The 144,179-nt window shown below is 35.6% G+C and overlaps 7 protein-coding genes, 1 long non-coding RNA gene and 1 other non-coding gene across 10 annotated transcripts; 4 read left to right on the top strand and 5 right to left on the bottom strand.

The window, feature by feature from the left end:
• The first annotated feature begins 2,509 nt into the window (after positions 1-2,509).
• Positions 2,510-3,202, top strand: LOC25480063 (albumin-2). Its single transcript, XM_013587500.1, has one exon. It carries the CDS (start codon positions 2,510-2,512, stop codon positions 3,200-3,202), a length of 693 nt encoding a protein of 230 aa, XP_013442954.1.
• A 2,910-nt stretch (positions 3,203-6,112) lies between these two features.
• LOC25480062 (glutaminyl-peptide cyclotransferase) lies at positions 6,113-23,112 on the bottom strand. Of its 2 annotated transcripts, none has more exons than XM_013587498.3 (11): positions 22,790-23,108; positions 20,781-20,837; positions 18,563-18,598; positions 15,835-15,899; positions 14,361-14,424; positions 13,631-13,748; positions 13,363-13,460; positions 13,155-13,225; positions 7,672-7,699; positions 7,135-7,189; positions 6,113-6,500 (listed from the first exon to the last, which is right to left on the bottom strand). In XM_013587498.3, exons 1-11 carry the CDS (start codon positions 22,931-22,933, stop codon positions 6,385-6,387), a joined length of 852 nt encoding a protein of 283 aa, XP_013442952.1. In that variant the 5' UTR covers positions 22,934-23,108; the 3' UTR covers positions 6,113-6,384. The 2 variants fall into 2 exon arrangements, with proteins under 2 accessions (XP_013442952.1, XP_013442953.1); XM_013587499.3 differs by lacking the exon at positions 6,113-6,500 and adding an exon at positions 7,009-7,028 and having other exon boundaries at positions 22,790-23,112.
• Positions 23,113-28,414: 5,302 nt separating this feature from the next.
• LOC25480061 (albumin-2) lies at positions 28,415-29,513 on the top strand. Its single transcript, XM_013587497.3, has one exon. It carries the CDS (start codon positions 28,582-28,584, stop codon positions 29,272-29,274), a length of 693 nt encoding a protein of 230 aa, XP_013442951.1. The 5' UTR covers positions 28,415-28,581; the 3' UTR covers positions 29,275-29,513.
• Positions 29,514-31,643: 2,130 nt separating this feature from the next.
• On the bottom strand, positions 31,644-42,871 carry LOC25480060 (glutaminyl-peptide cyclotransferase). Its single transcript, XM_013587496.3, has 11 exons — positions 42,487-42,871; positions 40,847-40,903; positions 38,993-39,028; positions 36,464-36,528; positions 34,550-34,613; positions 33,817-33,934; positions 33,553-33,650; positions 33,345-33,415; positions 33,024-33,051; positions 32,714-32,768; positions 31,644-32,066 (listed from the first exon to the last, which is right to left on the bottom strand). Exons 1-11 carry the CDS (start codon positions 42,754-42,756, stop codon positions 31,951-31,953), a joined length of 978 nt encoding a protein of 325 aa, XP_013442950.1. The 5' UTR covers positions 42,757-42,871; the 3' UTR covers positions 31,644-31,950.
• A 7,246-nt stretch (positions 42,872-50,117) lies between these two features.
• LOC112418295 (proline-rich protein 12-like) lies at positions 50,118-51,461 on the bottom strand. The gene has a single exon (XM_024774619.1). The coding sequence runs from the start codon at positions 51,459-51,461 to the stop codon at positions 50,118-50,120; it is 1,344 nt and encodes a 447-aa protein (XP_024630387.1).
• Positions 51,462-100,881: 49,420 nt separating this feature from the next.
• Positions 100,882-102,543, top strand: LOC120576015 (uncharacterized). Its single transcript, XM_039826971.1, has one exon. The coding sequence runs from the start codon at positions 100,882-100,884 to the stop codon at positions 102,541-102,543; it is 1,662 nt and encodes a 553-aa protein (XP_039682905.1).
• A 1,824-nt stretch (positions 102,544-104,367) lies between these two features.
• LOC112417664 (small nucleolar RNA R71) lies at positions 104,368-104,474 on the bottom strand. The gene has a single exon (XR_003008256.1). It is a non-coding gene; the product is annotated as a small nucleolar RNA R71 (small nucleolar RNA).
• Positions 104,475-110,393: 5,919 nt separating this feature from the next.
• LOC120576016 (uncharacterized) lies at positions 110,394-113,610 on the top strand. Its single transcript, XM_039826972.1, has 4 exons — positions 110,394-112,216; positions 112,502-112,865; positions 112,935-113,371; positions 113,481-113,610. The coding sequence occupies exons 1-4, from the start codon at positions 110,394-110,396 to the stop codon at positions 113,608-113,610; spliced, it is 2,754 nt and encodes a 917-aa protein (XP_039682906.1).
• Positions 113,611-127,357: 13,747 nt separating this feature from the next.
• On the bottom strand, positions 127,358-128,148 carry LOC25497095 (uncharacterized). Its single transcript, XR_003013057.2, has 2 exons — positions 128,013-128,148; positions 127,358-127,717 (listed from the first exon to the last, which is right to left on the bottom strand). It is a non-coding gene; the product is annotated as an uncharacterized lncRNA (long non-coding RNA).
• Positions 128,149-144,179: the final 16,031 nt, after the last annotated feature.

The raw sequence follows: 144,179 nt of genomic DNA on the forward strand, positions 1-144,179 counted from the left end.
TTTTGCTAAGTTACCCACTTAGACTTTATATTTTCTTCCTCAAACTAACACTTTAGTACCCCTGAAGTTATATGAGACTTTTCTTTACAATGATTTAATGTTTGCATGACATAAGACAAGAGGAAGAAGAAGAATGGATGGAGAAGATTATCTTTGAAAATATAAGAGGGGGATTGATTCACACTCTTGAGATTTTAGGAATCTTTAGAGTTGATTTGTGAAATCAATTTTTACTAACGCTTCAAACACTTTTTAATAAGTTGTTTTCTTGTATGCTTACAATGGTGTGTTATAATGCTGATCCTTCCACTCATTTTATAGAGTTTCTTGACCTCTAATGTATGATGATTTTTTGGGTTCATCAGATGTATGTCAGGTGAATTTATGAGCTTTGTCCATGAGTAGTATCATTTGCACATACTTTAGAATGTTGTTGGACAACGTCTTTCCAGGTTTACCTTGGAATGTGTGTAGGAGAGAGGATAGTGGATATGCATCTTCATGCTCATGCTTTGAGGGATTGTGTGGTCCATGTATTGTACCAACTCTCATACGTGACTAATTCTGATTGAATGAGACAAGATCTTCACTTTTTGCTTTTGCTTTCACTTTTCACCTAATGTATTGTTCATAGTCTAAAGTATGTGTTGAGCTGAACATTCTGAACTTCATAATGTTCCTTTTGTTTCACTTAGGATGATATGTAAGATTTCCATTTCATGTAATCAAATATTAATAGTGAAACATCAAAGAAGTGGAATGTTTGTAACATCTAGGATGATATTCTTGTTCGAATATTCCTAGTACTTCAAATGTTCATAGTCTTGAATGAACACTGAAGATCTTTTTTGACATTAATCTTGTAAATGTATTTATTGCTTGATTGTTCCATGTCAATGTACTTTATTGGACATTTACTCATGTTACGTGTGCCTCTCATGTTCTTGATAATGTTCATGAGCTTCTGGGCTTGTATAAGAACAACCTTCTGAACTCTGCTTGAACATTCTGAACTATGAGCAACTTTCTGAACCAACTTTTTGAACTCAGAGTTAGTTCATATAACCAAATGTCTTTGATTTCTTGTATCTTGGTATGATTTAAACCTTGTTCTTGTCTTAGTTAAACACTCAAGAGCACAAGTTAAATATCAAGAAATTAATCAAAGTCTATTAATTCCTTAATCATCAAGGTTTATTATCTTTAAAATGAAATGGGGATTCTGCCTCAACACTTAGTTGAAAGTATACTTTAGTGAAGAAAAAACAAATTTCAAAATGCACAGTATATAAAAGATATTTAAGAAATTATAAGAAATATTCAACATTGATAAATATCCAAAATTATAAGAAATTTTAAGGATATAAGAAAGTTAAGTACCTTGAGGTTTGTGAGAAAATGGCGAGACTAAAAGGATCTTTGAATAACTCAGAAAGAAAATATGAAACAACAAAAATTCTAACGTAGGAGGATGCATTCACGACCAATGAATCGTTGGTAGTGGCTTGCATACATGATTTGATATTCCTAAGCGAAATTGCAATGAGGAATCATAAACTGAAATTCTATTTAAGGATTACGATTCTTCTATAAATTGTAGAAAGATATCAACTTTGTATTTCGGTGTTAAAGATTTTAGTTAAGGACGCAATTAAGCTTAGAAATTTAGGTGTTCAAGGCTCAATATAAAGTCAAAAAAAGGTCAATATAAAATATTGTATAAAGTTTACAAAAAATAAATATGGAGACAAAAAAATATTATAACAATAATAAAAAAAATTAAAAGTTTGAGGGAACCGTTGACTCTGTTAGTCTCCTTCAAGCTTTTTTTTATTTTATTTTTTTTAGATAGACGAAATGACAAAGTCATTATAAACTCACACACACAAGTGGAGGTACTGGGGTTCGAACTCCGGTCATGGCATCCGGCCTAACAATTTCAGAATTTTATCAGTTGAGCTAGGATTTATGGATAAAAATTTATAAAATAAAAAATAAAATAAAAAAACCATGGAATGCATGAATATGTATTGCCTTTAGTAAATGCTTTAATTGAAGGCATGGGCGGTTTCACCGCCCGGGCTCGACCGATAATCAGTGACGGATCTTCCTTGGAATCCATGGTACCAATGTTTCTATATATATTATATCAGTCATATCTTTTATGTATTTTCTAGTTAGTGCAGTGGAAAAGCACTTGCTTTTTCTCTCAGACGTCGCAAGTTCGATTCTTCCTTCTTCTCCCTTTTTATATTTCTGTATATATTTACTTTTTTTGTCAAAAAAGTTACATGGAGGGATTTGAACACACGCCTCTGGGCCATAATCATGAAAATTAAACCACTACAACAATTAACATTTTTGATAAATCTTTCAAACAGCTTAATATATATTTCATAGAAGTTTGGTACCCCCGAGAAAATAACTAAAGATCCGCCACTGTCAATAAATCCTTCAAACAACTTAATATGAAGATCCTTTTTTTATTTTTATATATGACTATTTATATATGACAAAATCTGGTTACATAAATGCAGTATTTCGTTCATCTAGAAAAAATGAAGCATACTTTTTCATCAATGATAAGCTCTTGCTATTGGATTATGCTCCCGGAACCAGCAACGATAAGATTTTATATGGACCTATTTTTGTTCGCCATGGGTTTCCATCGCTTGATAATACCAAATTTGGAAGCAATGGAATAGATTGTGCCTTTGACACCGATGACAATGAGGCGTTCGTCTTTTATCAAGGTCTTTGTGCTAAGATAGAATATACTCCACACACTGACAAAGACAAAATAATCTCAGGTTCTATGAAAATTGCGGAAATGTTTCCTTTTTTAGAAGGAACGGGTTTTGAACATGGAATAGACGCCGCATTCAGGTCAACTTTGAACAAAGAGGTTTACTTGTTCAGAGGAGACAAGTATGCTCGTATAGACTATGGCACGAACAGTCTTGTTCAAATTATCAGGGACATCAACAGCGGGTTTACTTGTTTCCGAGACACGATCTTTGAAAAGGGAATCGATGCGGCTTTTGCTTCTCATATCCCGAATGAAGCTTACCTTTTCAAAGGAGATAACTTTGTGCGTATCACTTTTACACCAGGAAGATCAGATGACTACATTATGGGGGGTGTGAGGTCAACTCTTGATGTTTGGAAGTCTCTTCAGGACATAATACCTCTGAAGAATTAATCGATTTCAACATTCGCGGAAGGGATCATCTTGCTTATGAACAACACAATGAACTTCTAAAATAATAATGTGAACGAATCTACAATAAAATAAAGAAGGTTGTTGTTCATGTTTATTTTCTTTGTTTGCATCAATCGTTAATGTAATATGTGTGTATCATGGTTTGCTTTCGTTCCTTGATGTAATATAAATGTGGCTTTCCATTGTTCTATGGTTTAACTAAAAAATCAGTTTTTTATTTTTGCAGTGTTTGTTTTAGCCCATAATAAAAAATCCATTTTGCAAAAAAATCATTTTTAGCCTCAAAACGACAAGCTATTTTAAGTAGCTTTTCCAAAATCTATTTTTTTTCTAAATACAAGGAATTCAAGTGTAAGAGTTTTAAATCATAAACAAAATGATTTTTATGATGGTAAACAAACAGAAATAGCATCAGATTTTTCAAAAAAAATCTCTAAAATATCTAGATTTTTTTAATTCAAAATATATTTTTTTTAAAGCCGAAACAAACGCACCCTAAATGACGCTGAAATTGGGGAATATTTATTTTCCAATATCTACTTTTACTCGTTAAATCTATATTTTAGAGTGAAACTTGATTAATAATAATGTTAAGAAAAAATCTCAGAAAAATATGTGAATTACTTCTTAACCATTGAATGGACTAGTCACATTACCTATTGTAAATAAAACATGGTTTTTAACAACATAGAATGGACCGGGCATGTTACCTATTGTCACATTAAGAATAAAAAAAGAGAATTACTAAACCATTAAACTTTGATAAACAATTTTGCACCTTAAAAAGTATAGAAATAATAAACCTGTCTTAAATTATAAGTCCTTTTAACAATCTCACAAATTAAAAAAATATGATCAATTTTGCATGGAAAAAATATTAAGAGTGACATTATAAAATTATCCTTCATTGATGGTATAAGAAAGAGAAGTTAAATTAGTTTTAAGAAAAAGTAATAAATAGTAAAATGTGTAATAGAAAAATAAATATTTATGTTACATTAAACATATTAGTAGAGTTTCATATATAAAAGTTTAATTACACTTTTGATCCTCGTGTTTTGGTCTACTCACGAAAATGGTCCTACCCTTTTAAAATAGAACAAAATCATCATTCAAATATCATTTTTGTTATATTTTTCGTCCTACCCCCCATTTTGTCCTCCAAAAACGCTGATATGGCAAAAAAATACCTATGTGGCAAGGCCAACTGGGAAAATGACATTAACATATGTCATTAAAACAACATTTTTTAATTTAAAAAACAAACTTAAACATTTCAAAAAATAAAATAAAATAAATTGAAAGAAAGATAAAAATTCCCACTAACACTTTTTTTACGGCAGTAGTAGTTTTCTCAGATCAAAACCCTTTTTCTTCTAAAGTTTTATCAAAAACACTACCACAATTATTTTCCAGTAACCTTTTTTTTAGCAACACATTCAAATCATCACTGATGCACAAACTAATTGTAGAGTTACATTTAGTTTAAACCCATATCAATGGAGATCAAGATAATATTTTTTTAGAGAGTGATGGAAGATGAAGTTTCTTTAGTTTTTTATTTAAACCCATATCAATGGAGATCAAGATGATATTTTTTTGTTGATAAAATTTGGCTTTAATTTATTGAGGTTGAAGATAGAGATGTAGAAGATAGAGTTGCTGTGGTAATGGTGATGATTATGAGAACATTTGTAAAACTAATTCTGGATATATTACTAATTTTTTTGTAATTTAAAATAATTATTTATTCATTTTCCCAATTAAAAAATTGATTTGATGAAAATGTTAACGACATTTTCCATGTGGAAATTGCCACATAGGAGCAATTTTGGCCACATCACTAAAATAATGGACACATGAGCATTTTTGGAGGACAAAATGAGGGTTATGACCAAAATTGCAAAAAGCATGATAGTATAGGGACTGCTTTGTTCTATTTTAAAATGGCAGGATCATTTTCGTGAGTAGGCCAAAACACGAGGATCAAAAGTGTACTTAAGCCTATATAAAATATCAAATTGGCTATATTATTAATTGTAGAGTTACATTTAAACTTATAAACAATCAAACTAAGTGACAATTGAGAGTGAGCACAATTTCAAAGAAGCAAATTAAAAACATTTAGTTTGCATAAAAAAAAAAAAATTAATATGGAAATCAACAAAAATTAATATGGAATCAAAGTCATTACTTTGCCAAAACAAAGTAATGTTATAGTTTACAGTAGTGATTTTTGCAAATAAAAAGTAAGAACAAAAACTTCATGTAATATAATATAGGAGAAACAAAGAGGCCGACAAAATTCCAGTGAAGTTTCTAATGAAAAAATTATCATCCCGATTAGTCAAATTATCTACAATTTTGAATATGCAACTTTATCGTAACACGTAGTTAGCGTACACCAAAAAAATATAATAATAATGAAAAAGAACTAATATCAATAAAGATACCGCTAATAATAAAAAATAATTGTTATGAGAGAGGAAACCGTTAGGGCGGTTGGGGCTTTAACAAAAATGTTTTAGTCATGTATTTCATTTTTGGAAGAAACAATATTTCAACAAAAATAGAAGTGGCATAGTAGTTATAGTTGTAAAGTGTAAGCATATAGTACCTGGTTCAATTCATTGTAAACTCTTTTTTTCATAAAAATTATTCAGACCCACCAAAAAAGGCGGGATTAGGATTAGGGCAAACTTTTTAGAACTGTTTAACATTTATATATATTAAGATTATAAAATGACTAAACATATTATAAAATGACTGTCCCCGTGAACTTAGCTTGGTTAGTAAGGACAACGCATAATATATGCAAGGTCAAGGATTCAAACCCCAGAAACCACAAAAAAAAAAAAAAAAATGACTTTGTAATTTTAGACAATTGTCTGACAAAAAAAACTGGACAAATTTTTTGCAATGTGACTTAAAACTCTACATTATTTTGGGGTTTCATTTTCATTCTTGTTCAGCACACATGACATCTCAAATGTATTTAGTCTTGCAATTTCCAGTTACTGACAACCTTAGCTATATAATACAAAGATTAATTCACCAGCTGCAGGAAAATGATATTATAAAATCGTAGCAGAGGCTTTGTTTCGAATAGGATCATGTCATTACATCTTCATAGTTTCAATTTGGCTGCCCATTCTTCTAAATCATGCAGAATTGAAAGGCTTGGGCAAGCAAAGCTTCTCAACCATTCCTTCCTCAATTGTTGACTTTATGGGTGTAACTTTGATTTCATACAACTCCGGCCACAGTTTTCCGGTCACTGAAACCAAGAACAAAAGTCACAAAAACTTAATGTAGAAAAGAAAACTAAGCCTGATTGGTTTGAAAAAACTTCTGTTTTTATTTACTAATTTATAATATTTCTACAAAATAACGTGTAAAAAAATTGTCTTCGCCTTTTCCTACACAAATGCTTAAAAGCAGAATGAAAACAACAAGCAACTGCAACAACAACAACGATGACGACAACAACAAAGCCTGTTTGGTTTGAAAAAAACTGCTTTGTGAAAAATAAATTGTCTTCAGTACATAAACATCTTTTCACAAATCAAACAGGCATTGGATTAAGAACAAACTTTAGAAACCTTTTGCTTATAACAATACCATCTGTTTTCACATTGCTTATGTTTTCAAAGTTTTGTATAAAAAATATTGAAAAACAACTTTACATTGTATTCAGTATTTTAGAGATTCCGCGCTACTATATTGAACCGTGTACTCAAATGCATACCACTTTTGTATACCTGTTTTCACCTCAATATGAACCTTATTTTCATCGCGTGTCATGCTTTCAAAAAATGAAACAAGTCTTGAATGAACAGAATGGAAATGATACACTCAAATAAAAAAGGTAAAATCGACCATTTATAATAAATTGGAAAACTGAAACCTACCAAAAATTCGCTCCTGCTCAGCATCCCATGCTATCCCATTCAAAACATTAATATCCTGAAATATAAATGATCACCACATAAGCGACAAATTGTTAGTAATCATGGAATCCCAAGGATAAAGATCATAGTGATCAGCAAGAAAGCAAGCATAAGAGTACTCATGTGGGAGATACTCATAGAAACTCATTATAGAATGAATAGATTGATAAAAGATGATGAATGAGTACAATAGTGTTCCTATATATAGAGATTAGTTTGAGTAACTAACTCTAACTAACTTCTAACCAAGCTACTAACTCTAGTTTACCTACTAACTAACTATAGTTGATTATTCATATTCTAATACAAATCATGTGCAGCAGCTACCTCAAATAACAATTTTGATCTGGAAACAGGAATATATAAGATAATTCTTTATTTAAAGAAGCTTGTTTTATTATTGTTATCCTATTTTAAACTCATTGCATTATAAAATATAACCTATACACAATAAGACCAAGTATTATTTGTAGATATCAAAAGGCTCAGATTCCTTACAGTATTCCCAGCTTCGATTAATTCTTTCCTGCATAGAAAAGATTAAACATAACTGTAAGCAACAGGTAAAGGAAGATAAACTAAACAAAGTATTGGCATCAGTATGGTAATCCCTCCAATGATAAAATTTTGGCATCAAAATCATCAAAAAATGTTTCATAGTGTTGGGAGAATAGAATAAGCTTGTAATGTTTAGTAACTAAAGCTTATATTGCCTATTAGATTGTGACACCTGTCACATATCCTATGCATCAAATATGCATCTATAAATATGTGTAATCTCAGAGATTCAATCAATAATAACAAACACAGTTTATCTCTCTTCTCTCTCTTCTCTCTCCTCTAACCATTTTCTGTTTCAGTCTTCATCAATGAAGGTTTTCACCTTCTAACATGGTATTTAGAGCTTCTTGATCCAGAACCATGGCGTCCACACCTGAACCGTCTTCTTCTGCTTCTGATGCACAACGCTTTACTGTGGCGGCATCAAAAACCTTCAAACAAGTAGTTTCTCTGAAACTTAATGATACAAACTACTTGCAATGGAAGCAGCAAGTAGAAGGAGTTCTTCACGGTACGAAAAATGGTGAAACTCGTCGTTTCGCCTCAAATTCCTCCAGTATTTCTCTCCGACGCGGATCGCGAAGCAGGCAAAGAGAATTCGCCGTATACCGAATAGGAAGAACAAGATTCTCTACTTTGCACATGGATTCTATCCACAATTCATCGTCTCCGCTTTCGTGTTTCATCCTTCTCCGTCATTCGTGGCAGGTTTGGGATGAGATTCACTCTTACTGCTTTACACAAATGAAAACTCGTTCGCGTCAATTGCGTTCGGAGTTACGAGCTATTACCAAAGGAACGCGTACAATTGCTGAATTTTTTGTGCGAATTTGGTCTATTTCTGAGTCTTTGATGTCAATAGGAGATCCTGTTCCGCAGCGTGATCTCATAGAGATTGTCCTTGAAGCACTTCCAGAGGAGTTCAATCCTATTGTTGCAAGTGTTAAGAGCAGATCTGATATTATCTCTCTGCATGAACTTGAGTCACAACTTCTTACTCAAGAAGCGCAAATGAAAAATTCAAGAAAGCGTTAATTGTTGACTCTGCTTCTGTAAATCTCACTCAAAATCCAAGTGCTGTAAGCCAGACTCAGCCTTCTCAAACTCAGTATCCTTACTTTCCTGGTGTGAATTCTAATGGTAATCCTCAAGGTAACGCTCAGTATGGTAATTTTGGATGTAGAGGTGGCTATTTCAGAGGCAGAGGACCTCGTGGTGGCCGTTTCAGAGGCCATGGTGGCCGTGGCAGTGGACGTGCTTATATTCAATGTCAGATATGCTACAAGACAGGGCATGATGCTTCATTTTGTTACCATCGCCTCTCTGTTCCACCTTCCTATGAAGGTTATGGTGTTTCTGGTGTTTATAGTGCTTCTAGTGGTATTCTTGGACCACCTCCCAATATTTGGATGCAAGGAATGCAGCGTGCCCCTACAGAGCTCAGTATCCCTCTGTACCTGGAAATCAGAGGCCACAAGCTCCTCAAGCCTATCTCACTGGTATTGATACCAATAGCACTTTCTCCAATGTCTGGTACCCTGATTCTGGAGCTACCAATCATGTTACTCCTGATGCTTCAAATTTGATGGACTCTGTCTCTTTCTGGAACAGATCAGGTCAACATTGGAAATGGCCAAGGTTTGTCTATCACCTCTATTGGATCTATGCACTTCACCTCTCCTTTTGAACCACAAACCACTCTTAAGCTTAAAAATCTTCTTCTTGTGCCCTCAATAACCAAAAGTCTTGTCAGTGTTAGCCAATTTGCTAGGGATAACAATGTTTTCTTTGAGTTTCATCCTGATATGTGTTTTGTCAAATCTCAGGTTTCTAATAAAATTCTTTTGCAAGGGTCTCTTGGAAAGGATGGTTTGTACCAGTTTGAACAAGCACCTTTGTCCAAGCCTACCACTACAAACTCAAGTGTCAATCTTCTCTGCAATAGATCTATCAAAGCTAGTTCCTCTTTGGAGTCAAGTTCTAGCTTAGACATAAGAAATTCTTCATGTTATAAGCTTTAGTAGCACTGGCCATACTAGTCCCTGTGTTCCAAATTCTAATTTACAATTTCAGTGTAACAATGTTAATACTGCTCAGTCTTTTCCCTCTTTATATATTATTTGGCACTGCAGACTTGGTCACCCTTATCATGAGGTTTTTAAAGCTGCAACAAAACTTTGTCACGTGAATTTACCTAATAAAAATTTGTCAGGCTTTTGTTCTGCATGCTGTCTTGGTAAAGTGTATAGACTCCCCTCCCTTGCATCCACTGCATCATACACTCCACCTCTTGAACTCATATTTTGTGATCTTTGGGGGGCTTCACCTGTTGAGTCATCCCGTGGATATACTTATTTTCTCATCTGTGTTGATGCTTATTCTAGATATACTTGGATATATCCCTTAAAATTGAAGTCTGATACTCTCACCACCTTCCATAATTTTAAATCTATGGTAGAGTTACGGTTGAAGTTCAAACTAAAGGCTGTTCAAACTGATGGAGGGGGAGAACTTCGTCCCTTTACCAAATATCTTACTGAACAAGGCACCACACATAGATTTACATGCCCCCATACCCACCATTAAAATGGATCAGTTGAGAGAAAACACAGGCATATTGTTGAAACTGGTTTAACTCTCTTAGCACAAGCCAAAATGCCCCTCAAATTTTGGGACCATGCTTTCCTGACAGCTATTACCTCATTAACAGATTAGCATCTCCTACCTCAAATAATCAGTCACCCTTCTTACTCCTAATCTTTCAATTTCCTGATTACAAGTTCCTTAAAAGCTTTGGTTGTGCCTGTTTTCCTTTCTTAAGACCTTACAATAGTCAAAAAGTTTATTTTCACTCGAAAGAGTGTATATTTCTGGGCTATTCTCCTTCCCATAAGGGATATAAGTGCCTTGACTCTTCAGGCAAAATCTTTATTTCAAAGGATGTGGTGTTCAATGAAGTCAGGTTTCCTTATCCTGAACTTTTCCCTTCCTCTTCAAACTATAATATTGTCCCTGATGAGCCTACTCTATCATCTTTTCTTTCTACACATCTTCCTATTTCTATTACATCATCCTCACCTACTACAAACTCCACTCCTCAGACCACTCCTTATTCCTCTCATAACTCTATTTCACCTCCTATTATAAATTCACCTTTGTCTCCTGATGGTCAAACTTCTGCTACTCAAAACCAGCAATCTCCCACTTTGACACTTATGTCTCATACCGACTCTTATCAGTATTACAGTCCTGACCATGTTTTCAATCCTACACCCATTAACATACTATCTCCATCACCTTCTCCTTCCAACACACCATCTAGCTCCTCCACAAATACACCTATCACCCCACCACCCAAACCACACAGAATTTATCCCCCTCAACACTCATTACATGGCTACTAGAGGAAAGCTTGGCATTGTTCAGCCTAGACCGAACCCTACTCTTCTTTTTACTCGCCTTGAACCTACTAGTCATAAACAAGCCTTATTGGACCACAACTGGCATCTTGCTACGCAAACTGAGTAAAATGCATTGTTAAATAATAATACATGGTCTCTGGTTTCCTTACCTCCTAACAGACAAGCAATAGGTTGTAAGTGGTGTTCAGGATCAAAGAAAACCCTGATGGCAGTATCAACAAGTACAAAGCACGTTTAGTTGCCAAAGGTTTTCATCAGCAGCATGGTTTTGATTACTATGAAACATTCTCACCAATTGTAAAACCAGTAACAGTGAGAATTATCCTCACTCTTGCAGTCACAAAGCAGTGGGCTATTCTACAATTGGATATTAACAATGTTTTACTCAATAATTTTCTTACTGAAGAGGTTTACATGAACCAGCCTCCAGGTTTTGAGTCCTCTAATAAAAATCTTGTCTGCAAGCTGCACAAGGCCTTATATGGACTCAAACAGGCTCCTAGAGCATGGTTTGAAAGGTTAAAGGTTGTTGTGCTAAAATTTGGTTTTAAGTCAAGTAAATGTGATCCATCCCTATTCATACTTCACACCAAGAACTACTGCATCTACATGTTGGTAGATGTTGATGATATAATCATCACTGGAAATTCTAAGGATGTCATACAGAATCTAGTGTCACAACTTAATGCAGAATTTTCCCTCAAGGATCTGGGGACACTTGATTATTTTCTTGGGATAGAAGTTCACCATTCTTCCAATGGATCACTTCATCTCTCTCAAACAAAATATATCACTGATCTCTTAGCAAAAGCAAATATGGAAAATGCAAACAGCATGGCATCTACTATGGAATCTAGCACTAAACTCTCCAAGTATGGTTCCAGTCAAGTACAAGATGCTACCTTCTTCAGGTCAATTGTTGGAGCACTTCAGTATGCTACTATAACAAGGCCAAAGATTTCCTATTCTGTAAACAAGGTCCCAGTTCCTCTCGGATCCCTTAGAAGAGCATTGGAAGGCAGCCAAAAGGATTCTGAGGTATCTCAAAGGAACCATAAATCATGGCTTGGTTATCAAAGTTGTTGTTCCCACTGAACCTATTGCTATCACCGAATTTTGTGATGCAGATTGGGCCTCTGATCCAGATGATAGAAGAAGCACTTCAGGTGCTTGTATATATCTGGGACCTAATCTTGTTTCATGGTGGGCTAAGAAACAAATCCTTGTTGTCAGGTCAAGTGTTGAGGCAGAATACAGAAGTCTGACTCAGGCAGCTGCAGAGATTCTTTGGATACAATCTCTTCTTCAAGAGCTTCAGATCCCAAGCAAGGTTCCTCAGATTTATTGTGATAATTTGAGTACTGTCTCACTTGCTCACAATCCTGTTCTTCACTCCAGGACCAAGCACATGGAATTAGACATTTTGTTTGTCAGAGAAAGAGTCCTCAGCAAGACTCTTATGGTTTCTCATGTCCCTTCCCAAGATCAATGGCCAGACATTTTGACAAAGCCTCTATCTACAACAAGGTTTACCTATCTCAGAGACAAACTTAGAGTGTTTGACAACACCCTCAGTTTGAGGGGGGAATGTTAGGAGAATAGAATAAGCTTGTAATGTTTAGTAACTAAAGTTTATATTGCCTATTAGATTGTGACACCTGTCACATATCTATCCTATGCATCTATTATGCATCTATAAATATGTATAATCTCAGGAGATTCAATTAATAATAACAAACACAATTTATCTCTTCTCTCTCTTCTCTCCTCTCCTCTCTCAAACCGTTTTCTGTTTCAATCTTCATCAATGAAGGTTTTCACCTTCTAACACATAGGAACAATGTCTTGCATGTGATTTAAAATCATTGAGGACCAATTTAATGTTGTTAATCTACTGAAGAACCAAATTCAGGATTCACTTCGTTTTGTCAAACCATACATATGCACAAGCATTTATTTTAGTACATATTTAAATGAAAAGGAAAACAGATGTCACACCATAAACTTTGGAGAAGAATCCATCCAACGACAAGACCATCATTAGGAGAGATTCTCGCAATACAGTCCGTCTACACAAGAAAAATCAAATTCAAACAAAATCCAGATTAATAGAGAATCTTAGGCCGCATAAATCATCCATACATGGCAAACATTTTTCTTCACATTTTTAAGGAAAGAGATATATTTGCTTTAACATCAGACATACCGGAATAACATTTGCCCAAACTTCACCATTTATATATTCCAGTTCATTGAGAAAGTGTACTTGATGACCCTTATAGTAGACAACTTGTTTTGATACAGCTACATCATTGAAGAAAGAAATGTAAGTTCCATGAAAATGCAAGGCAAGCACAGAAACACAAAACAAAGTATTGTCAAGTTAAAAAGCTAGAAACAAACGGGTTTGATAAAGGGATTCTGCTTATAAAATAGTAAAACGAAAGAAATAAAATTTAATTCGTTAGACTGACTTTTAAATGTTTGAGGATCAATTTTATACAATGACGAACTGCCATCACTTCCAAACAAGACTTTTCCATCAGTTGCGAGACCCCAACCATCTTTCATGTCATGATTAAATGTCCCAATCTACAGAAATTGTCAAAGTAAGCAGTTAAGATCTGGCTCGCAGTATTACTAGGCATTGTGAGGCAATCACCCCTGTACAGAAGAGAATCTCTGGAAAAACAATCAAACAAAAACAAGTTTGGTATCACCAAAATCCTTGCATGTAAACTGCACCACAGGTAACAACTTGAGTATATATTACACCTATCCAGCTTGTATAAATATTCAATTTGTTTTAATGAAATCAATATTACAAGATCTACATTTTCTGCCAGGGAAGAGTTTGAATCAGATATAACAGTTATCTGAAAACGCTTATACTACAGTTTACATGTCAATCAAACTTTCAACCTCAAGCATGATGTTAAGAACACTCAAACTGAAGCTACCAAAGAAGCAAAGTAGTTTATGTATTAATAAAAGTGAAAAATAAATTCAAAACATGCATGATTACACAGAATAAACTTGAAGTATGATTTAATCATGCAGAAAAGTAAGGACAGATTGCATATAATCAATAATTTCACAATGATGCTACTTTTCTTAGTAGTCTCATTAAATCAAAATTTCAAGAGTTTCTCAAACCATGACAGAGACAAATTATTGCACGAGTAGGTAGCTAAAGCAACAAACTTCGCTTAAATTTTTCGGGTCATAGATGAAGCCATTTGTCTGCAACCAAGCTACTTGAATCAGCCTACAAAAAGAGCACCAGATAATGGCATTAGGATAATTTTAAACAACAAAAATAGTTGAAATAACTTGATGATTAATAATTATTAACAAATGTCGTTTGTCCAAAACAAAAGTACATTAAAATGGGATCAAGGTAAAGTAAACATACTGACAGCATCCAGAAATAAATAAATATTAAATAATGATATGACAAAAAAAATAAAAAATAAAAAATCAGGGTCATCCGACAGTTTTCATGTTTAGCAATCAAAATTGGTAAATATTTTAAATTTTAGTACGAATAACTTTTTTACCAAAAAGAACTAAAAGACAATTAAAATAATTTTAATGTAGAAAAATAATATTGAGGTTGCTCGGGCACTCCTATTTAAGATGGTATTAGGACCTATGCAACAGCCGTCCAACTATTGGGCCACTCAGGTCACAGTCTAGAAGTCCAGTCCTTGGTGGAGGGGGGGTGTTAGAAAAATAATAATATTGAAGTTTCTCAGGTACTCCTATTTAAGATGGTATTAGAACCTATCCAAGAGCCGTCCCACTATTGGGCCACTCAGGTCACGGTCTAGGAATCCAGTCCTTGGCGGAGGGGGAGTGTTGAGATTCCCACAAAAGAAAAATAGTATGCAAGTTGCTCATGCACTCCTATTTAAGATGGCATTAGAACCTATCCAAGAGCCATCCTACTATTGGGCCACTCAGGTCATGGTCTATAGTTATTGGACATAAATATGACCTAAAACTAAGAGTTAATTACTAAATTATTATTGTATACCAACAATGACAAATCACAGCATAGGTCACCCAAAAAAGAAGCTCATCATAGCTGCAGTCTATTTTACTCCTGCAAAGCTCAGTTCTAATGGGCTTGCCATCAGCTTTTGATTTAGTTGCCAGCAAACAACAAATTATCATTTAGCCCTTTATTTCACCAACATCTACTCTGACTTCGAAAATATCAATTTTAACGAAAATGTCTGACTATTGAAGACAGTTGTGTCTTCCAGATAAACAATATTAAAATATAAAATTTACTTTACTTTTGATCTCTCTACAATAGAACCTAAGTAGCACCGACACTTCTGATCAAAGGTGTGTCCGGTGTCCAACTCCGACACGTGTTAGTATCTGACACCGACACATGTGAGCATTCAATTATGTCATTTTCAAATTATTATCAGTGTCGATGTTCAGTGTTTCTATCTCTTTCGTGTTTGTGTATGTGCTTCAAAGTCACCAACACAAGTGACTGCATCTAATTAATTTAGTATCTCAATCAAATTATTATGAGTGACGATGTGTCAATATCGTATCTAATGGCTGTATCAGTGTCAGTGCATCATAGAATAGAACCTTTGTCAAAGTTTATTTATCAAAATAAATTAAAAAAATGCAACATAATTTCTTTACACACCTGTCACCGTGGAGAGTTAAACCTTCGCCAAATAACGAATCATCCATCTTCTGAAGTTTCTCAACCTGCACATTGCACAAAGAATAAATATATGAAACTTTAACGTTTCGGTGTCCAAATTACAAACCCAATCAAATGCAACATGCACACAACTTATGAGATACTCCCTAACTAATATATATATATATATATATACACCCTCATTGAAATGTCCAACTGCTCATCACAGATAACCAAGTGGGGGGTGGCAAAAATACCCATGCCCACGGGTACCCGTGGGTAAAATCCGTCATGGGCATAGGGTGGGTACGTAAACGGGAATCCACGAGTATAATAAATGAGTATTTGACTACCCATTTTTATATGGATACGGACACGGATTTGATTATAACCATACCCACGGGTACTCATACCCGATAATAAATTAAGTAAATTACTAAAATATCCTTGTATATCTTATCTGATCTTATTACTTAAAGTTTCTATCTTATTGAAGGAAATTTTACCGCCCACCTAAGATTTCCTCATTAATAACCTATTTTTATTTTTAATTTTTTTAATTCATCTTATCAACTTCAACATGTTTAGCTATATCATGTTGCCCTGGATTATGAGTTACGCTAATAGCAGATTTATTATCATAATAGAGTCTCATTTGTTCATCACTCTTTATCCTCGAGTCTTCCAAGATGCTTTTTGTCATAATAGTTTACATATCCCCTGTGACATTGCCTTGAACTATACTTCAAAACAAAATAAGAATACCACACTTTCTTTTTTGCTCTCAAACTCATCTTAAGGGTATGAATATATGTAAGGAAGATGAGTCTCTTCTACTTCTCGACTTTACTCTCAGACCAGAAGTCGAGGGTGAAACTAGATGTAACAATGGTGACACCACAGTTGATCTTGAAAAAGAAGGAAATGTCGGAGTTGATGTAAGACATGGGAAGTATATAGTATTTACAAGAAAAAATACAATTTCTGAACTGACACACGTCCTTTTTTTGTAGCATTATTATGTGGAGTACTTTATCAAAAATAACGTGAGTTCAAATCATACATGATTAAGATGAGCATTTTTACCAAATAAAATGGAAATGATAATTATGTATTTTTTTTAGTAAAGAAAAAGTCATACATAGTTATCATCACCCAAAAAAAAAAATTAAAATAAACCCCTTCAAATTACCGTGGACAACAATATCGCAACCTTTCTTTCTATTCCTCTCAATTTTTTGCGCAGCTATCCCAGTCTTGGCTTTCAGTTTTTGCAGTTAGGGCTGCAAAATGCCATCTCATCTCAGTACATCTAGATATCTTTATCTGCTCAAGATTTTTCTTGCAGTAAAAACAGATACTCAAAAGGTTCTCAAAAGGATAACTAGTAAGATGAGGAAAACATGTCCATCCTCTTTAACATGTCCAGGGGGTGAGATGGCATTTTGCAACCCTGAATGCCGTAACCAGAGGAAACTGTTGGAGGAGATGCCCGAGATACTGTTCATCACAGTATTTTAAAGGGATTTTTTATTTTTATTTTAAATTGTTATGGTGAATGGTGATGATAATTATGTATGACTTTTTTCACTCAAAAACAAAACATACATAATTATCATCTTCATTTTCTTTTACAGAAATAATTACCATCATCATTATTATGTATGACTTGAGCTCAGATTACTTTTAATGAAGTACTCAACATTGATAATGCTATAAAATCCTCTAAAAAAAATCAGCTATAAAATAAAATGATATTTGTAAATTCATGAACGGTCTTTTTAATGCTATAAAATCCTCTTACAAAAAACAGCTATAAAATAAAATAATATGTGTAGATATGTGTAAATTCATGAACGGTCTTCAGAAATGATCTTTTTTCCTTAAATATACTAAATTTTTCACATGTCTTACACAAGCTACAACATTTGCATCTTTTTCAGAATCAATCAATCTCAAAATGTCACCACTAATTTCAGCCGCTAACTTCTAGTCGAGAGTAAGGTTAGGAGCTTGAAGAGACTTATTTCCCTTACCCTAACTTCTAAAGATGGGTTTGATCCTACATTAACTGGGGTAACTTCCACTAACAACCCTTCACATTCTAGTGATTCAATTTCTGAATTTTCAGATGCATAGGATCCAGAATCTTAATCAATCTTACAAAGGGAACCAAAATCCAGCCCAATAAAACATAAGAAACCAAATTCCAGAGAAATATCACCGCTACACTCTGAAGATTTACATCTTCCAATTGCCCTTTGAACAGTTATCACCATAAAGTCTTTATTGTAATTCAGGGGGAATATGGATAGAAAAAATTATTTGGAGAAATGTATAATAACTGAAAACTCTTTCATATAAATGTATCATAATTCAACTTTACAAAACAGGATTGTAAAGTGTGGAATACCTCCTACTTGAGAACTTATTTTTAGGTTGTATGATTGTATCTGATACGTGGGATGCTCAACACACACCCTTAAGACCCAACACTTGGCGTAATTGAGGTTAGCTTAACGAATCTTGGATAGACAATGATACCATCTTAGAATTCAGGCTGAGCTTAATTCAACCTTGTAAAACCGGTTTGTAAAGTGAGAGATGATTCCCACTTATAAATCTATTTTCAGGTCATATCTCATCTGGTGTTGGACTCTCAAAAAGCAATAATGAACAAAGAACTCAAAAAAGTACATGGAAGAGTTCAAGAAGTAGGAGTTAGTACCTTCCCAGTATGAAGAGCTACTTTACGGACAGAGGACTGAAAAAAACAAATGATAAAAATGTAAAACAAATACTAAACATAAAAACAACATTAATACTTCAAAAAAATATATAAAAACATTAATTCCATGTCTAAGAAAACAATGATAAGAATATAATTAGAAAACAAACCTAATCATGCTTAACAGTATTTTATAATTAGACAAAAGCTTGGTGACTCTGTCTAAGAGATAGCACCGGTAGTGGTCGTATTCATATTCATCTTACCATTTGAACATATTTGTCTTAAATGACTGATGAATAAGCAGTGCAGCGAGCGTACTGAATGCAAACTATCAGAATGAATAACAAATTAATGCCTTAATCATGAAGAAGATTCCCAAAACAAAGTGAGTAAAGTTACCAATTCGGCTTAAATTGTATTTCACGCATTCAAGTAAAAAAACATCGGGCCAGAGAAAGCTTTCGAGAATTGAAAGGGATTTTGCCCAGCTCAAATGTAAATCTAAGCACAATTAACAATAACTGGCCCTCGTTAATTATATGGAAAGAAACCCCATCGGAATGCAATGTTTTTAACCAACAGCTGAAAAGATTATTGTGCCACAGAAGTATTAATTTTTTAAAGGGAGAGCCTTGGCGCAATAGTAAAGTTGTTGTCAGGTGACTGAAAGGTCACGAGTTCAAGTCCTGGGAAAAAAACAGGGTAAGGATGCATAAAAAAAGGGCAACCCGGTGCACTAAAGCTCCCGCATACGCAGGGTCCGGGAAGGGGTCCCACCATTTGGTGTATTGTACGCAACCTTACCCTATTTTTTACACAAGAGGTTGTTTCCAGCACTTGAACCCGTGACCTTCTAGTCACATGACAACAACTTTACCAATTGCGCCAAGGGTAAGGATGCATACAATATACCAAAATGGTGGGACCCCTTCCCAGACCCTGCGTATGCGGGAGCTTTAATGCATCAGGCTGCCCATTTTTAGAAGTATTAATTTTTTACATAGGAAGATATTTTATAAAGGACAAACGGACGAAAGCAAAGATAGAAAATAAGACTACACAAGAAGACAGCATAAACAACTAAAATGTAAGAGATTGAATCATGTAACAAAAGCATGTCAAAAAAACAAAAATCATGTGTAGGAGACACGCCTTTAAAAAAACCACAAGCACAGCTCTAGTAAGAAGTTAAAAAGCAACCCTATCGCATACAAAATATAGGCTTCAAAGAGAGCCATTGAATAGTCTTGCATTTCTTTGCAGCCAGAAACACTAGATTGTAGCAAAGACTTGGCAGATAGCATTTTCTCAAAGGCAAACCATCTAACATAACGAGAAGAAACTAATGCCAATACTCTCCAAAATACCAAATGGCTCATTCCATCGATAATTCACTGCAGAACAGTGTAGAAGGAGATGAGTTCCAGTTTCCAAACTAGAACAGCACATTGGACATATAGTAGCAAGTCATTGCTGTTAATCAGGACAACAGATCAAACCATAGATGAAGCTTTTGATTTTCAAAAGAATTTATATTGAAAAAACTTGTTTGTCTCAGTATTGTCAATGGCAGATGGCAGACCATGGCAGAGAGTCAAAAATCTGACAATACCGGCCGACAAAAGGCGCCGCCATAGCCATAGTGGAAAATAAAAAAACCTGCCTGCCACCGATATCCACCATAACCGATATTTGACAACACTGGTTTGTTTCTATTAGGAGAAACTAATCTTAAAGGGTAATCTAAAATACTCTTGGATTACAAACCGATCCAACAAGATAAACTAAGATACTCAAACATAAGCCAAAGCACATTATCTGTGTTGTCTCGCATCCGTGTCCTTGATGGCACTTCATAGATACCAACTAATGCTACAATCATTTTAGCAGCCCTATGAAAAAGGCTCCTACCATTCTAAGCTCTGGTCTTTGCTGAGCCCAATCCCATCAGCAAAGTTGTTTCTTCTGTGAGTGTAACCCATGACCACCAGGTCAAAAGATAACAATCTTTAAGTTTAAAAACATACAAAGGTTAAAGCTCAACAAAATATTATAATCGTTCTTTAAACAAAATAAACAAATTGAGGCGACCGATGTCAACTGACTACTTTCAAATTCAAGAATACACAATTTTCCATCCACAACAGCTGTAGTAATGAAAAAGAAAAAAAGCTAATAAAAAAGCAACAGAACAAAAGAAAATGAATAACATTACCTTCCCATAATCACCAGTTGACTCAAATAAGCTGTCATTTCCAGCATAAAGAAGACCCTGAAATCAAACAATCAGAGAGAAGCATTAACTAAAAACTTCAAAAATTGTTTGAAAATATATCTTCTTGGCATAAAACTCAATATATGCAATAATCAAATAGATTATGTACTACTTATGTTAGCTGGGGCATCCAAGCAAGTTGCCATGTACATCACTGAAATTTTACAAGTGGCCCTTCAATGTGTCAAAGTGTACTGTTGTGGCGTCCAACAATAGTTAGTTCTAGTCAATAAATAGATTCAGTTACATGAGCTACATTCCTATAAATAGATTAAAGCAATTTTGGATTCATTTCATGAGAAATAGATTCAGTCTGAGAGAACATTTTCTCTTTAAATGACTTGCACTTTCTTATGTTTTCTCCTCTGCTCAACGTGTATAGGTCATAAGAATTTAAATAGCCCCGACCTTAGTCAAACAACAAATACCATCTATATTAGTCTTTCTTATAGACTAAGGTGTATGTTGCCTAAAAATTAGCGACTTAACATTTGGGATTCACTAGAACTACATGATGTATTAACTATTAACATTTTCAGGAAATAAGGTGTTCACAGCCAAATTTTCACAATTTCGGGTTTTGTTCAAATAATATATGAAAATACAATGCAAGACCCCTCCCTTTCACATGTTTTAAATTACTTATTTTCTAATGTTACAATGTGAGTCGTCTAATCTCTATCTAATGGCTTAAATCCGTTGAATGCAGTGACCGCAGGATTCAATGGTTGGACCTTTACATAAGCAAATCAAAACCTTTGGATTAAGATTGGATGACTCACATTCTGACTTCAATAATTCTAATTCAACTGCTTTATGCAGTACTCCTCACCACGTATGGAAATTGAATAGAACCATAGTCTAGTATAGCATTAGAGGGCTTGAACTATAATCATCATTAACAATAAAGAAAACTTAGCATTGCATCCAAATTCTTAACTAACTCTAGTGTACATCTCTTACTTCTAAAAATTTAATATAAACACCAAAAAAATTAGGTAAATAAATAATTATATAAAACTAGTCTATGTTTGGTTCCACAGTCACACATCTCACAATCCATTTGGGTTGGTTAGGTTTGACCACAAATTAGTTATGTTTGACTTCCCTTCCTAAATTGATTCTAACCCCAAACTCACGTCTACCCAAAAGCTTATATTTCGAGGTTTTCCAATAGAATCAATTATCAAATTTATTAAGGGCCAGCTTTGATTGGCTTATTTGAGCGTACCTACTGGCATATGTTTTGTGAGACTGTTTGGGAGAACTTATGACATTCTTCGAAAGCTGCTTTCAGTTTATTCTCATAAGTTATCCAATAAAACTTATGAAAACAGATTATAGCTTATACAAAAATAAAATGTAATTTAATTTTTTACCATTACTGAAATATGGTTTATAATAGAACATTATAGCGTAATTTAATCAATCTAGTTGACCCCACTCAAGGTCCATTTGGCTTAACTTACTTTTGAGCTTATACAAAACAGCATATGCAAATAAATAAGTTTTTATGTATTATTCAAAAGCTTGTCGAGGTAGTTTATAAAAAAAACGACTTAGGAAGATATAATTGTCGTTAGTATAAACTTATAAAAGGGCAACTCAGTGCACTAGAGCTCCCGCATATGCAGGGTCCGAGAAAGGGGTCCCACCATTTGGTGTATTGTACGCAGCCTTACCTTGTTTTACACAAGACGCTGTTTCCAGAACTTGAGTGGGAAAAGCCTATTTATTTGCATAAGCTACTTTTCATAAGCTAAAAAATAAGCCCTTAGTGGGAAAAGGCTTGGTTGTTGTTGTTGTTAATCTTCTACTATAGAAATAGATTAATGGCAGTTACTACACACTCAAGCAATTTTGATCAAAAATATTCAAACAACTTGAACTATTAAAAAAAAAGTCAAATACATAAAATAAAAAAATAGAAAGAAAAAACTGAAGTTGACCTGAGTGAAAGCTTGAGGATCATGAGGAAAGACATTAACAACAGTGATAGTATCAATGGAAACGGTTTGTTGAAACGCACGCAAAGTGTTCGATGAAACGAGCAAGAGACAGAAAACAGAAATGAGCCGAGGAAGAGTATCCATGGAAGGGTTTCTTCTTCTTCAGGGACTGACTGAGGGTAGTGTTAACATGAGGTTGACTTCGTTTCCCCACTACAATAGTGACAACAACACCCATGCGATCCACGTTACCAAATTTAAAATTCGTGTACGATACTCCCATACGATACAACAAATACTATATGTGTATCCATGGATTTTTGACAAGGATTGTGGTTGAATGCGAGCAACACAAACTCTCCAATACTTGTACTCACTTTTTTATTGAATAAAATCAATATATCTGCCACCATTTTGTGTAAGTTCAATTTTAAAAGTATAAACTCAAAATGATTTAAAACCAATAAAAGAGTTAATATTAAAGAGAACATTCAAAAAAGAGTGTTGTTGCATTACTCTTGTGTATTCATATGTTATTTAAACAAAAATGTTTTCAAAAATAAAGGTTAATTATGGTAAATGTTAGTACTTGTTTATTTACAAGGACTGGTGCTAGTCACACCCCAAAAAAAATAAGTTACACTCAAATTTATTTAAAATTTTACAATACCAAAATTGCCCTCTTCATGTAAATTTTAAAAACTCCATCTTTTATGATCATTTTGAACCCTTACCCCATTTCATCCACAAATCACCATAGATGTGCAACCAATATCTGAATCAACATCTTTGTTATTGATCTGTACTATATTCATAAAGGTTAGTGAATTTCATGAATTTCATTTTCGATGAGTTTCTATTTGTTTATTGTTTGTTTTGGTATGAGATATGCCTATCAATTTGATTTTAAGTGAGAGGTTAGTGTAAATTAAGTTTACGTGTATGTATATAAAAGAGGTTAGTGTAGTTTACCTATGTAGGTTAATGTAAATTCAAGTTTACGTATGTTCAATTTAGGTTAGTGTAAATTCAGTTTACTTACATTCAATCTAGGTTAATGTAAATTAAGTTTACTTATGTTCAATTTAGGTTAATATAAATTTAGTTTACCTATGTATATAAGAGGTTAGTGTAAATTCAGTTTACTTACGTTCAATCTAGGTTAATGTAAATTAAGTTTACTTACGTTCAATCTAGGTTTACTTACGTTCAATCTAGGTTAATGTAAATTAAGTTTACTTATGTTCAATCTAGGTTAATGTAAATTCAGTTTACTTACGTTCAATCTAGGTTAATGTAAATTCAGTTTACTTATGTTAAATTTAGGTTAATGTAAATTAAGTTTACTTATGTTCAATTTACGTTAATGTAAATTTAGTTGATTTGAAATTTTTATTTTAGTTAAAGGGTATATTAGTCATTCTTGGGTGTAACTTATATTTTTTGGGGTGTGACTAGCACCAGTCATTTACAAGAGGTGATACATACATGACAAACCCCTCTATACATCCCCTATGTGGCACACATTTGACATTAATAAATAATAAATGTTCCATTTGAGAATAAAAATTAAAAATGAAAAGGAAAGAAAGTCAAATCTCATTCCTTCACACTCTCTCCTCCGCCAATTTGTTTCCTCCCACCCTCCTGCACTATTCTGACGTCCTCCTCACCGCCTCTGGCCACGGTTTCGTCGGTCTTCGGCCACCAACCCCACCGCCCTCCGCCTTGTCGCCGTCACCAACTCACTTTTAGACTACCTTTTCTCTCTCCTAATCTCTCTACTCCGACCGCCTTTCACAAAATAGATTTGAAGAAAAAACGTGAATCTGCAACTTCGTCGTCGCCGTCATATTAGATCCGAAGAAAAAACACAAACTATGGTGGTTGTTACAGGGGGTTACTGTGGTGGGTTCATCGTCGCCGTCTCATAAAAAAACACATTAGATCTGAGTTTTTGGTTTCTGACGATGTCGCCACCGCCGTCGCTTTCTAGATTCACTTTGGTGGAGCTGCGAGGGAAGCCGGTAAGCATGGAGAGTGATGCCGGCAGCGAGAGGGAAAGTAGGGAAAGAAGAGAGAGTTGAGAATGATAGAAGACATGGACATGTGAAACTCATTTTTACCCCTGACTTTTTAACAATATTACATAACTGCCATCCACATGGGCATGTGTACAAGAGAGGTGCAAGAAAAAGGGTATCCATGAAACATTGTTCTTTATTTACTACAAAACTGAATTATTTAAGGGTTAATAGGTGTTTAGCACTGTTATTTGGGCGTATTTTAATTTATCTACCTATAAATAATAGTTGAAAGAGTTAATAACAATGGTGAGGAAGAACTTAGTTATATAGAGAGGAGACGTTGTATGTAATGATAAAGAATAAGAAAACATCTTGAGACTAAGAATAGATGAGAGAATAGAGTATGTCCGTAAAACGAATAATAAAATAAAATAGAGGGGAAACAATGTTTATCTATGATGATGAGGAGAGTGGTAATATTTTGTGTGTTTGCAATAGTGTCGTGCATTTTAGAGGAAGTCTTGCATTAATATGTGGGTTATGTGACTATGTGTTTAAGTGTATATGTCCAATACTTGTTGAATATATTTCATTGTGTTCATATAGAGTCTAGAGCATGGTGTCTTGCATGATGTGGGAGAAAAGTCCAGCAACATGGGAGAAAAGTCCAATAACATACCTCTAGCAACTATGTGGGTGAAAAGTCCAGTAATATAACTCTAGCAAAATGGTAAGTAGATGTGGTACCACATTCATATAGGTCGTTAGGAGAGTTCATATGCATGTATATGATGATGTTTGTTTTTAGTGTTTAAGTGTGAAAATGATGTGCTACTCTGTAATGTGGGAGTTTAGAAGGGATGTAACCTCGGTTGATCCCTCTTCTAATTTCATCCTACATAAAAAAAATAAAAAAAAACGTGGAACGCATGAATATGTATTACCTTTGGTAAATGTTTAATTGAAGCCACGACAAAAAAATGTTAAACTAACGTGCAAAACACGTTTTAACGCTTAAACATTTTTAAAGCCAAAATTATAATACATACAGTGCACATGTTTGCATGTGACCAATCTTAATCTTAAGTTGCAATCATGTAGCACTTTGTTAATTTTTTAAACACCATGCTTTTAAACATGTTTGTTTAAATAAAGCCTCATTTCTTCATGCTAATCCTGCAATTAAAAAATACCCTGTTTAAAATTAGGCGTGCTGCCAGCTAAAGTTGTCGGATATAACATTTTCTTTGTTCCATGTGATATTTATTTAAATGAGAATTTATGCATTTCAATCTTATCTTCATCACATGCCATACTTAAAAATCAGTTAAGAAATAATTCATTAGAAAAGTTAAACATCTCAATTTTCAATGTATTGACCGCATAAATCTTTATAAGAACTTACTACTTTCGTCCCAAATTATTATATGTTTTGGACATTTCACACATATTAAGAAATGTAATTAATTTTGTATGGTAAAAAGATGCTATGAATTGTTTTACAAAATTGTCCTTAATAATTTGTATTGGATAGATAAATTAAAGAATTAAAAAAAAAAAAAAAAAGTAATAAATAGTTAAAAGTATAACAGAAAAAATAACATTAATGTTTCATTGATATTATAAAGCGATTAATAGTTTGATATTGATAGAGTACTATTTAAGGCTCTTAAAGATACTCTTTAGATTTTTTGTAATATAACGTTAAAAAATGAAAGAAATCTAATATGGATACAAGAGATCAACACATAAGTAGCTGAAAATCGGAAGTTATACCCCACACCCCTACATCTATACCTTCTTTTTTTTTTTTTTTTACTCAAAAAGGAAATCTATTAAAAAGAAGAAATACAATTCATATCTTTTTGGATATGATTAAAAATGGGGTCACCCCAACATTTGACACAAACTACCAAATTTATCCTTTATATAAAACAAAACACAATTACCTTTTCACTTTTCACCCCCACATACACCTCATGTGCGTTCACCCCTTTCTCTGGAAAAAACTTCTTCTACTTTGCTTCTGCTTCCAATAAACAGTATAAGCCTCCTTTCATATGTTCATTTCATGTTTATGTGTTCTTTCATGTGTTTGTTCTCTTAATTGTTTACCAAAATCATTGATTGTGTTTTGCTAGGGTTTTCAAGGTTTTCTAGGTTAGTGGGTTAGGAATCGTTAAAAGAATCGTGTTCTGGAAACGACGATTTGGTGAAATGCCATCATCTGGGAATCGTGTTTACAAAGCGTTCCGGTTGATATCCGTAAACCATGTGCAAAACATCCGCGCCTGTTCTTTTATTTTCTGCTAAGGTTTCGTTGTTGTCAGCAAGGGTGTTATTGGATTGTGGTGCTTTCATTGTTTGGACCCCCTTGGTTTGGTTTTTTCTTTGAGTAGTGATATTTGAACATCTATTTGAAACAACTTTTGTGACAATCTCTTTTTTCTCTCTTTTCATTGGTAAAAAATAATGGAGATAGAAAAAAGAAAAGAGAGAATAAGAGTATAATGTGAGTATATGAGAGAAAATTTTCAAAAAATTGTCACAAAGTGGTTGTACAAATATTATTTCTCTTTTTCTTTTCTCCAATTCGTGGGAGTTTTTTGTTTACCTTTTTAATTGTTTTGGAGACTGTAGCTTTAGTGCCATGACACACTCTTGTGTAAGTGGTACCAATTGGAATAAAGTTTTGCAGATTTAAAAAAGAAAAGCTTAGAGCCAATTGCTACTTCAATTATTAGTTCTTGTACAACAAAATTTGATGAGAGGAATTCTTTTAATGACTAGTGATTTGTGGAGGCTGAGTTTTGCAATGAAATGAAGCTATTTGTTGTCTGTTGTAACTTGAACAAATATTTTTTATTTTTTTTTAAGAAACAAATAATATGCTATAGATCAATGAACTCAACAAGAAAAGGAGTGCTTTGTGCATGTTTGAACGCAGGTTTCAGTTTTAGTTAAAAAAAAAAAAAAAAAAAAAAAAAAGACATTACCGGAACACTATTATGTATACTTTTCCGGTTTATTATTTCGGAAAGCAATGAAAGAGCATTTCGGTATAAGTTTTGAAAATCGTAAGTTGATTATCCAGCAATTATTTCGGAAACGTACACATGAGTGTTCCGAAAATTTTACCATATGTTTTATATATTAAAGATAAATATCGAAAATGCATACATGAAAGAATATCATGTGGAGGTGAACTCATACTCAATTGAGATTGGAAATGAAAGTGAAAGTGAAAAATTAATGTTTAAAAGGTTAAATAGAAAAAAAAGATAAAATTGGAATTTAAAAAATTGTGTTGGGGTAAAAGTACATGTGTCGGGATACAGGGTATAACCATGTGCAACATCTACCTCTAGTAACAATTTGAATTATAAACAATATTTTTTGTTTTGTAATTTTAAACTAGATGCATTATAAAATATATAGCATACAAACCCTAAATAATAAGACAATGTTATCCACAAACCTAGGCATTTGACCGTTATTTAATTTCATCACATGTGCCAGCACTGCTACTACATAAATATATGCAAACGCATTGGCATTTGGCATATGATTTATTATATTTTATTGTTCCTCTTATCAAATGCTGGAAGAAGTAATTAAGGATTTTTTTATTTTTTTATTTTTATCATTGTGTGTCTATATATATCCTTCTTCCCTTCCCTGTATTTGCTCACAAAACCTTCCTTGAATCGTAAAAAAACTCAAGAACAAAATTCCTCCTTGCCCACTATCCTTACTATACCTAAGATGACGAAATCTGGTTACATAAATGCTGTATTTCGTTCATCTAGGAAAAATGAAGCATACTTTTTCATCAATGATAAGCTCTTGGTTTTGGATTATGCTCCCGGAACCAGCAACGATAAGATTTTACATGGACCTGTTTTTGTTCGCCACGGGTTTCCATCGCTTGATAATACAAAATTTGGAAGCAATGGAATAGATTGTGCCTTTGACACCGATGACAACGAGGCGTTCGTCTTTTATCAAGGTCTTTGTGCTAAGATAGAATATGTTCCACAAACTGACAAAGACAAAATAATCTCAGGTCCTATGAAAATTGCGGAAATGTTTCCTTTTTTAGAAGGAACGGGTTTTGAACATGGAATAGACGCTGCATTCAGGTCAACTTTGAACAAAGAGGTTTACTTGTTCAGAGGAGATAAGTATGCTCGTATAGACTATGGCACGAACAGTCTTGTTCAAATTATCAGGGACATCAACAGCGGGTTTACTTGTTTCCGAGACACGATCTTTGAAAAGGGAATCGATGCGGCTTTTGCTTCTCATATCCCGAATGAAGCTTACCTTTTCAAAGGAGATAACTTTGTGCGTATCACTTTTACACCAGGAAGATCAGATGACTACATTATGGGGGGTGTTAGGTCAACTCTTGATGTTTGGAAGTCTCTTCGGGACATCATACCTCTGAAGAATTAATCAATACCGGCATTCGCGAAAGGGATCATCTTGCTAAAGAACAACACAATGAACTTCTAAAATAGTAATGTGAACGAATCTACAATAAAATAAAGAAGGTTGTTTTTCATGTTTATTTTCTTTGTTTGTATCAATCATCATTAATGTAATATGTGTGTATCATGGTTTGCTTCCGTTCCTTGATTTAATAAAAGTGTGTCTTCCCATTGTTTATTTCTCCCCAAATATGATGTTTGTTTATATCTCTAATGTGATAGTGTGAGAATCAATTATTAGTCATTATATTAAAATAGATGGTTAGAACGTGACTGTTAGTTTCCATTTTTTTGGTTTCGCCTTCGCATCCTTTTTCTTTCATTTGAGCTACGGACAAATAATAATTAAACGTAATCTCTTCTCTTAGTCTGAATTTGAACATTGATTTGTCACGTTGTGAGAGACTAACCTCTTGTAATAAACTTGACTTCGGTTGGTGGAGAAGTCATATTGTAAATGTGAGAAAGATAAATTTGGTTATAGCTAAAACCAAATCATCCAAACAAAAACAGTAAAAAAGACGTTCTTTCTTTTGCTTTAGTCTATTTTCATTCATCGACGGTCTAATTGATAATAACTAATAAGCATATATTGGCTTAAAAATTTGGGAAAAGATGCACAAAATCCAAAATACCAAATACTAAATGATAATCGTGTTGAACTCCTTGGTGAAAGACAACATTTGGAGACTAAAGCATAACCGATGGAACATTAGTGTGATGTTGAAAAATAAATTGAAAGATTAAACACCAAATAATTATATTTTGATCTAATGTTGTATGAATTGAAAAAATAGAGTGTGGGGCCCCACATAAAATAGAACTCACGCATTAGTAGTGTTTAAACTGCGGTATTTAATTTTAAATATTTGATAATGATAAAAATAATAGTAATTATTATTTTTATTTGTGAATATCACTTCCCATAAATTTAGCTATGGTGGTTGTGATAAGAATAAGAATTTAATTAAATTTCTTATATTTCCTTCATTTAAATCTAATAGTTTGTTTCCTCCATTTTGATTTGTTTTTTTGATCCTATCCACAAGTGTTGTTGAAATGATTAATGGATAAACTTCATTTTAATCTTATCCATTAGAGTAACTGCTGTCGCAATGTTTGCTAAAACAGTTACAAAATTTCTATATAAACAGAGGACTCCATTCTTGACTTGTATAAATCTCGAACGATTTTCTACAGTGCAGTAGTTAACCGCACAGTTGTAGCTGGACTTGTTTTATCCTGGAGGCGGCGTGGTTGATAGTCTGCCTTGCACAATTTTGGCCAGTGTCACGAAACGTCTTAAAGAGAGCGGCATGGTCGTAACTTAACCTAGTAACAACTTCAGTAAATAATAGAATTTGGAAATCCAAATACAACAGTTTGAAAATGCAAAAATAACAATAACCCTTAAATATATGATAAATCATGGTGTTGTGGGTGGTTATTATGTTTATTGTTTTATAAAATTAAAACAAAGTTTAATATAAAGTCTAGTCCTAGCTCAACAAGTAGATATTGTTAGATTGAACACCTTTCATCATATTTAAAAGAAAGAACTCGCAGTTATATGTATAATTTTTAGGTGGTGCTTACCACTTCGTTTAAAATATATATTTATAGACGAAGGGTGTAAAATGAGATTTAATACTTTGTCATATTATGTGACACTGAAAATGGGAGTATTTATTTTTTTAATATCTAATTTTTTTAGTCATATTTTTTTGGTGGTGGTCAGACCTTACATATATTATGCATTGTCTATACTAACTGAGCTAAGCTCATGACATCTAATTTTTTTTAGTCATATTACCCATTGTCATATTAAGGATAAAATATGATAATTACTTAACCATTAAACTTTGATAAACAATCTTTGCACCTTAAAAAGTATAGAAATAATAAACCCGTCTTAAATTACAAGTCTTTTCAACAATCTCACACAAACCTTAAGCTACAAGTCCTTTTAACAATCTCACACAAATATAATTTTGTATATAGAAAATAAATTATGAGTGATATTACAAAATTATCTTTCGGTGATGGTATGAGAAAGAGAAGTTAAATTAATTTTAAGCAAAAGTAATAATTGGTAAAATGTGTGATAGGAAAAGAAACATTGATGTTACATTAAACATCTTACAAAATGACTTGTAATTTTAGACAAATTTTTTCTGCAAAAAGAAAAATACCGGACAAATATTTTGCAAAGTGACTTAATACTTGAGACAGTGGGAGTAATTTAATAAGATAATTGATAATTTAAATCCCACCAAGTCTATTTGATAAGCATTTATCAAAATTTCTAGACATGACCCTTCTCAAAATCACTTATTCAATCAATGTCTTAATTTGTGATGAAACATGCCATGACAATAATTAAGCCTTATAAATTTTTACTCTTTTGGGGTTGTATTTTCATTCTTGTTCAGCTCACATGAGATCTCAAATGTATTTCCTGTTACTGACAACCTTAGCTCTATAATACAGAAAAATTAATTGACCTGCTGCAGAAAAATGATACTATAAAATGATTGCAGAGGCTTTGTTTCGAAAAGGATCATGTTCATGTCATTACATTGCATCTTCATAGTTTCAATTTGGCTGCCCATTCTTCTAAATAGACTTCAAGACCTATAAATCATGAAAAATTGAAAGGCTTGCGCAAGCAAAGCTTCTCAACCATCCCTTCCTCAATTCTTGACTTTATGGGTGTAATTTTGATTTCAAACAACTTTGGCCACAGTTTTCCAGTCACTGCAACCAAGAACAAAAGTCACATAAATTTAATGGAGAATAGAAAACTAAGCCTGATTGGTTTGAATAAAACTTCTGTTTTTATCTACTAATTTTAAAATATTTGTACAAAATAAGGTGTAAAAAAAATTGTCTTCGCCGTTTCCTACACAGATCTTTAAAAACAGAATAAAAACAAGCAACTATAACAACAACAAAGCCTGTTTGATTTGAAAAAACTGCTTTGTGAAAAATAAATTGTCTTCATTGTTTCCTATATAAAACCTTTTTTCAGGCATTGGATTAAGAAAAAAATTTAAAACCTTTTACTTACAAAAATACCACCTTTTTCACATTGCTTATGTTTTCAAAGTTTTGTATAAAAAATATTGAAAAACAACTTTCCATAGTATTCAGTATTTCAGAGATTCATGGCTAGTATATTGAACCTTGTACTCAAATGCATAAAACTTTTAGCATTTTGAAGTGAAAAACAGTATAGTTATATTCTTTAGGCAGGTCAGGTGACCTCAATATGACTCTTATTTTCATTGTGTGTCATGCTTAAAAAAATGAAATAAGTCTTAAATGGACAGAACGGAAATGATACATTTAAATAGAAAAGGAAAAATCAACAATTTATAATAAATTGAAAAACTGGATCCTACCGAAAATTCGCTCCTGCTCAGCATCCCAAGCTATCCCATTCAAAACATCAATATCCTAAAATATAAAAGATCAACACATAAGCAGCAATCATGTGCAGCAGCTACCTTAAATAACAATTTTGATCTGGAAACAGGAATATATAAGGTAATTATTTATTTAAAGCGGCTTGTTTTATTTATTTTTTTGAAGAAAAAGCAGCTTGTTTTATTATTTTTATCCTATTTTAAACTCATTGCCTTCTAAAATATAACCAATACACAATGAGACCAAAGTATAATTTGTAGATATCAAAAGGCTCAGATTCCTTACATTATTCCCAGCTTCGATTAATTCTTTCCTGCATAGAAAAGGTTAAACATAACTGTAAGCAACAAATAAAAGAAGATAAACTAAACAAAGTATTGGCATCAGTATGGTTATCCCTCCAATGATAAATTTTTGGCATCAAAATCATCAAAAAATAGTTCATAGGAACAAATTAATGCCTTGCATGTGATTTAAAATCATTGGGGAGCAATTTAATGTTGTTAATCTACTGAAACCAAATTCGGGATTCAATTTGTTGTGTCAAACCATACATACGAACAAGCATTTAGTGGATATTTTTTAGAAGAAAAGGAAGACAGATACCTTAAATTTGGGAGGAGAATCCATCCAACGACAAGACCATCATTAGGAGAGATTCTCGCAATACAGTCAGTCTACACAAGAAAAATCAAATTCAAACAAAATCCAGCTTAATAGAGAATCTTAGGCCGTAGAAATCATCCTTACATGGCTAACATTTTTCTTCACATTTTTAAGGAAAGAGATATATTTGCTCTAACATCAAACATACCGTAAAAACATTTGCCCAAACTTCATCATTTATATATTCCAGTTCATTGAGATTGTGTACTTGATGACCCTTATAGTAGATAACTTGTTTTGATATAGCTACATTGAAGAAGGAAGTGTAAGTTCCATAAAAATGCAAGGCAAGCACAGAAAAACTAAACAAAGTATTTTCAAGTTAAAAAGCTAGAAACAAAAGAGTTTGATAAAGGGGTCTGCTTATAAAATGGTAAAACGAAAGAAATATAATTTAATTAGTGAGACTGACCTTTAAATGTTTGAGGATCAATTTTATACAATGTCGAACTGCCATCACTTCCAAACAAGACTTTTCCATCAGTTGCGAGACCCCAACCATCTTTCATGTCATGATTAAATGTCCCAAGCTACAGAAATTTTCAAATTAAGCAGTTAAGATCTGGCTCGCAATATTAAAAGGCATTGTGAGGCAATCACCTCTATGCAGAAGAGAATCTCCGGAAAAATAATCAAACAAAAACAAGTTCAGTATCACCAAAATCCTTGCATGTAAACTGCACCACAGGTAACAACTTGAGTATAAATTACACCTATCCAGCTTGTATAAATGTTCAATTTGTTTTAATGAAATCAATATTACAAGATCTAAATTTCTGCCAGGGAAGAGTTTGAATCAGATATAACAGTTATCTGAAATTGCTGCTTATACTACAGTTCACATGTCAATCAAACTTTCAACTTCTAGCTTGATGTTTAAAACTCACAAATTGAAGCTGCCAAAGAAGCAAAGTAGTTTATGGTATTAATAAAAGTGAAAAATATAATCAAAACATCTAAGATTACACAGTATAAACTTGAAGTATGATTTAATCATGCAGAAAAGCAAGGACAGATTGCATATAATCAATAATTTCACAGTGCTGTTGCTTTTCTTAGTAGTCTCATTGAATCAAAATTTCTGGAGTTTCTCAAATCATGACAAAGACAAATTATTACATGAGTAGGTAGGTAAAGCAACAAACTTCGCTTAAATTTTTCGGGTCATAGGTGAATCCTTTTGTCTGCAACCAAGTTACTTGAATCAGCCTACAAAAAGGGCACCAGATAACAGCATTAGGATAAACATAAACAACAAAACTAGTTAAAATAACTTGATGATTAATCATTATTAACAAATGTCGTTTGTCTAAAACAAAAGTACATTACAATAAGATCAAGGTAAATTAAACATCCTGACAGCATCCAGGAACAATTAAATCACAATATTACAAACAAAAATAAATAAATCAGGGACATTCGGCAGTTTTCATGTTTAGCAATCAAAATTGGTAAATATTTTGCATTTTAGTAGTAATACGGATAACTTTTTTTTCCAAAAAGAACTAAAAGACAGTTAAAATAATGTTAATGTAGAAAAATAATATTGAGGTTGCTCAGGCACTCCTATTTAAGATGGTATTAGGACCTATCCAAGAGCCGTCCAACTATTGGGCCACTCAGGTTACGTCTAGAAATCCAGTCCTTCGCAGAGGGGGAATGTTGAGAGTCCCACATAGAAAATAATATTGAAGTCTCTCAGGCACTCCTATTTAAGGTGTTATTAGAACCTATCCAAGAGCCTTCCTACTATTGGGCCACTCAGGTCACGGTCAAGAAGTTCAGTCCTTGGCGGAGAGGGTGTGTCGAGAGTCCCACATTGGACATAAATATGACCTAAAACTAAGTTAATTACTACTCCCTCCGGTCTTTTTTATAAGAAACCAAAATAACAATTTTTTTTGTCCTTTTATAAGAAATGTTGACCAATTTTTAAGTGTGTTTGAAATTCATGTGCGCCCTTATTTATTATGAGAGAGAATATTAAAAGTATGTTGGTGGAATCAAGAGTAATTAATTTAGGGGTATTGTATTCATGGAAAAAATTTAAATGTTGAGGTATATTAATGAAAATAACTATTTTCAATTTATTTCCTTGGTCTTGATGATTTATGTCTTTTGTTTCTTATACTCCCTTCGGTGCTCTTTTGTTTCTTATACTCCCTCCTGTGCTTTTTCTAAGAAACAAAAGACATAAATCATCAAGACCGAGGAAATACATTGAAAATAGTTATTTTAATTTAATACACCTCTGCATTTAAATTTTTTCCATAAATACCCCTAAATTAATTACTCTTGATTCCGCCAACTTACTTACTTTTAATATTGTCTCTCATAATAAATAAGGGCACAAATGAAATTTAATTTCAAACAAACTTGAAAATTGGTCAACATTTCTTATAAAAGGACCAAAGAAATTGTTATTTTTGTTTCTTATATGGTAATTAACTCTTACCTTTAGGTCATATTTATGTCCAATTTGGGAAGCTGGCCATTAGCTTTTGATTTAGCTGCCAGCAAACAAGAAATTATCATTTGGCCCTTTATTTCACCATCATCTACTCTGACTTCGAAAATATCAATCAATTTTCAAATGATTTAAGTAAAATGGAAAGTCTAACTATTGAAGACAGTGGTGTCTTCCAGATAAACAATATTAAAATATAAAATTTACTTTACTTTCAATCTCCCTACAATAGAAGCTTTGTAGTACCGACACTTCTGATCAAAGGTGTGTCTGGTGTCCAACTCCGACATGTGTTAGTATCCGACACATGTGTACATTCAATTATGTCATTTTTCAAACTATTATCAGTGTCAATGTTCAGTGTTTGTATCTCTTTCATGTTTGTGTTTGTGCTTCATAGTTACTATTTACTAACACATGTGACTGCATCTAATTTAGTATCTCAATCAAGTTATTATTAGGGATGATGTGTCAATATCATGTCTAATGGTTGTATCAGTGTCAGTGCTTCATAGAATAGAACCTTAGCTTCGTCAGAGTTTATTAATCAACATTAATAAATAAACAATGCAACATAATTTTCCTTACACACCTATTACCGAGGAGAGTTAAACCTTCGCCAAATAACAAATTATCCATCTTCTGGAGTTTCTCAACCTGAACATTGCACAAAGAACAAAGAATAAATATATGAAACGTTTCAGTGTCCTAATTAGAAACTCAATCAAATGCAACAAGCACGCAACTTATGAGAAAGTCTGAATTATCTACAACCACTACCGTGTTTATATGTAGGCTATTTTAACCTAATGGGCCTAACTAATCGACTAATGGACCTAAAACAAATTACTACCAATAAAATAAAAATTACTACTAAAATAATAATAAAAATATATTATTCACAACACTCCCCCTCAAGCTTGTGAATGAGTATCTATCATTCACAGCTTGAAAACAATTCTTTCCAATTTATTGTTGTTCAACCCATTAGTTGGAAGATCTGCAAGGTTGCCTTGGGAAGAGACATATACAGTGCAAATTAAACCACTATCTAACGAAGTGCCTGTCAACTTCAATATGTTTAGTTATATCATGCTGCACTGGATTATGAGTTATGCTAATGGCAGATTTATTATCACAATAGTGTCTCATTGGTTCATCGCTCTTTATCCTCGACATATCTCTTGTGACATTTCCCTGAACTCTACTTCAGCACAAGATATAAATACCACACTTTCTTTTTTACTCTCAAACTCATCGTAAGGGGAAGAATATATGTCAGGAAGATGAGTCTCTTCTACTTCCCGACCTTACTCTCAGACCAGAAGTTGAGGGTGAAACTAGAGGTGACATTGTTGAGACTACAGTTGATCTTGAAAAAGAAGGAAATGTTGGAGTTGATGTAAGACATGGGAAGTATATAGTATTTACAAGGAAAAAGACAATTTCTGAATTGGCACATCCTTTTTTTATAGCATTATTAATGGAGTACTTTATCAAAAATAATGTGAGGTCAAGTCATACATAATTAAGGAGAGTATTTTGTCAAATAAAATGGAGATGATAATTATGTATATTTTTGAGTAAAAGAAAAAATTCATACATAGTTATCATCACCGTAAAAAATACAAAAAAATAAACAAATCCCTTCAAACTACTGTGGACAACAATATCTCAGCCTTTCAATTCCTCTACATTTTTTGCACAGCTATCCCAGTCTTGGCTTCCAATTTGGGGCCGCAAAATGCCATCTCACACATGTAAATCTTGATATCTTTATCCTGCTCAAGATTCTTCTCGTAGTAAAAACAGATACACAAATAGTTCTCAAAAGGATAACTAGTAAGATGAGGAAAACATGCACATTCTTTTTAACAGAAGCAGATAATCAACATCAAAACAATTACTCTTAATTATACAGTTATCATATATTTGAGTTGTTCTTGGTTTTGGTTCATGAAAAATCACACAAGTATAATCCTGAGAGCTCCATTTCACTAGCAAAGAGATACCAACTGAAATCATAGTTTGAACAATCAACAATATGTACATGTGATGTAATTACCTATACTGTACATATTGTTGATTGTTCAGTCTATGATTTCAATTGGTGTCTCTTTGCTAGTATGAAGCTCTCGGTGGATTATTCTAGAGTAATTTCTCATTCATGTTGGATGCTCTGCTTCTGTTAAAGAAAATGGGTATGGTTTTCTTCATCGTACTAGTCATCCCTCTGAGAGCTTTTTGAGTATCTGGATTTTATTGAAAGAATCTTGAGCAGGATAAAGATATCTATGTGTACAGGCGTGAGATGGCATTTTGCAACCTTGAATGTCGTAACCAGAGGAAACTGTTGGAGGAGGGGGTGCCCGAATTGGAAGCCAAGGCTGGGATAGCTGCGCAGAAAATAGAGAGGAATTGAAAGGCCAAGATACTGTAGTCCACAGTATTTTGAAGGGTTTTTTTTATTAAAATAAATAAATAAATTATGGTGATGATAATTATGTATGACTTTTTTTTCACTCAAAAAATAAAATATACATAACTTTCATCTCCATTTTCTTTTATAGAAATAATTATCATCATAATTATGTAGGACTTGAGCTCACATTATTATTATTTTTAATGAAGTACTCGACATTAATAATGCTATAAAATTCTCTCAAAAAAAAACAAGAAAATAAAATGATATGTATAGATTCAGGAATTTTTCCTTAAATATACTAAATTTTTCACATGTCTTACACAAGCTCTAACATTTCCATCTTTTTCAGAATCAACTTCAATCTTAAAATTGTCACCACTAATTTCAGCGTCTAATTTCTAGTCCGAGAGTAAGCTCCAACATTTCCTTAATGATTGTATCTGATATGTGGGACTCTCAACACACACCCCTAAGACCCAATACTTGACATCTGGAGCGTGACCAAAATGGTGCAATTGTGGTTAGCTCAACGAATCTTGGATAGACTATGATACGAATCTTGTAAAGTGAGAGAGGACTCCCACTTATAAATATATTTTCAGGTCATAGCTCATCTGATGTTGGACTCTCAACGAAAAGAATGAACAAAGAACTCAAACAAGTAAATGGAAGAGTTCAGAAAGTAGGAGTCAGTACCTTCCCAGTATGAAGAGCTACTTTACGGACAGTGGACTGAAAAAAACAAATGATAAAAATGTTAAAACAAATATTAATCATAAAAACAACATTAATACTTCAAAAAAATATATATAAAAACATTAATTGTATGTCTAAGAGAACAAAGATTAGAATGTAATTAGAAAACAAACCAAATCATGCTCAACAGTATTTTATAATTAGATAAAAGCTTAGTGACTCCATCTATGAGATAGCACCAGTAGTTGTCATATTCATATTCATCTTACTATTGTCTTAAATGACTGATGAACAAGTAGTGCAGTAAGCGTACTGAATGCAAACTATCAGAATGAATAACAAATTAATGCCTTAATCATGAAGAAGATTCCCAAGATTCCCAAACAAATTGTGCAAAGTTACCGATTCCGCTTAAATTGTATTTCACACATTCAAGTAAAAAAGCATCAGGCCAGAGAAAGCTTTCGAGAATTGAAAGGGATTTTGCCCAGCTCAAATGTAAATCTAAGCTCAATTAACAATAACTGGCCCTCGATTATATGGAAATAAACCCCATCGGAATTCAGTGTTTTTAACTAACAGTTGAAAAGATTATTGTGCCACAGAAGAACAAATAGAAGAATGCAAAGATAGAAAATAAGACTACACAAGAAGACAGATGAGCAAAAACAACTAAAATCTAAGAGATTGGATCATGTAACAAAAGCATGTCAAAGAAAAATATGAGCAAGAGACACGCCCTTAAAAAAAACCACAAGCACAGCTCCAGCAAGAAGTTAAAAAGTATACCCTATCGCATACAAACTATAGGCTTGAAAGAGAGCCATTGAACAGTCTTGCATTTCTTTGCATCCACAAACACTAGATTGCAGCAAAGACTTGACACTTCCACAAGATAGCATTTTTTGAGAGACAAACCATCTAACATAACGAGAAGAAACTAAAGCAAATCAACAGGGCAGAGCCAATACTATCCAAAATCCCAAATGGCTCATTCCAACGATAATTCACTACATAACAGTGTAGAAGGAGATGAGTTCCAGTTTCCAAACTAGTATAGCACATTGGACATATATTAGCATGTCATTAGTGCTAATCCTGTTATAAATGGTAGTCAGGACAGGACAACAGATCAAACCATAGATGAAGCTTTGGATTTTCAAAAGGATTTATATTGAACAAACTTGTTTGTTTCAGTGTTGTCGATTGCAGATGGCAGGCAGACCATGGCGGAGAGCCAAAAATCTGACAATACTGGCCGAGTTAAGGCGCCGCCATCCAAGTATGGAGGCATGGCACTGCCATCCTTCAAAAACTTAACCATGGTGGAAAGCCAAAAACCCGCCTGCCACCGATATCCACCATAACCGATATTTGTTTCTATTAGAAGGAACTAATCGTAATGGGCAATCTAAAATACTTTAGGATTACAAACTGATCCAACAAGTTACTTTATTTGTGTTGTGTCTCGCATCCGTGTCGTTGATGGTACTTTATAGATACCAACCAATACTACAATCATTTTACCAGCCCAGCGCAAAAGACTCCTACCGTTCTAAGCTCTGGCCATGACCAGATTTTCTAACCCAATCCCATCAGCAAAGTTGTTTCTTCTGTGACGCAACCCATTACCACCAGATCAAAAGATAACAGTCTTTAAGTTTAACAAAACAAAGATTAAAGCTCAACAAAATATTATAATCGTTCTTTGAACAAAATAAACAAATTGATGTGACTGATGTCAACTAACTAAAATTCAAGGATACACAATTTCCATCCACTACAGCTGTAAAAAGAAAAAAGAAAAAAAGCTAATAAAAAAGCAACAGAAGAAAAGAAAATGAATAACATTACCTTCCCATAAATACCAGTCGACTCAAATAAGCTGTCATTTCCAGCATAAAGAAGACCCTGAAAGAAAACAAGCAGAGAGAAGCATTAACTAACAACTTCATAAAGATTTTCAAAATATATCTCCTTGCATAAAACTCAATATATGCAATAATCAAATAGATAATGTACTACTTATGCTAGCTTGGACATCCAAGCAAGTTGCCATGTCCATCACTGAAATTCAGTTTTGTGTTTAAGTCATTCATTATCTTCAATTTGTGCTGAAGACAGCAGACTCTTTAAAATTTAACTGAAAACCCATTAGACTTTAAGTGTACTGTGTGGCCTCCAACATTAGTTAGTTCTAGTCTAACTGGTCCTAAATTGATTCCATGTCTACCAAAAAGCTTAAATTTCTAGCTTTTGCAATGACATAGAATCAATTATCAAATTTATTAAGGGCCTGTTTTGATTGGCTTATTTGAGCGTATCTACTATGAGGGGTAACCTTGGCGCAACTGGTAAAGTTGTTGTCATGTGACTGAAAGGTCATGGGTTCAAGTCAACAGCCTCTTGTGTAAAAAACAGGGTAAGGCTGCGTACAACACACCAAATGGTGGGACCCCTTCCCGAACCCTGCGTATGCGGGAGCTTTAGTGCAGCCGGTTGCCCTTTTTTTTTTTTTTTTTATTTGAGCGTATCTATTGGCATATGTTTTGTGAGACTGTTTGGGAGAACTTATCAAAACAGCTTATGACATTCTTCAAAAGCTGCTTTCAGTTTATGCTCATAAGTTATCCGATAAAACTTATGAAAACAGATTATAGCTGATACAAAAATAAAATAACGTTGTTTAATCGTTTACTATGACTGAAATATGGGTTATAATAGAACACTATGGCGTAATTTGATCAATGTAGTTGACCCCACTCAAGGTCCATTTCGATTAGCTTACCTTTGAGCTTCTACAAAACAGCTTATGCAAATAAATAGCTTGTATGTATTATTCATAAGCTTGTCAAGGTAGTTGATAAAATAACAACTTACGAAGATATAATTTTCGTTAGTAAAAACTTGTGAATTATCATAAAAGCCTATTTATTTGCATAAACTACTTTTCATAAGCTCAAAAAATAAGTCAATGCAAACGGGCCAGCGGGGAAAATGCTTGGTTGTTGTTGTTGTTAATCATTTAGTATAGAAATAGATTATACGTGAGCACTTATCTTGATAACCATTTCTGCTATAAGTTGTTTATCCAAACAGTACCTAAATGGCAGATACTACACACCTATGAAGCACGGACACTCATCGGATTAGGCGTGTCCAGTGTCGGACACACGTGTTGTGTCCGACACCGACACGACACTGAAACTGTAATTACACTAAATTATGAGATTTTTGAAAATTATTAGCTGTGTCGGTGTGTGGTGCCTGTCATGTACAGTGTCCATGTCCGTGTCCATATCCGTTCGTAGATACACACTCAAGCAATTTTGATCAAAAATATTGAAACATAATCACTTTTCATTATAACTAATTTTGACCAAAATCAAATAATCGTTTTTCATCACCACACATTGAAAAAAATAAACAACTTAAAAAGTCAAATACATAATATGCAAAAAAAAAAAATATAGAAAGAAAAAAATGAAGTTGACCTGAGTAAAAGCTTGAGGATCATGAGGAAACACATTAACAACAGTGATCGTATCAATCGAAACAGATTGTTGAAACGCACGCCAAGTGTTCGATGAAACGAGCAAGAGACAGAAAACAGAAATGACAAGTAAAACGGCGAGAATAGCGGAGACAGTGGCGAGATGTTGAGGCTGACGGCGGCGCGTTGGAGGTGAAGGAGTCGCCATTGAAGGGTTTGGGTGAAGGCGCGATTCACGAGGTCTCTTCTTCAGAGATCTGGTTTTGGCCATAGTTCTTCATGGGAACGAGAGAGAAGAGAGAGGAATGTATAAGATCGTAGGCGTTGTTGAAGTTGACGTTGAACAACGGATGTAGCTAACGTACGCCTGCTATTCTACTTTCTGATAGGGGGTATAATAGCGGTAAATAAGAGTTACAAGTAAGTGATGAAAATGTTATTGACACATTTCATTACGCTGAGGCAAAATACGATTTTGTCCCATCGATATTTAACTGTCGAGGAATTTAAAAATCGGCTGCAGTTAACTACCGAGGAAAATATTGATAATTAACTGCCGAAAATTATATTCCACCTGCTCCCCCTGCACATTATTTCATCATCAACTTCCATACCACTTTCATCCAAACCCCAAATCCAATCAAAAAATTCATCAAATCTTGCTCCAAAATCATTCAAGCATCAAGCATAGGAGGTATCAACACACTTTTGACGTAAAAAAACAGGTATTGAGCATTTTAATCGCTCATTTTTTGGCTTTGTTATGGTTTTTACGTCAGTTTACGTAGAACTCTGTCATGGGAATCCTCGGTAGCTTACTACCGAAGTAAATTTCGGTAGTTTATTGCCGCGGAAAACCTCGGTATTAAGGTACTGAGGAATACTTGTGAAAAATATTCACAACGAAATAATGGCAGCTAGTGGCCATTTTTTCCAAAAAAAATTCTTTTTTTTTTGTTTTTTTTTTGTTTTAATTCATTATGGCATTGATGTTTATGCATTAGTTAGGTGTTAATTCATATTTTTGTGTTGTTTAATTATAGTAATGGTAGAGAACGCAGAAGATGTTTCGGAAGAGACAGAGCAACAATTTGAAGTTATTGCGGAAGATGAGGAAGATTCTAATTCACTTGATCTTCCCCAACCACTTGCTCTTTAATGAGTGATTTTTTTGTCGGTGTTAGTCATTTTGTTTGGTAAAAATTACACCGACGTATACTTTGGGGTCAAAATTGTAACGCCAATTTTTTGTGGCCAATATATAATTAACATTATGTAATTTATATTGATATATATGATAATATGACTTTTATGTGGTGAAACTAGTGCAATACTTATTTATTCGTTATTAATGTTTACGCATTTGATTTATTCATTATTACATTTCATTTAATTTTGTTCTAATCTATGATTCTTTTCTTAAAGCTTTTGTCAAGTGAAACATGTCCGAGGTTGCAAAAATTGAAGGCCGTGTTAGGTACTCCGCTTTTAAAAAGACAATTAAGGTTATGATAACGCCGACAGCCTCTCTTGATGATTTGAAGACACAACTTAATATTTATTTTGAGCATCTTGGTGAAAATCAATATACACGTCACTTGTTTGGTCAAATGTCGTGCATAGACCTAGGAGAAGATAGAAATGAATACGCATGGAAAATGACAAGTTATATGTCTTGGCTTATTAAAGACAATAGCGACGTCGAATTTATGTTTTGGAATATGGTGGAAAAATATATGTATGTTCGTTCCATATGCAATTGTGATGAATGTAAGTAGGGATTTAATATAATGATGTGTAATGAGTTGTAATGTGTTGTTTAATTATGGACACTTTTTAACGTTTTGATGAATTTCAAACTTTTGTGTAATTTGAACCAAATGTCGGTTTGATTTAATTATGGACAATTGTAAAAGATATTGTATTTTTCGAGTTTCAATATTGTATGATTTATATTGCTTTTGGAAATGCTCTGGTTTAATTACAGGTAAAAACTGGCCGAAAAATGGCTTAGAAATGCTTTATGCAATGTGTCAACAACAATTTTCGTAAGTGATAGGGTAAATCAAGAGTTACAAGTAAGGTGGAAGAGAAATGATATTTTTACAACCATTTTATTACAATTTTTTGATAACTTTTTCTTTCAAACTTATATTTTATTTTTAATTTTTTTTTATCAAACTTATTCATTTCTTGTTCAAAAAAAATATCGTTATTTTTTTTCTTTATTTTTCACTTTTTTTTGTTTTGGACCAATGAGAAGAGAGAAAATGAAAGTTGTTATCAAAGTTGTCACAAATGATTGTACATATATCATTATTCAATGTCGAAACATAAGGTGGTTGGAGTAAAATTTGTAAGAGCATATGTGGTTGATAAATCTATTGAGTATTTAAATGAGTTTTACCTATTTGTTTGATTAGGATTATGTCATTAGACTTATCCAACAATCCCAAAACAAGAAGAGTCTACTCACTAACGTTTATTGTAGACATAGAAGAGAAGAAGAAGAAGAAGAAGAAGAAGAAAGAAGAAGATAAAAGTAAATAACAATAAAATAAAGGTGTACTTTTATTCCAAGAACAAAAGATGAATTGTTATGATAGCTAGCTACTCAATTTATAGTGTATAACGACTTAAAACCTAAGCAATACATCACTAGAATGTTCCACAAGAAACCAAGGCTTTTAGGTTAGAAATAAACTAATAGGTAGCTTGTCCAGAAAGCAAAATCAGCAAAAGGGCTAAAGTGGGGCACACCTCTTGTATATATTTGTACAAGATCTTCAAATTCTTTGCACATGATATTTTTGTATGAGATATTCATATTTTTGTCCTCAATCCTTGCACCAGATATTTTTGTATAAGATCTTTTATATTTTTGGCACGAATTAGCTCCGATTCTCCTTTCTTTTGCTCCAAGACTCAATCTTTAGAATATTTGTTCTTGAAATATAATAACTTGCAATTGTAATAAAAGAGTTCTAAAAAGAAAATAAACTTAAATAAAATAAACTCAAATATAAATAAAACACACTTAAATATTATATTAAAATAACTATTTATTGACTTAAGAAGATGATAATTTATGATAGAATAATTTAGATGTGAACAAATATCTATATACTTATATTAAAAGAAATGTCCTTTGAATTTACCATTTTGCCCCTATTAGGGGCAATTTGGTAAATTAATTATTGGCTGAGTTTTTTTTTTAAGGTTGCCTATGAATTTCCATTTTTGCCCCTAACCAATTTTTTTTAATTATTTTCTAATTTTTATATTTTTAATAACTTTTAATTATTTTCCAATTTTTATATTTTTAACTATTTTTCAATTTTTTCTCCCAAATTCAGTTGCTTCTACATTGCCGTTGTGGGAGATTAAGGTATCGTTTGACCCGACTTTTTTCAAACTTCTCTACATTTTTAAGGAGAAGTTAGGGCAAACACAATATCAATTAAGTACTTACTAAAAAAAGAACATTTTTTGAACGCATAAAATTGAATGGAATGAGCCTTGACCAGAAGTTGTTGAATGTTACTTTAAAAAACTACTTCTCCACAATTTATTTCACAAACACCTCTTTTCAACTCACGCTTGGAACCTTTTCTTTATTTTTTAATATTATATTTCAATATCTTTTTCTTATTCAAAAAAACTAAACATATATGTTTCTATGACACCAACAAATATAATATCATATAGTATAAATTCCAACATTTATAATAGTAATTTTTTTAAGAAATCATCGGGCTTCTTCATGAGATTGTCAAGATAATTCCAATTGGGACTAGAAAGAAATTGTGTACGAATATTGTGTTGAAAGTAAAAGGTATTATTTTCTTATTTGTCAGCATAAGATGATAGGATTTTGTATAAGTTTGATAATGACCTGAAAGATGTATTTTCTTATGCAGTGAGAATATAGTTGATGTAACACTATGGGAAAAATATTTCGTAGCTTTATCATTTACCATCTATTTACCTCGAGTTCTTTGCTTCCATTTTGTAGTCAATGGCAACCTAAATATATGTAACAATTGGTCAGGTTCGAGGCTGCTCATCAACCTACATTATCCAGTTGTTGATAAGTTTAAGACTTAGTAAGTTTGCATTATGATTTCACAATACAGTGTTAGAGTAAATTATTATTTCACAATCTAATTTGATTTCTTTTTTTACCATGTTTCTTGAATTTTTGTCGTGACCTTAACACTTCTCAAGCTTAGAGTCAAAGCATCAGTCAGAACTTAAGTCAGAGTTCGGCTTCTTCTCAATGTACTTCGTACAACGATTTTTTCAATTTGTCTCAAGTTAGGCCAATTGTTGAATTTATAAACTTAGTCAAGGTCTGCTTTTTTTTATGTACAAACATGCTTTGAATTTTTTACGCACAAATTAAAAATATATATTGCATTATTCTTTATTTCATGTGCATATTTGTGTTAGGATACATATTGCATCATCATTTGGAAAGCAACTAAATTCAATCTTAACCAATTTGGATAATATTACGAGAGTTTCACCAAATGTTCGAAGACATCATTGTCAAATGGTGCTAGCTATAGATGCACATGCGGAAGCGATGCTTAATTTCCATCTGTTTCAACAATGTTAATTGGTCAACGGGGTTCATATAATGCACATAAATGCATTTATCTAGCCTTTTTAGGAAGATAAATTAGAAGTCATGATACATTTTCTTTAGCTTAAAATCAATTATGCTACCTTTATTTTATAATTTATATGTAACTATATTCGCATACGTCTTATCCATGTTAATATGCATTAGACTAATATTGTTGTTATTTCCCTGTTTAGCATTTCCCAAATGAGGTGTCAAGAACAATTCTAAAAGGAAAGCGCAAAACAATCACTCTCATTAGTTCCAATTGTTTTCATCCTAAAAATTATGTCAATTCCTAATCTCATAAACTGATTATATGATCTCTAAATCAGCTCATACATATTTTATGATGAATCACAATGTTCCGTTGTTTTAACATCTTTTCTTTCGAAGAATTTTTTTATGCTGTGATTATCTAAGGTTATTATTTTACCTTAGATAAACATTAATTGTAAAAGTCTAGAGGGAAAAATTAGGTTAAAACTAGAGCTGACATTTTGCATAAATTAAATCTAGGGTTAATATAGTAAAGTCACGCGAAAAAATACGTTAAATCTAGGGTTAATATTGCGTCACGGGTTAACATTTAGAAATAAGAGATGACATTTTGCATAAATTAAATCTAGGGTTAATGTAGTAAAGTCACACGAAAAAATTAGGTTAAATCTAGGGTTAATATTGCGTCACGGGTTAACATTTAGAAATAAGAGATGTCATTTTGCATAAATTAAATCTAAGGTTAATATAATTTGTTTAGTAAATTTTAAGAGAAAAATTAGGAGCGATTTGTTTATTTTGATTTCCCTAACAATTAACGTTAACATTTTATTTAAATTAAACAGGATTAATTAAATAGGGTTAATACAGTAAAATTAAGCAAAGAAGTTAGGTTAAATCTAGGACAAAATTTTGAGTTCGGGTTAACTTTAAGAAATAAAATAGGTTAAGTATAGCAAGACGGATTAACATTTATAAGTAAGAGATTAGGTTAAGTATAGCGAGACGGGTTAACGGTTATTCCTTTCCAAAAAAACAACATATAATTGGGAACATCATTTTATTTTACTTTAGATAAACATTAAATGCAAAAGTGTGGAGGGAAAAATTAGGTTAAAATTAGAGATGACATTTTTCATAAATTAAATCTAGGGTTAATATAGTAAAGTCACGCGAAAAATATGTTAAATCTAGGGTTAATATTGCATCAAGGATTAACATTTAGAAATAAGAGATGACATTTTGCATAAATTAAATCTAGGGTTAATATAGTAAAGTCACATGAAAAAATTAGGTTAAATCTAGGGTTAAATATTATGTCACGGGTTAACATTTAAAAATAAGAGATAACATTTTGCATAAATTAAATCTAGGGTTAATATAATTATTTTAGTAAAATTAAGGAGATAAATTAGGAGCGATTTGTCTATTTTGATTTCCCTAACAATTAACGTTAACATTTTGATTAAATTAAATAGGGTTAATACTGTAAAATTAAGCAAAGAAGTTAGATTAAATCTATGGCAAAATTTTGCGTTCGGGTTAACTTTAAGGAATAAGAGATTACAATAGTTGTTATATTATTTTTTTATGTAGTGTTTTAGGCTCTGTGTTGTAAAATTTTGGTTTACGCAGTTTTGATTTTCATATTGATAAAGGACAACAATTTTCCGTAATTTATAAAATTTCTCCTTCGAAATTAAATTTTTAAAAAATACGTTATTCAACCCGTGCGAAGCACGGGTTTGTAACTAGTTACTTAACTTAAAACTAGAACCATTTTGTTATTGAAAAATTAAAAAATTGTATCCATTTTATTTTTTATCATGCAAACCTTTAATTTTTTATTATCGTTAGTCATCCTCTCTTGTAATAAATATCTAACCCATTGGCTTGGAATTTATTTGAAAATAGAATTGACCAACTTCCTATTCCTTTCATAATTTGCACACCTTTAATGGAAAAGAGAATTAATTATATTCCATCAACTAAGTAAGAAAGTAACTCACGACAAGTTTGTCCTTTTATTTTTTTTAAGAAACTAAACTAGTTTATTTAAATTAATATTGAGACAATTGAACTTGAGATTTTAAGTTGTAGCACACTCCAAAGTCTTAAGCTAACATCACCAAATATATTTTTGAGCCTAGATTTGTTTCAATTTTTTTAGGATAATTTTAATATAAATATAAACCTTGTATCAGAGTAAACCTTGAGATAGAGGAGGCTGAAAACAAGGGTTTGAAAGACAACACAAAACTAGGGTTTGTATAGAGTTTGCTCTTGGCAACAAACACTAGGGTTGGGATTGATTCACCTTAGGAAACACTATTAGGATTGAGTCACTTGGTGACGGGAAGAGATTGAGACTTTGGGTAGAATTAGGCCAGAGACTTATTCTTGTAACCCATTGATATCTCTTTTGTAAAGTTACTCATCATTATAGTGGGACAAAGGGTTTATCTCTCCCCCAGACCAGGTCAGTTTTGGACCGAACTGGGTAAACAAATTTTGTGTGTTTTCTCTTTCTTTTCTCTCGTTGTTTTCTATTTTTGCTTGTATTTATAACTTCCATGCACTTTGTTTAGTTGCTTGATTATTACTTGCTCCACACATCAAGTATTTTATTGGTATAATTTTTATCGAATTCACAACATGCAGAAAAGGAAGGATTGTCAACGTCAGGAAGGTCGGTTGATAGCACCGACCCAACAAAGCCCAAACGTGTGACCCGGAAGCCCAAGAAGCTGGAGGATTATGTTTGTGTGTTAGATGGGGCGACCCAGTAGAATCTGGACCGAAAACCCATTAGTTTCTATCTGTTTTCCCTTATGGTCTTAAGCCCATTTATGCTAAGCCCATAATAAGCTAGAAACCCTAGTTGCTCTAGCTATATAAGGTGTAACAGTGCCATTGGCAGCTTTTTATGAAAATCCCTATGCAGTTTTATGTTTCATTAATCTTTTGCATATCTTAATTTATTAGTAGTTCAGTAGTATAGTCTATCAATTGGTGCTTTCATTGAGCCGGCGAATAGGTATCTTGGGTGGGGTAGATGCGTTAGGTCGAGGTAGGGCTGGAAAAGATGGTGATGGGGGTTGTTTTTGTGGGTTGTTTGGGGTAGTGGTTCGGGGCCAGGACTGAGATGATGATATGGGGCGATTGTATTTGGGTTTAGAGTCTTTTAGTTTGGCTTCAATGAGCTTGGCAAGGCCGATGGCTTGGGAGATGGAAAGTGGGCGTTGAATAGCCATTTCATTGCGGATTTCAGGCGAGAGACCAGATATGAAACAGTTTAAAATGGCGTCGGCCGGTAGGCCAAGGACCCGGTTACCAAGTTTTTCAAATTGAGCTTGGTAATCAGAAACGGAACCGTCTTGACGAAGCTTGAATAGTTCGGCTTGGTGATTAGCATAGGTGGAGGGTCCAAATCTGAGTTCCAAAGCTTTAGTGAAGGAGAGCCAATCATGAAGTAGGTTATTTTGAAACATCCATTTAAACCAACTCAAAGCTTCGCCTTTCATATAGAAGGAGGACATGTGTACACGGCTTTCCATAGGGATTTGGTAGAAACAAAAAAATTGTTCCGCCTGAAATAGCCATTCTAAAGGGTCTGATCCATCAAAAGGTATGAGATCTAGTTTTGGTGAGCGGATGCTGGGTCCAGAATTTGTGGGAGGGAGCTGTGGTGAACTTGCTACTGGGAAACAAGGAAAAAAAGGCGGTAGGGGGGGTGCTTGTTGTGATGAGTTGTTGTAAAAAGCCATGGATGGGTGTACTGGTTGGGATGATTGTTGTGGGAGGTAATAGAGAGGGTTGTTGTAGTAAGGGGGCGGGAACGGTGGTATCGGCGGTGTGTGTGAAACGGGTTGTGTGGTAGGTCTTGTGGAGGTTGTAAGTATAGGGATTGGGAGGGTTGCGTGTGGTGTAGGTATGGAGGAGCCCAACGGCAGTGTTGTGGTTGAAATATATGGTTGAAAAGGTGGTGTGCTAGGGCTTGTGTGGATGAGGATCTGTTCATAACCAGGGGGAGGTAAAGGAGGTGGAGTATTACTTGAAGACATAGTCACAGTTGGTTGAGCGGTGGGAGGTTGGTCGTGAGTGCTGTTCTGGATCAATGTTGTGAGTTGGGAAGTAATGGTTTCAAAACGAGCATCTTGTAGGCTTGCTTGATTATCCAACCGCGTATGCAGCAGCCCAAGCTGATTTTCCAGCGTTTGATCTACTTGAACAAAGCGTTGGTTGATGGACTGAGTGTTGGTTTGGAGGATTTCTTCAAAATGGGAATGAACAGTTTGAAGAGCATCTTCTAGGTCTTTGGTAGTTGGGTTGGAAGGTTTAGGAGGCATGATGATTCAAGAATGAAAGCACCAATTGATAGACTATACTACTGAACTACTAATAAATTAAGATATGCAAAAGATTAATGAAACATAAAACTGCATAGGGATTTTCATAAAAAGCTGCCAATGGCACTGTTACACCTTATATAGCTAGAGCAACTAGGGTTTCTAGCTTATTATGGGCTTAGCATAAATGGGCTTAAGGCCATAAGGGAAAACAGATAGAAACTAATGGGTTTTCGGTCCAGATTCTACTGGGTCGCCCCATCTAACACACAAACATAATCCTCCAGCTTCTTGGGACCCAACAAAGCCCAAACGTGTGACCCGGAAGCCCAAGAAGCTGGAGGATTATGTTTGTGTGTTAGATGGGGCGACCCAGTAGAATCTGGACCGAAAACCCATTAGTTTCTATCTGTTTTCCCTTATGGCCTTAAGCCCATTTATGCTAAGCCCATAATAAGCTAGAAACCCTAGTTGCTCTAGCTATATAAGGTGTAACAGTGCCATTGACAGCTTTTTATGAAAATCCCTATGCAGTTTTATGTTTCATTAATCTTTTGCATATCTTAATTTATTAGTAGTTCAGTAGTATAGTCTATCATCGGTGGTGGGGTTTCTGAACTAATTTTGATTGGAATGTGCAGGTGTGTTGGTAGTGTTATGTATGTAGTGTTATGAGGCTTTAGAGTGTCTCATCTATCTGGTCTTATCTTTGGTTCCTGGGATTGTTTTAGGCTGTTAGCATAATGTTTTTACTGTGTTTTTAGGTGTTGTGTGGAGTTATGGTGTGCCTTTCCTGTAGTTTCTAAGGCTTTACTTTCGCAAATATTTTTGGTAGAAATCTTTGTAGCCTCTACATTGTAAAGCCTTTCCTGTAGTTTCGAATATACTGTTGATGCATTGCTTTGATTATTGGTGAAAATGTAAAATGTATCATAAGATATAAATAGTCTATAATTTCTTATGATTTCAAGATTGACTTATAGGATTAGACAATTTCATTTTTTATTTGAGTGTAGAAAAGTAAATTGATTGTATTCCAAAACTGTTTATCTCTCGGATGGTTATTCTAAAACTAAAAATTTTCTCATAAAATGGTTTATGTGTATAATGACCTTATGTAAAAATCAAATCAATGGAAGTACATGTGACATATTATCATGAGTTAAAAGCAAAATAAGAAAAGGAGTCTAAATACATGGTATGTCTAATATGAACCGTTCAAAAATAGTTTAAAGGTGTAGTTTATATGATTTTTATAACTAGCGGAAAGACGGACATTAACGTGTTAATCTATCCGCTTTTTGTTGCACTTAATTGTATATAAAAAGAGAATAAATTATTTTTGAAAAATAAAATTAAACAAATTTTTTTTAGAGTCCAATATTTTTCTTATTGTTATTGATCATTGCTATTATTGTTGTGAATTGTTTCTTTCTTAATGATATTAAAGAAAATATTTTAATATATGAATAATGATATTTATACAACCATTTGTTGACAATTTTATTTTTCTCTCTTCTTATTTTTTTGAACAATTTTTTCTCTCATCTTATCAGTTAAAAACAATAGAGAAAGAAAAAAAGAAGAAAAAGAGTAAGAACATAATATGAGAAAGAAAGTTGTTCAAAAATTCTCACAAAATGGTTATGCAAAATTCCTCTATATATATAGTTGCATAAAATAGTACACTCATTTCACATTCAATAGTTACTTCAAGAGAAGAGGTAAACATATTGATAATCGATAATGATGGTAAATATACTGTTATAACTTGGTCTATAGAAAAATATTTCATAATTTATGATTAAAGTGTATTAATGTTATCCTTAAAAAAATGTATTAATGTTAAGCCATTTGTATTATACGATTTAGTAAACATCAATTTTTCAATTTTTCTATATATAACATTCTTTATTCTACTATTAATTCTTTATCTTTGGGATTTTTGTGAGGTTCTTACACTGACGAAAAACATGAGGCTTCTAAATGGTGCATCATATTCAGATATTTTAGATAGAAAATTATTTTTTGATTGCGTATTGGCTATCGATGATGGGACAATTGGTGAAAGCAATAATGTTGATATCACAATTGGTGTTCTGCCTGATTTACTTATATCAAGCAATGAGACCCCCTTGCATCTATTGTTCATAGCACTTATCCAAATGTGTTAGATAGCATGAGTGATATTTCTTATTTTGAAGACAGAGCCATGTTAGCTCCAAAGAATACAATTGTTGATCAAATAAACGAGTATATGTTGGATTTGATACCTGGTGAAGAAAAAGTCTATTTGTGTTATGATTCCCCGCTTTCACATAACAAAGATGTTGATGCGATTGATGATGTTCACACACCAGAATTTCTTAACACATTGCTTCTGGTACCCCAAATCACAAGCTCAGATTAAAGGTTGGGGTATCAGTGATGTTGTTAAGGAATATAGATCAAATATAAGGCTTATGCAATGGTACAAGACTAATAATAATAACCAGGATGAGTAAATTTGTGCTTGAAGGAAATGCCATATCTGGAAGTAATATAGGCGAGAAAGTTTTTATACTAAGATTATCTCTTGCACCTTCCGACATCAGGATTCCTTTCAAATTTCAATGGGAGACAGTTTCTGATAGCCGTTTTCATTCACAATGACTATTAACAAAAGTTAAAGACAATCTTTAAAGAACTTTGGGATATATCTGCCAAGTCCTGTGTTTTCACACGATCAACTTTATGTTGCTATTTCGAGAGTTACTTCTAGAAATGGGTTGAAGATGCTTATTACACATGAAGATGGTTAAGATACCGACGTGACTTCTAATCTCGTATATAGAGAAGTATTTCGTAATGTTTGATAGTTTATCTTAAATATATGTTTAGTACTTTATATTTATGTATTGTGTCAATTAGCAACTAAATACGTACTTATTGTGCCCATCATGTGTTTAGTTTATCACATATTCACGTCTTAATAACCATGAGGTGCATTGTTTAAACCGTAACTATTTGACCTATTCATATAAACATACTATATAATGTCTAACTTATTTGCGTATGTTTTACCTGGTATGAACCGTGCATAGCAAAGGGGAGAAGGAGAGAAAGCGGAGAACTAATTGGATGGGGGAATAGAGATGATAGAGACATCAATAATTTCTTGGAAGCTACGGGGTTAGTGGATCTACCACTTTTGGGAAGAAAATTCACTTGGTTCCATGCTAATGGGAAGTGCTTAGGCCGCCTTGATAGAATGTTGGTTTCCCATCAATGGGTTATGGAATGGGGGGGGGGGGGGGGGGGGGGGTTTGAGTCTTTGGGTCTTAAAGAGGGATGCGTTGGATGATTGTACGATAGTGACCCGTTTTGGAGACAACGATTGGGGACCTTAGCCGGTTTCGATTTAATAACCATTGGCTTGCTAATAAAGAGTTCCATGTCGTGGTAGAAAGAAGTTGGAAGAGTTGTAATTGTAACAACCCGATTTTCGATAGATTTATTTTTAATTGTTTTAATATGTGTTTATATGTGCCTGTGATTATTTATCATTGGGTGCATTTTAATGGGTTTTAGTGCAAAAAGGGTATTTTGGTCATTTTGTAAGTAAGATTAATTTAGTAATTTCATGGTGAGGATTATTTTTAGTGTTTCAAGTGAGAACCATTATTTTACTAAGTTACTAGTGTAATAATTAGTTGTGAACCGGTAAGTGATCGTTATTATTATTTTATCGTTGAGTGAGTAGAAACATTTTGTAAATGGTTTAGTGAATGAGTTTAGCCCAATTGTGAGGAGCCTATATAAACTCTTGTCTTTAGAGAAAAATAGGTTTTCATTTCATTTCATAAGAATTTGAGAGAGGTAGAGAGAGAGAGTTCAAGAGAAGGAGCAAAAGGGTTAGAAAGGGGGAAAACTTGAAGAACCAAGAGGAGCTAGAGATTCTAGGAGCTTAATTGAAGCTTTTGCTAGGATTATTGCTTATTGAGGTAACAGGGTTAGATTTCAAGCGTAATCTCTAAGTTAGTTTCTTCTCTCCTTTTCTATGCATAAGTGATTATTATGAACTTGCTTGTTGAAATTTGTGCTCATGTTGTAGTGATATGTTTGAGTATGTTAAATTGATGATAATTGAATTGTTGATGATGAAATTGCATGTTCATGATATAAGTAAATGGGTAGTTTGTGAATTGTGCTCAATTGATGATTTATGACATGTTGTAGTTGAATTGTGATCGAATGCATGATTGTAAGTTGTGGTTGTGGTTGATTGTTGTTAATAATCTCATATCATGGCTTGGGTATGAATTATGGTGAGTTGTTGTTGTTGAATTATGCTGAATTGGAAGAAATGAATTGTTGTTGTTGTTAAGACTTGTTGTTTTGGGAAAATCCATTTTAAACCAATTTCAAAACTTATTCAAATGCCGCGAAACGAGTGAGTTCGACGTGTTAGAGCCTCGGGTTATGCCTCGGATCATTTTTGATGAATGGGGGTTTTAAACATTCGATTTTGGAGCGAAAATGGCGAAAACCCGTGGCCGAAACACGCGAAAACGCGCGTTACAGAGCGCTGCGCCTGTGGTAGGGCGCTAGGCGCCCACTCACAGAGAGCCAGCGCTGGGCGCTGCACTCCTGGCACCAGGCGCCCTAAACAGGGCAACACGCTTGTTGCTCCATGTTCGGGTGCTTGGGGGTAGACGTGTAGGGGTCCGTTGCGACCGTTTTAAGGTGTACTTTTGCTGTTTTCACTCACTTTACTACTCGAACATGATTGGCTTTGTCGAAACTTCAATTTTCCAAAATGGTTTGCTTGTATTTGTGCCGTTTCAATTTTTCGGATTTTGTCGGAAAATGAACTTTTGTGAACAAAAAGGATTACAAGCTTGGTCTACAGATCCTATAGATTTAGACAAGGCATGTAAGGATGGTATAATGTCTTAATCAGGCAAAACTTGATTTTCGGGTGGGATTGTGGAATATGTGAACTTGGGATTTTTTTCATACGAACTTAGGGTAATCTTTGAACTAATGCTTGATAGTTCGTAAGTGGCCTATGCTCATGCTTATATGATTAATTAAGATCGAGTTGTAGGTTTTCAAACTTGAACAAGTGACTTTGCTTTGAAAAAATATCAACGTTGGCCGTTTTGCTACTTGATACGGACTTTGTCGAAAATGGTTCTTTAAAGCTGATTACCTTATAAACCTTTCGTGAATAGCTTTATATGATTAAATGAAGATATGTGAATGATTGTTAGGTGTTGAATATGATGTTTATCATAAGGTGTTGTATTTTCTCCTTTACTTGGATTGTGAGAAAGTGTATGAAGTTGTTGAGCTATATTATATAGTTGATATTGATTAATGTATGTATATCAATTGACGTTGATGGTTGTTGATAATTATGATGACAATGTGGTTATGACTCTTAATTGATCTATGACTTGATTGATTGTGTGGACATAAATACTTGATAATGCAATTGTTGTTGAAGTCGATCAATATAGATGGAGGTTATCCTTTATATTGTTGTTGAGTATTTATGAGGTGATTTTGCATTATCGAGTCTTTGCTTGTATGTCCATGCATCATAGTCATGTTGAGTCTTGATATTGTAAAGGAGGGTTACTCTTTTACTTCGGAGATAATGTAAGACGGACGTGAAATCTTACATAAGATGTTATATTGGCATCTTGAGGTGACAACCTTTGTTGGTGATTGGTACCACATGCATATATGTGTCGTGGATAGACGCATAACATAATTGGCATGAGTCTTAATTGTTGCATGTGAATGATGATTGTTGATGATAAGTGTGTTTGATGAATACATACTTGTGATATTTAGAATTGTTAAATTGTAGTTAAGTGCTCATGATAATTAATTGAACTTGATTTGTTCCATTTATGTTCAAACTGTTTATGATGATTATGATTGATGTAAAGCTAACCCCCAGTGGTTCTGACTGCCTACCTGTTTGTATGAATGGGTAAACGGAGTGCAGGAGTAGTTTTGCTTTCGGTGAGTTGCTTGGTGATTGTTTGGATAGCGGGAGCTAATCTCCATTATCGGTTCTTTAGAGTCTTAGATTAGGGTCTAATTAGGTGTCGGTTTTATGATATTCCAGATTTATTTATGTTATGGAGGTTTTGTCCATTTGTAAGACTTTATTTACGGATGTATGTTGTTTTTATGACATGTATACTTTGTGATGTATGACTTATATCCGTTGCGACTGTTGATGAATTTTATATATGCATGTTGTTTGATTTTGGAAGTGAAGACATAGCGTCTATTTCTTGAATATTATATTATTCGTATGTTTTATCGCTTTAATAGAAATAGGGCGTTATTGTAATATTGAAGAGTTGATGGGTATGTCAAAGAAAAACTAAATGTTCTAAATGGAGATATTAGAAAGTGGAATAAGGAGGTTTATGGGGAGGTGGAGGAGAAAATCAAAGGATTGATTGTGAAGATTGCGGCCTTGGATGCTAAATGTGATGAAAAAAGCTTTTCGGAGAATGAGGTAAAGGTTTGGAAATCAAAATTCACTAATCTTTGGTTCCTTTTGAAGAGTAAAGACAAATGTTCTTTTTTTGAAAAAATCAAAATGAGATATATTAACAATAACAGTGGTACACTTTAGCACAAGGTGTACTCAAGGGACCACAAAAAGGTACAATCAGTCTAACATAAGAATACAAAACAAAGGTCAGTCGATACCCAAACAAATCAACGGGTCCGACCACCATCTATGTGAACCATAAACAAAAATGGTGTTGTTTGCTTTCAACCACCAAAAGGAGTGATGTTTAACCTTTTCCATAATTTGAGCCATGGGAGTTTGGATGTTATTAAATAGCCTGTTATTGTGTTCAGTCCAAACTAGCCAGATGCACACAAGCTGAAGAAATGATATACATGTCCGTGAATGAGCTATGGAATGAATAAATTGGATAAAGTGATCATGAATATTCTGAGGGTCAGCACCTGAAATGTCAATCCAATACCTGACATGCTGCCACAAGGAGCCAAATAATTCACAATGAAGGAATAAATGTGATACTGATTCTTCTGTCTCGCACCCCGCCACACACTGAAAGTTTTCCACTTGGATAATACCACACCGAAATAGGTTATTTTTTGTTGGAAGTCTGTCTCTCAGCAATCTCCAAGCAACAATAAAAACCTTCAAAGGTACCTGCTTATGCCAAATAAGATCTCTTGTGACATCAGCTGAAGGAGGATCCTGTGTTGTGAGGATATGATATGCGCCACGAGCAGTATAGCCCTCCCCAACGTTAGGGTTCCACTGCCACCTGTCAGTAAAAGCAGGCTGCAAAACAAAGTCATGAAGTGACAGCCTACACTTTTCTACCATCTCCTCCTCCCACACCCACAGTCTCCTCCTCCAACTCCACGCCTCACCCCCTTCCCCCCCTCCCCCCCCCCCCCCCAGCCTAGTGTAACACCCCGTTATCCCAAACAATTAAATAATAAATAATAAATCAGAGTTTAACACCAAAACGGGCATGTCACACTACATTTCATAATTTCTTAAATAGTATACAATACTACTTAATAAACAACAACTTTATTAGTTTCACCAAAACCTTGCAGCGGAATATTTTTCATTAAATAACAACAACATCAAATGTTTAATTCTCCACTAAGTAAATCCTGGCATAAAAGCCTCATCAAAATAATTCAACAACCAATAAAGGGCTACATCAGCATGTTCCAAAAATATGATACATAAGGAATGAAAATAAACATATTCCCATCCCGTTACGTATCAGAATCCTAGACACTTGAGCCACCATCTACTACTCAGGATCACCTGCAAGTTACCCATAGGAAGGGCAACATTTCCAAGCAGAAAGGGTGAGATTCACAACAATAATAATAGATATAAAATTCATCAATTGAATCTAACACCCTAACATAACAATAATTATTCAATATACATATATATTTCATAATTAACAACATCAACAATAAGGGGTAATTTCAACCAACAACAACGACTCATGCAACTACTTGACAACACCGCTAACACTCCTCAACAATGCGACTATGCACATGCATGTGGTACCAATTTACAAGGCAGAAGCCCTCACCGAATTTTTGAATGGTTAAAGCATTCTCAGGGCATAAGCCCTCACCAATTTGAACAACAAGGTGTTCCAGGGCATGAGCCCTCCCGCTTTGAACGACAAGGCGTTCCAGGGCATGAGCCCTCACCGCTTTATGTTTATGGAATGGACTCAACATTTGTGTAGATCTACATGCAACTCAACGACAACAACAACCGCTACGGAATAATGCATATATGAATATGACTTATTATCACCATGGTCAACTATGACACAACAACCTTCGATAATGAAATCCAACAATTTGTATAATTTATTTAAGTGTATTATACATAAATCAACAATCAACAATTAGTCATGCTCTTGGTAAATAATATAATCATATATAATCATTAGTACAACCAAAAGAATCAACCAAACAATGCGTACAACTGGGTATACAAAACTCAAAATATGGTTCAGTTCTGGGCACTTTCGCCAGGCGAACTACTATTCTCGCCAGGCGAAATTTAACAAAAAGGCTTTTCTCCAAGGCGAACCAATGGCGAGGCGATGGCGAACTAAGGCAGTGTTCTCGGGAAACTTACTGGCTTTTTCGCCAGGGCGAACCAATGGCGAGGAAATGGCAAAATTTCGCCAGGCGAAAATGGCTTCGCCAGGGCGAGTCGTGACAGTTCTGACTCGTGAATTCTGCATTTTTTCACCAAAAATCCCAATTTTCCCCAATTCAATACCCAAAACTGTTTACAACATTATTATGAAATCCTAAATCGGCCTGAACACAATCTAAGTTCAATTAACATGGTTCCTATACATTTTCAATTTAAGAAATCAAAATCAAAACCTATTTTCACCAATTCACCAAAACCCTCTTTGTTAGAATCAGAATCAGAATTCAATCTATACTATTGAAAGTAAACCTCACCCTTACCTTAATTCAGATGAACAACTCTACAATCTCAGAATCTTTCTCTCTTGGCTCTTATTGGCTCTTCTCCCTTGTTCTTGGTTTTTCTCCCAAAACTGATTGTACGTGAAACAGTTTTCTCTGACTCTCCATTTTTCTTAACTCCCAAAACTTAACTCCCTTTAATTTCTTTAACTCCCACTTAATTTCTATTAATTAAAATAAAATCCCCAAGACTCCAATTAATTATAATTCTCACATTATTCTAATTATTATCAAAATAAATCATATAATAAAATATAACACACCACCTAAATAACAATAATTATTTAAAATCATATAAAAGACTATAAATAAATCATAAATAAATAAATAACGACTAGGGCGTTACACCTAGAGAGGACACCTCAGCCACCGTACTAAACTTATTTGTTCCTAAGTCAAAAAGGCGGCTAAAACGCATACACAAAGGGATGTCTCCCAGCCACCTATCCATCCAAAATAAAGTGTTTACACCGTCCCTTACCTTCCTCGACACCCTCTCTGAAAACCACCCTCCCTCACCTACGCCGCCCCCATCCCTAATCTTCTCTATTTCCCTCCACCAGAAAGAAACACTCCGGCCCCCAACCTCCTCACCATACCTCGCCACTAACACCCTATACCAGAACCATTCTCTATCCACCAACAACCTCTAGCACCACTTTCCTAACAGAGCAATTTAATATCTGGTCTCAAAGTTGGTCATTCTTGACACCTTTTGGTGAAATAATCCTACCCTTATGTAACTATCCCTTTATTAAGCCCCTGTGAGCCTTTGTGTTAATTTATCCCTTTGTTTTATATGTCCCAATCTTAGGGGATGAAATAACTTTGCTTCCAATTTTTAGTAATTGATACTAGATAAGTGTGAGGGTGCTCAGTTGTGTATTGATTTATTCTATTTATGATGTTCAATGAATTTTTTATCTAATATGCAGAAACGGAAATATATATATTCTAATGCTCAGTTGATTTGGAAAGACAAAAAATGAAAACAACTATATAGAAAAATAAGGAAAAAGCCAAATGTTGTGTTGTGGGTAGTTTTTTTTTTTTTTTTTTTAAGAATAAAAAATGGAATATAATAACTGTAACGCCCACTTTTGTTAATTGCTTATTTAATCGAGTTTAGGCGATTATATTATATTTATATAATATATGCATGATTTTGATATGATTTGAATGATTTACGACAATATTGATGGTTTGGTTGATATTGTGATAAGTTATGAGTTTTGGAAGATTTGATAAGATTAAGGGATTTATTTTATTGTTAAATAAAATAAAGATTTGAAAATAATATAAAATATTTAGTTGAGGGCTGTTTTGATATTTTAGATAGTTTTGGGGGAGAAAGTGAGATAAGATAAGTAATTAAGAGGAGATATAAAAGAGTTAGACCTAGTTTTAGAAAAACATTGTTGTACGTACGTTTTTGGAGAAAAAGGGAGAAAAAGCCAAGAGAAGAGAAACCAAGAGGGAGAGCTGCGATTTTCTGCAATTAAAGGTAAGGGTGAGACTAATAACTCTGTATTGTTAATTGAATGTAATTCTGATGATTAGTTAGCAAGAATTAGGATTGAATTGGAGAAAACGAAAACTAGGTCAAATCCCTAAAATTGATGATTAAACGGTAGGAATTGATTAAATTGGTGTAGAAAGTGTTCCTGGACCTTAGATAATGTTTAGGACAAACTTTGGAATCAATACTAAGCTTAGAACCCTGAGAATCGTCGGATTTTTGTGAAAATAGGAAGCCTGGCCGTAGCGACATTCATCGCTCGCCACGGCGAGCTATGAACCTCGCCTCGCGAGTGATGATCTTCATCGCTCGCCACGCGAGCTTTTTCCTTCGCCTCGCGAGTTCTTTTGGTATCGCTCGCCATAGCGAGAAACCTTACTCGCCATAGCGAGCTAAGGCAGAGAGCATGTTAGATTTTGTGTTTCGACCTTTTTAGTTGGACCTTGAGTACCTTTGAGTGCCTGAACATACCTAGTAATGATTAGGGATGAATGTAGGACAAGATTGGACCCAGAACAACTTTAGTTTGGGAATTGTTTGGTACTCGCCATGGCGAGTAAGAACTCTCGCCTCGCAAGCACTTCCAGCTTTGAGTGTCTTGAGTGTTTGTGCGATCTGTGTCGCACGTTTGGATCAAAAGTGAACCCCCTTATGATAATGAGACCTAATGATGACGTTTAATGCAGTCTGTAAAGCTGTTTAAGATATGTTGAAATTTAATTGAGTATGATTAATGTATTGTGCAATTATGTAAGATATGAAGGTTTAACTATGATACAATTGATGTGTTATTGATATAATGATATCATCCTGTTATGTGACTTGTTTATGCTGCTGCTGTTATTTAACTAAGTGCATAGTGTATTTATATGATGAAATGATGACGTTTAGCTCCAAATTATTGGATGCATGTTGATATGTTGATTACGATGATTTGTTCATAAGAGTCCATGCATAGCATTTCATTGAGCTTAGTCCTCACCACGATTATTAGGAGCTTTGTCTTCCGCACGATTTATAGGAGTTTTGTCCTCCGCACGATTAAAGTATATTAATACTTATGATGACGATTGGTACCACATGCATATAAGGAGTCTAAGAGCATTGTCACATTGTCATGTCCATGATGCTATGTTGTTGATGACGATTGAATATGTGAATACGTGATACTTGTCATTTGAATATGCAAAGTTATTTAAGAATGATTATGATGTTAATGTTAATTATGATTCGAATTACTTTGATTAACATTATTTTGGTTATGAAATCTCACCCCTTCTGCTTGAAAATGTTGCCCTTCGTATGGGTAACTTGCAGGTGATCGTGCTTAGTGTGCAGTTGCCGTCGTGAGTGGCCTTGCCTTCACTGTGTCGTCTAGGTCGCTCTGATACGTAATGAGATGGGGTTATTTGCATGCTTCATTCTCTTACGTGACTATCATGTTTATGTTTTATGACGTTGAACAATTATGATGTTTTGTGAAGTTGATTTAACTCATTTGAGATATTTTGATGGGGCCTACGTGCCAAACTGATTTATGGATTACGAAATAAATTCCGCTGCAACGTTTGAAATATTTGTTAAAGTTAAATTGTTATTTAACTAATTTTGGACTATGTTTTGTATGTGATATCCCGTTTATGCTGAATACTCTAATAAAATGTTTAGAAATTTTTATATTGGGAAAACGGCGTGTTACAATAACAACGGCGGTGAATCCTTTTTAGCACAAGGTGTACTAAAAAGGTCACCCCAAGATACAATCAGTCAGAGTAGAATTTAAAATAACAAAGGTTAGTTGATACTCAAACAAAGTAGAGGGTCCGACCACCATCTTTGAGAGCCATAAACAAAAGTGGCATTGTTAACTTTCATCCACCCAAAAGGAATTATATTTAACCATATCCAAAAGCTCTATAATGGAAGTTTGGATGTTATTGAAGAGCATGTTATTGCGTTCATTCCAAACTATCCAAACACACATAAGTCAAAGAAGTTGCATAAAAGAACGACGAGTCTTCGAATGACCTTTGTGGGTAGATTTATCTTAAGTGTGGGAAGAAATCATCTTGTTGGGTGAAATTATGTTGGATTTAGTTCAAAATTCTTGTTGAGAATTGTTGTGTCATCGTACTTTGTTGTGTTGGAACAAAATGTGTTTTACAATAAACCTTAATAAGTTTTGATGATAACAAGGTATTAAAAATTGTCAATTGGTTATTGCTAATAATTGTTCAAGTGTACAGGACCATAAGCAAAGTTAATCAAATTCAATAGGTCTTGAAAGAACAATAGAGAGCAAAGGAATCAAAAGCATATGAAGAAAACTGCGTCTGAAGCTATAAAGTGCTTCTGAAGTAACAAGTGCCTCTGAAGTAATGACGTCATCAGAAGCAGAAGTTCATCAGAAGCAAAAGACCATCAGAAGCAAGATTTCATCAGAAGCTATATCATCACCAGAAGCTACAAGTGATCAGTAAATTCAAACTGAAGATTCAAAGGAGCTGTTTTTCGTTTCAACCTCATCTAAGAGAACGAAGAATTGAAAGGGAGGTATCAACGGTCGTTTGAAAAGCACTGGGTAATTGTCCTTCGTTATCAGAGTTGACAAAGTACAAGTGTACAACCACTGTAACACCCCGTTTTCCCAATATACAAATTTCTTAAACATTTATCAGAGTAAAAACCATAAACGCGATATCACATAAAAACGTAATCCAAAAACAGTTAAATAATAATTTAACTTCCACATAATATCTTAACATAGCAGCGGAATATTAGTTCATAAACCATAAATCAGTTTGGCACGCAGGCCCCAAATAAAGATCTTAAAAGAGTTAAACAAAACAGAAATTGTCATAGCAGTTCACGTAAAAGAATGAAGCATGTTATAGCATATAACCCCATCCCGTTACGTATCAGAGCGACCTAGACGACACAGTGAAGGCAAGGCTAGCTCACGAAAGCAAACTGCACACTAAGCACGATCACCTGCAAGTTACCCATACGAAGGACAACATTTTCAAGCAGAAGGGGTGAGATTTCATAACAAAATAATGCTAATCAAAGTAATTCGAATCATAATTAACATTAACATCATAATCATTCTTGGATAACTTTGCATATTCAAATAACAAGTATCACGTATTCACATATTCAATAAACAAGTATCACGTATTCACTTATTCAATCGTCATCAACAACATAGCATTATGAACATGACAATGTGACAATGCTCCTAGACTCCTTATATGCATGTGGTACCAATCGTCATCATAAGTATTAATATACTTTAATCGTGCGGAGGACAAAGCTCCTATAAAACGTGCGGAGGACAAAGCTCCTAATATTCGTGGTGAGGACTAAGCTCAATGATATGCTATGCATGGACACATATGAACAAAACATCGTAATCAACTTATCAACATGCATCCAATAATTTGGAGCTAAACTTCATCATATAATTATGCACTTAGTTAAATAACGGAAGCAGCATAAACAGGTCACATAAGAAGATGATATCATTATATCAAAGCACATAATTTGTATCATTATCATATCTTCTTATCTTGCATGAATATACAATACAATAGTTCATATTCAATTAATATTAATATAACTTAAACAACTCTACAGTCTGCATTAAACGACATCACTAGGTCTCATTACCAGTTAGGGGTTCACTCTTGATCAACAAGTGCGACACAGATCGCATAAACACATAAACAAGTTCATCCTGGTTGTACTCGCGAGGCGAGAGTACTTACTCGCCATGGCGAGTACCACTCAACTCCCAAACTAAGGTTGTTCTGGGTTCCCTCTGATCCTACATTCATTCCTAATCAATACTAGGTATGTTCAGGTACTCAAAGGCATACAAGATTCAACTAAAAAGGTCGAAACACGAAATATGACATGCACTCTGCCTAAGCTCGCGAGGCGAGGAAGGGTTGCTCGCCATGGCGAGTTGTACCAAACAACTCGCGAGGCGAAGGGAAGGGGCTCGCGTGGCGAGCGATGAAGTTCATCACTCGCAAGGCGAGGATCATCCCTCGCCGTGGCGAGCGATGAACAGAAGCACGGGCAGACTAGGGTTTTTCTCAAAAATTCATCACACAACATGGTTCAAGGCGTGGTTTTGATTCCAGAATTCATCCTAAACATATTCTAAGGTTAAAGGACGGTTCTTTCATCAATCTAACAAGTTTTACCGTTTGATCATCAATTTTTAGGGTTTTGACCTAATTCCAAAACTTCCCTAAATCAATCCTAACTTTGTCAACTAATCATCAGAATTACAGTAAATAACATTATTGAATTATTAGTCTCACCCTTACCTTGTATGAAGAAAATCGCAGCACTCTACCTTGGTTCCTCTAGACTTGGCTTTTTCTCCCTTTTCTCCAAAAAGGTACGTACAACAAAATGTTTTCTAAAACTAGGTCTAGCCTTTTTATATCTCCTCTTAATTACTTATCTTATCTCACTTTCTCCCCCAAAACTATCTAAAATATCAAAACAGCCCTCAACTAAATATTTTATATTATTTTCAAATCTTTATTCTATTTAACAATAAAATAAATCTCATATCATAATCAAATCCTCCAAAACTCATAACTTATCACGTCATCAATCAAATCACTAAATTCATCGTGAATCACCAAAACATAACAAAATCACGCATATACTATATAATTATAATATAATTGCCTAAACTCAATTAAATAACGATTAAACGAAAGTGGGCGTTACAACTCTCCCCCACTTAAAAGATTTTCGTCCTCGAAAATTTACCTCAAGCAAACAACTCTGGATAAGACTCCAGCATCTTACTCTCAAGCTCCCACGTCAAGCTTTCACCAGTCGCTCCCGTCCAAACGACTCTCACGAGAGTTATCTCCTTGCCTCTCAACGTCTTCACTTTACGATCATCAATCCTCAACGGTAAAGTTTCTACCGTAAGGTTGTCTCTAACTTGCACATCGTCACTCTGAATTACATGAGATGGATCCGGAACATACTTTCGAAGTTGCGACACATGGAAAACGTTGTGCAAATTCGCAAGATGCGGCGGTAAACCCACTCGGTAAGCCACCGTTCCAACTCTTTCCAATATCTGATACGGACCAATGAACTTCGGGGTCAACTTCTTTGACTTCAAAGCACGTCCTACACCAGTCATAGGAGTGACTCTCAAAAACACGTGGTCTCCTTCTTGGAACTCAAGATCTTTTCTACGCTTATCATGATAACTCTTTTGTCGACTCTGCGACGCCTTCATTTTCTCTTGGATCATCTGAACTTTCTCAGTAGTTTGTTGAACAATCTCTGGTCCTAAGACCGCTCTTTCTCCTGATTCAAACCAACACAACGGAGTTCTGCATCTCCGACCATACAAAGCCTCGAACGGTGCCATTCCAATATTAGAATGATAACTATTATTATAAGTGAACTCGATCAACGGAAGATGACTATCCCAAGTTCCTCCTTGTTCAAGAACACAAATTCTCAACAAATCCTCTAGCGACTGAATTGTCCTCTCCGACTGACCATCTGTCTGTGGATGATACGCCGAACTCAATCTCAACTTCGAACCCAAGGCCTCTTGCAAACTTTTCCAAAATCTAGAAGTAAATCTTGGATCTCTATCTGACACGATGCTCGAAGGAACACCATGCAACTTCACAATCTCCTTGATATAAATCTCTGCCAACTGGGCAACAGGGAAACTAATATTAATAGGTAGAAAATGAGCTGACTTCGTCAACCTATCAACAATAACCCAAATTGCGTCGCTCCCTCTCGGAGTATTCGGCAAACTCGTCACAAAATCCATCGATATACTATCCCATTTCCATTCTGGCACATCTAAAGGTACCATCATTCCAGCAGGTTTCTGATGCTCAACTTTCGACTTCTGACAAACTAAACAGGAATACACAAACTGTGCCACATCTCGTTTCAAACCAGACCACCAGAAAATCTTCTTTAAATCATGATACATCTTCGTAGCTCCCGGATGAATACTCAAGCTACTTCTATGACTCTCTTCAAGAATCATCTTCTTAATCTCTTCATTGTCTGGGATACAAATTCTTCCTCGGAATCTCAACACACCTTGATCATCGATTTTAAAATCACTGTCTTCAGTCTGATCTCTAGCAACCAACAAGTCCACAAACTTTACATCAACTTTCTGTGCTTCCTTGATGCTTTTCAGAAATTCACTATCAATCTTCAGCATACCCAGTTTCACACTCTGAGGTGACCATTCGCAAACCAAACTCATATCTCTAAACTGTTCAAGCAATTCGAACTCTCTGACCATCATGGCGGACATATGCAATGTCTTCCTACTCAAGGCATCTGCAACAACATTAGCTTTACCTGGATGATAATTCAAACCAAAGTCATAATCTTTCAACAATTCAAGCCATCTTCGCTGTCTCATATTCAATTCCTTCTGATCGAACAAATACTTCAAACTCTTGTGATCACTAAACACCTCAAATCTCGAACCATACAAGTAATGTCTCCATATCTTCAATACGAAGACTACGGCCGCCAACTCGAGATCATGCGTAGGATAATTCTTCTCATGAATTCTCAACTGTCTTGAAGCATAAGCTACCACTTTACCTTCTTGCATAAGTACACCTCCTAAACCCAACTTGGACGCATCACAATAAACCACAAAAGGTTCATCTGATTTCGGCAAAATTAACACTGGAGCAGTCGTCAAACGCTTCTTCAATTCACCGAAACTGTTCTCACAATGAACGTCTCACACAAAAGTTTTACCTTTACAAGTCAACTGCGTTAGCGGAAGAGCTAACTTAGAAAACCCTTCAATAAACCTTCTATAGTAACCAGCTAAACCCAAGAAACTTCTAATCTCAGTAACTGACTTAGGAGTCTCCCACTGTGATACCGCTTCGACTTTAGACGGATCCACAGCAATACCATCTCCGGAAATAACATGGCCAAGGAAACTCACTTCATTCAACCAGAATTCACACTTAGACAATTTAGCATAAAGCTTCTTCTCTTTCAACACTTGCAAAACAATCTTCAGATGCTCAGCATGTTCTTCTTCAGTCTTGGAGTAAATCAAGATATCGTCGATGAACACAACTACGAACCGATCCAAAAATGCATGGAAGATGCGATTCATATACTCCATAAACACTCCAGGTGCATTGGTAACACCAAAAGGCATAACTTTATATTCATAGTGACCATAACGCGTTCTGAAAGCTGTCTTCTGCATATCTTCATCTTTTACTTTAATCTGGTGATAACCTGATCTCAAATCAATCTTGCTGAAAACACGTGCACCCACTAGCTGATCCATCAAATCATCAATTCTCGGAAGTGGATACCTATTCTTGATAGTTACCTTGTTCAACTGCCGATAATCAATACACAACCGCATACTACCATCTTTCTTCTTTACTAACAAAACCGGCGCTCCCCAAGGTGAAACACTTGGTCTAACAAACTTCTTCTCAAGCAAGTCTTCCAACTGTTTCTTCAACTCAGATAACTCAGAAGCAGACATACGATAAGGTGCCATCGAGACCGGCTTCGTTCCAGGAACAAGATCAATAGAAAACTCAACTTCTCTCTCTGGAGGCACATCAGGAATCTCATCTGGAAAAACTTCAGGAAATTCACACACCACCGGTAACCTGTCAATCACTGCTTGATTCTCAATAGATAAGGTAGCCATTAACGAAAACATCAAGATACCGTCGCGTTCCAGTTGCTTCAGCTGCTTAGTAGATAAAAACTCTGCACCACTTTCCTCTTCGACGGAAGAGAAATGTACTGACTTGCTAAAACAATTAATAAGAACGTGATTGTACTCTAACCAGTTCATACCCAAAATCACATCCATACCACTCAAAGGTAGACAAACTAAATCCATTTCAAAATCACGACCAAACATAGACAAAGGACATTTCAAACATACGAGAGAAGTAGTCACCGAACCCTTAGCTGGAGTTTCGACAACCATCTCTCCATTCATATCAGACAAATCAAGACCCAAAGCAGAAACACAATCGAAAGCAATAAAACAATGCGTAGCGCCAGTATCAATAATAGCAACTAAAGGAGTATTATTAATATAGCAAGTACCTCTGATCAAACGATCCTCATTCTCTGTCTGAGTCCCAGTCAAAGCAAAGACCCTACCAGTAGTCGGCGCCCTCTTAGGCTGAGTACACTGTGAACTAATGTGACCCTCTCCGTTGCAATTAAAGCAAACAATGTCTGTACGATTGCAATCAGCTACAACATGACCTTTCTTACCACACCGGACACACTTCTTGATTTCCTCAGGGCAGGCGTTGCTCTTGTGGCCTTTCTCACCACAATTGAAACACACAATCTCTGCAGCATCCTTCTTCTTAGGCCGCCTAACATTGACCATCTTCTGTTTCCCTTTATCAGCGGGGGCACTGTACGGCTTAGGACGACTCTGCTGTCCCTTGCCCTTCCTTTCATTCACTACCTTGTAGTGAGCCTTCGTATCCTCTTCATAGATCCTGCAGCTATTAACCAAATCCTGAAAAACTCTCAGCTGTTGGTACCCAATCGCCCTCTTAATGTCGGGCCTCAAACCGTTCTCGAACTTGATGCATCTCGAGAACTCAGCATTCTCTGCAGTATAGTGCGGATAGAACTTAGACAGCTCCACGAACTTGGCAGCATACTCTGTCACGGACATATTTCCTTGCTTCAGCTCAAGGAATTCGATCTCTTTCTTCCCGTGAACATCTTCCGGAAAGTATCTTCTCAGGAACTCTCTCCTGAAAACAGCCCAAGTCACAACAGCTCCCTCCTGCCCAAGGGTAGGCAGAAGAGCAACCCACCAGTCATCAGCTTCCTCGGCCAGCTGATGAGTACCAAACCGCACTTTCTGATCCTCCGTGCACTGCATAACCCGGAAAATCCTCTCAATCTCCTTAAGCCACGTCTGGGCTCCATCAGGGTCATAACGTCCTTTGAAAGTCGGAGGGTTCTTCTTCATGAACGTCTCCAACATCCTAGCTTCCGCGTTCGCACCAGCATTTGCGTTAGGTTGTTGTCCCACAGCTTGGGCAACAGCTTGTAGAGCAGCAGCTAACGCAGCATCGTTTCTTCCAGCCATTTCCGAGATTCTACAAAAGTAGCAACAACAACATAAGATAGTAATATAAATATTACTAAGACTCGACATGACTCTTCTAATTGACCGGACGGATCGACCTGCTCTGATACCAATTGTAACACCCCGTTTTCCCAATATACAAATTTCTTAAACATTTATCAGAGTAAAAACCATAAACGGGATATCACATAAAAACGTAATCCAAAAACAGTTAAATAATAATTTAACTTCCACATAATATCTTAACATAGCAGCGGAATATTAGTTCATAAACCATAAATCAGTTTGGCACGCAGGCCCCAAATAAAGATCTTAAAAGAGTTAAACAAAACAGAAATTGTCATAGCAGTTCACGTAAAAGAATGAAGCATGTTATAGCATATAACCCCATCCCGTTACGTATCAGAGCGACCTAGACGACACAGTGAAGGCAAGGCCAACTCACGAAAGCAAACTGCACACTAAGCACGATCACCTGCAAGTTACCCATACGAAGGGCAACATTTTCAAGCAGAAGGGGTGAGATTTCATAACAAAATAATGCTAATCAAAGTAATTCGAATCATAATTAACATTAACATCATAATCATTCTTGGATAACTTTGCATATTCAAATAACAAGTATCACGTATTCATATATTCAATAAACAAGTATCACGTATTCACTTATTCAATCGTCATCAACAACATAGCATTATGAACATGACAATGTGACAATGCTCCTAGACTCCTTATATGCATGTGGTACCAATCGTCATCATAAGTATTAATATACTTTAATCGTGCGGAGGACAAAGCTCCTATAAAACGTGCGGAGGACAAAGCTCCTAATATTCGTGGTGAGGACTAAGCTCAATGATATGCTATGCATGGACACATATGAACAAAACATCGTAATCAACTTATCAACATGCATCCAATAATTTGGAGCTAAACTTCATCATATAATTATGCACTTAGTTAAATAACGGAAGCAGCATAAACAGGTCACATAACAAGATGATATCATTATATCAAAGCACATAATTTGTATCATTATCATATCTTCTTATCTTGCATGAATATACAATACAATAGTTCATATTCAATTAATATTAATATAACTTAAACAACTCTACAGTCTGCATTAAACGACATCACTAGGTCTCATTACCAGTTAGGGGTTCACTCTTGATCAACAAGTGCGACACAGATCGCATAAACACATAAACAAGTTCATCCTGGTTGTACTCGCGAGGCGAGAGTACTTACTCGCCATGGCGAGTACCACACAACTCCCAAACTAAGGTTGTTCTGGGTTCCCTCTGATCCTACATTCATTCCTAATCAATACTAGGTATGTTCAGGTACTCAAAGGCATACAAGATTCAACTAAAAAGGTCGAAACACGAAATATGACATGCACTCTGCCTAAGCTCGCGAGGCGAGGAAGGGTTGCTCGCCATGGCGAGTTGTACCAAACAACTCGCGAGGCGAAGGGAAGGGGCTCGCGTGGCGAGCGATGAAGTTGATCACTCGCAAGGCGAGGATCATCCCTCGCCGTGGCGAGCGATGAACAGAAGCACGGGCAGACTAGGGTTTTTCTCAAAAATTCATCACACAACATGGTTCAAGGCGTGGTTTTGATTCCAGAATTCATCCTAAACATATTCTAAGGTTAAAGGACGGTTCTTTCATCAATCTAACAAGTTTTACCGTTTGATCATCAATTTTTAGGGTTTTGACCTAATTCCAAAACTTCCCTAAATCAATCCTAACTTTGTCAACTAATCATCAGAATTACAGTAAATAACATTATTGAATTATTAGTCTCACCCTTACCTTATATGAAGAAAATCGCAGCACTCTACCTTGGTTCCTCTAGACTTGGCTTTTTCTCCCTTTTCTCCAAAAACGTACGTACAACAAAATGTTTTCTAAAACTAGGTCTAGCCTTTTTATATCTCCTCTTAATTACTTATCTTATCTCACTTTCTCCCCCAAAACTATCTAAAATATCAAAACAGCCCTCAACTAAATATTTTATATTATTTTCAAATCTTTATTCTATTTAACAATAAAATAAATCTCATATCATAATCAAATCCTCCAAAACTCATAACTTTTCAAGTCATCAATCAAATCACTAAATTCATCGTGAATCACCAAAACATAACAAAATCACGCATATACTATATAATTATAATATAATTGCCTAAACTCAATGAAATAACGATTAAACGAAAGTGGGCGTTACAACCACTACCTCCACTACTCTGTTTTTGTCTACGCTACAAGACAAGACAACAGCTCTGCCTGCAGAAATGTTCCTTCAAGATGGGAATGAATTTGAAGTTGATTCTTCAAAGGACTACACCCAAATCAGGCAAAAGATTACTGGTGGATGATCAAAGGAACTCAACGACTCTTTAGACGTGCTAAATGTAACACCCCGCTTCCCAAACTCAATTAAATAATAATATTTCAGCAATCAGAGTAAAACCCAAACGGGCATGTCACACTACATCATCAAAATTTCTTAAATAGAATATATAAAAATCTATTTAATTAAACATTCTTCACAAAACCATCATTAAACTTGCAACGGAATATTTTTCAACTTAAATAAACTCCAATAATTATTCTTGGCATAAAAGCCTCATCAAAAGAAACCAAATCATCCATAGGGCTACAACAACAGTGTTTCAAAATTTGATACATAGGAAAGAAATTAATCAACAAAATCCCATCCCACGTATCAGAGCCCTAGACACTTTGAGCCACCACCTACTACTCAGGATCACCTGCAAGTTACCCATAGGAAGGACAACATTTTCAAGCAGAAGGGGTGAGATTCTCAAGCAATAATATTAATATATAATAACATCAATGAATCTAACACCCTATCATCATAATAATTCATCAATTATATAAGTATATCATCATTAACAACATCAACATCAAATGGTAATAAAAACTAACAACAACGACTCATGCAACAACTCGACTCCACCGCTAAGACTCATGCAGGACATGACAACTCCACTAAGACTCCTCAACAAATGCAACTATGCATGTGGTACCATATCAGGGTCGGGGCCCTCACCGTTATAGAATGGTTAAAGCATTCTTTTTATCAGGACATGAGTCCTCACCATTAACACCGCTTTGAACAACATAGTGTTCCACCGCTTTGAACGACAAGGCGTTCCAGGACCGAGGTCCTCACCATTTTTATGCTTATGCAACTGACTCCACTTGTGTATATCTACATACAACTCAACAACAAATGCATATATATTTATATGACTCACCACCCCTTTAATGCAACATGTTCATTCACTTGATTCAAGTACTTCAACATCTCCAAAAATTCATAAAGTTAACCAATCAATTAACATCGTGTTTAAGTAGAATTTGATGCCTATACAAGAGTTATACAAGCTAAAAGAAACACTTAAAAGTACTCAAAAGGGTCCCCTAGTGCACGAAGCAAGGTTCAGAAAAAGGCTGACTAAGGCTCAGTTCGCTTAAGCGAAGGGTAGCTCGCTTAAGCGACCAGCACACAAAAGGTTGAGGTTCTCGCTCGCTCACAGTTCGCTTGAGCGAACACAATGTCGTATCTAAAAGTGTTCTTCGCTTACGGCTCGCTCACGGGTCGCTCAAGCGACCTGGCTTCAACAAATTCTGGGCAGCGATCTTGATCGCTCGCTTAAGCGATGGGATGTTCGCTTAAGCGATCACTCATCTGGGCAAGATAAAAACTTACGATTTCAGACTTCTCCTCACTCCGAAAACCCAATTTTAATCCCCTGATCACCCAAAACGTTTTCCAACAATTGTTTACAGGTCCTATACACAACTAGGCATCGAAAGGAACACAAAATATGCATTAACAACATCAATTCAACTCATTCCAACAATCATACACAACTTTCTCAATTCATTCAACCAGTCCTAATTTCATTCCAATTCAGAAAATAGCAATATTATAGATTAAGAAATCATACAGAACATCAAATTACAACGCATTAAACATGATTCTTACACCTTTCTTTCAAAATCAGCCTCATACCCTAATTCTCAATTTTATCTTCAAGAACTATTCTATTAGATTAATTTTTAGAAATTATACATTAAGATCATTGAAAGATAATCCCACCCTTACCTTAGAATTGCAGAATTAGCACAGCAAAACGGTTTCCTAGGTTCACCTCCCTTGTTCTTGGTTTTCTCTCCTTGCCTTAGCTTTTCTCCTCTCAAACTTGTTTTCACGTTAAAACTGTTTTCTGACTTTTCTTTTCTTAATCCCCCAAAGTGTAACTTCCCCTATTACATTAAACCTCCCCTAAATTCTATTAATTACTAATCAAAACCCCACACTCCAAAATAACCTTATTTCACATAATATTCTCATATATTAAATTAAATCTTATAAATAAAATAATACACACCAAATAAATCACACACCATTTATAAAAATGCATAAAGACTCTAAATAATTCTAAAATACTAAAAAATAACAACTAGGGCGTTACACTAAAAATCTCAACGTCTCTTTCGCACCTCTATATAAAGGAGTGAAGACTTGAAGAATAAAAATAGAGAGAAATCAACACAAGTTAAAAGCGCCAAAACTCTATCAAATTTGATTCTAAAAAGCACTTTGAATTTCTGCACTGATTTGATATATCTTAGAAATTCTTAAGTCTAGAGTCTTTATTGCATTGTATTGTGAACGCCACTGATTGTATATCAAGTGTTCAAAGTCAAACATTTTCTATGTAATTTTGTTTGATTAGAAGCCTCTCACCTTTGTGCTTGAGCATTAGAAGACTCTTGCTTTAGTGCTTGAGCATTGGAAGTCTCTCGCCTGCGTGCTTGAGCATTGAGAAGTCTCATACTAAGAAAGTATTGAGCATTTATAATCTGTGTGATTATTAGTGGAAATCTCCTTGGAAGTGCAAGGGGGACTGGACTACTTCCGGTTTGTTGAAGGAACCAGGATAATTGCTTGTGTCTCTCTTTCTTTTCTCTGCTCTGTTTTATTCCGCTGCATATCTGATTCTGAACATTACATCATAAGCACTCCCAACTAGCTTCTGAAGTAATACCAGAAGAAGAATTTTTAAGAGAAAAAGAAAACACAATTCAACCCCCCCCCCTTCTTGTGTTTTTCTCACCTTCAATTGGTATCAGAGCTTGCTCTATTATCAAAGCACTTAACTGTGTGACAGATCAAGATCCGAGAAAAACATGTCTACTGAAGATGAATCCACTACATCTACAAAATACAATAGTGTCAAACATGACTATGATACTACTGACAAGAAATCAGATTCTGGAAAAGCTCCAAAGTTCAATGGAGATCCAGAAGAGTTTTCATGGTGGAAAACCAACATGTACAGCTACATCATGGGATTGGATGAAGAGCTATGGGACATTCTTGAAGATGGAGTTGATGATCTGGATTTGGATGAAGAAGGAGCTGCTGTTGACAGAAGGATACACACTCCTGCTCAGAAGAAGCTTTACAAAAAGCATCACAAGATCAGAGGGATCATTGTTGCTTCTATACCTCGCACTGAATATATGAAGATGAGTGATAAATCCACTGCTAAGGCAATGTTTGCATCACTCTGTGCTAACTACGAAGGTAGCAAGAAGGTTAAAGAAGAAAAGGAACTAATGCTAGTCCATCAGTATGAGTTGTTCAAGATGAAGGATGATGAGAGTATAGAGGAGATGTACTCAAGATTTCAAACTTTAGTATCTGGACTTCAAATACTGAAGAAGAGTTATGTTGCTTCTGATCACGTAAGCAAGATTCTGAGAAGCTTGCCTTATAGATGGAGACCCAAAGTAATTGCCATTGAGGAAGCTAAGGATCTAAACACTTTGAGTGTTGAAGATCTTGTCAGTTCCCTCAAGGTACATGAAATGAGTCTGAATGAGCATGAATCCTCTAAGAAGAATAGATCTATTGCTCTACCATCTAAAGGAAAGTCCTCCAAAGCTTACAAGGCCAGTGAATTTGAAGAAGAGTCACCAGATGGAGATTCTGATGAAGATCAATCTGTGAAGATGGCTATGCTGTCTAACAAGCTTGAATATCTGGCAAGGAAGCAGAAGAAGTTTTTGAGCAAGAGAGGTGGTTATAAGAACTCCAAGAAAGAAGATCAAAAGGGATGCTTCAACTGTAAGAAACCTGGACATTTTATTGCTGATTGCCCTGATCTTCAGAAGGAGAAGTCAAAAAGCAGACCTAAGAAATCAAGTTTCAGCTCTAGCAAATTCAGAAAGCAAATCAAGAAGAGTTTGATGGCAACCTGGGAAGATCTGGATAGTGAATCTGGTTCTGATAAAGAAGAAGCAGATGATGATGCAAAAGCAGCCATGGGGTTAGTGGCAACAGTATCATCAGAAGAAGTATCAGAAGCTGAATCAGATTCAGAGGATGAAAATGAGGTATATTCCAAAATTCCCAGACATGAACTTGTTGATTCTCTTAAAGAACACTTATCACTATTTGAACACAGAACCAATGAGTTGTCTGATTTAAAAGAAAAATATGTTGATTTAATGAAACAACAAAAAGCAACTCTATTGGAACTGAAAGCTTCTGAAGAAGAACTTAGAGGGTTTAACTTCATATCAACCACATATGAAGACAGACTCAAGATTCTTTGTCAGAAGCTACAAGAAAAGTGTGATAAAGGTTCTAACAATAAACATGAAATTGCCTTGGATGATTTTATAATGGCTGGCATAGATAGAAGCAAGGTAGCTTCTATGATCTACATCATATACAGAAACAATGGCAAATGGATTGGATACTCTGAGGAGAAATCCAAAGAGTACAGTCTCAAGAGCTATTGCGATTGTATTAAGGATGGATTGAAATCCACCTTTGTGCCTAAGGGTACTGATGTTGTAACTGCTGTTCAGTCAGAACCTGAACCTTCTGGTTCTAAGGCTAAGATTACATCAAAGCCAGAAAACCTCAAGTCTAAGGTTATGACAAAACCTGATCCTAAGACTGTAAAGATCAAAATTCTGAAACGATCAGAACCTGTTTCTCAGAGTCTGATTAAACCAGAACCTAGAATCCTAAAGTCAAAGGATCAGAAGAACAAAACAGTTACTGCTTTTGAGAAAACAATACCCAAAGGTGTTAAACCTAAAGTATTGAATGATCAGAAGCTACTCAACACTCACCCCAAGGTACAAGGGAGGAAAAGTAAAACCTCCAGAACTAACCCAAAAGGACCCATGAAGATATGGGTACCTAAGTTTGAATTGATCAAAACTGCAAGTATGCCTAAGGGCAAGAGAGAAACAAAGGTCCTGGTACCTAGACAGCGGGTGTTCAAGGCATATGACAGGAGAGAAAGCTTTGTTCCTCACCCTTACCATGAAAGATGGAGGAGAAGTGAAGTTTGGTGGCAACCAAACTGGAAAAATCATTGGTACAGGTACTATTGGTAATTCCTCCATTTCAATAAATAATGTTTGGCTAGTAAATGGTCTGAAGCATAACCTATTGAGCATCAGTCAATTTTGTGACAATGGCTATGATGTTATGTTCAGTAAGACTAACTGCACTCTAGTCAACAAGGATGACAAATCCATTACCTTTAAGGGAAAGAGAGTTGAGAATGTCTATAAGATTAATTTCTCTGATCTGGCTGATCAAAAGGTAGTTTGCCTTCTTTCAATGAATGATAAAAAGTGGGTATGGCATAGAAGGTTGGGACATGCTAATTGGAGATTAATCTCTAAAATCAGCAAGTTACAACTTGTCAAAGGTTTACCTAATATTGATTATAATTCAGATGCACTATGTGGTGCATGTCAGAAAGGAAAAATTGTTAAAACTTCTTTCAAATCCAAAGACATTGTATCAACCTCCAGACCCTTAGAATTACTCCATATTGATCTGTTTGGACCAGTTAACATTGCATCCTTATATGGAAGTAAATATGGATTGGTCATTGTTGATGATTACAGCAGATGGACTTGGGTAAAATTCATTAGAAGTAAAGATTATGCATGTGAAGTATTTAGCAGCTTCTGCACTCAAATACAATCTGAAAAGGAAATGAAAATTTTGAAAGTCAGAAGTGATCATGGTGGAGAATTTGAAAACGAGCCATTTGAATCTTTTTGTGAAAAACATGAGATTCTCCATGAATTCTCTTCTCCTAGAACTCCACAACAAAATGGGGTTGTAGAGAGAAAGAACATAACTTTACAAGAAATGGCCAGAACCATGATCCATGAAAATAATTTAGCTAAACATTTCTGGGCAGAAGCAGTTAATACTTCATGTTATGTCTAAATAGGATCTATATCAGACCTATGTTGGAGAAAACTGCATATGAACTCTTCAAAGGAAGAAGACCCAATATCTCTTACTTTCATCAATTTGGATGTACTTGTTACATTCTAAATACTAAAGACTATCTACAGAAATTTGATGCCAAGGCTCAAAGAAGAATCTTTTAGGTTACTCTAAAAGGTCAAAGGCATATAGAGTGTATAATTCAGATACACATTGTGTTGAAGAATCTATGCATGTTAAATTTGATGATAGAGAGCCTAGAAGTGAAACTCCAGAGCAAGTTGAAAGTAATGCAGGTGCAAATGATTCTGAAGATGCATCAGAATCTGATCAACCTTCTGATACTGAAAAGAATTCAGAAGCTGAGTCAAGTCCAGAAGCTGAATCAAATCCAGAAGCTGAGTCAAGTTCAGAAGCTGAACCTAATTCAGAAGCAAAAAATGAAAATGCTTCTGAGGATATTCAAGATAACACTTAGCATGTGGTTCAACCAAAATTCAAGTACAAATCTTCACATCTTGAGGAGCTAATCATTGGAAGCAAAGACAGTCCTAGAAGTACAAGATCTCATTTCAGACAAAAAGAATCTTTAATAGGATTGCTGTCAATAATTGAGCCAAAAACTATTGAAGAAGCTCTCTCAGATGATGGATGGATATTAGCTATGCAAGAAGAGCTAAATCAGTTTCAAAGGAATGATGTGTGGGATCTGGTACCCAAACCTATTCAGAAGAACATTATTGGAACAAAATGGGTATTCAGAAACAAGCTGAATGAACAAGGAGAGGTAACCAGAAACAAAGCTAGACTTGTTGTGCAAGGTTATAGTCAACAAGAAGGCATTGATTACACTGAAACATTTGCTCCAGTTGCAAGATTGGAAGCAATCAGGTTACTTCTATCCTATGCAGTTAATCATGGCATAATATTATATCAAATGGATGTCAAGAGTGCTTTTCTTAATGGTGTCATTGAAGAAGAAGTGTATGTCAAACAACCTCCTGGGTTTGAGGATCTTAAGCATCCTGACCATGTTTACAAACTTAAGAAATCACTATATGGCTTGAAACAAGCTCCCAGAGCTTGGTATGATAGACTAAGTAATTTCTTAATTAAAAATGATTTTAAAAGAGGTCAAGTTGACACAACACTCTTCAGAAGGACTTTTAAGAAAGACATTCTGATTGTGCAGATATATGTCGATGATATAATATTTGGTTCTACTAATGCATCTCTTTGCAAGGAATTTTCTAAGTTAATGCAGGATGAATTTGAAATGAGCATGATGGGAGAATTAAAGTTCTTTCTTGGAATTCAAATTAATCAAAGCAAAGAAGGAGTATATGTTCATCAAACAAAATATACAAAGGAGCTTCTGAAGAAGTTCAAGCTAGAAGATTGTAAAGTAATGAACACTCTAATGCATCCAACCTGCACCTTAAGCAAAGAAGATACTGGAACTAAAGTAGACCAGAAGCTATACAGAGGTATGATTGGTTCTCTGTTATACCTCACTGCATCTAGACCAGATATTTTATTCAGTGTATGCTTGTGTGCAAGATTTCAGTCAGATCCTAGAGAATCTCACTTAACAGTTGTTAAGAGAATCTTCAGGTATCTGAAGGAAACAACTAATCTTGGACTCCTGTATAGGAAATCCCTAGATTATCAGTTTTTTGGATTCTGTGATGCTGACTATGCTGGTGATAGGATTGAAAGAAAATCAACCAGTGGAAATTGTCAATTCTTAGGAGAGAATCTGATATCCTGGGCAAGCAAAAGACAAGCAACAATTGCTATGTCTACAGCAGAAGCAGAATACATTTCAGCTGCAAGTTGTTGTACACAACTACTTTGGATGAAACATCAGTTGGAAGACTATCAGATTAATGCTAACAGTATTCCCATCTTTTGTGATAATATTGCTGCTATTTATTTCTCAAAGAATCCAATTATACATTCAAGAGCCAAGCATATTGAAATCAAACACCATTTTATCACAGATTATGTTCAAAAAGGAGTTTTAGATATACAATTCATTGATACTGAGCATCAATGGGCTGATATATTTACAAAGCCTTTAACTGTTGAAAGATTTGATTTTATCAAGAAAAATTTGAACATGCACTTTGTGTCTGATTAAAATTTGCTTGCCTCTGAATAAGAAGTTTGGTTCTGAAGTTTATTCAGAAGCTATGATCCATCAGAAGCTCTTAACTGAGGTTCTGAGGAAAATGTGCTTCTGAAGATGACGTCAGCACTAAAACTTCAGAAGCTGTGTTCTTTACTTCTGAATAACAGGGTCAGTGGGATCGTTGGCAGTTACGTCTTGGAGGAATGGGATTTGAAAATTCAAATTGAATGTCCGGTGGATTTCGTTTCACTAGCTGCTCACAATTGTGACATTGGAAAGTTCTACGATGTTCAAGGCTTGGGGAGCTACTTCAATTTCTTGAATGGTCCAACATATCAAACGCTGGTACGTCACTTCTGGGTCAGGGCCAGCATTTATGATAGAGAAGCTGCAAAGATTGAAGAAGATGAAAAAGTTCTTCTCAATCCAGGATTGAAAGGAAAGTCTAGAGAAGAAATGGGTTTGGAACCTTTCGTAAGGACAGAGATAAGATCAAGTATAATGGGAATTCCGGTTAACATTTCTGAGGATGTTATAGCCTTTGTTCTCAGAAGGCCAGCTACAGGGGAATACAAAGCTGGTATTACGAAAGTCAAGACTAGTCCTTGGAATGAAGTTGTAAATAAGACCCTCTACAACAACGAAGCTAAGGGTGTTTATGCTGATATGTCAACTCAAACCAAGATGATGCTGAAGATTCAAAATGATAATCTGTTACCAAAAGGTGGTGGTAGTGATCAACCTTCATTGGAGCACAAAATCCTTCTCCACTTCTTCATAACAGGTGTATATGCAAATGTGCCTAGATACATCTTCAGACATATGGTACAACAGCTCAAAGAAAGCCAGTTGAGAAATAGGTGCTGGGTACCCTTTGGGAGGCTACTCTCTGAAATCTTTCATCAAGGAGGTCTTCTCAATCTTCTTAAGGATGTGAATTTCTTCACTGATGAACAGTTGGGCACTGTAACTGGAAAAATCATTAATGGAGAAACTCTGAAGTCCATGCATCTGGTTAAGAAAGAGGATTATAAGTAGCTAAGCATAGATATTACAGTATCCGATTCTAAATCAGCTTTGATGACTGATTTCCCCCCAATCTGTAAACAAGACCCTTTGGATGTTTAGATGCACTACATCAGGGAGCATTTTGAAAGAACTAAGGTCAAAATCAGCTTGAAGGAAGTTCCAGAACAGATGTATGGAGGAGCTCTTCCTGTTGCCAAGAGCAGGAAGACAAAGAGCAAAACTCTAACCAAGGAAGATTACTTGGAAGAATAAGCTTCAAGAAAACCTTCTAAGAGATCAAAGATTGCTGAAAAGGATGGTGTTGCAACACCTAAACCCAAGAGAACTAAAACTGTCAAGACTGAAAGTTCGACTGTTTCTACTTCTGAGGAAGTTATTCAGAAGAAGAGAAACAAAGAGCCAGAGGTTCAAGATACTGCTAGGGAAGCTGTTCTTCAAGCTATCAGAAGCAGAAGAGCTAAGGGAGAAAGAAGTGTTCAGGAGCGAATCAAGGAAGCTGCTGAACAGTTAAGAAGGGAAGAAGAGGAGCCCAGTCTGAAGAAGGTTAAGAAGCCTGTGTCATTGGAGACACCTTGCTTTAGACTCACCCCTGAGCAAGAACAAATGACTAAGGAAATTGCTGCTAATGAATTAGCCAAAAGAAAGCATATGGCTGAACTCTACAAGAAGAAGAGAGATGAACAGCTCAAAGCAGCAGGGTATGATCTGGATGCTGAGAAAGCTGCTGTGATTGCTTCTTTAGCTGCTGAACTTGAAGAACAAACAGTTAAGGAAGGAACTGCTTTGTTAAAAGAAGCACTGAAAGCTAAGAATGTTTCAGAAGCAAAACCATCAGAAGCTACAAGATCAGAAGCTCATCCTTCAGGTATTTCTTCAGATCCAAAAGCTCAATTCAATGTTCAGACTTTTACCCTTCCATCATCACCCTCATCATCATCATCCTCCACTGACTCAGATGACATTTCTCTGAGTCAGCACATAAAACAATGTCTACCAAACTTCAAACCTTCAAAAACAACCCCTTCTGATATCCCAGACTATGATCAAATGCAAATCAATTTCTCTCAACAGAGGATAAAAATCTGTGAGAAATTGCCTGCTGATCATTTCTTCCAACCACCTATCATCGAACCTTTAAATATCCAACACCTAGAAACCAATCCAGCAACACAAAAAGCCTTTGAAGTAGCTTCAGAAGCAACCACTTCAGAAGACCCCCAACAACATCAAACCTCAACCCTTCATAACCTAGAAAAACACTTTGGAGGTGAGATGCAACCAACCCCTACAAAGGCCTCTAAAACAGTCCCTGAAAAGACTGTCTTAGAAAATCAACAATCAAATCCCCAACCTGAAACCTCAACTAGCCAAGAGCAAAGTGTTCCTGAACAAACTGTTCCTGAACAAATTGCTTCTGACCTACCCCAAACTAATCCTGAACAACAAACATAAAATCTTAACCAATCACCAACTCAGAATGAAACAATTCCTGAACAACACACTACTTCTGACCAACCATCTCCATCTCATACAACATCCATTCCAGAACCTATACCCATCCCAGATAACATTCTAGAGTCTGAATTCATTGATGAAGAGCTTCAACGGATTAGTGATGAAATTCAAGGACTTATTCTTCTCAGAAAAGTTCCTTCACTTTCAATTCACTATATAGACCAATGGATGAATCTGAAAGCTGGTTTGCTGAAAGATTTTGCTGAGTTGCTGGAACTACTAAGTGAAAAATGCATAACAACTCAAGCTGAAGTGCTTAAGAAGCATATGGAAGATCTTCACTCAGCAGAGAAAGAGAAAGAGAAAGACTCTATACTTCTGTTAGCTAATGCTCATTTCTTTCCAAAAAGTGACTATGTCTCAAGAGGTGACAGAATTTTTCAAGGGATGAAAAGGAGACTTAAGGCTAAGAATGAAGAAGTTCAGAAGGTTAAGCAGAAGTCTGATACTCTGGAAGAAGTTGTGAATAAGCAAGCAGAAGAATTGAAGAATTAGCCTGAGCAAATCAAGTATTTGATGGAACAAGTTTCTAAACTAGCCAAACCTTAGTAGCACACCATTTTTTTTGCTTGTTTAGATTTTGTTTTTCAAATTAGTATTAACTTGCTCTGATTGTGTATCTTAACTTGCTGGTTATGTATCATTCATATGCTTCTAAAACAATTTCTGTCAAACTTTAATGCTCTGATACTTATATTACATTGTGTATCTTTACAGTTTTTCTCATTGATTGCACAAACTCTTTCTTTTGTTTTATTTACTTTTTGTTGATGACAAAAGGGGGAGTAGTTATATAGTATTTTTAGGCTCTGAGCCCCATTAATTTAACTTGATTAAGTTAATATTTTGCTCTGAACCATTTTTCTAAACTTGAAATTTTTTAATACTTCTGAAGTCTTATTAATTATCTTGTGCGCATTTTATTGAAATTTAATTAACGAGTATAGAACTTAGGGGGGGCTTACAAACCTCACCTTAAAGGCCTATTAGACTCAGGGGGAGCTTACAAACCTCATACCTAGTAGTCAACTTGTTAATTAGATCAACAACAATTGAACATTTTAAATACTATTGTTTGTCATCATCAAAAAGAGGGAGATTGTTGGAACAAAATGTGTTTTACAATAAACTTTAATAAGTTTTGATGATAACAAGGTATTAAAAATTGTCAATTGGTTATTGCTAATAATTGTTCAAGTGTACAGGACCATAGGCAAAGTTAATCAAATTCAATAGGTCTTGAAAGAACAATAGAGAGCAAAGGAATCAAAAGCATCTGAAGAAAACTGCGTCTGAAGCTATAAAGTGCTTCTGAAGTAACAAGTGCCTCTGAAGTAATGACGTCATCAGAAGCAGAAGTTCATCAGAAGCAAAAGACCATCAGAAGCAAGATTTCATCAGAAGCTATATCATCACCAGAAGCTACAAGTGATCAGTAAATTCAAACTGAAGATTCAAAGAAGCTGTTTTTCGTTTCAACCTCGTCTAAGAGAACGAAGAATTGAAAGGGAGGTATCAACGGTCGTTTGAAAAGCACTGGGTAATAGTCCTTCGTTATCAGAGTTGACAAAGTACAAGTGTACAACCACTACCTCCACTACTCTGTTTTTGTCTACGCTACAAGACAAGACAACAACTCTGCCTGCAGAAATGTTCCTTCAAGATGGGAATGAATTTGAAGTTGATTCTTCAAAGGACTACACCCAAATCAGGCAAAAGATTACTGGTGGATGATCAAAGGAACTCAACGACTCTTTAGACGTGCTAAAAATCTCAACGTCTCTTTCACACCTCTATATAAAGGAGTGAAGACCTGAAGAATAAAAATAGAGAGAAATCAACACAAGTTAAAAGCGCCAAAACCCTGTCAAATTTGATTCTAAAAAGCACTTTGAATTTCTGCACTGATTTGATATATCTTAGAAATTCTTAAGTCTAGAGTCTTTATTGTATTGTATTGTGAACACCACTGGTTGTATATCAAGTGTTCAAAGTCAAACATTTTCTGTGTAATTTTTTTTTATTAGAAGCCTCTCGCCTGTGTGCTTGAGCATTAGAAGACTCTTGCTTTAGTGCTTGAGCGTTGGAAGTCTCTCGCCTGCGTGCTTGAGCATTGAGAAGTCTCATACTAAGAAAGTATTGAGCATTTATAATCTGTGTGATTATTAGTGGAAATCTCCTTGGAAGTGCAAGGGGGACTGGACTACTTCCGGTTTGTGGAAGGAACCAGGATAATTGCTTGTGTCTCTCTTTCTTTTCTCTGCTCTGTTTTATTCCGCTGCATATCTAATTCTGAACATTACATCAGAAGCACTCCAAACTAGCTTCTGAAGTAATACCAGAAGAAGAATTTTTAAGAGAAAAAGAAAATACAATTCAACCCCCCCTTCTTGTGTTTTTCTCACCTTCATGTTGAACTCAAATATCCCTCATGCTTAAAATTCAAGTGATTTGCATGGCTATGTGTCATACCCCAAATTTGGCCCGTTTGAAATCGTTTATCCGTTTCTTTTACCATTTAAAACTCGTTTTTGTGTCGTCTTTAATTATTAAAAAAAAAACTGTCATCTTGCATTTAAGTCTCTGCTCGCTTTTTACAACAGTTAAAATCACTTCATCTGGTTTTTTTTATAACTTTTAGACGCATTTTATTTTTAAAAGTTTTAGTCATAACGGTCAAGTCATTTTTAAAAGGTCTAATTGTATTTTAAAAGTCGCGTTTTTTTTTAATCATTTCAGACAAAATTTCGGCAGGGAGGATACTTTGAAGTACCTCATGTCAGATTTCAAAGGGACTTTTTTTTTTTATTTTATTATTAATTAATATTTTATTTTTATTTTATTTGTCATTTTTTATTTTTCTTTTTTTTGTTTATTATTATTTTATTTTATTATTTTTTTTGAAAAAAAACAAAGAAAGGAAAGTCACTCACGTGACTTTCTTTCTTCTTTCCTCTTTTTTTTTCTTTTTCTTCTTTCTTTTCTTTTTTCTTATTATTTTTATTTGTTATTTGTTAAGTCTTTATCCCCAAGTCTCCAACAGGGGTATTTTGGTCTTTGATATGTACCAGAGCCAACCCTATTTTGCCACTATAAATACACTGTCCAATCATTGGAAAGAGGGTCCGAAAATTCACTGTAGCCGCGTCAGTGTCAGTCAGAAATTTCAGCCACCAATAAAATATTCACAAACACCTTTCACTTTTCTCTCTCATCCAAATTCGGATCAAACCACAAAAGATCAACAAAAATGATATGAACACCTCAAGAACCTCATGAACATGAAGAACACTATGAACACAAAATTTCCAACAACACTAATCATCATCATCGATTCCAACACACAAATCCAACCCAAACCAAACCGGTTCGAGGACGAAAACGGAGCTGAACTGAACTGAGTCTTCAAGCTTCAAAGAACCAGATCGGAGCTAAATAGACCGGATTCGCGAGAAAGAAAAAGGAACGCGCACATAAAGGAAGAACAAGAGCAAATCGGACAGAAACAACAACAACAAAGCAAAAAGAGGTAAAAAAATTTCAAATCTTCATTTGTAGATCTAGCTCAAATCTCTCTACCCTTTTTAAAACTAACACCGGATTTGTATAGAGGAGAAGGAGAAGAAGCTTTTGATGTAAAAAAATTTCAAAAAAAAAATAAAAAAATCTCCGACGCGGCGGCGCAATGGCCGACCACCGCGCCGGAGCAGCTCCGGCCACCCCTCCTCGTCTTCTCCGGTGACGTTTTTTTTAGAGAGAAGGGAGAGCTTCTCTCTCTAAGTTTAACTTAGAGAGAGAAGTGTTTTGGGAATTGTATTGTTTTTTTTGTTAAAATTGCTTTTATAGTACTTTCTTTTTTGCCGGATCATACGCGCGCGTATTCATTACTTTACGATACTCCATCGCGTTAGTAGCCATCAGATCTGGATCGTTCCTTGATCTGACGGCTACTGTATGATCTGTCTTTAAATCCTGTATGTGTTCCGCTGTATGGACTATGGTGTGTTTTCTGTTTGAACCGTCAGATCGTTGATCTGACGGTCGCCGTGCTTTCTATGATTTCTTTTCTATTTTTGTGCTGTTTTTTTAAACCGTTGGATCTTAGATCCTGTAGCTGTGATGAGATCTTGGGATTCAGATCTGGACCTCTGGATTCATCCAACGGTCCAGATTAGATCCTGCTGAGCCAATTTTTTTTTTATTTCTTATTTTTAATTGTCTTTATTTTTAAGTACTGTTTTTTTACACTTTTTGACATTTTTGTGTTTAGAAAAATTCCAAAAATATTTTCCTCACCATTTTAATTTTCTCTAATTTTAAAAATCCATCCTATTTGTTTTCTTTTGAATTTTTTTTGTTTATTTCTTATATGATGATCTTAATTGTTGCTTGTCTTAATTACTTGCTTTTTATTACTTATATCTCATTCACCATGATATTTCTTATGTTACTAACGATTTGATTTTTGTCTTGAATCATAGCATGCACATTTAATTTTCTCATCATTTTGTTTTGCCATTGATTTAGTGTGTATAAATAGGGAATTGATGTAATTTTATTTCTTGCATTTTTATTTTGGCATAAAGGCCTTAGGGTTGTATTTAGGAATTGATGTAATAATGTAGGTAACACGAGCACCGACACTTGCACCGACACTACCACAATTTATTTACCGCTTTCCGCTCGTTTTTTACGACGTTACGTTAGTTTTCACCGTTAGTTTAAAAAGATCATTTTTCTCAAAAAAATCAAATATGCAAAACTTCAAAATCATTTTCTTAATAACTTTTTTCCTTTATTTCTTAATCAAACTTTCAATTAACCTCACTCATTTCTTTTATCTCATGCCTTGAGGCCTCTTTCTCTTCTTAAAACCATTTTCAAAAATCTTAAAATCAACCTAACCCACCAAAGAATTTTTTTAGTGGAACTACGTCGGTTTTGATCCCTTTCCCAAAAAAGGGTACGTAGGCAGAGAACTTGTCCTTCCAAATCAAATAAAAATAACCAAAAACATACTCCTTCTCCCTCCATTCTTTCATTTAGATTTTTAGGTAATAATTTTTCAAGTAAGCCAAATGAATTTAGCACAAGATAATCTAGGTAAGCGGTTCCTTCGGAGTACCGAAGTCGTTTAGGGTGCTTAACACCTTCCCTATTCGAAACCAACCCCCGAATCCAAAGTCTCGATAAGGGTTTTTACTCATTTTTTCCCTTCCCACGAATAAAAATTGAGAGTTCAAAGATTGACGATTCAAATCAATCAATGGTTTGATATCCGAAAATCGGGGAGCACAGAATGGCGACTTCACTGGGGACTTAGATCCTACGCGGGTTAAACCCACCTTACTTTCTTTATTTTGTGCTTTATTATTTGTTTACGCTTTGTAAATATTTTCTTACATGTTTACGTGAGTGGTGAGGTAAGCTCTACACCCGAGCTTGAGGGAAACTTAAGATAGGACAGTGGTATAATCATAGTTCCATGCCAAGAGTACTCTTCGTTATTGGCACATGTGATAACCCCACTCAACGGAGGGATCTTGGAAGTATATGTTGTCAACGTGAGTACTCATGTTTGGCATGCTATTTTCAAGTGACCTTTGAAGTTGAGGACCGTTAGTCACCTTTAACTCATCTTGGCCTTTTAGGACGTAGTGCGGTGGCTAATCGAGAGTACTCTTGAATTAGTTGATACGCGATACTACACCCAAACGAGACTTTCCGACGAATATAATTGGAATGGGAGTACTCCCGTCACCCGATAAATATTCGGAAGTGGTTAAAGACTTTGGGAACTTGGTAGAACCCTTGTTACAAGTGCAATTTAAAACCTTAGTCCTTACCAAATGGCGTTGTTACCTTTTGACTCCAACATCCTATGTGCTTTAGTATTATCATGCATACATGCATCCATTCATAAATATTTTTTCCATTCATCAAATTTTTTTTTTTTTTTGAAGGACTTATAAAAGCTTTGTTGTAAACATTGTAGATATGAGGAGCCTTAGGCAGTATAGTTTCAGGAAGCCAGATCTATTGAGTTTGAGGAAGCTAGGGAAGAAAGTGGTTTGTACGGACGATTTCTACAAGCAACATGGAAATTTGATGGGTGTTGTTAAGACAGATATTGACGAAGGGCTTCTCAACGCTTTTGTTCAGTTCTATGACCCGGGCTACCATTGCTTTACTTTTCAAGATTACCAGATCCTTCCCACCTTGGAGGAGTACTCTTGTTGGATTAATCTACCAGTGTTGGACAAAGTACCTTTCAGTGGCCTCGAGGAAACTCCCAAGCACTCAACCATTGCCGCAGCCCTCCATCTTGAAACGGACGAAGTGAAAGCACATCTCATCAGTAGGGGGAAATTTTTGGGTTTCTCCACCGATTTCCTTTACGAAAGGACCACATTCTTTGACAAAATGGGGGTTGCCTATGCTTTTAACTCCATCCTTGCCTTGCTTATTTATGGCCTCGTACTCTTCCCTAGCCTCGACAACTTTGTGGACATCAAGGCTATCCAAATTTTCTTGTCAAGGAACCCTGTCCCTACCTTATTAGGTGATACCTATCTTTCCATCCATAGACGCACTCAAGCTGGTCGTGGAACTATCCTTTGTTGTGCACAATTGCTATATCGGTGGATCACCTCTCACTTACCCCGAACTCCTCGCTTCACCACCAATCCAGAAAACCTTCTTTGGTCAAAAAGACTCATGTCCCTTACTCCAGCCGAGGTAGTGTGGTACGATCGGGTTTATGACAAAGGAACCATTATTGACAGTTGTGGGAAATTCTCCAATGTACCACTTCTCGGGTTGGAAGGAGGAATTAGCTACAATCCTACACTTGCCCGACGCCAGTTCGGATATCCCATGGAAGGGAAACCTCTCAGCATCTATCTAGAGAATGTATTTTACCTCAACATAGATGACAGTAAAGGCATGAGGGAGCAGGTTGTGCGAGCTTGGCACACCATTCGTAGAAGAGACAAAGGCCAGTTAGGGAAGAAGACAGGTGCCGTTCATGAATCATACACTCAGTGGGTGATAGATAGAGCTGTCCAAATTGGGATGCCTTACAAGATATCAAGATTTGTATCTGCAATCACTCCAGCACCACCCCTACCTATGACCTTTGACACCGAGAAGGAATACCAAGAGCGTTTAGCTGAAGCGGAACGTGAAGTACATAGGTGGAAAAGAGAGTATCAGAAAAAGGATCAGGAGTATGAGGCTGTAATGGTCCTACTAGAGCAAGAAGCCTATGATAGCCACAAGAAAGATATGGTAATCGCCCAGCTGAGAAAAAGTATCAAGGAGAAAGATGCCGCACTTGATCAAATTCCCGGGCGGAAGAAGAAACGCATGGATCTCTTTGATGGGCCGCATTCCGATGTTGAGGATTAGTTCGCTTCAGAGGCTTGAGAGTCTTTTTAGTTTGTTTTTGATGTTTTTTTAGTTATGGAGTCTATCCCTTGGCTCACTTTGTTTAAAGGGAATTATCTTGTTTTACTTTGAAAGTCTATCCCTTGGCTTTGTTGTTAGAAAGGGAATTATCTTGTTTTACTTTGAAAGTCTATCTCTTGGTGTAACGCCCACTTTCGTTTAATAGTTATTTAATCGAGTTTAAGTGATTATATTATATTTATATAATATATGTATGATTTTGATATGTTTTGATAAATTGTGGTGATTTTGGTGATTTGATTGATGACGTGTTAGGTTATGAGTTTTGGAGGAATTGATAAGATTATAGAATTTATTTTATTGTTAAATAAGATAAAGATTTGAAAAATATTTAGTTGAGGGCTGTTTTGATATTTTAGATAGTTTTGGGGGAGAAAGTGAGATAAGATAAGTTATTAGAAAGAGGTATAAATAGGAGAAGACCTAATATTTTAGAAACTCATTGTACGTGAAAACTTTTGGAAAAGGGAGAAAAAGCCAAGTCTAGAGGAACCAAGGTAGAGTGCTGCGATTTCTTCATAACCAGGTAAGGGTGAGACTAATAATTCAATAATGTTAATTACTGTAATTCTGATGATTAGTTGACCAAGTTAGGATTGATTTAGAAAAGTTTTGGAATTAGGTTAAAACCCTAAAAATTGATGATCAAACGGTAAAACTTGTTTAGATTGATGTAAGAACCGTCCTATAACCTTAGAATATGTTTAGGATGAATTCTGGAATCAAAATTAGGCTTTGAACCATGTTGTGTGATGGATTTTTGAGAAAAACCCTAGTCTGCCCGTGCTTCTGTTCATCGCTCGCCACGGCGAGTGATGATCCTCGCCTCGCGAGTGGTGAACTTCATCGCTCGCCACGCGAGCCCCTTTCCTTCGCCTCGCGAGTTGTTTGGTGCAACTCGCCATGGCGAGCAACCTTCCTCGCCTCGCGAGCTTAGGCAGAGTGCATGTCATATTTCGTGTTTCGACCTTTTTAGTTGAATCTTGTATGCCTTTGAGTACCTGAACTTACCTAGTATTGATTAGGAATGAATGTAGGATCAGAGGGAACCTAGAACAAGCTTAGTTTGTGAGTTGAGTGGTGCTCGCCATGGCGAGTAAGTACTCTCGCCTCGCGAGTACAACCAGGATGAACTTGATTATGTGTTTGTGCGATCTGTGTCGCACTTTTTGGTCCAGAGTGAACCCCTAATTGGTAATGAAACCTTATGATAACGTTTAATGCAGTCTGTAAAGCTATTGAGTTAAGTTGATATTATTTGAGCATGATTAAGGTATTATGCAATATGTAAGATATAATTGAAATGATTATGATTCTAGTAAATTGTTGTTGATATATTGATATCTCCTTGCTGTTATGCGACTTGACTATGCTGCTGCTGTTATTTAACTGAGTATGCAATGTTTATATATGAATATAAGGAAAATGATGACGTTTTGCATCAAGTTATTGAATGCACATGATTACGATGATTATGATGTTTTGTTCATATGTGTCCATGCATAGCATATCATTGAGCTTAGTCCTCACCACGAAAATTAGGAGCTTTGTCCTCCGCACGTTTTATAGGAGCTTTGTCCTCCGCACGATTAAAGTATATTAATACTTATGATGACGATTGGTACCACATGCATATAAGGAGTCTAGGAGCATTGTCACATTGTCATGATTAAGATGCCTTGTTGATAATGAATGGATATGTGATTATGTGATAAGTGTTATTTGATTATGTTATGTTGTTTATAATGATTGGATATGTGATTACGTGATAACTGTTTAGCATTTATGCAAAGTTAATAATGGAATGATTGATGTTAATTTATGATTCACAATTACATTGATTAATGTTATTTTATTATGAAATCTCACCCCTTCTGCTTGAAAATGTTGCCCTTCGTATGGGTAACTTGCAGGTGATCGTGCTTAGTGTGCAGTTGCTTCGTGAGTTGGCCTTGCCTTCACTGTGTCGTCTAGGTCGCTCTGATACGTAACGGGATGGGGTTTAATGCTATAACATGCTTCATTCTTTTACGTGAACTGCTTATGTTTTGATAAACTCTTTTGAGATACTTATTGGGCCTGCGTGCCGAAAACGTTTATGATTTATGTTTATGATTTTCCGCTGCTATGTTAAAGATATTTGTGAAGGTTAAATCATTATTTAACTGTTTTGGATTACGTTTCTATGTGATATCCCGTTTATGGTTTTTACTCTGATAATTGTTTAAGAAATTTGTATATTGGGAAAACGGGGTGTTACAATTGGTATCAGAGCAGGTCGATCCGTCCGGTCAATTAGAGAGTCGTGTCGAGTCTTAGTAATATTTATATTACTATCTTATGTTGATTGTTGCTACTTTTGTAGAATATCCGAAATGGCTGGAAGGAATGATGCTGCGTTAGCTGCTGCTCTACAAGCTGTTGCCCAAGCTGTGGGACAACAACCTAACGTGAATGCTGGTGCAAATGCTGAAGCTAGGATGTTGGAGACGTTCATGAAGAAGAACCCTCCGACTTTCAAAGGACGTTATGACCCTGATGGAGCCCAGACGTGGCTTAAGGAGATTGAGAGGATTTTCCGAGTTATGCAGTGCACTGAAGATCAGAAGGTGCGGTTTGGTACTCATCAGCTGGCCGATGAAGCTGATGACTGGTGGGTTGCTATTCTGCCTACCCTCGAGCAGGAAGGAGCTGTTGTGACTTGGGCTGTTTTCAGGAGAGAGTTCCTGAGAAGATACTTTCTGGAAGATGTTCGCGGGAAGAAAGAGATCGAATTCCTTGAGCTGAAGCAAGGAAATATGTCCGTGACAGAGTATGCTGCCAAGTTCGTGGAGCTGTCTAAGTTCTATCCGCACTATACTGCAGAGAATGCTGAGTTCTCGAGATGCATCAAGTTCGAGAACGGTTTGAGGCCCGACATCAAGAGGGCGATTGGATACCAACAGCTGAGAGTTTTTCAGGACTTGGTTAATAGCTGCAGGATCTATGAGGAGGATACCAAGGCTCACTACAAGGTAGTGAATGAGAGGAAGGGCAAGGGACAGCAGAGTCGTCCTAAGCCGTACAGTGCCCCCGCTGACAAAGGGAAACAGAAGATGGTCGATGTTAGGCGGCCTAAGAAGAAGGATGCTGCAGAGATTGTGTGTTTCAATTGTGGTGAGAAAGGCCACAAAAGCAACGTCTGCCCTGAGGAAATCAAGAAGTGTGTCCGGTGTGGCAAGAAAGGTCATGTTGTAGCTGATTGCAATCGTACAGACATTGTGTGCTTTAATTGCAATGGAGAGGGTCACATTAGTTCACAGTGTACTCAGCCTAAGAGGGCGCCAACTACTGGTAGGGTCTTTGCTTTGACTGGGACTCAGACAGAGAATGAGGATCGTTTGATCAGAGGTACTTGCTATATTAATAATACTCCTTTAGTTGCTATTATTGATACTGGTGCTACGCATTGTTTTATTGCTTTCGATTGTGTTTCTGCTTTGGGTCTTGATTTGTCTGATATGAATGGAGAGATGGTTGTCGAAACTCCAGCTAAGGGTTCGGTGACTACTTCTCTCGTATGTTTGAAATGTCCTTTGTCTATGTTTGGTCGTGATTTTGAAATGGATTTAGTTTGTCTACCTTTGAGTGGTATGGATGTGATTCTGGGTATGAACTGGTTAGAGTACAACCACGTTCTTATTAATTGTTTTAGCAAGTCAGTACATTTCTCTTCCGTCGAAGAGGAAAGTGGTGCAGAGTTTTTATCTACTAAGCAGCTGAAGCAACTGGAACGCGACGGTATCTTGATGTTTTCGTTAATGGCTACTATATCTATTGAGAATCAAGCAGTGATTGACAGGTTACCGGTGGTGTGTGAATTTCCTGAAGTTTTTCCAGATGAGATTCCTGATGTGCCTCCAGAGAGAGAAGTTGAGTTTTCTATTGATCTTGTTCCTGGAACGAAGCCGGTCTCGATGGCACCTTATCGTATGTCTGCTTCTGAGTTATCTGAGTTGAAGAAACAGTTGGAAGACTTGCTTGAGAAGAAGTTTGTTAGACCAAGTGTTTCACCTTGGGGAGCGCCGGTTTTGCTAGTAAAGAAGAAAGATGGTAGTATGCGGTTGTGTATTGATTATCGGCAGTTGAACAAGGTAACTATCAAGAATAGGTATCCACTTCCGAGAATTGATGATTTGATGGATCAGCTAGTGGGTGCACGAGTTTTCAGCAAGATTGATTTGAGATCAGGCTATCACCAGATTAAAGTAAAAGACGAAGATATGCAGAAGACGGCTTTCAGAACGCGTTATGGTCACTATGAATATAAAGTTATGCCCTTCGGTGTGACCAATGCACCTGGAGTGTTTATGGAGTATATGAATCGCATCTTCCATGCATTTTTGGATCGGTTCGTAGTTGTGTTTATCGACGATATTTTGATCTACTCCAAGACTGAAGAAGAACATGCTGAGCATCTGAAGATTGTCTTACAAGTGTTGAAAGAGAAGAAGCTTTATGCTAAATTGTCTAAGTGTGAATTCTGGTTGAAAGAAGTGAGTTTTCTAGGCCATGTTATTTCTGGTGATGGTATTGCAGTGGATCCGTCTAAAGTTGAAGCGGTATCACGGTGGGAGACTCCAAAGTCCGTTACTGAGATTAGAAGTTTCTTGGGTTTAGCTGGTTACTATAGAAGGTTTATTGAAGGGTTTTCTAAGTTAGCTCTTCCGCTAACGCAGTTGACTTGTAAAGGTAAAACTTTTGTGTGGGACGTTCATTGTGAGAAAAGTTTCGGTGAATTGAAGAAACGGTTGACGACTGCTCCAGTGTTAATTTTGCCGAAGTCAGATGAACCTTTTGTGGTTTATTGTGATGCGTCCAAGTTGGGTTTAGGAGGTGTACTTATGCAAGAAGGTAAAGTGGTAGCTTATGCTTCAAGACAGTTGAGAGTTCATGAGAAGAATTATCCTACGCATGATCTCGAGTTGGCGGCCGTAGTCTTTGTATTGAAGATATGGAGACATTACTTGTATGGTTCGAGATTTGAAGTGTTTAGTGATCACAAGAGTTTGAAGTATTTGTTCGATCAGAAGGAATTGAATATGAGACAGCGAAGATGGCTCGAATTGTTGAAGGATTATGACTTTGGTTTGAATTATCATCCAGGTAAAGCTAATGTTGTTGCAGATGCCTTGAGTAGGAAGACATTGCATATGTCCGCCATGATGGTCAGAGAGTTCGAATTGCTTGAACAGTTTAGAGATATGAGTTTGGTTTGCGAATGGTCACCTCAGAGTGTGAAACTGGGTATGCTGAAGATTGATAGTGAATTTCTGAAAGGTATCAAGGAAGCACAGAAAGTTGATGTAAAGTTTGTGGACTTGTTGATTGCTAGAGATCAGACTGAAGACAGTGATTTTAAAATCGATGATCAAGGTGTGTTGAGATTCCGAGGAAGAATTTGTATCCCAGACAATGAAGAGATTAAGAAGATGATTCTTGAAGAGAGTCATAGAAGTAGCTTGAGTATTCATCCGGGAGCTACGAAGATGTATCATGATCTAAAGAAGATTTTCTGGTGGTCTGGTTTGAAACGAGATGTGGCACAGTTTGTGTATTCCTGTTTAGTTTGTCAGAAGTCGAAAGTTGAGCATCAGAAACCTGCTGGAATGATGGTACCTTTAGACGTGCCAGAATGGAAATGGGATAGTATATCGATGGATTTTGTGACGAGTTTGCCGAATACTCCGAGAGGGAGCGACGCAATTTGGGTTATTGTTGATAGGTTGACGAAGTCAGCTCATTTCCTACCTATTAATATTAGTTTCCCTGTTGCCCAGTTGGCAGAGATTTACATCAAAGAGATTGTGAAGTTGCATGGTGTTCCTTCGAGCATTGTATCAGATAGAGATCCAAGATTTACTTCTAGATTTTGGAAAAGTTTGCAAGAGGCATTGGGTTCGAAGTTGAGATTGAGTTCGGCGTATCATCCACAGACAGATGGTCAGTCGGAGAGGACAATTCAGTCGCTAGAGGATTTGTTGAGAATTTGTGTTCTTGAGCAAGGAGGAACTTGGGATAGTCATCTTCCGTTGATCGAGTTCACATATAATAATAGTTATCATTCTAGTATTGGAATGGCACCGTTCGAAGCTTTGTATGGTCGGAGATGCAGAACTCCGTTGTGTTGGTTTGAATCAGGAGAAAGAGTGGTCTTAGGACCAGAGATTGTTCAGCAAACTACTGAGAAAGTTCAGATGATCCAAGAGAAAATGAAGGCGTCGCAGAGTCGACAAAAGAGTTATCATGATAAGCGTAGAAAAGATCTTGAATTTCAGGAAGGAGACCATGTGTTTTTGAGAGTCACTCCTATGACCGGTGTAGGACGTGCTTTGAAGTCAAAGAAGTTGACCCCGAAGTTCATTGGTCCGTATCAGATATTGGAAAGAGTTGGAACGGTGGCTTACCGAGTGGGTTTACCGCCACATCTTTCGAATTTGCACAACGTTTTCCATGTGTCGCAACTTCGAAAGTATGTTCCGGATCCATCTCATGTAATCCAAAGCGACGATGTGCAAGTTAGAGACAACCTTACGGTAGAGACTTTACCGGTAAGGATTGATGATCGTAAAGTGAAGACGTTGAGAGGCAAGGAGATACCTCTCGTGAGAGTCGTTTGGTCGGGAGCGACTGGTGAAAGCTTGACGTGGGAGCTTGAGAGTAAGATGCTGGAGTCTTATCCAGAGTTGTTTGCTTGAGGTAAATTTTCGAGGACGAAAATCCTTTAAGTGGGGGAGAGTTGTAACGCCCACTTTCGTTTAATAGTTATTTAATCGAGTTTAAGTGATTATATTATATTTATATAATATATGTATGATTTTGATATGTTTTGATAAATTGTGGTGATTTTGGTGATTTGATTGATGACGTGTTAGGTTATGAGTTTTGGAGGAATTGATAAGATTATAGAATTTATTTTATTGTTAAATAAGATAAAGATTTGAAAAATATTTAGTTGAGGGCTGTTTTGATATTTTAGATAGTTTTGGGGGAGAAAGTGAGATAAGATAAGTTATTAGAAAGAGGTATAAATAGGAGAAGACCTAATATTTTAGAAACTCATTGTACGTGAAAACTTTTGGAAAAGGGAGAAAAAGCCAAGTCTAGAGGAACCAAGGTAGAGTGCTGCGATTTCTTCATAACCAGGTAAGGGTGAGACTAATAATTCAATAATGTTAATTACTGTAATTCTGATGATTAGTTGACCAAGTTAGGATTGATTTAGAAAAGTTTTGGAATTAGGTTAAAACCCTAAAAATTGATGATCAAACGGTAAAACTTGTTTAGATTGATGTAAGAACCGTCCTATAACCTTAGAATATGTTTAGGATGAATTCTGGAATCAAAATTAGGCTTTGAACCATGTTGTGTGATGGATTTTTGAGAAAAACCCTAGTCTGCCCGTGCTTCTGTTCATCGCTCGCCACGGCGAGTGATGATCCTCGCCTCGCGAGTGGTGAACTTCATCGCTCGCCACGCGAGCCCCTTTTCTTCGCCTCGCGAGTTGTTTGGTGCAACTCGCCATGGCGAGCAACCTTCCTCGCCTCGCGAGCTTAGGCAGAGTGCATGTCATATTTCGTGTTTCGACCTTTTTAGTTGAATCTTGTATGCCTTTGAGTACCTGAACTTACCTAGTATTGATTAGGAATGAATGTAGGATCAGAGGGAACCTAGAACAAGCTTAGTTTGTGAGTTGAGTGGTGCTCGCCATGGCGAGTAAGTACTCTCGCCTCGCGAGTACAACCAGGATGAACTTGATTATGTGTTTGTGCGATCTGTGTCGCACTTTTTGGTCCAGAGTGAACCCCTAATTGGTAATGAAACCTTATGATAACGTTTAATGCAGTCTGTAAAGCTATTGAGTTAAGTTGATATTATTTGAGCATGATTAAGGTATTATGCAATATGTAAGATATAATTGAAATGATTATGATTCTAGTAAATTGTTGTTGATATATTGATATCTCCTTGCTGTTATGCGACTTGACTATGCTGCTGCTGTTATTTAACTGAGTATGCAATGTTTATATATGAATATAAGGAAAATGATGACGTTTTGCATCAAGTTATTGAATGCACATGATTACGATGATTATGATGTTTTGTTCATATGTGTCCATGCATAGCATATCATTGAGCTTAGTCCTCACCACGAAAATTAGGAGCTTTGTCCTCCGCACGTTTTATAGGAGCTTTGTCCTCCGCACGATTAAAGTATATTAATACTTATGATGACGATTGGTACCACATGCATATAAGGAGTCTAGGAGCATTGTCACATTGTCATGATTAAGATGCCTTGTTGATAATGAATGGATATGTGATTATGTGATAAGTGTTATTTGATTATGTTATGTTGTTTATAATGATTGGATATGTGATTACGTGATAACTGTTTAGCATTTATGCAAAGTTAATAATGGAATGATTGATGTTAATTTATGATTCACAATTACATTGATTAATGTTATTTTATTATGAAATCTCACCCCTTCTGCTTGAAAATGTTGCCCTTCGTATGGGTAACTTGCAGGTGATCGTGCTTAGTGTGCAGTTGCTTCGTGAGTTGGCCTTGCCTTCACTGTGTCGTCTAGGTCGCTCTGATACGTAACGGGATGGGGTTTAATGCTATAACATGCTTCATTCTTTTACGTGAACTGCTTATGTTTTGATAAACTCTTTTGAGATACTTATTGGGCCTGCGTGCCGAAAACGTTTATGATTTATGTTTATGATTTTCCGCTGCTATGTTAAAGATATTTGTGAAGGTTAAATCATTATTTAACTGTTTTGGATTACGTTTCTATGTGATATCCCGTTTATGGTTTTTACTCTGATAATTGTTTAAGAAATTTGTATATTGGGAAAACGGGGTGTTACACTTGGCTTTGTTGTTAGAAAGGGAATTATCTTGTAATCAACTTTGTTTTTTTATGATTTGTTTAGGTTGGTATGTTTACAAAATTGCTTCTATAGGTCCTTCAATAAAAATAAAAAAAATATATATATATATAAAAATTGCATATTTTGGCATATAGCATATCATGCATCATATTGCATTCATAAAAAGTGTCCAAATCAAGTCTCATACTCTCCTCATTTCTGCCTCAGAAAAGCAAAGTGGCCCGGCGTATTCAGTACAAACCCACTCGCATTCACAACACTCGAGCTCATATCAAGAAGAGGATGTTAGCAGCAGAACAGGAAAACGCTCAGCTCAGAGAGGAACTAGTTAACCTCAAGGGAGAGATGGAAAGAATGGCACTTATGATGGAAACTATGATGGCTGAGAGAGAGCAAGCAGCAATCTCCAATTCAACTCCTGTTGTGGTCGTCACAGCTGCACCTGAGGGTCCCCCGCAACCATCTCCGACTACTACTACAACTATCGGCCTCACCCAGCCTCTGATGACTGATTTTTCTTCTGGTAATATGGCAACTATGGGTAACTCAGGCTTCCGTCCTCTTGGCCCCCAGGGTCTCTTTTCTACTCCTCAGTATTCCATGCCTCCAGGCTACCCTTGGGGCATGCCGCTTGCAGCTAATGGGGTTTTTCGTCCAAGTGCTACTGAAATGCCATTCGCACATGGTCAACATACTTCACCTTTTTTTCAGATGGGCCAGCTATTTCCTCAGGCTGCTATGACTCGAGCAGGATCCACTGTGCATGTTGAGCCACAGCAGGAAGAGCAGATTTATCATTCTAACAGTGTGATGGGGGACGACAAAGCAGTTAACTGGGAAGAGAGGTTCGGGGCTTTGGAAAAAGAGATGAGTAACATGCGTGGTAAAGAAGTAGTCGTCCAGAGTATATACGATCTTTGCTTGGTACCAGATGTGGATATACCCCCAAAATTCAAGATGCCTGTGTTTGAGAAATACCAAGGGGACTCGTGTCCACAAAATCATCTAACCATGTATATTACGAAGATGATAGCTTACAGGAACAACGTACCTTTGCTCATTCATTGCTTCCAGGACAGTTTGACCGGTCCTGCACATACTTGGTTTATGGGATTGAAAGGCATTACTACATTTGAACAATTGGCTGACGCTTTCATGCAACAATACAAATACAACATGTATCTGGCGCCTAGTCGCAAAGAGTTGCAGTCCTTGACCCAAAAGGACAAAGAATCATTCAAAGAGTATGCACAACGCTTCATCCAGAAGGCCTCCCAGATTCGTCCGCCCTTGGATGAAAGGGAATTATCCGAGATGTTCTATGAGACTCTGAGTCCTTGCTATTCAGAGAAAATGATTGTTTGTGCATCACAGAAATTCATCGACCTGGTAGAGACGGGGATACGTATTGAGGATTGGGCTCGTAAGGGAGCTGGTTCTTCAGGTGGTTCTGCAGGAAGTTCGTCTAATGGTAACAAGAAGTTTGGTAATGGTTACTCAAAAAGGAATGCTCAAGAAGTCGGCATGGTGGCCCATGGAGGATCTCAGCCTGTGTACCCTAGTCATCCTTATGTTGCTAACATTACCCCACAAATGACCGCTCCCCAGAACCCAAATTATCAACCACCAAGACCTCAAGGACCTTCACCATACTATCCACCACTATATCAACTACCATACAACCCACAACAATTCCCTCAACAACCATATTACCCCCAACAACCATACCAACAAAGGCCACAATACCCACCACAACAACAACCCCGTCCTCAAGCTCCCTACAATCAGCAAAATCAAAAACAACAATTTGATCCCATACCAATGACATATGGAGCATTACTGCCTTCCTTGCTCACGCAAAACCTGGTTCACACACTACCACCCCCTCGCATTCCAGATCCTCTCCCACGCTGGTACCGTCCTGAACTTCATTGTGTTTATTGATGAGTCAATTATATGTTATTTTAATATGCTTTTTAGTTTAGTTTTATTTAGATTTTATTTAGTTTTATATTAGTATTATTTCCTTTTTAGAATAGTTTACTTTAACATGCAATTTATTATATTTCAGGGAAGAATATTGGATGGAGAGAGTCTTGGAGCAAAAGAAAGGGATTTGGAGCAGATTGGACACAAAAATATGAAGATTGGGAAACAAAATACATCTCCCACAAGTCAGAAGCTTGGCACGGCCCGTGCTAGCCTTGGCACGGCCGTGCCACCCTCCAGATGCCTTTTGCTGCTTTTGCTTTGACTCCAAGCTATTCTATTTTGGCGCACAATCTACCGAGGAATATTCTAGGAATATACTTGCTTAGATTTTAAGTCAATTGTGTACTATAAATAGAGTAGCTAGCCATCACTAAATATTCATCTTTACTTGGAATACAATAAGTGACAATTGCTTTTCAATAAAGTTCTTTTCCTTTCCTTTATTTTCCTGTCTTTTACTTTCATGCTTTCTCTCTTCTCCCCCATGTCTACGATGAACATGAGTGAGTAGACTTCTTCTTGTCTTGGGATTGTTGGATAAGTCTAAATGACATAATCCTAATCAAACCAAGCCCTAAGCCTTAATCTTATGTAACCCTAGTTTCTTATCTGAATTCACCGTCTTAACATGGATTAACCATTATCAAACTGTGGAAACGAAAGTGGAGGGTTTGATAATTGTTCGTCCATTATTCCAAATATCAATTCATAAAACGAAAGTGGAGCTTTGATATTCGAACAAGTGAATTCAGACAAGGATTGCAAAGTCAGCGAAATAGGCTTTGCAATCTTTGAGACATATAGTTTCGATCTTCAAGGGAACTAATAACAATCAAGTCAGCGAAATAGGCTTGGTTGTTAGAGGAACCAAAATCCAATAGTAATCAAGTCAGCGAAATAGGCTTGGTTGCTAGAGGAACTTAAGAGAAACTGTTTTGAGAAATTAGGTCTAACATAACATTATAAGCTTATGGTTTCGGTTTGAGAAGGACTTGTTATTTAGATGAAACCAACGATCCCAAGGCTCTTTTATTATATTGCTTTTAACCGTTTAAAAACCCCCAATCTACAATCTCTTCTCTCTTCTAATCATCTCTAAAGGTTAATTAAATTGAACTACTCCCTGTCGGAACGATACTCTTTTATACTACTTCGGTAAGACCGTGCACTTGCGGTTTTATCTCATCAAGTTTTTGGCGCCGCTGCCGGGGAGTAAACTAATTTGATTAACTCTTTTCTTGTGATTAGAACTCTCTTCTCTTCCTCTTTTCTTCTACTTCTTTCTTTTGTTTTACCACTAACTTCTTGGGTTCTCGGTTTCTGATGCGAAGAAGTAAAAGTCTCGGAGAATTTATTCCTGAGATCGAAAGATTTTTGCATAAGAAAAAGAGAGAGGCACAAAATAATACCGCTATGGCTGAACGTACTCTCAAAGAGTATGCTACTCCTTCAACGGAAGAGCCACAAGCTATTATCGTGTACCCAACGGTTGCGGGTAATAACTTCGAGATCAAGCCTGCACTACTCAATTTAGTGCAGCAAAACCAGTTTTCTGGATCACCCACTGAGGATCCAAATCTCCATATTTCTTCCTTCCTCAGACTCAGTGGCACCATAAAAGAGAACCAAGAAGCCGTAAGACTTCATCTCTTTCCCTTTTCCTTAAGGGATAGAGCTAGCGCTTGGTTCCATTCCCTAGAAGTCGGTTCCATTACTTCATGGGACGATATGAGGCGAGCATTCCTCGCCCGATTTTTCCCCCCATCCAAAACAGCTAAGCTTAGAGACCAAATTACGCGTTTCAATCAAAAAGATGGGGAGTCTCTCTATGAGGCGTGGGAGCGTTTCAAGGAAATGCTTAGACTTTGTCCCCACCATGGCCTAGAGAAGTGGCTTATAGTCCACACGTTTTATAATGGCTTGTCATATACCACTAAGATGTCTGTTGATGCAGCTGCAGGTGGAGCTCTAATGAACAAAAACTACACGGAGGCTTATGCTTTGATTGAGGATATGGCTCAGAATCATTACCAATGGACCAACGAAAGAGCCGTCACCACTCCTACTCCCTCTAAGAAAGAGGCAGGTATACACGAAGTCTCTGAATATAACCACCTTGCTGCTAAGGTTGAGGCATTAACACAAAAAATTGAAAAACTTAATGTTAATGCTGTCCCACCTTCTTCTGCATCCCCTCCTTGTGAAATCTATGGTATAACTGGTCATATAGGTGTTGATTGTCAGTTAGGTAGTGCTGCCAACATTGAGCAACTGAATTACGCTCAATACAACCAAGGAATGAGGCCAAATCAAAATTTTTACAAAAATCCTCAAGGTTCCTATGGGCAAACAGCACCACCTGGCTATACAAACAACCAGAGAGTAGCTCAGAAATCTAGTTTGGAAATACTGTTGGAAAATTGCATGATGAATCAAAATAAACAACTTCAGGAGTTAAAAAACCAAACAGGATCTTTGAACGACTCTCTCTCCAAGCTCAATACCAAGGTAGATTCCATCGCCACACACACCAAAATGCTTGAGACCCAAATCTCCCAAGTGGCCCAACAAGTGGCCATCTCTTCTCAAACACCAGGAGTCTTTCCTGGTCAGCCTGAAACAAACCCCAAAGCCCATGTCAACGCTATTTTTCTAGGGGGTAGTAAGATAGAAGAGACTGTTACTAAGGCCAAAAATGTCAAGAAGGAGAGTGTCAGGTATCTAGGTAAGAATGGTGTGATAAAAAGTGAGAAACCGCTTGATAAAAACAAAGCCCTAACACCTTTAAGGCTTACTAAGCTCAACTTGGAGGCTCAATTCACTAAACTCTTTAACATAATTCGAAAGATTTGCGTTAAAATCCCCTATGCTGAAGCTTTGTCTCGTATGCCTCTATACGCCAAGTTTTTAAAAGAAATTTTTTCAAAGAAAAAGGCTATAGATCATAATGAAACAATAGCTTTGACAAAGGACAATAGTGCAATCATCAAGAAGCCACCTACAAAGCTTAGAGATCCAGGAAGTTTTGCCATCCCTTGTATGATAGGGAATGAAACCTTCAACCGAGCCTTGTGTGACTTAGGAGCTAGTGTTAGTCTGTTGCCCTTACCCCTCTTTACAAGGCTGAGGTTGGGCAAGCTAAAGCCTACCGAAACAACATTGAAGTTAGCCGATCGTTCTGATATCCAACCTGTCGGATATGTCGAGGACATCCCCGTTAAGATAGAAGGGATAGACATCCCAACTGATTTCATGGTGCTTGACATAGATAAGGACAATGCGTGCCCTATAATCTTAGGACGACCCTTTCTCGCCACTGCGGGTGCTATAGTAGATGTTCAAAACGGTAGGATTGTTTTCCAAGTGAGTAATGAGTTGATAGGATTTGAGTTGGAGAATTATATGAAAGGTCCCGCCCTTTATTCTTGTAATATGATTAAAGATCATAATGTGAAAGAACGCTTATTAGCGCCATCTACACAACATGACCTCTTTGATCCATTCTAAAGACACTTTCTTATAACGTCAAGCTAATGACTATAAAGAAGCGCTTCGTGGGAGGCAACCCACGTATTTAACTGCTTTCGTTTTTGTTTTTAAGTTATTTTGTAGGTAATTGTCCGAAGGTGATTCAAGAAAACGAGAAAAAAATTTTGAGGCCACTGTCCAGAACCTTGGCACGGCCCGTGCTCACACTGGCACGGCCGTGCCAGACCATACCCATCCAAAACTAGCCAAAACTCCAGAAAGTTGGCACGGCCCGTGCTAAGGTTGGCACGGCCGTGCCCGACTACAGGTAAGGATAAACCCACCTTTTCATCTCCTCCTTCCCTCATTCTCCACCACAAACTCTCTCTCCATTTACACTTCTCTCAAAAAACCTCCATAACCATAGAAATTCAAAGCTTCCATATCCACCCCAAAACTTCACCATTTCACATAATTTCTTCACCCAATCAATCACAAACCCATTTCAATCATAACCCATCAATCATCCCTCCCAAATATTACCAAATTCGTAGCCCCCATAAACCTACCTAAAACCCCACACATTCTTCACCAATTCACCCAATCCAACTCCTAACACTTACTCAAACCCCAACCCCATCACCCAACCAACCTTTTCTACTCAAAACATTTCCCAAAAACCAACCCTCACCCAAAACACAAACGGTCAACCAAGGTTCCGGATAAATGGCATCTAGGAAAGGTGGAGCAAGCTCTTCCGGTGGACAACAACAAAAGAAGAAGACTCAAGCCAAGAATCATGGCATAATCTTCAAGGACACCAAGCAAAGGGACAGGTATAAAATTCTTATCTCTAAACCTTTACATCCTTGTCGATATCCAGATCCTTATACTTTGAGTGTGCTAGGACTAAGGGATAGTGTGTTCGGCTTACTAGGAAATTTAGGATGGGTTGATATGCTTAGACCTATGAAGGGCTTCGAAAATTTCACTTATGAATTCTTAAGTTCTATTGAATTTACGAAGGATAAGGTGAATTTTGACAACCCCGATCATAGAGTCTCTTTCCGACTTTTGAATATGGATTACGAGATGTCTCTTGAAAATTTCTGCTTAGAGATGGACTTTGCAAATGCGGGGTTCATCCACGACTCTTGGAATCCAAATTTGAAGTCAGAACACTATGACCCCGCTCTCTTTTGGAAACGCATTACCGGGTTAAGGCAATACAATCCTCGCAACAACAAGGCTAGTAACATTCACAACCCCGTGCTTAGATACCTCCAGAGAGTCATGGCTTGTACCATTTGGGGTAGAAAAGAAGTAGGAACGACTAGGACGGATGAACTTTTTATGCTTTGGGCAATGCTTAGTAACAATCCCGTTAATACTTGTTTCTACCTACTTGACTACCTTTCCTCCATAGGAGCTAGACCTGACAATAGAGCTGAGATAGTAGTCGGTGGCATCATTACCTTCATCGCTAGAAAGTTTGGAGTGGGTGAGGAAGATGGGATAAACCCAATTGAGGGCAACAATAGACTTAATATTGACACCCTTGTTGCTATGAACTTCATTAAGATTCACCCACCCATGACTTATGCACTTCAACTTCGAATACCACTATTATTTCTACTTCCTAACCCATCTCGGACTAACCCCGAGGTGGAGGAAAATTTGTTGTATGTTGGTGATGGATTACAGGTACATGAAGAGCATAATCAAGGTGACGAAGAAGGTGCCCACATGCACCATGAAGAAGAGCCCCATGACCATAACGACAACAATGAAAGATGGGCATGGATGCAAACCGAGGTACAAAGGATAAGCACCGAGCAACAAAGGCAAGGTGTTGAATTATCTGGGCTAAGAAATGATGTCCTTCGGGGCAACCGCATATCCGAAGAAAATAACCAAATGCTTCGGAACATGATGCAACACTTACACCTTCAGGGCCCTCCCTATGGACCTCAATAAAAATGTGAGCTTTCCTCTTCCTCTTTTTCACCTTATCTCTTCAAACTCTATCTCACTCTTCTACCTCTCCTTTTCTTTTATTTTTCTTTTATCTTGAATCATTGAGGACAATGCTTCTCCTAAGTGTGGGGGAAGCCTAATAAAGTGTCTTTAGTCGTAGTGTTTCCAAACTCCCTTGAACTTTATTCTTTTGTTTTGTTTTATTGTAAAAGGCATGATTAAGAAGCTAATTTTTATTGAAAACATCATGACACAAAAATTTTCATTGTCTCCTCTTATTTTGTTGATTCTTGTACATGAAAGCAAACTCTTGTGTTTTAAGCCGTCTTGATATACCCACATCTTGTTTTAAAGTGAATAAAGTTCTTCAATGAGAAAAACAGAAAGTTGCTTCCCTTGAGTAAGTGTATGAATAGGTAATTTAAGGAAACACGTTTTAATCTTAGTGGTGCATTAACCTTTAAAAATTCTCAAAGCGCCAGTAGTATAAGTGAGTATAAGGGAGACCATAAAAAGCCAAAAAGCCAAATAATTCCAAGATCTCATCACTGAATCTAGATTGGGGAAGGAGGTAGGCCCTCCGACTTCCTACGTGAAGGTGATTGTTATCTTGAGAAAAACTTTAAAAAGCATTGTTGAAACTAGATTGGGGAAGGAGGTAGGCCCTCCGACCTCCTACGTAAAGACGATGTTTTAAGGAATACCATTGAATCTAGATTGGGGAAGGAGGTAGGCCCTCCGACCTCCTACGTGAAAATGTTGTTCCTTAAATAAAGAACTTAAAATGTGCATTTGGCAAAAGAACAAAGATTCTCAAAAACTCCCATCTCTCTTATATGAATTGTAGAAGGAATTTTTCTTGGTTAGTTTAGTGCTAGGATTAGACCATGTTTCCTCATTATACCTATCTTATACAGGAGCAAGAAAAGGGTTGGACTTCACACACACACTCACTTGAAACTTGATTGTTGGGTAGAATAAAGATTTCAAGAAATACTTGAGTTTGTGATTAGTGTACATTTTGGGATTTAAGCCCTTGAGGAGACATGTGCTTTAATTAATTGTCATTTGATTTAACTGTTGATGCTACTATGTTTATGCCTTTTGCTTGAGGACAAGCAAAGATTCAAGTATGGGGGAGTTTGATGAGTCAATTATATGTTATTTTAATATGCTTTTTAGTTTAGTTTTATTTAGATTTTATTTAGTTTTATATTAGTATTATTTCCTTTTTAGAATAGTTTACTTTAAAATGCAATTTATTATATTTCAGGGAAGAATATTGGATGGAGAGAGTCTTGGAGCAAAAGAAAGGGATTTGGAGCAGATTGGACACAAAAATATGAAGATTGGGAAACAAAATACATCTCCCACAAGTCAGAAGCTTGGCACGGCCCGTGCTAGCCTTGGCACGGCCGTGCCACCCTCCAGATGCCTTTTGCTGCTTTTGCTTTGACTCCAAGCTATTCTATTTTGGCGCACAATCTACCGAGGAATATTCTAGGAATATACTTGCTTAGATTTTAAGTCAATTGTGTACTATAAATAGAGTAGCTAGCCATCACTAAATATTCATCTTTACTTGGAATACAATAAGTGACAATTGCTTTTCAATAAAGTTCTTTTCCTTTCCTTTATTTTCCTGTCTTTTACTTTCATGCTTTCTCTCTTCTCCCCCATGTCTACGATGAACATGAGTGAGTAGACTTCTTCTTGTCTTGGGATTGTTGGATAAGTCTAAATGACATAATCCTAATCAAACCAAGCCCTAAGCCTTAATCTTATGTAACCCTAGTTTCTTATCTGAATTCACCGTCTTAACATGGATTAACCATTATCAAACTGTGGAAACGAAAGTGGAGGGTTTGATAATTGTTCGTCCATTATTCCAAATATCAATTCATAAAACGAAAGTGGAGCTTTGATATTCGAACAAGTGAATTCAGACAAGGATTGCAAAGTCAGCGAAATAGGCTTTGCAATCTTTGAGACATATAGTTTCGATCTTCAAGGGAACTAATAACAATCAAGTCAGCGAAATAGGCTTGGTTGTTAGAGGAACCAAAATCCAATAGTAATCAAGTCAGCGAAATAGGCTTGGTTGCTAGAGGAACTTAAGAGAAACTGTTTTGAGAAATTAGGTCTAACATAACATTATAAGCTTATGGTTTCGGTTTGAGAAGGACTTGTTATTTAGATGAAACCAACGATCCCAAGGCTCTTTTATTATATTGCTTTTAACCGTTTAAAAACCCCCAATCTACAATCTCTTCTCTCTTCTAATCATCTCTAAAGGTTAATTAAATTGAACTACTCCCTGTCGGAACGATACTCTTTTATACTACTTCGGTAAGACCATGCACTTGCGGTTTTATCTCATCATTTATCATCAAGGGGCAGCAGGTCACGATGTGGAACGTTGTTATGCCCTCAAGAAAGAGGTCCAAAAACTGCTCAATAGCAAAGAGTTAACTTTCGCCGACCCTGATCATGTTGCCCAGAACAATCCTCTGCCTCCCCATGGGCCTGTTGTTAATATGATTCAAGATTGTCAGGAAGATGCTTGCATTCTCTACGCATGTGACATCAAGACCCCTTTGGTACCGATACATGTGAAAATGTGTGAAGTAGCTCTCTTCAGTCATGATCACGAGGGTTGTGAGGTGTGTTCGGTGGATCCTCGTGGTTGCATGCAAGTCCAAAATGATGTGCAAGGTCTCCTAGATAAAAAGGAACTTGTGGTTACAAAGGAAATCAAGAGCAAAAGTGTTTGTGTTGTCACCCCAATATTCAGAGCTAGGAGGCCGCTTGTGATAAACGCTAACAGTACAAAGCCCGCTGGCACTCCTCTGGTAATCTGTGTCCCTAGGCCTGTACCTCTTTCCTCTCAGAAAGCCGTACCTTACAAATATGAAGGCACAATTCTTGAACCCGGAAGTGAAACGACCTCACCATCTGTTGTGGACAATATTGCCGAGAGTAGTCAGATTTTGAGAAGCGGCCGCGTTCTTCCTGTTGTGGTTCAGAAAAGCACTAGTATCTCGATTGAAGAAACAGTAAAGGAGCAGAACACAGGTAAAGGTAGAGTTGGGGAGCATCCCAAAGAGATTGACTATGAGGATGCTGATGAAATCTTAAAGCTGATCAAGAGGAGCGAGTACAGGGTTGTGGACCAGTTGTTACAAACCCCTGCAAAGATTTCCATTATGTCTCTGTTATCAAGCTCTGGTGCTCATCGAGATGCCCTGAAGAAAGTACTGGACCAGGCTTTTGTGGATTATGATGTGACTTTGGGCCAGTTTGAAAGTATTGTGGGGAATGTGACCGCATGTAACAGTCTGAGTTTCAGTGATGAAGACCTCCCAGCGGAGGGGAAGAAGCACAATCAGGCGTTACTCATCTCTGTACTTTGCATAACAGACTCTTTATCCAATGTTCTAATAGACACCGGCTCTGCTCTTAATGTAATGCCCAAATCAACCCTTGACCAATTGACATATTCCGAGGCTCTCTTGAGGCCCAGTAAGGTGACGGTGAGGGCATTTGATGGGACCAGAAGATCAGTATATGGTGAGATAGATTTGCCCATCTCAGTCAGCCCACATGAGTTTCAGGTTACTTTTCAAGTCATGGAGATCCAGGCTTCTTTCAGTTGTTTGCTTGGCAGACCATGGATTCATGACGCTGGGGCAGTGACATCCACTCTCCACCAGAAGCTAAAATTTGTAAGCCATGGAAAGCTCATCACTGTGAGTGGCGAGTCAGCCTTTTTGATCAGCAATTTGTCTGCTTTCTCTGTTATTGGTGGTAGTAGTTCAGATGGGTCATCATTCCAAGGTTTCTCTGCTGAAGGAAGTGTAGGTAAGATTGAGACTTGTATGGCTTCGTTGAAGGACGCACAGAGGGTAATCCAGGAAGGCAAAACCGAAGTTTGGGGTCAGCTAGTGGAGTTACCAGAGAACAAGCGCAAGGAAGGGGTTGGTTTTCTTAACAGTAGGTCTGGGAAGTTTGACCCTACCGAAGGCTCTTTCCGCAGTGCCGGATTCATCCACGATTCATCAGAGATCAATGCAATTACCGATGATGCGCCTGGAGGAGTGGCACCTGTCTTTGTAACACCTGGAGGAGCATGCTGCAACTGGATTGCTATGGACATTCCTTCTGTGATACCCCGATCTAAGTAATATGTTTGAATTGTCTTTTGTTTCTTTTACTTTTAAGAAAACTCCTTTCGTTCTGCCCAAGACGAAAGTGAAATCATGTAGGGCTTTGTCTTTGCTTACAGTACTTTTATTATGAATGAAAATCGCCGTTTCTGTCACGGCCTTTATTTTTATTTATTCTTTGCATTTTCTGGAAAAAATGGTAATAGAAAAATCAAAAAAAAATTGTTCTCTTTTTCTTTTAAATTTCAAAATCAAAGGTCTGCATTTACTCATTAAAATCAATCATGAATCATGTGCAGACTGAACATAAGCGAGCCCGTTGAACACAGTAACCCCATGCTTCCTCCCAACTTTGAGGTCCCGGTTTACGAGGCTATAGTAGAGGATGATGAGGAGATTCCTGATGAGATCAGATGGATGTTGGAACAAGAAAGAAAGACAATTCAACCTCATCAAGAAGAGGTAGAAATCATCAATCTGGGTACTGAGGAAGATAAAAAAGAGATCAAGATTGGGGCATTGTTAGAGGTATCTGTCAAGAAGAGGATAATTGAGCTTCTCAGAGAGTATAATGAGATATTTGCATGGTCATACAAGGACATGCCGGGTCTAGATCCTGATGTTGTGGAACACAGACTGCCTTTGAAGTCTGAGTGTCCTCTAGTAAAGCAGAAATTGAGAAGATCTCATCCCGATATGGCCCTCAAGATCAAAGAGGAAGTGCGAAAGCAGATTGATGCAGGTTTCCTAGTCACATCAGAGTATCCTCAATGGTTGGCCAACATAGTGCCCGTTCCAAAGAAAGATGGCAAAGTCAGAATGTGTGTTGATTATCGGGACTTGAACAAGGCTAGTCCGAAGGATAATTTCCCTTTACCTCACATTGATGTATTGGTTGATAACACTGCTAAGTGCAAGGTTTTCTCCTTCATGGACGGTTTCTCCGGCTACAATCAGATCAGGATGGCTCCTGAGGATAGAGAAAAGACGTCTTTCATCACGCCCTGGGGTGCTTTCTGCTATGTGGTGATGCCATTTGGTTTGATAAATGCTGGTGCCACTTACCAAAGGGGCATGACCAAAATCTTTCATGATATGATTCACAAAGAAATTGAAGTCTACGTAGATGATATGATTATTAAGTCTGGCACAGAAGAAGAACATGTTGAGTATTTGTTGAAGATGTTTTAGCGGTTGAGAAAGTACAAGCTCCGGTTGAATCCTAACCAAATGTACTTTCGGTGTCAGATCTGGTAAACTCCTAGGCTTTATCATCAGTCAAAAGGGTATTGAAGTTGATCCCGACAAGGTCAGAGCCATCAGAGAAATGCCTGTTCCAAAGACAGAGAAGCAAGTCAGAGGTTTTATTGGAGACTCAATTATATCTCCAGATTTATCTCTCACATGACTGCCACATGTGGACCAATTTTCAAGTTACTCCGCAAGGATCAAGGGGTGAAGTGGAATGTTGATTGTCAGAAGGCTTTTGATCAAATCAAAGAATATCTGTTAGAACCTCCAATTCTTGTTCCTCCAGTTGACGGAAGACCTTTGATCATGTATTTAACAGTACTGGAAGATTCCATGGGCTGTGTGTTGGGTCAACAAGATGAAACCGGAAAGAAAGAGCACGCTATCTACTATTTGAGTAAGAAGTTCATTGATTGTGAGTCCCGATATTCTGTACTTGAGAAAACTTGTTGTGCTTTAGCCTGGGCTGCCAAGCGTCTCCGTCATTATATGATTAATCATACAACTTGGTTGATATCCAAGATGGATCCTATCAAGTACATATTTGAGAAGCCAGCTTTAATTGGAAGGATTGCTCGATGGCAGATGTTATTGTCCGAGTATGATATTGTGTATCGCACCCAGAAAGCAATCAAAGGTAGCATCTTGGCAGACCATTTGGCCCATCAACCAATTGAAGACTATCAACCAATCAAGTTTGACTTCCCAGATGAAGAGGTCATGTATCTAAAAGCGAAAGATTGTGATGAACCGGTGTTCGGTGAAGGTCCTGATCCTGAATCCGAATGGGGTTTGATTTTTGACAGGGCCGTTAATGTCTATGGTAGTGGAATTGGTTCAATCCTCATTACCCCTAAGGGTACTCACATCCCTTTTACTGCAAGGATACGATTTGATTGTACAAACAATATCGCTGAATATGAAGCTTGCATCATGGGTATCGAAGAAGCCATCGATTTGAGGATTAAGAAAATTGTCATCTATGGAGATTCAGCTCTCGTGATTAACCAGATCAAAGGAGAATGGGAAACTCGTCATCCTGGATTGATCCCCTACAGAGATTATGCAAGACGATTGCTGACTTTCTTCAACAAAGTAGAGCTACACCATGTGCCCCGTGATGAGAATCAAATGGCGGATGCTTTAGCTACTCTATCCTCAATGATCAAAGTGAATGGTGTAACGCTCTAATCATTATTTAATTATTTTTGATTATGTGGTGTTATTTATATGGTTTTTGGTGATTTATGTGGTGTATATATATTTATTATATGATTTATTTTATTAAATAATTATAATAAGTGGAGAATATAATTAATTAGGGTTTGGGGGGTTATGAAATAATTAGTATAGTTAGTGGGAGTTAATTGCTAATTAGGGGAGTTACACTTTGGGAGTTAAGGAAAGAAAAACAGAGAAAAACGTTTTACGTGAAAACAGTCAAGTTTTGGGAGAAAAGCTAGTGCAAGGGAGAGGAGCTTAGGAACCATTTTCTGCTGTGTTTATTCTGCAATTCTAAGGTAAGGGTGAGGTTTACCGCAATTCTATAGGTTCTGAATTCTGATTTTGTTCTAACAGGTTTATGTGAGAATTGGGAGGAGTTAGGTTTTTGGTTGATTAAGGGGTTTTGGGTGTAGGAATCGTAGAATTGAGGTTAGAAATGGGTTCTGAGTGCATAAAACCTTTCATTGCATATCTGTAAACTAATTTGGGGAGTGAATTGAGGAAAAATGGGATTTTTGGGAAAAACCTGCATTCTGCCCGTACAGAAGTTCATCGCTCGCCTCGCGAGTAGCCTATGCTCGCCTTAGCGAGTGAACAACTTCATCGCTCGCCTCGTGAGTGATACAACTCGCCATGGCGAGTAGCCTTGTGAAAATCTGGATTTTTAAAATGTTGTTATAAGCAGTATTTTGGGTAGTTTCATGTACCTGATTTCCTGAGCTCGCCATAGCGAGCAGATGTGCTCGCGAGGCGAGCTGCCCAGTATCTTGTTGGTTTGATTTATGTTGTTGTTTGGATGGTTTATATTGTTGAATTAAGCATGGCTTGTATGTTGATATATATTTCCCTGGATGTCCTGGTTGGTTGTGATGAATAGATGCTGACTGAATGTATGTTGTATTTAATTAAAATTCACTTAAATGTTGTAAATTGGATGGTGAATCATATATATGTATATGTTAGATTGGTTGGTATGTAGATATACTCAAGGGGATTAGTTGCATAAACATAACAGTGGGAGAGCTTCGGCTCTGGAACGCTCGGTCGTTCAAAGTGGTGGAGTACTAGTTACTCAAAGTGGTGTTAGTGGTGAGGACTTATGTCCTGATGAGAATGCTTTAACCATTCGACAGCGGTGTGGGTCACGGCCCTGATTTTTGGTACCACATGCATGGGTGTTTAGAGGAGTCTTAGTGGAGTGGTGATAAGTTGCATTTGTTGTTGAGAGGATTATGAATTAATATTGTTGATAGAATGCGAAAGTGATGTTATGTAAATAATAATGTGGATGAATTATATGATAGGGTGTTAGATTCAATTGATGAATTCCTTACCTATATTTTGTTGTGAATCTCACCCCTTCTGCTTGAAAATGTTGCCCTTCCTATGGGTAACTTGCAGGTGATCCTGAGTAGTTGGTGGTGGCTCAATGTGTCTAGGACTCTGATGCGTGGGATGGGATTTATAGTTTAAATTTCTACCTATGTATCAAATTTTGGAACAAGTTAATGTAGTCCATGTTTATTGTTGAATTTTTATGTTGAAGCCTAGTGCCAAGGTTAATGTTGGTTAATGGAGTTTAATTTTGAAGAATATTCCGCTGCAGTTTAATGAAGTTTTATGAAGATGTTGTTAAATAGTTTTAATCTATTTAAGAATTTATGTTTAGTAGTGTGACATGCCGTTTGGTGTTGAACTCTGATTTTATAATTATAATTAAATTGATTTTGGGAAACGGGGTGTTACAAATGGTCATAATACTGTACCAGTAATCAATGTTCAATTCCTCGACCGACCTGCTTATGTGTTTGCGGCCGAAGCAGTTGATGATGACAAGCCATGGTATCATGATATCCAAGTCTTCCTTCAAACTCAAAAATACCCGCCTGGGGCATCCAACAAAGACAAGAAGACCTTGAGAAAGTTGTCAAGCCGATTCTTCCTCAACGAAGATGTTTTGTATAAGAGGAACTTTGATGGGGTCCTACTCAGATGCGTGAATAAGCATGAAGCAGGAGAGTTGATGCATGAGATACATGAAGGCTCTTTCGGAACTCACTCATGTGGGCACGCCATGGCGAAGAAGATATTGAGAGCTGGGTACTACTGGATAACAATGCACACTGATTGCTACAATCATGCCAAGAGATGCCACAAATGTCAAATCTATGCTGACAAGATTCATATACCACCATCTATGCTCAATGTCATCTCTTCCCCGTGGCCCTTCTCTATGTGGGGCATTGACATGATTGGTCGGATTGAACCAAAAGCTTCCAATGGGCATCGCTTCATATTAGTGGCTATCGATTATTTCACCAAGTGGGTTGAAGCAGCATCTTACGCCAATGTGACCAAGCAGGTAGTGGTCAGATTTATCAAGAACAACATCATCAGCCGCTACGGTGTTCCCAACAGAATCATCACAGACAATGGCACAAATCTGAATAACAACATGATGAAAGAGTTGTGCGATGACTTCAAGATTCAACATCACAATTCTTCTCCTTACAGACCACAGATGAATGGGACAGTTGAAGCTGCAAACAAGAACATCAAGAAGATCATACAGAAGATGGTAGTTACTTACAAGGACTGGCATGAATTGTTACCCTACGCTTTGTATGGATATCGTACCTCAGTGCGAACCTCGACAGGGGCAACCCCTTTCTCTTTGGTATATGGTATGGAGGCTGTACTACCTGTAGAGGTTGAGATTCCTTCTTTAAGAGTCTTGATGGAAGCTGAATTGTCTGAAGCTGAATGGTGCCAGAGCAGGTACGACCAGTTGAATTTGATTGAGGAAAAACGTATGGCTGCCTTGTGTCATGGACAGCTATATCAGTCAAGGATGAAACAAGCATTCGATAAAGGAGTCCATCCCCGTGAATTCAAGGAAGGAGATCTTGTGGTCAAATGTATCAAATCCTTTCAACCAGATCCTAGGGGCAAATGGACGCCAAACTATGAAGGTCCCTACGTGGTGAAGAGAGCGTTCTCTGGTGGTGCTTTAATTCTTACAAATATGGATGGAGAGGAGTTACCTCGTCCTGTGAATTCTGATGCAGTCAAGAAATACTTTGTCTAAATATATAAAAGAACAGCTCGGTAGGTCGAAAACTTGAAAGGGAAAAAAAAAAAAAAGAGAGAAATTATCCTGATAGATCGAAAACCCGCAAGGGCGATCTATGCAAAAATTAAGGATCGAGACAAGTAACTGCATCAGATGAAACATCACTCGCCCGAGACACCTTGACTGTCAGAAGTTCTCTAATATTGAAGCATCCAAACTGTGGAATTCAAAGTGGTTAAGAAGTATAGCGGTTATTGTGTTCAATGTACCTGTCCCATATAATTACCATATTCCAACTCTTTGTAATCTGTGGTGCCATGCCTTTGGCCGGTTACCATTTCTATTAAATCAATTTGAGCCTGTGCCTCTTTGTTGGAATTCTTGTTTATTCTATGTGCAAAAAAATCTTTCTTTCGTTTTTAGTATTAGTACTTGAAGCAAAAACTTTGAAAACCTTTCTAAGGATTTTATGTTTTCTTTCAAAAAAAAAAAACAAACAAAAATGACAAACATATTATCTTTAAAAACATTTATCACATAAGTATGTGTCAACAGTTGGTCCGAAACAAGCAGGTTCAACAAAGGAGAAATAGTCATTGCAAAAAAAAAAAAAAAAAGAAGAAAAGAAAAAAAAGCGCCCTAGTGGATCGAAAACCCGAAAGGGTGATCCAGGTAAAAATTAGGGGCATAGAGAAAAAGAAAAATGTCTCCCCGGTGGATCGAAAATCCGAAAGGACGATCCAGACAAAAGTTAGGGATTTCAAATATATATACAAAAGGCAATGACTATTCAAGCTTGAAAATACGGTGTTGCATTGATGAAATGGCGACTTCTACCCCAGTTTGTGAGGACTTACCCCAGCAGTATGTTTAAGGGCTGTACCCTAACAATGGTTGATTCATCCCCCGTGACTTTATCCCCAATGAAGGCTTTGAGTGTTCGTACAGTGATGCCGGGCCATTCTCCTTGTAGACCTGCCCAGTCCTGTCTCAACAATCTTACCATTATACCGTCATATGAGTCTCATACATATTCATTCATTCATGCATACATAGCACGCATATAAATATCATCCATACATAGTTGCATTTTTACCCAATGGCTTATTTCAATATCTTCAGATATCACCCCCAGTGTGTCTAATTCCAAAATGTCAGCAAATCAAACGTGTTCCAAAATGGCAGGTCTCACCAGTAATCAGTCTATACAATTCCCCTTTGTCTTCAGACAAATTCCCTGTTCCCCTCAACTTTATCTTTATCAAGTCACTCCCCTGATACCAAGCTTTACAATGTCTTCACTTTTACCGTATGTTTGCTATCCCACAATGTTAGCAAACCCTGTCGGTCCGTCTTGTCTTTACTTTCGCCACTCGTCGGCAAATCATGTCTTTATTTTCGCCACTCGTCGGCAAATCATGTCTTTACTTTCGCCACTCGTCGGCAATCATGTCTTTATTTTCGCCACTCGTCGGCAAATCATGTCTTTACTTTCGCCACTCGTCGGCAATCATGTCTTTATTTTCGCCACTCGTCGGCAATCATGTCTTTACTTTCGCCACTTGTCGGCCAATCATGTCTTTACTTTCGCCACTCGTCGGCCAATCATGTCTTTACTTTCGCCACTCGTCGGCGAATCATGTCTTTACTTTCGCCACTCGTCGGCTAATCATGTCCTTACCTTTACCTTGAAGCAATATTAACAAACATTATCATTTATACTCCAGTCGTTTTAAGCTACCTCACAGCAATCATAAACATTATCTATCATTTCCTTCCCTAGTGATACCTATCCTTTTGTTCCCCAGTCAGTCTTTATGCATCAACTGTACATTCATGTTTGCATCATGTTCGGTCATATCATCACTTTCATTAGCATCGCATCTCTGGTATTTCAAACGGTCCAAAATTGGCGTTTTGTTTATATTTAAGTCTCCTCGACCCTGTGGTTTAAAAGTTTTCCCTTTTAAAACCTTCGTGACGAAGAAACTTAAATAGGGGCATCTGTCATACCCCAAATTTGACCCGTTTGAAATCTTTTATCCGTTTCTTTTACCATTTAAAACTCGTTTTTGTGTCGTCTTTAATTATTAAAAAAAAAACTGTCATCTTGCATTTAAGTCTCTGCTCGCTTTTTACAACAGTTAAAATCACTTCATCTGGTTTTTTTTATAACTTTTAGACGCATTTTATTTTTAAAAGTTTTAGTCATAACGGTCAAGTCATTTTTAAAAGGTCTAATTGTATTTTAAAAGTCGCGTTTTTTTTTAATCATTTCAGACAAAATTTCGGCAGGGAGGATACTTTGAAGTACCTCATGTCATATTTCAAAGGGACTTTTTTTTTTATTATTAATTAATATTTTATTTTTATTTTATTTGTCATTTTTTATTTTTCTTTTTTTGTTTATTATTATTTTATTTTATTATTTTTTTTGAAAAAAAACAAAGAAAGGAAAGTCACTCACGTGACTTTCTTTCTTCTTTCCTCTTTTTTTTTCTTTTTTTTTCTTTTTCTTCTTTCTTTTCTTCTTTCTTATTATTTTTATTTGTTATTTGTTAAGTCTTTATCCCCAAGTCTCCAACAGGGGTATTTTGGTCTTTGATATGTACCAGAGCCAACCCTATTTTGTCACTATAAATACACTGTCCAATCATTGGAAAGAGGGTCCAAAAATTCACTGTAGCCACGTCAGAGTCAGTCAGAAATTTCAGCCACCAATAAAATATTCACAAACACCTTTCACTTTTCTCTCTCATCCAAATTCTGATCAAACCACAAAAGATCAACAAAAATGATATGAACACCTCAAGAACCTCATGAACATGAAGAACACTATGAACACAAAATTTCCAACAACACTAATCATCATCATCGATTCCAACACACAAATCCAACCCAAACCAAACCGGTTCAAGGACGAAAACGGAGCTGAACTGAACTGAGTCTTCAAGCTTCAAAGAACCAGATCGGAGCTAAATAGACCGGATTCGCGAGAAAGAAAAAGGAACGCGCACATAAAGGAAGAACAAGAGCAAATCGGACCAGAAACAACAACAACAAAGCAAAAAGAGGTAAAAAAATTTCAAATCTTCATTTGTAGATCTAGCTCAAATCTCTCTACCCTTTTTAAAACTAACACCGGATTTGTATAGAGAATAATGAGAAGAAGCTTTTGATGTAAAAAAAATTCAAAAAAAAAATAAAAAAAGCTCCGACGTGGCGGCGCTATGGCCGACCACCGCGCCGGAGCAGCTCCGGCCACCCCTCCTCGTCTTCTCCGGTGACGTTTTTTTTAGAGAGAAGGGAGAGCTTCTCTCTCTAAGTTTAACTTAGAGAGAGAAGTGTTTTGGGAATTGTATTTTTTTTTTTGTTAAAATTGCTTTTATAGTACTTTCTTTTTTGCCGGATCATACGCGCGCGTATTCATGACTTTACGATACTCCATCGCGTTAGTAGCCATCAGATCTGGATCGTTTCTTGATCTGACGGCTACTGTATGATCTGTCTTTAAATCCTGTATGTGTTCCGTTGTATGGACTATGGTGTGTTTTCTGTTTGAACCGTCAGATCGTTGATCTGACGGTCGCCGTGCTTTCTATGATTTCTTTTCTATTTTTGTGCTGTTTTTTTAAACCGTTGGATCTTAGATCCTGTGGCTGTGATGAGATCTTGGGATTCAGATCTGGACCTCTGGATTCATCCAACGGTCCAGATTAGATCCTGCTGAGCCAATTTTTTTTTTTATTTCTTATTTTTAATTGTCTTTATTTTTAAGTACTGTTTTTTACACTTTTTGACATTTTTGTGTTTAGAAAAATTCCAAAAATATTTTCCTCACCATTTTAATTTTCTCTAATTTTAAAAATCCATCCTATTTGTTTTCTTTTGAATTTTTTTTGTTTATTTCTTATATGATGATCTTAATTGTTGCTTGTCTTAATTACTTGCTTTTTATTACTTATGTCTCATTCACCATGATATTTCTTATGTTACTAACGATTTAATTTTTGTCTTGAATCATAGCATGCACATTTAATTTTCTAATCATTTTGTTTTGTCATTGATTTAGTGTGTATAAATAGGGAATTGATGTAATTTTATTTCTTGCATTTTTATTTTGGCATAAAGGCCTTAGGGTTGTATTTAGGAATTGATGTAATAATGTAGGTAACACGAGCACCGACACTGGCACCGACACTACCACAATTTATTTACCGCTTTCCGCTCGTTTTTTACGACGTTACGTTAGTTTTCACCGTTAGTTTAAAAAGATCATTTTTCTCAAAAAAATCAAATATGCAAAACTTCAAAATCATTTTCTTAATAACTTTTTTCCTTTATTTCTTAATCAAACTTTCAATTAACCTCACTCATTTCTTTTATCTCATGCCTTGAGGCCTCTTTCTCTTCTTAAAACCATTTTCAAAAATCTTAAAATCAACCTAACCCACCAAAGAATTTTTTTAGTGGAACTACATCGGTTTTGATCCCTTTCCCAAAAAAGGGTACGTAGGCAGAGGACTTGTCCTTCCAAATCAAATAAAAATAACCAAAAACATACTCCTTCTCCCTCCATTCTTTCATTTAGATTTTTAGGTAATAATTTTTCAAGTAAGCCAAATGAATTTAGCACAAGATAATCTAGGTAAGCGGTTCCTTCGGAGTACCGAAGTCGTTTAGGGTGCTTAACACCTTCCCTATTCGAAACCAACCCCCGAATCCAAAGTCTCGATAAGGGTTTTTACTCATTTTTTCCCTTCCCACGAATAAAAATTGAGAGTTCAAAGATTGACGATTCAAATCAATCAATGGTTTGATATCCGAAAATCGGGGAGCACACTATGCTTCTTCATCCTATATGATTTTACAGCCTAGTTCCCCTTAAGTTTATCCCACCTTTACATTGGCCTCATTATAGCCCTAATAAAGACATTTTATCTTTACATGTATGTGCTTCAAGTTGTGGATGTCCTTAATTATGTGTGGATGGTAGAAGCTTTTCAAGCCTATGAAAGTGCTAGTTTGATGATTTTTATTGCAAATACTAACCTTATACAATCCACTTTTTACATACTTAATAAGTGCTAAAATAGTGTTATTTTTAATAGCACTTATCGATTTATTTTGCAAGAAATCAATCATAAAAACCCCAAATTTGAAAGAAAAAAAAATTGAAAAAACAAAAACGGATTATATTAACACTACACAAGTGATCTCCTTAGCACAAGGTGTGTCAAGAAACCACCGAAAAAAGGCAGTTCACACAAAATACAAGAGAGTCTAGCCAACGCCTAAACACGACATAGGACTAGACCACCACATATGATCACCAAATACAAAACAAGCCTTTTTGGATTTCAACCACCACAAAGAATAATACTTTACTTTGTCTAGTAGTTGTTCATAGATGACTCTTTTTGTTTAAATAATCTAGCATTTCTTTCATTCCATATGATCCAAACGGTCAGAAGCGAAATAAGCTGAAGAAAAGACCGCCTTGATTTCATAACACCTGTATAGTGAATAAATTGAATAAAATGATCAGAAATTTCTTGATGGTCAACACCATCAAAACCAATCCACGGCCGCACTAAAGGCCACAATGACCCAAAGCAAGAGCATGACAGAAAAAGTGACGAGCATCCTCCACCCGGCCACACCTCGAAACACACATAGAAACCTCTACATTAATAACACCACGTAATGCAAAATTTAATTTTGTAGGAAGGCAATCACAGAGCAGCCGCTAAGTAAAAATTGACACCTTTAAGGGAATCTGTTTATGCCAAAGTAAATCGACATCCTGAGTAACCTGGGGAACTTTCTAAGTTGTGAGCATAGCATACACAGAACGAACAGAGTAACCTCTTGATGGATCCGGTAACCACTACCACACATCATAAGAAAGAGGCTGCAAAGAAACATTAAGAAGTAACAACCTACACTCCTCTAAAAGATCCTCCTCCCACACCCACAACCTCCTACGCCACTGCCATGCCTCACCTCCTTCCCCCCACCCTCGAAAAAACATATCTTTAACTGTTATTGATTTATGCATCATTAAATCATATAACCTGCTAAAGCGCTCCCTAAAAGAAACATCACCACACCAACGATCATGCCAAAAAAGCGTTGATTCCCCATCCCGCACACATCGCACCACACACTCACTAAACCATCCATCACCGCCCCCCAACCCATCTCTAATATTCACAACCTCCTCCCACCATAAAGAACCAACACGACCCCCATCCTCCAACCTCCCGTCCTCCTCACCATATCTAGCCACCAACACTCGATACCATAACCCGTCTCTATCAACTAACAAACGCCAACACCACTTACCCAATAGAGCCTCATTAAACACATTCATCTGTCTAACACCTAAACCTCCGTACTCCTTCCGCAGACAAACATACGTCTATTCTACCCAAGAAATTTTTCTATGATCCTCAACCCCCCCCCAAAAAAAAAAAAATCAAAAGAGATTATACCTGATGGAGCCTTGAAGAAGGAAAGAGTGAACATGAAGAGTGGTCAAGACAGACTTAAGCAGAGTCAAACGGCCACCGAAGGAGAGGAACCAACTTTGCCAACCAGACAATCTAGATTTTATACGGTTAACCGCATGTTCCCAAACCGACAACCTCTGCGGATTTCCACTAATAGGCAATCCCAAATAAAGGAAAGGAATTTTACCCATTTTACAACGCAATATAGCAGCAGCTTCATTCAACCAAGAGTCAGTAATATTTACCCCGACTAACATACTTTTATGAAAATTAACCTTTAAACCAGACACCGCCTCAAAGAAAACAAGCACAGCCCGCAAAGCACGGACATTAGCCCAACTTTTTTCACCTAACAGTAAAGTGTTGTCAGCGAACTGAAGATGTGATAAAGTCACTGAGTCGCCCAATCCAACCTTATAACCAAGAAACAACTCAACATCCACCATAGCCTTCATCAAAACATTCAGGCCTTCTGCTTCCAGCAAAAACAAGAAAGGAGAAAGTGGGTCTCCTTGTCTCAGACCCCTACCTAAAGAGAATTCCTCGGTTGGGCTACCATTAACAAGAACAGATGTTGTAGCCGTATAGACACATTCTTTTATCCATTTCCGCCATAACGTTGGAAAGCACATTTTACCCATCACCGAATCCAGATAACCCCAATCAACTGAGTCGTACGCCTTTTCAAAATCAACCTTAAACATCATCAATTCTTTCCTAGTATTACGAGCCTCATCAACCACCTCATTTGCAATAAAATACCATCTAAATTTTTTCTATTTTTAACAAATGCAGAATGTGTTTCAGAGATGACACTTCCAATAACCTGTCGCAATCTATTCGCCAACAATTTTGCTAGAATTTTATACAAGCTTCCCACCAAATAAATGGGACGGAAATCATTAAGAGATTGAGGATTATCCACTTTGGGAATTAGAGCAATAAAAGTGGAATTTATACCTGTAGTCAGCTTCCTGTTCCGATGGAACTCAGTCACAAACCTCATGATATCATCTTTTAGGCCAGTCCAAAAATCCTTAATGAAATCGAAGTTGATTCCATCAGGGCCCGGGCTCTTGAAACTATCACAGTCCCATATAGAATCCTTAACTTCCTCTACCGAAAAGGGTTTGATGAGGCCACCCCCTTCAGCAAAAGACAAAGTTCGAAAATTCAATTCATCAATCATAGGCCGATCCACATTAAGCGCTTGATAATGACAAGAAAAATGAGCAAACACAACCTAACGAACTGGCTGAACCCTCTCCACCACGGTACAATTAACTAGGATCGAACTCAAGGAGTTCCTGCTCCTTCGACAAGCCAAAACGGAGTGAAAATATTTAGAATTAGCATCACCCTCACGAGGCCAAGTAAGCCTCGATTGCTGCCAACATATACTAGTTTTAAGTCGGGATAAATAATGAATGTTCGACGAAATACTACGTAATTCGGTTAGCTCCTCAACAGAGAGCTCCTGTTCTTCCGCTTTCTCATCATAATCGGTCTGCCTAACCTTAAGAGCTTCAATTTTACCTGACAAATTTTGAATGTGCGTAAAGTGCCACTCCTTTAAAGACTTCTTGATAAGTTTCAATTTCTCCTTAAAAACATAACCACCCCATCCCGGTATCTGAAAAGATTTCCATTTTTCGCTGACAAAAGAATTGTACCCAGGTGTTTCTTGCCAACATTTCAACAAACGAGACGATTTCGGTCCCCAATTTTCTTCATCAACTGACAACACCAACATGCAATGGTCTGATAACCCACGCAAAAGAGCAACCTGTAAACAATTTGGCCACTCCAAACACCACTCCTCGGAGAGAAGAAAATGGTCTAACCTACTCATTGATTTCTCATCACCCTTAAACTAGGTAAAATTACGACCATGCAAAGGTAAGTCAACTAACAAGTTGTCATCAATAATTTGATAAAATTATTGTTTATAGGGTTAATAGTGTTTTATCCCCTATAATATAGGTCATTTCCGGTTTTCCCCCTGTAAAATATTTGTTTTGAATTTCATCATTGTAATTTGAAGATTTTTTGGTTTTGGACCTTCACGGAAAATTTCACCCCCTGTAATTTGAACAATTTCAGGTTTACCCCCCTTGTAATTTGAATAAATTTCGGTTTACCCCCTGTTAATTTGAGAAAATTTCGGTTTACCCTCTGTCATATCTTCAATTTTGTACAGTCAAAATTCATGAATGTCCAAAATCAAAAATCTTCAAAATACAAGGATGAAATCCAATTTTTTTTTTTTACAGTGAATAAAACAAAAAATAACCTATGTTACAGAGGTAAAACACTATTAACCTTTGTTTATATTAGTATAGTAATCCAGAAAGCTATTACGTCCGATTTTTATAAACTTTTATAGGTTTAAGACAATGACTACATCAAATAAGGAGTAATGAAAGACGAGTGTTTCCAACAGTTATGTTTGTTCATCTAGCAAACTGGATGCAGCCTATTGCCACTCGGATTCAGTTTGTGTGCACTATATAAAGTCATCGTTGTTCGTGAAATATTCATGATTCTCCCTATTTTCGTATGCAAAAGTTATGCACTATAAGAGGTAATTACACAATCCATGATTCATGACCATTCATAAGTATCCATTAAAATATAAATTTTAATTTTCTATTGCGTTAATTTGTATGCCTCTGCAATTTCCCTTCAAATAAAACAATCTAATTATAATATTTTTTAATTATCTTGTGTCATTTTATTACCAACATTTTACGGTACAAAGCCATAATCGCAAGCTCTATAAAATTACAATAAGATCATAAAAAAGTAAAAATATTGGGTGCTCGTAGAATATATAAGGGTTAATTAATAGTGTTTTATCCCCCTGTAATATTGGTTATTTCCAGTTTTACCCCTATAAATATTTTGTTTTGGATTTCGTCCTTCTAATTTGAAGATTTTTGGTTTTGGACCTTCATGGATTTTGATTGTATAAAATCAAAGATATGGCATGGATTAAACCAAAATTTGCTCAAATTAACAGAGGGTAAACTGAAATTTGCTCAAATTATAAGGGGGTAAACTTAAATTTGCTGAAATTAACGGGGGTGAAATTTTCCATGAAGGTCCAAAACAAAAAAAATCTTCAAATTATATAAGGATGAAATTTAAAAATAAAAAAATTACAGGAAGGAAAATCAAAAATGACCTATATTATTAGGGTAAAGCAATATTCACCCAATATATAAATTCAAATTACATAACGTTCTAGTGTAAGTTATATTTCATAGATTTTTTTTTTTTCCAGTATACGGAATTACTCTTCCCTGCAAGGCATAATTATACTTTCTTGGTCTAGGACTCATGCAATCATCAGTGCAGTCCAGTTAATCTACACCAATTGTTAACGCACTCATACTTGCGAAACCCATTATATTTTGGACAATCATCATCAGTTTCACATTTAACAAATGCTGCAATGGAAAAAGAGAATAAAATAATGATACTAAAATAAAGAGTCTTGCTAACGAGTACATTAAGGGTATTGGTTAAGGAATCCTTTAGTAGAAACTTTGTTTTAAAAATATAAATTTTTGCTTTGTTTTATCAATAATTACACTATTTTTTTTATGCAAACTTACTTATTTTAGAACTTTAATCAATACTCCAAAGGCACTCATTAGCATTTCCCTAAAATAAAATAAACAAATTGTTTGCAAACTAAAAACTTAAAAAGGAAATGTTAAAAGGATGAAAAAAATAGCTCACCGCCATCAACATTCTTTATAAAAAGAAAAAGGGATAGAAATAAAATCATATAATACACAAACTTGAGAGTTTTAACCATATTTTTTTATCTCCTTGCATGTATGAAATATGATATAGTTTGATGATTTTATAGTACATAGAGCACATCTTGTGCTATAAAAACAATAAAATATTTTTAAAAATAATTATTAAACGTCTCTAAGTAAATTCATGGGTTGTGTGTTTGTTCCTTTAACACACTTAATAGAGTGATAATATTAAAAACTTGCTAATCATTAGAATTAATTTTTTAACCATCTTTTCAACCTTTGATAATAGAAAGGGTAAATTTAAAATAAAAAAAGATATATATTAATGCATAATCGGAGTCGCAACATAATTATGTACAATTTGTTAAAAAAAAAAACATAATTATGTACAAGTACAACACGTTCTAGGGTTTTTTTTATAAATAAAATCATTTTATCATAGAGATGAGTATAAAGTTTTATGCTTGCATGGTTTCTTTACCATTATCTTTTACGTAAATTCTTTTATTTATATTGATATACAAGATAAATCAAGATTTATGCGACCAAACTAAGGTACCGTTTGACCAGACTTTTTTTCGGTCTAAAAGCTACTTTAAAACAAAGTTAAAATAAAGCTCTTTAAGAAAAAGGCTAAAGCTGTTTGGTTTCTTTATTTTTTTTTAGTTCTAAAGTTATTTTTGAGTTAAAAGCTGTTTGGCAAAATATTGTACAAAACTTTGAATTTATTATTTTTTGGTGGTGTCTGGGGTTCGAACCCGGGACCTTGCATATATTTATGCATTGTCTATAAATAAAAAAACTTTGAATTCATTATGAATTAACATAATAAATAAATAAAATGTCTAAAATATTTTTTGAAGGGAAAAAATATTTAAAATATAAAAGATATATTTTTACCAATACTATATTTACTCAATGACGTTTATTTTGTGTAACATGAATACAAATTTGTATCATCATATAAACGACTTGTTAAATATTTGAATAGGAGAAATAATTTAAGGAGGCTCAAATAATAACATAAATAATATCAAAGTAGTTTGACAAATTAAAAACAATAATCATCTTTTTTTTGTTTTGAAAAAGACATAAATCATCACAAACTCAAACATTTCTACTCTCCATCAACGCAACTCCTATTTGATTTCTAACTTTATTCATGTAGCCTCCATCTTGCACTATTCCTGGATTATATGAACTGATTTCTTCATTTATATTGCTTTCTTCGTCACGCTCAATCATATATTCAGATATAACATCACATTTATTAAACTCTTCATCTTCAACTCCACACATTCGAATAAAGTTGTGGAGTGTTGTTGTTGCAACTATGATCTTTTGTTGTTTGATTAGTGAAAATGGTCGCATATCACATAAGATATGCCACCTTTTTTTCCAAACTCCAATTGTTCTTTCAATGACATTTCTCAATGAAGAATGTGCATGGTTGAACACTTCATGGATACCTTATGCTTGACTACCATCTCTAAAATCAGGAATGTATATGTGTGTATATATAATGAGAATAATTGGTTTTTTCTTTTCCAATTATACTCTATAACAAATTTTGTTATAAGAATACCATATTTTTAGTGTTGGTCAAAAAAATAAGAATTTATATTATATAATAGGGTTTATAGTGCTTTACCCCCCTGTAATATAGGTCATTTCCGGTTTTCCCCCCTGTAAAATATTTTTTTTGAATTTCATCCTTGTAATTTGAAGATTTTTTGGTTTTGGACCTTCATGGAAAATTTCACTCCCTGTAATTTGAGCAAATTTAGGTTTACCCCCTTGTAATTTGAGAAAATTTCGGTTTACCCCCCTGTTAATTTGAGCAAATTTCGGTTTACCCCCTATCATATCTTTGATTTTGTACTGTCAAAATTCATGAAGGTCCAAAACCAAAAATCATCAAATTACAAGGACGAAATCCAAAAAAAATATTTTACAGGGGGTAAAATCGGAAATGACCTATATTACAGGGGGGTAAAACACTATTAACCCTATATAATATTATATTTGTTACATTACTGGTGTCATTGAAAAAGATATGTTTAGTTTTTTTAATAAGAAAAAGATATGCATAGTTTGTTACAATACAAATGTGTAAATTATATATAAGTATAATTTTTTTAGGCAACTACACTTGTACTTTTAATTAAAATCAAAATTTTATAAAAATAATTATACGCATTACACAACACTTGTACTAAAAAAAAAACAGAAAGAGGAACATAAAGTATTACTCTAAACGCTAATGTGTGTGTGTATTTCCGTGGTTGAAGAAAGGGAATAAAAATATTCGGTGTCATTCATTGACAGCGTGAATACAAATATTTGCGAGGTTGTGATGATCAAATGATATTGAAATTAATATATAAGTGATAAAAAGATAATAAAATTCCTTAAAAAAATAGATAATAAACTTAAATGGAACCTCATTAAAAAATTAAATGGGCCGGTTAAAAAAAATAAAATAAAATGGAAGAAAAAAGCATATTGAAAAAATAAAACAAAAGATTGCCGGCGGGAGTTGAAGAGAGGTGCTTGTGAAATAAATTGGGGAGAAATAGTTTTTTGAAGTAGCATTCAACAACTTTTGGTTAAAGCTCATTCCATTCAATTTTATGCATTCTAAAAAAAATACTTTTTTTCGAAGGTACTTTATTGATATTGTGTTTGACCTAGCTTCTCCTTAAAAACGTAGAAAAGCTGAAAAAAAAGTCGGGTCAAACGGTACCTAAATCTTTTATGAAATGCTTCTTATTGAATCCTTTTGTGAGTTCCTAATTTAAGTCGTCTCAGCATATTTATATAAAAATAAAGTTGTATTTATTATTAACATTTTTTTTTTTAAATTTGTTTAGTTTTTTTAATGAAATATTACAAGTGCAAAGATATCATTGTAATTTGTAACGCCTTGAATTTTGATCCACGGTAGTACTTGTCAGAAAAGATAAAATTTTTAGTTATTTGGGTTAATTAAGTTTTTAGTTCTATAAATATTCACGGTTTTGTTTTTAGTCCCAACAAATTAAAATCACACTTTTTAGTTCATTTGACATTTTCTTTAAGCATTTTAGGGACTAAAAATTCACGAAAGTAAATTTATTGAACTTAACAAAGGAATGATTCACACTTATTCCTAAGAGTGCGTTGTGATAAAAGAATGTTTTGAGGTAATTTTTTGGAGGAATCCAAATTCATTTAGATAAATTTGATTGTTGGATGATAATTTGAAGAAATTCAAAGATGAAAAAAATGTATTAACTATTTTTTTCAATTTTGATTTAAAGAATTTCAAATGACACCTAAAAGTTAGAAATTTCAAATTTTGCAAGTTGGTCCCATATTTTTCTAAATTTCCAAATTGACCCCTATAAATTTTAAAAAAAATACAAATTGGCCCCTATTTATCAACTTTCAAATTTTTCTAATTAATTTCAAAATTTATAAAAGTGACCCAAAAATTAAAACAATGAATTTGGTTATTATTATATTCAAACAAAAACATTTAGAAACGAATTCAATTCAATTAAATCATTTAAATAGTCTATAATTCTAAGTATTCTAAAAAATTTAGTTACCCCATCCAAACATAGTTTAAGAGGAAGAAAAATCAACCTCTCTATTTAGTACAAAAATTTGGTAATTAAAACTCCGTGACATAGCATTTCTTCGTTTGATACACGTGTTGGGAGTCGAAGGAGGTCTTGCAAACTACAAAGGATACACGCGTTTGATAGTTATGATATTATGTTGCTAACCCACCAAAAACTAAGGATAAAAGTAATAAAGGGTTGGTATGAAAGGATTAAAAATAGGTTTAAATTATCATTTCTTACTAGTACATCGAACATCAAATTGAATCAAGATATGATAGTTTTATCATATCATGTCTTTCTATTATATGCATCAAATAGGCCCTAAAATTAGTTGTAGGGGTCAATTTCATGACAAATCATATGAGAGACAAAACAATGAATTAAAGACCATAAAATAAAAGTATAAACTATGTGCTCCATAAAAAAATTAAACAATTATTTAATGCTTAGATCATCAATATCATAAAAACATACACACAATTAACATTTCCATTAGCTAAGCTATTCAATAGAATTCTTGATTCAAAGAAACCCGTAAATCCACCAATTTGTCGAGGTTGAGCAGTTCTTTGATCCTGACCAATTAAACTCTTAGAGTGCGTTTGATTTGTTAAAAAATGAAGGACGGGATTGAACAATTTCAGTTGTTCAGTGTTTGATTTGTAAAACTGTTTCAGGGATATGACAAACCGGAGGCAAGGGACATGACAAAATCTGAAATTTTTGTCCCTCACCAAACCACAACACAACTTTTTGTCCCACGTATAAGTTGTCTAAAACGCTAAAATAGTACTTCGTCCCTCAAAAATCATATAAAACAAAAAATTATTCAATACCATAAAAATTTATTATGTGTTGTTCTACCTAGTGTTGTGTTGTTCTGCTTTGTACTGTTCTGTCCAATACTTACTGTTTTACAAACCAAATGCACAACGATCTTTATCAATCACTAGCAACCTTGCGTGAATGTCAAGAACAAAAATAACCCCAAAACCCTTTTGGAGGTGAAAGATTATCCAAATCTTTACGTTAGGTTCCTAATTTCTCTAAATTGAATAAGAAAATCTCTTACAGTGATTTCTTATCTATCTCTCAGCAATCACTATTAATTTCACAAACTTACAAATAGATAGTGTGATAAGTTAATTAATTGCTTTTATTGTCTTTTGCTTGGAGTATGTTTCATAGGATGCTTGTTTTTTGTGTTAGTGTGCTGGCTGACATGTGTGTTTTTGTTTGGTACGAAACCAAAACATTTGACCATTAAGTTTACAATGGCAAATTTTTTGCCTTCATGCTCTTTTTTTTTTTTTTTGACATCTTCATGATTTTATATTTATTTTTTATATATTTTTACATGAATTTTGAAAACCTGTGCATTTATATGCATTGCCTATTTCCATATACACCCTAATTATTCTTTTAAATACTGAGTTAACGTGGGTTCCTTGTTTTGATAAATTTGTACTAATACAAATATAACATGTATCAATACACATCAGTTACTTTTTTAGTTCTGCTTAAATCTAAGCTTTCTAATTGATCTACCACTCTCCAAAAAGGTTATAGATAACATATGTTTGGTCAGTAAGAGTTCAGAACAATACAGCCCGCAAGCAAGGTTTAAATAATATTTCCATACACAAATTCATATTTCTTTTCTCCGATGACTCCTCGTTTTGGACTTTTTCTTTTGTGGTGGCCGAGGTTCAAACCCAAAACTTTGCATATATTATGCATAGTACCTACCAACTGAGCTAAGCTCACGATGACCCTCATTTTGGACTTGAATAAATGGAATGAATTAGTTGTATAATTCATAACTAGTTCCAAACCCGTGCTTCGCACGGGTTCAATAACGTATTCGATAAAAAAATTATTTGAAAGAAGAGATGTTAAAACGACGGAACATTGTGATTCATCATAAAATATGTATGGGCTGCTTAAGAGAGCATATAATCAGTTTATGAGATTAGGAATTGACATAATATTTAGGATGAAAACTATTGGAACCAATAAAGGAATCAATGATGTGTGAATTTACATATTATCCAAAATTATAAAAAAGAGTTTTGTTGTAATACCCATATTTACATCAAATGAAATCAAGCAAAGAAGTAGCATCAGTGAGTGAAGATAATCTAGTCTAGGATTAAAGTTAAGGTGATATGTTGAAAGTGCGGATCATGAACACCAAATCTTTATTTGGAAACGACTTGAACGTGCATATTTTTAGGTGGCTTCTCTAGATAAAAAAATTAACTTATCACCTACCTCTAACATATGTTCTCGGCAAAATTTGAACCATGGCCGCCTAAGTATTTTTTGTAACTTGCTCTCTTTGCCGTTATCAAGCGACACTTATACCTTTTTTGAGCTTGTTTGTCGATGAGTGTGATTGTTTTCCGTGTTCCTTTTAGAAATGTCATTGATATCTCATTTGAGAAGTGCTAGGTACAAAACAAATTGTAGTCTAAAACATTTACCAAAGCATTGTAAAGATTTACCATAGGAAAATAGCATGTTTTATTTTTCTCAAGAGATTAGGAAAACAACATTACAATTAACATGATACTAATTGGAACCAACAATGTACAGATTAACGTTACATAATAGTTAGGTTTATAAAAGAGATTGCAAAGTCAAGTTAGTTTACGACTATAGTCCAAAGCGATACATCAAAATAGTAGAAGTTAAAATAGTTCAACAACAAAGATCTACTTTGGAACAACTCGAATTTGCAAGTTCTTCTGTGACTTTTCGAGATCAAAGATGAGCTTACCACCTTCTTCCATCACTCGTTATCTGCAGAAGTTGAACCACTGCCCACCCAAGTAATTTTCATAGATTGCTCTATCGGCGGTAATGAGATGACAATTATACTGTCTCTGTGTCTGGTCATCAATGAGAGTGATTGTTTTGCGCTTTCCTTTCAGAATTGTTCTTGACACCTCGTTTGGGAAATGCTAAACAGGAAAATAACTGCAATATTAGTCTAATGCATATTTACATGGATAAGATGTATGCGAATATAGTTACATATAATTTATAAAATAAAGGTAGCATAACTGATTTTAAGGTAAAGAAAATGTAACATGACTTCTAATTTATCATCCTATTATCTTCCTATAAAGTCTAGATAAATGCATGCATGTACATTATATGCACCCCGTTGACCAATTAACATTGTTGAAACAAATGGAAATTAAGCATCACTTCCGCATGTGCATATATAGCCAGCACCATTTGACATTGATGTCTTCGAACATTTGGTGCAACTCTCATAATATGGTTATGATTGAATTTAGTTGTTTTCCAAATAGTGATGCAATATGTTTCCTAACACAAATTATGCACATGAAATAAAGAATAATGCAATATGTATTTTTAATTTGTGCGTAAAAAAACTCAAAGCATGTTTGTGCATAAAAAAAGCAGACATTGACTAAGTTTATAAATTCAGCAATTGGCCTAACATGTGACAGTTTGGAAAAATCGTTGTACGAAGTATGTTGAGAGGAAGTCGAACTCTGACTTAAGTTTTAACTGAAGTTTGACTCTGAGCTTGAGAAGTGTTAAAGTCATGACAACAATTCAAGAAACATGGTCAAAAAATAATCAAATCGGATTGTGAAATAATAAGTTACTCTAACACTGTATTGTGAAATCATAATGCAAACTTACCAAGTCTTAAACTTCTCAACAACCGGATGATGTAGGTTGATGAGCAACCTCGAACCTGACCAATTGTTACATATATTTGGGTTGCCATTGACTACAAAATAGAAGCAAGGAACTCAAGGTAAATAGATGGTAAATGATAAAGCTACGGAGTATTTTTCCCATAGTGTTACATCAACTATATTCCCACTACAAAAGAAAAGACATTTTTCGGGTCATTATCAAACTTATACAAAATTCTATCATCTGATGTTGACAAAATAGAAAATAATATCTTTTCTATTTAGCAATATTTAGTTTTTTTGAATAAGAAAAAGATATGCATAGTTTGTTACGATATAAATGTGCAATATATATATAAAAGATAAGTATAATTGTTTTAGGCATCTATACCTTTTATTTGTGTATATATATATATATATATATATATATATAACATAAGCATAATTTTTTTAGGCATCTATACCTTTTTTGAAGAAAAGACATCTACAATTTTACTTTTAATTAAAATCAAAGTTTTATAATAATTATACGCATTAGCGTAACAAAAAAACAGACACACATAAAGTATTACTCTAAACGCTAATATGTGTGTCTGTATATTTGCGAGGTTGAAGAAAGAAAATAAAAATATTCTGTATCATTAAATGATAGCGTAAATAAAAATATTTGTGAGGTTGTTATAATTAAACGATATTTAAATTAAATATATAAGTGATAAAAAGATAATAAAATTTCTTTGAAAAATAGGTAATAAAATTAAATGGAACCTCCTTTAAAAAATTAAATGGAAGAAAAAAACATATTGAAATATAATTTTTGAAAATAAAAGAAAAGGTTCCCAACGTGAATTGAAGAGAGATGATTGTGAAATAAATTGTCGAGAAATAGTTTTTTGAAGTAACATTTAACAACTTTTGGCCAAAGCTCATTCCATTCAATTTTATGCATTAAAAAAAGTACCTTTTTTAGTAAGTACTTAATTGATATTGTACTTAGCCTAACTTCTTCTTAACAATGTAGAGAAGTTGAAGGAAAAAAAAACGGATCAAACGGTATCTTAATCTCTCACAATGGCAGTGTGGAAGTAACTGAATTTGTGAGAAAAAAAATTAGAAAATAGTTAAAAATAAAAAAATTGGAAAATAGTCAGAAGTTTTTAAAAATATGAAAATTGAAAAATAGTTAATAAAAATCGGTGAGGTAACACTCAACCAAGCAATACTAAAAAAAATTATATGCATTAGCGTAACAAAAAACAGACAGACGGACATAAAATATTACTTTAAACGTTAATGTGTGTGTGTATATATTCGCGAGGTTGAAGAAAGGAAATAAAAATATTTGGTATCATTAAATGACAGCGTGAATAAAAATATTTGTGAGGTTGTGATGATTAAACAATATTGAAATTAAATATATAAGTGATAAAAAGATAATAAAAATCTTTTGAAAAAAAGATAATAAAATTAAATGGAACTGTTCAAAAAAATAAAATAAAATAAAGTTAAATGAAAAGAAAATATATTGAAATATAATATTAAAAAATAAAAGAAAAGGTTCCCAGCGTGAGTTGAAAAGAGGTGCTTGTGAAATATATTGTCGAGAAGTATTTTTTTAAAGTAGCATTCAACAACTTTTGGCCAAAGCTCATTCCATTCAATTCTATGCATTAAAAAATGTTCCCTTTCTAGTAAGTACTTAATTGATATTGTGTTTGACCTAACTTCTTTTTAAAAATGTAGAGAAGTAAAAAAAAAACGGGTCAAACGGTATCTTAATCTCCCACAATGGCAGTGTAGAAGCAACTGAATTTGGGAGAAAAAATTGGAAAATAGTTAAAAGTATTTAAAAATATAAAAATTAGAAAATAGTTAAAAAAAATCGGTGAGGTAGCACTCAACTAAGCAACACTAAAAAAAATTATATGCATCAGCGTAAAAAAAACACAGACATACGGACATAAAATATTACTCTAAACGTTAATGTGTGTGTGTAAATATTTGCGAGGTTGAAGAAAGGAAATAATAGTATTTGGTATCATTAAATGACAGTGTGAATAAAAATATTTCTGAGGTTGTGATGATTAAACAATATTGAAATTAAAATAATTGATAGTGTGTTTGACCTAACTTCTCCTTAAAAATGTAGAGAAGTTGGAAAAAAGCTGGATCAAGCGATACCTTACTCTCCCACAACTGCAATTTAGAAGCAACTGAATTTGGATGAAAAAATTGAAAAATAGTTAAAAAAATAAAAATTATAAAAGTTATTAAAAATATAAAAATTATAAAGTAATTAAAAAAAATGGTGAAGGGTAAAATGAGAAATGCACCCTAAAATGATGAGGTGGCATTAGAGGACGATATAGGTTCAGAGGATCAACCTTAGAGGACGACTCCAATGGATCATCCCCAGAGGATCACCACAGAGGACGTTTATATGCTTCATTTGTCAAAACCATTATAATTTACCTTAGTAGGAGATAACTTGTTTTGCAAGTTATCTCAATAGGAGTTAGTTTGTTGCACTTTGTTGGAAAAGTTACTTAAAGCTTTGTGTTGTATTTATAAGGAGAACACTAGAATGCAATAAAATACATAGAGTGTGAATCATTGTTGATTACATTACACAAGAGAATAAAACTTTCACATTAAATTTCATTTTTTCCCTTTTTTCCTTTCTCTTGTATTCTTTTCACCTAATTTTCATGATTTACTTGAGATTTATCAAAAAAATAGAAGCTTATCCCAACAAATCAGTATCATAGATCACTGATTCGTTCCAAGCTTTCAACAATTGCGAATGAGAGCTCAACCTCAAACAATTTTCTGAAAATCTACCGATTTTCAAAGTAGAAAATTATGATGGATTGGAGAATAATAATGGTCACAAGGAAAGGAGGATTTGAATTGTGACCTTTAAAATTTTGGCTGCTTCTCAACTTTGAGAAGATCCTCAGATATGGTGATCTTAAGTATGTATCAAAATGAATTTGATACAATAAAAGATTAGATGATTTTGCTTGCTTCTGAACTATCAAATAAATGAGTTAAGGGATAAAGAAGATGACATAAAAGAAGTTATCCTATTTTACGCTAATTGGGTTAGTCCATTATCCACAAACTGTGAGATCTTTCAATATAGTGTCTAAGATACACTCCTAGACTATGCTCCCTTTTATGCGTTTCTAGTCTACCTGACCTTATAAGTATTGGACAACCTATTCAAACTTTGGCTACCCCACAATCCAACTTTACACCCTAAAGAGGATTAGTGAAGTTTTACAACTGATGACTCAATTGTTCTTGTGATCTTGATATTAGAATTAGGATCATCATTTGGAGTAAAATCGTTCATAATAATGATCTACATTTCAACACATGGTTAAGAACTTAAACAAAGGTACTGATGATGGTTGGCTTTAACATTTCCTAACATGTTGAAAAACAGTCAAATCAGTACAAGGAGAGGTGTCACGTTTAGACCCTGTTTGAATTAACAATTTATAGCACAAGCTCTTATCATGATAAGAGCTTATGAATTGTTTAGAAAAGCATACACACAAAAATGATGGATATAAAGGCATATACACAAAATCAAAAAGGCATTAACTATTTCTATCCTACAAACAAAATAAAAAATAATAAATATCATTCATTTCCTTCAATTCTAAAACAATGAACATAAATTTAAAATATATTAGGAGGTAGATTATCGATTAATTACCCCTATTTCCTTATCTTTGTTATTCAGATAGTTCCCATCTTTTCTTTTGTGGGTCATATTCTACATAAGGCCTCAACCAATAGAACTACCAGACTCGAGTTAAAAAAAAATATGAATCAAATAACTTAATAATTAACTTAAATAATGAATTAGCTAAAGATAATGAAATACAACTTAATCTCTCTTTATCATATTTTCTTCGAAAATTACACACTTGATAAAAGGCTTAATATCATTTTTAGCTCCCTAAGTTTTAAGAAGTTGCGATTTTCGCCTTTTAAGAAAAAAAACTACAAAACCGCCCCCAAAGTTTTGCCCCTGTGGCAGTTTTGGCCCACTAGGCCAATTTCGACTCGGTCAACGCACACGTGCATTTTTGTTTTAATTTTTATAATTTTTTGTTTAATATTTTTTATTAAAAAAATAAAAAAATATTATTTTTATTTTTTTAATTATTTTTTGATTATTTAATTATTTTAAATATTTTGCTAAATCAGCAGTATAGATTAACAGGATCATGGCTGAAAGAAATCATATGTTTGATGAATTGAGGGATCATTCGATTCAGGCACAAAACAAAATGCACAACCTGGCCAACAAACATAGACAAAAAGGTAAAATAAACCTTATTATATTGTGAAGTAAATCAGTTCGATTGACTTATTTGAGCTTATTTACTCGTAGAAATTAGTTGTGATACTGTTTGGGATGCATTGTAGAAACAAGTAATATAATGTTCATAAGTTATTTTGAGCTTATTTGCATAAGTTTCCTAGATAAGTTATTAAAACAGCTTATAGCTCATATCATAACAATTTGACTTTTATTTTATCTTTTGTTATAGAAACAGCTTACAAATCTCAATCCTTCCCTCTATTCAAGTATCCTTATATTTATAGATGATATTCCTCTAATTATCCAACTACCTAACTAACTTCTCTAACAACTATGAACTTTTCGTATCTCCCATTATTCTATATCCTTATACTATATCTAACCAACCAACTTCTCTAAAAATGAAAATACACTATCGCATTTGAAATGAGGATGAGTTCTCTAACGGTAAACTTTTACATGTACAAATTGCATCATCGGAAAAATTTGTGGCTATGTTTCTCGGGTGAAGTTTAGCATGGAAAAGGCTAATTTTTTCCACCATGGGAAAGTTAATTTTTAACCATTGAATTAAGTAGGGAACATAATTTTATCATGGTCTCTCAACACTAAATTTTTTCCACATCATCTTCCATCACCAACCTTCTCCCCTTCCTTTGTGCCGTCTCCTCATCCGTAACTATGGCTCCTTATCACACCATCTTTCAATGCTAGAGTTCCATCAACTTCCATATGAAGAAACCACAACATATACATGCTTACTTCAATAGAGTTTGTGGTTTTTCTATCAATATAAAAAGAATTATTGAAATAAACCAGCAGGTGTGACAGTTAATTTCAGAAAATCCAGAACACATGATTATTGGAATATTATGAACACTCCAGATTCATCACCATCATCTTCAACATGCTGGAAAACAAAACCCCAATATGCAACTCTAAATAATAAAACATTCTGAAAAGAACCAGCCCAAGAATTGAATGCGACATCAAATGACTCGAATCTAGAAAACTCCCACTATAAATCCAGATTCAACCTCATGAATTAAAAATCTCATGTTTGCATTCACATAGAGACAATGATATATAAGGATTTGAAAAACATTATTAACCCATTTTTTCAAAACCAATTTCGATCTAAGTCTAAGCTAATTCTATTATGAAAACCATTTTAATTTCTTATGAGTTAAACATGGTGGTGGTGGTAGTTATGATGGTTCTGTTTGGAAAGAGAGGAGAGGAGGAGGTAGAGAGAGAAAGTGAGAAATCTGGTTGTGAGGTTGAAGAGAAATGGAGAAAAATCTAATGTTAAAGGAGCATGATAAGAGTGTGTTTATCATTTGATCCAATGGTTAAAAACAAACTTTCCCATGGTGGAAAAAATTAGCCTTTCCCATGCTAAACTTAACCATGTTTCTCATCAAGAAATAGATGAGACTATTAAGTATTTTAATATACACTAAGAAACATAAATACAAAATGAGAATTGTTGTTGACACATTGTATGAGGCTGAGGCACACGAGTAAAATACGTTTTTGCCCCCTCGGTAGTTAACTGCCTAGGAATTTGACACCGGCTGCAGTTAACTGCCGAGGAAAACCTCGGTACTTAACTGCCGAGAAATATATTTTATCAGATGAAACAGTCACCTGCTCCCCCTACACACTATTTTCATCATCAACTTCCATACCACTTCCATCCAATCCCCAAATCCAATATTTTTTTCCATCAAATCTTGATTCAAAATCATTCAAGCATCAAGCATAGGAGGTATCAACACACTTTTGACGTAAAAAAACAAGTATTGAGCATTTTAATACGTTCATTTTTTGGTTTTGTTATGGGTATCCTCGGTAGCTTACTACCGAAGTAAATTTCGGTAGTTTACTGCCGAGGAAAACCTCGAAAGTAAGGTACCGAGGAATACTTGTGAAAAATTTTCACAACGAAAAAATGGCAGCTACTGCCATTTTTTCCAATTTTTTTTTTTTTTTTGTTTTAATTCATTATGGCGTTGATGTTTATGCATTAGTTAGTTGTTAATTCATATTAATGTGTTGTTTAATTATAGTAATGGTAGAGAACGCGGAAGATGTTCCGAGAGAGACAAAATCAAATTTTGTTGAATTTTCCGGAGTTGTCAAACCGCCTAAGGTTGAAGCGAAACCAAAAATTAACGGAGCTTCAAAATATGTTGACTCCGGTGTCCTCCCACTTCAAGCCCACGAAGTTGACACTGCTAGATTTTTTTCAGACGACGTTAAGTCGAAAGATAGAGAAGAATTGCTTGAGTGGACACGTCGTCAAGCAAATAAGGCGGGATTTATAATTGTTACACAAAGATCAAGCTTGATCAATCCAATGTTCCGCCTAGTGTGTGAAAGGAGTGGAGCTCACAAAGTGCCGAAAAAAAAACCGAAGCATGCGAGAACGGGCTCAAGAAAATGTGGGTGCTTGTTCATGATTAGTGGATATCAAAGTAAGCAAACAAAGGAATGGGGATTGAACATTCTTAATGGAGTTCACAACCATGCGATGGAGCCGACTTTAGAAGGACACATTCTTGTCGATAGATTAAAGGAGGACGACAAGAAGATTGTACGTGACTTGACCAAGAGCAAGATGCTTCCAAGAAATATTTTGATACATTTGAATAACAAAAGACCACATTGCATGACAAATGTGAAGCAAGTGTACAATGAACATCAACAAATATGGAAGGCAAATAGAGGTGATAAGAAGCCGTTGCAATATCTAATTTTTAAGTTGGAGGAGCACAACAATACTTATTACTCAAGAACACAAAGTGAAAGTACTACAATCGAAGATATCTTTTGGGCTCATCCAACATTCGTTAAGTTGTTTAACAATTTTCCAACGGTTTTGGTTATGGACTCCACCTACAAAACCAACATGTACAGGATGCCAATGTTTGACGTAGTTGGGGTCACTTCGACAGATTTGACATATTCGGTTGGGTTTAGATTTGTGACACATGAGAAAGAGGAAAACTTTGTTTGGGTTTTAAAAATGTTGTGTAAACATCTTACGTCAAAGATGAATCAACCTAATGTGATTGTGACCGACATGGATATGTCTTTGATGAAAGCGGTTGCAAATGTTTTACCCGAAAGTTATGCAATGAATTGTTACTTTCATGTGCAAGCAAATGTTAAACAAAGATGTGTCTTAGATTGTAAATATCCTTTGGGAAAAAATGATGGGAAAGAGGTGAAACCTCGCGATGTTGTGAAGAAGATAATGAGGGCATGGAAAGCTATGGTTGAATCACCCAATCAAGAGTTATATGGAAATGCATTAGTGGAGTTAGAAGATTCATGTAGTGATTTCCCACTTTTCAAAAATTATGCCATGACCACCTTGAATGAAGTGAAGGAGTGAGGGCATGAACAGACCATGTGTTGCATCTTGGTTGCAGGACCACCAACTGGGTCGAATCGGCTCATGCTTTATTGAAGAAATATTTGGACAATAGTGTGGGTGATTTGGGTACTTGTTGGGAGAAAATACATGACATGTTGTTGCTTCAGATCACTGCGATACAAACAACCTTTGGTCCAAGCGTTAGCGTGTTGGAACATGGATTCAAAGATGTCACTTTGTACTCCAATTTAGGTGGTCATGCGTTTAGATATGCTTTGGACAACATTGTTTTGGAAGAGACACATTTTAGGGAAACATTGTGCATGAACAATGACATTTGTGGTTGTGTTCAAAGGACATCTTACGGGCTACCATGTGCATGCAAAATTGCTACTAAACTCCTTGAAGAGAAGCCAATTTTATTGGATGAGATACACCACCATTGACATAGGTTACGTATGGGCGAAGAAAGTAACGAAGTTGGTTTTTGTGTCGAGCTTGAGTTGAAGGCTATTGTAGAACGTCTCAAGAAACTCCCTTTCCAAATGAAGCTTGAAGTCAAAGAGGGTTTGCGACAATTGTTATTTCATGAAACCACCATGATGTCTCCACCACCACGAAAAGTACCAACCTAGGGAGCTAAGAAAAAAGTGGACATTACGAGGTCTAAAGGAAAAATTACATCGAGTAGTCGGATCCCTTCTTCGTGGGAGGTTGTTGATTCCCAAAATCCGGATAGTCAACCATCGCCATCACCAACAACATCATCATATAAAAGAAAAAAAAGTGTCCGTCTTGGTAAAACATCACTTAACCCACTTCCACCACCTTCTCAGTATCCAAAGTCTAAGGCTATCCCGGTTATGAGGCCTATTGATTATATGTCACGCTTCATGCTTCCATTTATTGAAAAAGTGGTGGATGTTATTGGCGATGGACATTGTGGATTCCGGGCTATAGCCTAGTTCATGGGCTTGACCGAAAAAAATCATATCATGATCCGTACACATCTTATTCAAGATTTGAAAGATCATAGAGATGATTATGTTGAAGTATTTGCGGGTGAGGATCGTTATAACTACATTTTAAATGGCTGACATCCTCCCGCAAAAGGTGT

The sequence above is a fragment of the Medicago truncatula genome, chromosome 6 (genome assembly GCF_003473485.1).
Source record: "Medicago truncatula cultivar Jemalong A17 chromosome 6, MtrunA17r5.0-ANR, whole genome shotgun sequence".
In the NCBI taxonomy this organism is placed as follows: domain Eukaryota; kingdom Viridiplantae; phylum Streptophyta; class Magnoliopsida; order Fabales; family Fabaceae; genus Medicago; species Medicago truncatula.

Excerpts from the sequence above, each read along its gene's own strand:
- LOC25480063 (XM_013587500.1), top strand. The coding sequence starts at position 2,510 with ATGACAAAATCTGGTTACATAAATGCAGTATTTCGTTCATCTAGAAAA.
- LOC25480062 (XM_013587498.3), bottom strand. The coding sequence starts at position 22,933 with ATGGATACTCTTCCTCGGCTCATTTCTGTTTTCTGTCTCTTGCTCGTT. Across the intron at positions 15,900-18,562 it reads TAGCTCTTCATACTGGGAAG|GTTGAGAAACTTCAGAAGAT; the intron begins GTACTAACTCCT and ends TGCAATGTGCAG. Across the intron at positions 13,226-13,362 it reads TTTGGGCAAATGTTATTCCG|ACGGACTGTATTGCGAGAAT; the intron begins GTATGTCTGATG and ends TTTCTTGTGTAG.
- LOC25480061 (XM_013587497.3), top strand. The coding sequence starts at position 28,582 with ATGACGAAATCTGGTTACATAAATGCTGTATTTCGTTCATCTAGGAAA.
- LOC25480060 (XM_013587496.3), bottom strand. The coding sequence starts at position 42,756 with ATGGCCAAAACCAGATCTCTGAAGAAGAGACCTCGTGAATCGCGCCTT. Across the intron at positions 40,904-42,486 it reads ATCCTCAAGCTTTTACTCAG|GGTCTTCTTTATGCTGGAAA; the intron begins GTCAACTTCATT and ends GTTTTCTTTCAG. Across the intron at positions 33,416-33,552 it reads TTTGGGCAAATGTTTTTACG|ACTGACTGTATTGCGAGAAT; the intron begins GTATGTTTGATG and ends TTTCTTGTGTAG.
- LOC112418295 (XM_024774619.1), bottom strand. The coding sequence starts at position 51,461 with ATGCCTCCTAAACCTTCCAACCCAACTACCAAAGACCTAGAAGATGCT.
- LOC120576015 (XM_039826971.1), top strand. The coding sequence starts at position 100,882 with ATGTTAGCAGCAGAACAGGAAAACGCTCAGCTCAGAGAGGAACTAGTT.
- LOC120576016 (XM_039826972.1), top strand. The coding sequence starts at position 110,394 with ATGCACTTGCGGTTTTATCTCATCATTTATCATCAAGGGGCAGCAGGT. Across the intron at positions 112,866-112,934 it reads TGAAGTCTGAGTGTCCTCTA|ATTGATGCAGGTTTCCTAGT; the intron begins GTAAAGCAGAAA and ends GTGCGAAAGCAG. Across the intron at positions 113,372-113,480 it reads ACAGAAGAAGAACATGTTGA|TCAAAAGGGTATTGAAGTTG; the intron begins GTATTTGTTGAA and ends CTTTATCATCAG.